Source organism: Narcine bancroftii, chromosome 3 (genome assembly GCF_036971445.1).
Source record: "Narcine bancroftii isolate sNarBan1 chromosome 3, sNarBan1.hap1, whole genome shotgun sequence".
Lineage (NCBI taxonomy): Eukaryota > Metazoa > Chordata > Chondrichthyes > Torpediniformes > Narcinidae > Narcine > Narcine bancroftii.
Window position 1 is genome coordinate 137,740,716 of NC_091471.1, and position 144,179 is coordinate 137,884,894.

The 144,179-nt window shown below is 41.2% G+C and overlaps 1 long non-coding RNA gene across 2 annotated transcripts; it reads right to left on the reverse strand.

Moving 5' to 3' along the window:
• Positions 1-12,242: 12,242 nt before the first annotated feature.
• LOC138757607 (uncharacterized) lies at positions 12,243-71,385 on the reverse strand. Of its 2 annotated transcripts, XR_011353738.1 has the most exons (6): positions 71,313-71,385; positions 62,174-62,490; positions 58,878-59,194; positions 56,823-57,139; positions 23,516-23,588; positions 12,243-12,303 (listed from the first exon to the last, which is right to left on the reverse strand). It is a non-coding gene; the product is annotated as an uncharacterized lncRNA (long non-coding RNA). The 2 variants fall into 2 exon arrangements; XR_011353737.1 differs by lacking the exons at positions 12,243-12,303; positions 23,516-23,588 and having other exon boundaries at positions 55,038-57,139.
• Between the last annotated feature and the right edge of the window lie 72,794 nt (positions 71,386-144,179).

Genomic DNA, 144,179 nt, shown 5'->3' on the forward strand with positions numbered 1-144,179 from the left:
GGGGTTGGGTGGGAGAGAATAACAGTCACTGCGAAATCAGTTGACACTTGCGAACGGGTTCGCCGTCTGAATGGAGAGGGGAGTTGCAGTTGCCCAGCAAGGGACAAGGGGCGACTCAGAGAGGGGGGGATGACACTTGGGGTTAAAGGAATTTTATATGTGGGAATGGTTGAATTATTTTATGTTTTAGAAGTGTTGTCATACAATGCGTTCAAAAAAAGAAAATTGAGAAATCGAAATGGGGAAAGGTGGTGGTGAGCAAGCGGAAATGAAATGTAAACAAAGTATGAAATGGCCATGTTGAACTATTTGACTATAAATATTAATGGAATACATAACCAAATCAAAAGGAAGAGGCTATTAAATTTACTGATTTAAAAAAAATTGATATAGCATTCATGCAGGAAACACATCTAACTGAAGAGGAACACAAGAAATTAAGGAGACAATGGGTAGGGCACGTAACGGCAGCATCATATAACTCAAAAGCCAGAGGTGTAGCTATATTAATCAATAAAAATGTATCAATCAAAATAGAGGAGGAAATAATAGATCCAGCAGGGAGGTATGTAATGATAAAATGTCAGATATATTCAGAATTTTGGAATTTGCTCAATATGCACCTAATGAAGAGGATCAAAAGTTTATGCAAAATATCTTTTGAAGATTGTATTTACGCAGGGGAATATATTGATATGAGGGGACTTTAACCTAAATTTGGATTCAAAGGTGGATAAAACTGGACAAATGACAAGCAGAAAGAACATTTTTATGGTTAAATCAATGCAGGAAATGCAACTTTTGGATATATGGAGGAGACAACACCCAAAGGAGAAGGAATACTCATATTATTCGAGTAGACATAAAACATACTCAAGGATCGAACTTTTCCTATTGTCAGCCCATATCCAAGGGAGAGTTAGGAAAATGGAATATAAAGCTAGATTGTTATCGGATCACTCACCCCTGTTATTAACAATAGAGCTGGAGGACATCCCACCAAGAACGTATCGATGGAGATTAAACTCCATGCTGCTTAAAAGACAGGATTTTAGAGAATTCATTGAGCGCCAAGTTAAAATGTACTTTGAAATAAATTTGGAATCAGTGAAAGATAGATTCATATTATAGGAGGCAATGAAAGTCTTCATCAGAGGGCAGATAATAAGTTATGTTACTAAGATGAAAAAGGACTACAATCGGGAAATAGAACAGCTGGAAAGGGAAATAGTAAGTACAGAAAAAGAACTAGCAACAAGAGAAGATACAACAAAAAGAAGAGAATTGGTGGACAAAAAAATAAAATACGAAACACTACAAATGAAGACAAAGCCGAAGTATTATGAGCTTGGAGAAAAAACGCACAAAATACTAGCTTGGCACCTTAAAACAGAACAAGCTAAAAGAACTGTATTGGCATCAAGGAAAAAGGACAAACAAGTTAGATATAACCCAACAGAGATCAATGAAAACTTCAAGGAATTCTATGAGCAATTATGCTGAATTGAGAACGAAGGGAAAGAAGACAAAATAGATGAGCTTCTAGCTAAAATTGAACTACCAAAATTGCAAGAGGAGCAAAACAAATTGATAAAACCATTTGAAATAGAGGAAATACAGGATATTAAAAAAGCTACCGAACAATAAAATGCCTGGAGAGGACAGACTCCCAATAGAATTTTATAAAAACAATTAAAGACTTATTAATTCCTCCTCTCCTGGAAGTAATGAACCAGATTGAAGAAACACAAAACATGCCAGATTCATGTAAAACAGCAATAATTAGTAATATCAGTAATACCAAAGACGGGGTAAGATCCACTAACATCAGCATCGTATAGACCAATATCTCTACTTAACTCAGATTATAAGATAATAGCAAAACTATTAGCAGATTGGTCGGCTGTGTACCAAAAATAGTAAAACTAGATAAACCTGGATTTATTAAGAAAAGACAAACAATGGACAATATCTGTAAGTTCATTAACTTAATCCATGCATTACAAGGAAAACCCAACACCCAACCCCAACCAACCAATTTTCCCTTGCAACCGCTGCAATCGTGTCTGCCTGTCCCGCATCGGACTTGTCAGCCACAAACGAGCCTGCAGCTGACGTGGACTTTTTACCCCCTCCATAAATCTTCGTCCGCGAAGCCAAGCCAAAGAAAAAAAGAACAAGGAAGTAAGACACCAACAGTAGTGGTTGCTTTAGACACAGAGAAAGCCTTAGACAGGGTAGAATGGAATTATTTATTCAAAGTACTACAGAGGTTCAACCTACCAGAGAAATGTATTAATTGGATTAAAGCATTATATTAGGGACCAATGGTGAAGGTGACAGTAAATGGATATATATCAAACCAATTTAAATTAAGCAGGTCAACTAGGCAGGGATTTATCTCCCTCACTGTTCGCGTTAGTTATAGAACCACTAGCAGAACTGATAAGAGCAGAAAATAAAATACAAGGGATAAAAATAAAAGAAAAGGAATATAAAATCAGTCTATTTGCAGATGACATCATCGTATACTTAACAGAACCAGAATTATCAATAAAAGAATTACATAAGAAATTGAAGGAATATGGAGAAGTATCGAGGTACAAGATCAACGCAAATTAAAGTGAAGCGATGCCAATGAATAATGCGGATTTCACAAAGTTTAAGAAAGAATCACCATTTAAATGGCAAACGCAAGCAATCCGATACCTAGGTATTAGACTAGACAATAATCTAGGCCATTTATACAAATTAAATTATCAGCCATTAATGAAGAAATTACAAGATGACTTAGAACATTGGAAAGATTTACCACTAACACTGATAGGAATAGTAAATTGCATTAAAATGAATATCTTCCCAAGGATACAATACCTATTTCAATTTTTACCAATTCCCTTAACAGAGAAATTCTTCAATGAAGTAAAGAAAATAATAAGGAAATTCTTATAGAAAGGGGGGAAACCGAGGATAGCGCTAGATAAATTAACAGAATGGTACAAACAAAGGGGCTTACAGCTACCAAACTTTAAGAATTATTATAGAGCAGCACAATTAAGATATCTATCTGATTTTTATCAAACAAGGCAAAAAACAGATTGGATCAGGTTAGAGCTAGATAAAATAGGGGAGAAGGTACCAGAAGGTATACTTTATATGTGGGATGAAAATCTGGTGTAACATAGAAGTTCACCAGTACTGCACCATCTGCTCAACATTTGGAAGAAGATTCACATAGAAAGAAAAAAAACAAATTACCAACTACAAAAATTATTATTGACGCAAAATCAACTAACTACAAAAATTATTATTGATGCAAAATCAATTAACCCCTTTCACAATAGATAACCATTCCTTTAGAGAATGGGAGAGAAAAGGGATAAAAAAAATAGAAAATTGTGTTTTGAGAAATAATTTATTATCTTTTGAACAAATGAAATACAAATATGGTATAACTCATGGTACAATGTTTGCATACCACCAACTGAAAACCTACTTGAAGGACAAATTGGGAAGCAGGCTGAGGTTACCAGGAGGAAGCAGCTTTGAATATGTGATTGCAGACACAATGATAATTAAAAGATTTATAACAAACATGTACATCAAACTGCAAGAGAAAGAGGACGATGAAATAAGTTGTAAACCCAAACAAAAGTGGGAACATGATCTAAACATAAAGATGAAAAATGGGAAAAGCTATGCTCCGGAACTATGACAAATACAATAAACAGGAGGTTACGCATGATACAATATAATTGGTTACACAGGCTATATATCACGCCCCAAAAGCTAAATAAATGGGATCCAATAGTATCAGATAGATGTTTTCACTGTAAGAAGGAAACGGGAACAACCAGTACATGCAATTTGGGCAAGTGAGAAGGTGGAAAAGTTTTGGGAAGATCTAAATCAGGTATTAAATAAAATCACAAAAAGGAACATACCAAAAAATCCAGAGATATTTCTTCTAAATAATATAAGAAATAAAGAACAAGGCCTCAAATTGGATGAAGCACAGAAGAGATTTATTATGATAGCCTTAGCTGTAGCAAAAAAATGTATAATGTCAACCTGGAAATCAGAAGAAAGCCTGAGAGTACAGCAATGGTAATGAATAAATGTATTCCATTGGAAAAAATAACATATCATTTAAAAAATAAAGCCACAGTATTCGATCAAATTTTGGAACCATACATGGAACGCAATAGAGAGGGCCTACCGTGGACCTCCACCCCCTAAAGTGATAGAATGAGAAGAAGACGAAATGTACTGACCCAGTGTGTAAAAGTAGATGACACAATTTTCTTGTTTATTTTCATTGTGTGATGACATTGTTTAATGGGTTTATTGTATTGTATATGTTGAACATTTAGTGGGTAGGGAGGGGGTGGAAGGGTGGGGGATAAAGGGGAGAAAATGACACTATGTATATTCAAGAGGGAAATGTTTGAGTGTATTTTGGTTAATATGGTTCATAGTGTGAAAAATAAAAAAAAATTTAAAAATCCATATAGCCCATTGCCTCTTCTCTTCTATTCAATAGGATTAAGTCACTCCAACACCTTTTCTGCACAAATCCTTGGATTCACTCAATGGCCAATCTATCAATCTCTGTCTTAAATATGTTTGGTAACCAGAGCCCTTTTGAGTGGCAACTTTGTATATATTACACAATGCTCCCCTCAGGGAAATAATTGGTTTAGATTTAGAATAGCTGAGCACTGATCTTAGGACACATCACTGTGCATAACCTCCAAAATGTCTAATTTCTTCCTATTTTCAAATTCCAATGTTGTTTGATGTTTTTTAGATGGTAACGTCAAATCCATGTGGGAAGATCAGATATAAGTAATTATCAATATAAAACAAACCATACTGTAGTGGTTAGCACAATGCTATGACAGCCCCAGTGGCTGGGTTTGAACGTGGCACCGTCTGTAAGGAATTTGTACATTCTGCCTGTGTTCATGTAAGTTTCTTCCAGGTGCTCCGGTTACCTCCACATTTCAAAAACATACAGGGCTGATAGGTAAATTGGTCACATGGGTGTAATTGAGTAGCACAAGCAAGTGGGCTGGAAGGACCTATTATCGCGCTATTCCTTTTAATTAAATTTGTGAGAAGAACAAATGGCCTTGCTAGGGTTAGGAAAACTCTGTCACTAGCACTAGAAATAGGAATAGAAATAGGTTGTACAGCCGCCTCCATCATTTCATAAGGTCACAGCTTTATCTTAGCCTCAACTCTACCTCCTTATCTATTCCACATAAACCTCAATTCCACTATTAACCCATTTGGCCCACTTATCTTTAGTGAGTTAGCTTCCAGAACTATTGGGGGTAGATAATCCTTCTCATTACATCTTTAGTGGACAATCATTTTTCTTAACTTTGACACCTAATTCTAGATCCTCCATGGAATGAAGCATCCTTTCAGTGTACACCATGCATTCTTATTTTTATGTATTATTAGGTATAAAATTACCTTTCATTTTTCTGAGTTCCAATAAAACTCTGAAAGAGGATCATCTAAAATGTTCTGCTTCTTCAGGAAATGCAGTTTCCCCTCACAGTCAGAGGTTCCCACCTGCTTCAAAAGGGCAGCAACCATCCCGGAACCCAAGGAGTGTAGTGTGAGCTGCCTCAATGACTATCGCCCAGTACTTCTACTGTGATAAAATGCTTTGAGAGGCTGGTCATGGCCAGAAATAATACGTACCTAAGCAAAGATCTGGACCCACTGAAATTTGCCTATCATCACAATGGCTCAATATTGGCTCAATATTGCTGGCTCTCCACTCAGCTCTGGATCACCACGAAAACAGAAATACATACAGCTGCTCTTCATCAACTACAGCTCAGCCATTCTTCCCTCAGTGCTGGTTAAGAAGCTACAAACTCTAGGTCTCTGTTATACACCCCCCCTCCACCCCACCCCTTCCGGATCCTTGACTTTCTCAACAGAAGACCACGGTCCATACGAATTGGAAACAACATCTGCTCCTCACTGATTCAACCCCAAGGATGCATGCTTAGCCCACTGCTCGACTCATTATACACCTATGACTGTGTGGCCAGGCACAATTCCAATGCTATCTACAAGTTTGCCAATTATACCACAGTTGTCAGCAGAATTACAAACGCTAATGAGGAAGGGTATAGGAGGGAGATGGATCGGCTTATTGAATGGTGTAACAACAACAACCTTCCGCTCAACGTCATCAAAACCAAGGAGATAATTGTGGACTTTAGAAGGAAGTCAGGGGAACATTGAGGGCTCAGTAGTGGAGAGGGTTAAGAACTTCAAATTCCTAGGTGTCAACATCTCCAAGGATCTGCCCTGGAGCCTCCATGTTGATGCAATCAAAAAGAAGGTTTATCAGTGCCTATACTTTGTGAGTTGTTTGAAGAGATTCTGTATGTCACCATAAATTCTCAAAAACTTCTACAGGTGTTGAAGTGCCTGGTGTGGAAGTGCCAACTCTCAGGAGAAGAATAAACTCCAGTTTTTGATCCACTGGTCTCCCATCCTTATATTTCACACCACCAGGTTCTGCATCCAGCACATCATTCTTCAACCATTACAATTAATCCTACCACCAGTCACATTTCCCACACTCACCGCACCCCCCCCCCCCCACACACTCACCTCCCCACGACCCATTTTTTCAAAGGGACTATTCTCTCTGTGACTGCCTTATTTGCTCTTCCTTCCTCATCAAAGCCTTTACCCACTTTCCACAGTAACACTTCCTCCCTTGCATCTAGCCAGGGACCTAAATAGCCCTTTGAAGTAAGGCAGTGTTTCACATGCACCTCGTCCAACATCATCTACTCTGCATTCAGTGCTCTCAATAAGCAGAAGAGGTAAGGGGAAATAGAAAGAACATTTTGAATGGAAAATGGGAACATTGTTGCATTTACAAAAACATTATTATCCTCTGCATAACCATCTGTTTCTGTTTCTTTAAGATTGTTTCCTACAGATGAATATACAAAGAATAATAATCAATGAATGTCAAAATGGCATTGAAATAATAGCTATTTGAGATACCCTTTTACTCTGCCCTGAATCCTCTGCAAAGGGTATTACAATACCACAGAACAGGTAATTCACCAGCCCTTGAAAGCCTGATAGCCTTGGGGCAGGTCGAGACTGCAACTTTAGTTTTTAGTTGCTGTCTGCCGTCTGAATGTCCATGACCTTTTCCCAAGGTGACAGAAGGAGAATTATGCAGCTGTAAATAAAACTTCCATGACATAGTACAGCTGCAGGGAGAAATGCCAGAAATATGAAATGAACTGTAGCCATTGATTTACTGTGTGAAAGTGAAATGGATGGGAGAGCATAAAAGTTAAAAGACCCAGCAATTTTTAATGGAAGGTAAACCAATGTCAAAGAAATCAATTTCCTAAGTTGAATCTATTTGCAGTAAGAGTACAGATTTTGTGATGAAGGAGTTTGTAATTATTAATAATCATTATTATAGGATTCTGTTGTAATTCTGTCACATCTACTAATTTCATAAAATTCTGTCATTTTGAAGGAATGAAGACAGATGAGAAAGAAATTACCAGGAGCCACAACTATCTTGTGCCAAGAGTGGCATGACTCCATATATAAAGAGAAGGTTTCTGCTCCATCTCTGGTGAAGGAAAATATATGGAAAGGGAACAGCTGTAAAGAATTTCCCAGCCAGAATTTAAAATAGTGGCACAAAGTACAGTACATTTGAAATTCCTTGGACCTAATGTAGTAAATAGATGGTAAGTGTGGGGATGGAGGGTTGGGGAGGAGCATTTTGCGACATTGAGTTTGGGAAAATGATATGAGGTGCTGGAGATGGCGGGGAAGTTGTAGAATTAGAATGTGGAAAAGAATAACCTTTGTTTTTTTAATTCAACGTGGATGTCAATGGCAAGGCTAAAATTTATTAAACATGCCTTTGGGTGTTTGCGATCTTTATAATAACATGGTGAAGCTTCTGCTAGAGTTTTATATTGGGGGTAGTTTTATTTTGGGAGAGCAGAACTTAGTAGTGATGTTATTGCTACTTGCCTTGCTTGACACTTCCATATAGTGAAGTTTTAAGAAGTGCTTTCAAAGCATCTTTGGCAAGTTGCTGTAATGCATTTAGTTAATGGAACGCACTGCAGCTACTTTAAGCGAACAATGGAGGGAGTAAATATTCATTCACAAGGGTAGGGTGCCAATCAAGTATCTGCTTTGTCCAGGATGGGGGTAATTAGTTCTGTTCATGCTCTGTTCAGTATTAATCCCTAAAATTTAAAGGATATCAATACTATTGAACTCAGACTCCTTCCAGCCCATAGGAAGTATGAAGGTGACTGCAATTTATTACTTTTGTCTTTTTATACCAAGGTCATAGTGAAGTCTGTGGTCGAGAATTCAGGTAGATTTCAAGGTAAACGTCATTAAGTAGAAAATTTATGGAATCTTGAGTGAAAAATGAAAAAAATGGAGGAACCTCAATGGGTCAAGCAGCATCCATAAAGAGAGTCAATATTTCAGGTCAAGTCAGGAACCTTTGTAAGACTATTGGGATCAATCTTGCCCATATTGTTCACAAAAACAGGGTTTCTCTACTATCTGTGCCAATGTGTTTTTTTTTTCCAATCGCAGGGTGGGTTTTATTGTGGAGAGAAACTTGGGACAGGATGACTGGAAGTTTGGAACTTCATTTGGTTATGGAACAGGTTGGGTATCTCTGTATAGTAAGAATTTTTAAAAATTATTTTATTTAAGATTAATAATCACAAACAACAATAATTACTATATTGAGGTACATATATAATGTAATTAATAATTTTTATATATTAAAAAAACCCCAACCTCCAAAATCTCCCAACTAATACCCTTCCTCCTCCCTATCCCAACTACAAGGAAAGAAAAAGGAGATCATTATTTAATCTTAAAATTTTATAACTAAAAAGCTTCTTGGCTGCAGGAGTGAAGACATCCACTGGAGTGGAATGAGACCTTATGCTTTAACATCAATAGCTTTCAAGTAATGGCTCCAAACTTTAATAAAAAAAAATTTATCTCTCAAATTTTTATGTAATCTTTTCTAAAGGAATATATGTTTTCATTTCATTATGCCATCTTTTCATCCCTAAATTTAAATTAGATTTCCACGTAATAGCTAAGCACTTTTTAGAGACCACTAATGATAAATGCAAAAATTCAATTTGATACATATTTAGTTTCAATCTTAAAGCTGTGAATTTAATATCTCCTAATAAAAATAACATTGGCTCAAAAGGTAAATTTATTTTTAATATCTGCTCTAAAAATGATTTTCTTTGCAACCAAAAACTTTTAACCTTGGAACAAGTCAAATATAATTGATGTAAGAAATTACACTGAACTAATCTATAAGTAAGAATTTTTCTTGTAAGAAATTGGAGTGGAGCACATTAATTCCTGGAATGCAGGGCTTTTCCTATAGGTTAGAATAACTAGACTGAGTGTAAATTCTATGGAAATAGAAACATTTTGTAATATTTCAGGTCTGGAATTCTCCATCAGAACTGTGTAAGTGAGAAGACAAACACGGCCGGTCCCAGGCTATTTTGCACCCTAGGCTGGGCTGAGCACAGCAGAAGAGCTGACAGGGCTGGGGGTGGGGGGGGGGGTGCTGATCGGGCTAAGCAGTGGGTGCAGTACATGATGTGACATTCAACATGGGCCATAGCACTTTCTCCATCCGCCTTACCAGAGCTGTTGGAATCTCTCTTCAACAGCCCCCCTTGTGGTCTGTGCCAGCCCTGAAGACAAGTTAGTTTTAACTTGAAGGGAGGGTGGAGGGAATAGAAAGAAAAAATAACACATCAGATAAAGTGAGACCAATTGGGCTAATGTGACATTGAAATGCAGATAATGTTCCATTGTCAGTTATCTGCATGAAACATATAGGACAGGTTACACAAAAAGAAAGAGAAAATTCACATAAAATCAGGATGGGTGACTGGCAGAATTGGATAGTCCTGAGATGAACAGAAGAAAAATAACAAATTACCTAAAATTGGATCTTTCAAGAGAGGCTGAAAAAATGGAGCAACACTAAAATGTGAGAGGAACTCAGTGGGCAAGGCAACATCTATGGAATGCTTTAGACACACAACATCATACCTAATGAAGAGTTTCCAGCCCACAACATTGCCTGTCTATTGGCTTTAATAGATGCTCCCTGGATTGCTGAGTTCCACCAACATTTTGTGTGCAAATTCAATATTGATTCACTTTTCCTCATTCTTTGTTTATCTGTATCAGAATGGGCCTCCCATTTCAAAGATCCTTCTGTGCCTTTAACTAATTTTGTTTCTATTTCTTATGTTTCATGTTACATTTTCTAACTCATTGTTAAATTTACTTAAAGAATCTTTATTGCTTCTCTTAGAAGAATTTAACAGTATTTTATCTTCAAATACACAAAAAACACTGAAAATATGAATTATATTTACCATGCATGTGATTAATCAGATTTTTTCAAAATCTAGTCTTAACAGACAATAAAAAATGCATATAATCTAATTTTAAAATCATATCAACTCAATTATTAAGCAGCATATCTTTCTTATTCATGTTTCACTGATCATTTTTATGTTAATACACATCACATTTTCATGTTCAAACTTAGCAATACTTCTTTCTACATTTACATTGTGTACTTAAATATTTTATTGACTTAAACATTCAAAGATAGCATTGGCTTTCAGTTAGTAAAGTATGTCTAATGGAGGATAGACTAAGTGTAATAATCAAATGATCGAGAAAATATTTTGATCTTCATTCATATTTTTAAAAAAATAAAAAGTGTTTATTCCAATTTAATTCAGGTTAATTTAAGTTGAAATATCTTGAATAGCTACCCTTCATTTTTTTTTCTTTGAGGTATGGAGAGTAACATTGGGCAGAGAGCAAAGTCACATTCTGATCAATCCCTTACTTTTTCAACATTCAATACTGCTGTAAATGCCCTGCTTGGTACTATCCATGTAATTCCTCACCTTATTTTAGCATTACCCTTCCTTCTTTTACACTCAAATGCCTATCCAATCCCACTGTTTCATTTTGTGACTGCTGAATGAGAATTTCATATTCTCATTGGTCTCAGAGTTCTGAACATCCTATCTGATTTTCTAATTTTCTTCTATTAATATCCTCTAGTTTTGTTTTTTTCCCATATCTTGGATGAAACACTGAGGGCAGCAAAGTTATAACCACTGACTATTTTATCAAAACCAAAGATCCTTATCATGTAATCCTTCTTTTGAAAAGAAAAAACATGCTTGTTCATCTTTTCCAGATGGATATAACCACGTTTCTGGTACCATTCTTCTAAACCGTGTTTGCACTTTTTTACAGCCCATATATCATATTTAAAGAAAACAAAAAAAACCACCCACTATGTCCTCTCTCAACCCTCTCTCCTGTAAGAGAACAAAGATAGAATTCCCCCCATACTTACCTTCCACCCAACTAGCCTTCTTCATTGAATGCATTATCCTTTGCAATTTTCACCAGCTCTAACATAATCTCATCACCAGTTCATTTATTGGCTTTGTGGTCCCCTCTTGCCATCCTATGCAACCAGAGGAGATGCAACCATTATCGGTTCACCTTTTTCCAACCCACCATCCAAGACTGGCAATTTGGGCCTGCCATTCCCCCGTCCCTTTGTTTTTTTGATATTTTCACACCAGCTCACTATGCTCCAGACTTCCCAACATGAGCAAAGCATCACACAAAGGAGCTTCATTGTCCTTTCCATTCATTCTATTGGAGACATTCCCATTGCCCTCCCCCACCATCATCATTACTCAGACTATCTTGCTTTCCTTCTTTCTCAGTTCTGATGACTAATCTTTCACCTGAACTATTAACTAGTTTTTCTTTCAACGGTTGCAAATTTTATCAGCAATTTTTTTATTTCAGAACCACACACATTGTGACACAAGCTCAACATTGACTTGTCAATTTTTATGATCTTTTCCTTTAGAAATGAACCCAAATGCTTGTTTTTCATTTTTATTAATTTAATAATCTGCATGATTATTTACACTTTGAGATCTCTTTGTTATTCTGTGCCATGTAAATTCTCATCTTCCAATTAACTTGTGATATTCATACTTGCCAAACAATGACATCTCACACTCACATGTATTAAAATCGATGAAAGGTTCTGGCCTGAAACATTGACAATACACTTTATCTCACTGATGCTACTTGTTGGTCCACGGAGTTCCTTTTGTTGCTCCAGATTCTGTTATCAGCTGTCTCCTATGTGATTCCAAGGAGATTTCACTTAAAATTGCTAATATATCTAATCACAATTATACAAAATAACTTGCATGTTCTCTGAGTATCATTATAAAGGTATGAATACCAATAAATAATTCAGAAAGAATGTTGCTTCATTTGAAATGAACATAGTAATAGATTTTAAAAAAAAACAGAGCTCTGGTAACTCAAAAGCTGAATTCAACAGATTTTGACCTCAATGCACCACCTGTGAAACTAAATAAATGGTCCAGAGCCCTGGCCAATTGATGCAAATACATCAGTTCAAATCCTACCATGGCAGCTAGGGAATAGAATTAAATGAATGAAGTCAATTGGAATTCATAGCAAATATAAGTCATTTTAACTTTGAAACAATGGGATTACTGTAAAACCCATCTGTTCACTTATGTTCTTTAAGACAGGTGACCTCCTGTTCTTATACATTCCAGTCAATATATGACCCAAGTCAAATAGCAGTTTGAATGACATGTAATTGCTCTCAGTCATGTCCTGGTACATTACTGGATGAAGAAACAAGTAAAAAAAATACTGAGCCTTGAGAGAGGAACTGGACTTGAGTTGGTCAACACTGAAACCCCTCCTCTCACATTGTGTATGATTCCTGTTCTCTTAGCAATAATGAGTCTGTTATGCTCAGAGTTTATCACGTCATAAACTGCCTGCAGTGCACAACCCAATGGCAGGAACTTTGAATTTTCCAATTTCAGTTAAGTGCCATCCTTGGTGTTCCTTTCACTCTCCTTCTGATCCACTCAGGTTCTCTCAACCTGCTTCTTTCCTAATTTTTTATTAGCACCCCCCCCCCCCTCAACCTTATCCACTTTATGTCCCATTCCCCACCTCTATTCATCTACACATTATCTCTCCCTTATCCACTTATCATCATCCTTGCATATCAGATTTAAAACATGTAATTTTCATCTATCACCTTCCAGTTTTAGTCTTTGCCTCCTCCTCCTCCCTGGCTCCATCTGCCAATCTTCTCCTTCCTCACCTGTTTTGTGCTATCATCTATAGAGAAGCAAGTAAGTCTGCAGATGCTCTCATTGTAGTAAGTGCACAAAAGTGCTGAAGAAACTCAGCAGGCCATACCTTGACAAAGGGCTCAGGCCCAAAACATTGATTATACATCTTATCTCTCTAAGAAAGATGTGAGACCTGCTGAGTTTCTCCAGCACTTTTGTGTATTTTCCACCATTCATCTTCCAGCTCATGTCTTTCCCCTGCCCCTCACCTCTTTATGCTGGCCATCCGCTTTCCACACTCTCGATCCTTATACAGCATCTTGACCCTAGAATTTGACTTTTCCTCCACAGAATCTGCCTGACCTGCTGTGTTCCTGCAGCAATTTGTTCCTTTCCCCAGTGTGTTGCCTTTTAGTATTTTGGCAGATTAAAATGACAGATCTATCAGAAATTGCAGCCCAATAAAATGCACTCCAGTCCAGGGAGTAGCACGATGAATGAAGACCATCTCCATTAAGTCTTGTACCAAACATTTGCAGAAAACCCTCATGCTTATAGTCACAATTTTCTGTCAGGTATACCAAATAGATAATCCATTGCAAGCATCTCATTCGAAATTTCACATGATCCAGGATTCAGATCATGAGGCTCCAGTGTCCCAAGTTCAATTCAGACTTCCAGTGTTGTCTATGTAGAGTTTGCACACTCTCTCAGGGGATGTGTGGGTTTTCACCGGGGGCTCCAGTTTCCAAAAAAAGTATGGGTTGCTTGTTTAATTGGCCATTGTGAATTTTCTCATGTGTTGAGGTGAGCTGATTACAGGGAAGGTTAATGGAGAACAGTCTGACCCAGACATGATAGACTGAAATGGCCTCCTTCGATATTGTAAGGAAATGCTTCAATCTATTGATGTTGTAGTTTTCAGCTAATTAAAATATTTTCTCTTGTGTTAAGAAGAGGCTGGGCACTCTGGATAGATCAAAGGTCGTGGATACTGATATCATCTTGCGTACCCACGAAAGCACGCTCAAAGCTAACTATATCTCAAGCCAAATTATATTATTGGGATTGATTAGACAAAATAGAAAATTACACTGGAAATGTCATGTCTGTGAAAATCAGTCGTATCCAAACTAGCCATCAATCTTCAGGAAGGAAGATGTAACCAAATGAAATTTTACTGTTTAGCATGCTCAGGAAGAGTTCTGCTAAAATCTCTCCACTTTTATCTTATGAAGGACTGGGTCTACATTGCTGAAGTACAGCAAAGAAATAAAAGAGGACTCCCTTAATAATGTAGTAACATTTGACTGAGTAGAGAAATTAGGATCCTTAATACAACTAAAGTCATTCAGAAGTAAAACAAGAAAGTTTGCAGACACCTTGGTTAAAGTAAGCACACAATGCTAGAGAAACTCAGCAGGTCAGTGTACCTTATATAACAAAGAAAAAGATACATAACCAATGTTTTGGGCTTGAGTCCTTCATCAAGATATGGAGGCATTTTGGCAGGCCTTTGAACAAAAAGATAAGGTTGGGGGAGTAATGGATCAAACAGAGGATTTATTTACAGGATGGGATATTCAGAAGAGAGATTTTTTGCAGAAAATTGATTAATTGGAGAACCAGGGTCATCATAATAATATTAAAATAGTGGGTCTTCCGGAGGATATTGAAGGATTGGATCCTACAAAAACTTTTTCAGAAATGGATTCCTGACTCTGATTTCTCATTTCTTTCCCAATTAACAAACTCTATCACTAAGAAAATAGAGCAGATGGATAATAATTCTCCTTTCTCAATTTCACATCACCCAGACTTGAAAATTATTACCATTACTTAAACTCCTCACTTAATAGTACTGTAGAAATATCTTTTGCCACATAATTGAAGAGGTTTAAGAAGGAAATCTTTTTAAGGGCACCCAAGAATTAGCAATAATCAGCAATAATCACATCCCATGCTTGAACATAAATAAAAATCAAATATCCTTTTAAATTAACTGATTGATCAGAAGAAACAAAACAATCTTCATATTAATAAATGAGAATGTATGAGGAAGGGAAGAACAAATAATATTGTTTGCACCTTAAATAAGCATTTCAGATTTATAGATGAATAGGATTGCAAACACTAATCCTAAATCTCTACTTTTCTAACTGCAGTTAAAATACAAAACGAACAGAGATAGAGTGAAAAAGGGTGGGTCAGTCACTTAAGCAAATTGGTTTAAAGCTTCAATTACAGTGAGATACCAGTTCAATTTCCATGAAATTTCAGGGCAGATGTTTAATACAAAATCAGTGACATCAGGCTTATGCTATATTGTACCAAAATGTTCTGTCAAAGTAATTATGAAAATGCCAGTTATCAATGCAAAAATGTTACTTGTGCTGATATCCAAATACTTTTTGCTTGATTTTTCCATGACTTATTTTCTTCCCTTCAACTTTTTTTTATCTTCTCTTGGCTTTATTTATCTTTCTGTACATAATATTAGATTGAATTTAACTTTTTTGTAGTTCATCCACTTGATAAATCTAACAAGTTATGGATGCACAAAGTTGTTTACGCTGCTCAAACAGATCCCTTCAGCCTTGCATCTCTTTCAGTGTCTTTATCAGCCCCTGGCTTTGGAACAAAAGTTTGAATTATAATGTGCTGGACCAAGTTTACCAAATGGCCATGATGCAGCAATGTGTGACCTGGTGTTTTGTTCATTACCAGGTTAATTTGGAGCATGACATCACTGAACAAAAAAACATGACAGTAAAAACCTCAAGCAAAATAGCAGCCCCAAGGTTAGAATTCAAAATTTGAATAGATTAAGGAGGTAAAAACAGCATGATACCAACAGTAATAGATTCAGTGTAATGTTTGGGTAACCAGATTATCTAAAGAAGGCATGAAACAAATGGCTTGACAGTTGACTTAAACTTTTCTTACAGCTGGATATAAAACAAAACAATTCTTACATTCTTTTTGAAACTTCCCTGTATTCTAAGGGCATGGAAATATTCATGCCTGTTCCAATGTTGTCAAATTACTGTGACAGTCAATTTCATAAATCCTTTATAAACATTCCATCACTAAATGTCATATTTGCTTTTAATTATTTTTTTCATTCTCCTTCACAAGTTTAATTCCATGTGCATTTTCCCAATCCACATTAAACATAACTTCTGTTTCATATAATCAATCAGAGATAACCTTGTGAACAAAACACCATGTTTTATAAATAATGTTTTTTTCTATTTAACTTTACATTAGCTGTGACACCATATCTAGAATATCCTTATCAGTCACTTTGAAGGATAGCCCATCATAACATAGACTCTGCCCACACAATGTCCTTTAACACTCTTCCTGGAAACTAGTTTTTATTCATACCATACAGAAAGACCCACAAGCTTTTACATTCCTGTCAGCAATGTGCTTTTTGTTTTGATCTAAAGGTTTGCAAATCACAGATGCAACAAGATGTCAGCTTAATTATACCGTTCAAGGAAGGAAAAATGAAGTGACAAATTTAGAAATCTTCATGGTTCTTGTGTGTAGATACATGTTTGTGAGTCCTTTATCTAAATTTATTTTATTTTACTGAGGCAACCTGATTTCATATCCTGGAAGTAAGAGAAAAAGAAGAGGAAATTCAGTGAAGGATATTTTGGCACCAGTTTCAAGTGCCATTGAAATAAGTTTGGTTAGATTTTCAAGATTAGATTTATTGTCATTGTCATAAAACAGTGTCATATTACATGAAATTTCTCTTGACTGCTGTAAGCCAGAGAGATTTGCCATTGGCAGAAATTGAACGAAGTGCCTCTTACAGTCAGAGAAAGAGAAGCAAAGGAGAGTCCCCTCAGAGTCATCGAGTGTCCATAGATTCGCCTCCAGCAGATCTGCATGCCTGGAAGATTATGATTTATTGTACAAAAACAGCCTTTATCCTCAAAGACCCCCACTACCCAGGCCATGCCCACTTCACTCTGCTACTATCTGGAAAAAGGTACAGGAGCCTAAGGACAAACACTCAGCAGCTCAAGGACAGCTTATTTGCTGCTGCCATCAGATTCTTGAATAATCAATGAACTATGGTGATGTGAGCAGTGGAAGAAACCCAGCCGCCACGTTGAAGGTCAATTATTGTTTTTATTCAAATTCAGCGTGCCCCTTTAAGGGCAGCGTGAGCTCAGTCACCTGGTGCATTGTGACATCATAATCACTGCCCAGGGTGCGCGGTGGAAGGGATGCCGGAGTCAGAGAGAAACATCTGACGATGACATTTCCCCCTGGCTGCCCTGCCACGTGGCGATACAAGTGGAGCCAGTTCACCATGAGGATGTGCGCTGCCACAAAACCTTACTTTTTGTGCACTATTTTTGAAAATTTATTGTTGTAAGGTGGTTTATAAGAATGTTTACACTGTGATGCTGCTGCAAGACAACAAATTTTGTGACTTGTTCATGACAATAAATTCTGATTCTGATGCATTTCTAATTGCTCTTGAGAAGGTGGCTCTAAGTTACAATCTTAACTGTCATCTAGTAAATATACTCCCAATTTTCACTTTAGACTCAACGACCATGAGGAAACAGCAGTAAGTTTGTGGATCAGGAAACTTGTGAGTTGGAGGGGAAAATCTGTAAATGGCAGTGTTTCTCTGTGTCTTCTTCTCTTATCCATCATGTTAAGAGAAGTTTGCAGAAGTTTAACAAGTGACTGCAATATATCTTGTAGCTGGCACACATGACAATTACTTGGACATTGATGGATGAGTGAAGGTTAATGAATAGATGCCAGTCAAGTCATCTGCTTTCAACAGGATAACGTTGATCTTCTTGAGTATTGTTGGGACTGCACTCATCTTGCCAAGTGGAGAGCATTCCATCACATTGCTGACTAGTACCTTATAGATGATGGAAGGGGATTGGAGAATTGGGAGGGGATTCTTTTACCATCGGATCCCCATGATCAGATCTGATCTGAGAGCTATCTTATCTATGTGACTAGTTTATTTAAGTTTCTGCAGTATGGACTCTTGCAGGATATTGATGGTGAGGGGGATGGCTGGTCACTCACTTTATTATCCAGCTTACCCATAATATTCTAATTAGTGCAAGTTTCACTAATAAAACCATGTTACCATGTTCTCCTCAACCCTTCATTGGCCCCACCAGCATTATGTAACCAATGCAAGGCCAATGTTTTGGCTGATCTGCCAAGCCTTGAATATGTTTGTTGAGAAGGTTTCTACTGGTCAGCAAAATATTGTGGGACAAAGGGCCTATATTGTGCTGTAATGTTCTATATTCCATGTTATCATTCATATCACTCCACTCGTCATCATATAAATTAGAAGTTCACTTTCTACCCAGCCCCGTAAATGGACAAAAATAGATAAACTTCCTGAGCTCCAAAAGCAATACAGTTCTGGGATATTGGCCTGGGAAAGGATGCTGAAGCTGGTTCAACGCCAAAAAACAGAAATTTGATCCATCTGATTTGCAAAATATCAGTTATTTATATTAATAAAACAATTTTTATCAGAAATATTTATGTCTATGATATTAATTTTCTGTGCATTTTATTTGGATCTTTGAAGAAGGTTGATGAGAGTTGGTTTATAAATATCCAATATTATATACTAAACAGCATATGATAATTACTGTAAAAGATACAAAATTCTCTAACTTATTTATTGGTCCTTCATTAATTGCACAATGAAGCTGACAATTAAACTATGAATAAACGAAATTATTCTATTTGTTCTCAAATTCAAATTTTGAGGATATAATTAGTCATGAATAACAACCAAAGAAAACAAAATAAATATTGACTGATCTTTAATACAAATGCTAAACACTGCAAATGAGGAAAACGCCAAGAAATAAAACAAAAAGTACTGGAAACTATGCAACATCGACAATCTGAAAAAAATATTTATCTTTCAGATATAGCACAAATTCCTCAGTATTTCCAGATGCTCTGTTTTTTTTCAACTTGAGTCTGATGAAATTTTCCTAACATTGAAATTACAGAGAATTACAACTTATCTGGAGACAGAAAGCAAAGAATTAGGTAAAGATCTCCAATTTTTACTTGAGTATGAGGGGTGGATAATATGTTGCGCTTAAGGTTTGCTTTGGAATTTTGTTCAGCTAAATCTAAAAGATAGCAAACCGATTAATCTGGTACTGAGTAATGTTATTCTTCGACCATTTTCTGACCCTGAGAAAAATTAACATCTTTCCTATTTGATCAGTATTAATTTACAATTCTTTAGAACTTGAGAACTTATCAATTTTAAAATCCTGTCCTGTTCTTTTCTAAGATACTAGTGTTTGAAGATTTAAAAAAAAGAATAACTTTAAGTTGATGAGAATTAGCTCATCTTCTGAAGAATACGCTGTTCAAACAAAAGAACATTTATCTTACATCTTACATCCTTAATGATAATTATTATGAGAGTGACTGGTATCACCATCATTTGAAAAATTATTTTGTACATATGCATTGTAAGGTAATATTCCATTAACAAAACATTATTATGCTGAATCAAAATGGAAATTCAGGAAACTCTAAACAAGCGAAGTCAACCTTTTTCTTTCCACCCACATGCCACTTTAAGTATTCCCTACGCCACAGGTGCTCTGTGATTAGTAAGGGATTGCTTGGGGTGGCATGTGAGTGGAAGGAAAAAGGTTGAGAACCACTGCTGCCACTCAGTTGAGGTGACTGTCATTTTATACTTTTAAACTTAAGCAATTAACAATTTCACTTAAATCAGTGTGGACTAGAAGGGCCGATATGGCCTGTTTCCATACTGTAATTGTTATATGTTCTATGTTATATGTAAGTACAATGGCACAGCTAGTAGACCTACTGCCTCACAGCACCAGAAAAAATTGGTGTTCAATCTGATCTCTGCTGCTTTGTGTAGTTTGCACAGTCTCTCTGTGACTGCATGGGTTTCTGTACAACATAGTATATAGTACATGGAACAATGTAGCAGAAGAACTGACCCTTTGGCCCACTATATCTGTGCTCACCAAGATGCCACCAAATTCAGCAAATTTTGTTTGCCTGCTAATTCTATGCCTGTTCATGTACCTGCCTAAATATTTTTTTTAAACACTACTATTATATCTGCTTCCAAGACTTCACCTGGCAGTGAGTTCTAGGCACCTGCCACAGTCTGTTAAAGATATGCCTTCTAGTGGCCACTACGGTAGAGCTACTAAAGTAATAAAGACACACGCCAGATTAGTCAACTCAAGATTGATTTTATTCAGGTTTTACAATCTTTTTTTATACCCCGTATGTCCCGGGTTCCACGGGACAAGGCGGGACATTGCTACTAGAGTGCTTCCGATCCACAGGGACCGGCAGGTTTAAATTGATCCTTGTGAGTATCCTGCGCCTTCCAGCAAGATACTCAGCAGGACAACGCGCCGTTCTCCAGCACGCATTACTGCTCCGTTAGGTAAGTATTCACCTGTTTGTTTAGTTGTTCCACGGCCCACAGAACCATGCCAGCGACAGTTCGCGACACCACGCTGCACACTCACTTGGCCCACTACATGGCCGCTAAAGCCTCATAAATTTCCTTTAAATTTTCCTCCTAATTTTAAAGCTATGGCCTCTGGTTTTTGATATTTCAACCCTGGATGTATTTGTGTTACCCATAATTTTGTATATTTCTATCAGAGCGCCCCTCAGACTCTGAGTCTTCAGAGAAAACAATTCAAGTTTGTCCAACCTCTGCTTATGGTTAATGCTCTCTAATCCAGGCCGCATGTATACCCCTTCAATGCCTCTAGGTCCTTCCTATCAAGCTGCAACCATAATTGCACAAAATACTCCAAATGTAGCTGATGCAAAATTGAATACAGCTTCAACATGACTTCTCTATTTTTACAGTCAACATCAAGTGGTTCTCAACCTTTTTCTTTCCAATCACATACCACTTTAAGTATTCCCTATGGCATATGTTCTCTGAGATTAGCAAGGGATTGCTAAAGGTGGTATGTGTGTGAAAAGAAAGTTTGAAAATCACTGTTTTAATCATACCTAATTACTACCAATCAACCACAATCAGACAGAATCATAATTAATAGGCTTTAATCACCTAAAAGTGTCAGGACAGCTTGCATGTTGCTGGCCCAGTTCCAAGGCAGGTACTGAGAGAGGGATTTCGGCATGAAAACCTTTATAGGGATATCTGGGAGAGAGGAGTCACAGGTTTGGGGTGGGCCAGCTCATACAGCATATATATGTACATCTATACACAATAATGGCAGCACCACATTCACCCCTCCTTTTTCAACAAAGTCCAGCAGGGTGGTGTGGTTTTAGTCTTCATTGCAGTTCTAAAGTCCCTTACAGGTTCAGCCTGTCCATGTCACTGCGACTGTCGCAGGGTCTGCTGTGGCACTGCTGTCATCTCCCAGGCGGTGCCTTGCACAACAGGCGATGCTTCCGGTGGCTGGGGGGGTGTTGGGTCAATGGTGTTGTTCAGGTCAGTTGGAGTTTGGGGTACAAAATCAGGTGGGGCCAGCTGGTCAGGGATTGGCTGGTTGTTTGGGGGGGTCTCCTGCATGTGCCAGGTCCCGGGTGGAGACAGTATCCTGCTGACCACCCTGAGGAGGTGGAACTTCTCGAACAGAGGGTCAGTTTTGTGATGTCTGCTGTGCCTTCAGAGCAGCACCTGCCCAGGGTTCATCAGCCAGGTTGGTAATGTAGTTCTGGATGCCAACTTCTTAGGGAAGGAAAAAAGCCTTTCATACCGTGTTGCATTCATGGCCATACAGAGAAGGGACCTGGTGGCATGGAGTGTTTTGGGGAGGGCGACTTGCCACTGGGAGGTGGGTAGTCCTCTTGATTTAAGAGAACCGCCCTCCAAAAAGTGGCATTTACCCTCTTGACCTGTCCGTCTCCCCCAGGGTTATAGCCCATGTTCCTGCTTGTGGCTATACCCTTGGCCAACAGGTACTGGCGCAGCTCCTCATTGATAAAGGAGGACCCCTGGTTGCTATGGATATAGCAGGGGCATCTGAACAGAGCAAAGATGCCACATAGCACCTTTATGACAGAGGCTGTGGTCATATCCGGGCATGGGATGGCAAAGGGGAAGCAAAAGTATTCGTCCACAATGTTCAGGAAGTACACATTCCTATTGGTGCATTGGACGGGTCCCTTAAAGTCTATGCTTAGACACTCGAAGAGGAGGGGGTGGCTTTGACAAGGTGGTCAAATTCAAGATTTGACAAGTCCGGCCGATAAAATTGGGGTTTGCACTCGACACAGTCTGGGAAGTTGTATGTTAACTCCCTGATGTCTTCGACCAAGAAGGGGAGGAGGTTGCGGGCTCTATCAAAATGGTGGAGCCTGATGACTCTGGGGTGGCAGAATTTGTTGTGGAGGACTTGGAGGCAATCCAGCTGTGTATTGGCACACGTCCCTGGGACAAGGCATCGGGAGGCTCATTGAGCTTCCTGAGCTGGTACAAGATCTTGTTGTTGTTGGTGGACAGTTCAATTTTCCACCTTAGGATCTGTCATTCTTAATTTTTCCCCTCTGTTTGTTGTTAAAAATAAAAGCAACTGCAGATTCGAATGTCAGCATGGTGAACAGTTTTACGGCCAGAAAGTGCCTTCAATAGCGCACAGCTTCTACTATGGCTCGGGCCCTAAAGGGTTCTGGAAAAGGATGCCATGGGGCTGCCCAGCTGCCCACCTGCTTGAGCGTGGCGGCCAAGGTGAAGTTGGACACACCATTCTTCACTTGAAAGGTGGTATTTCATCTACATCCTGCATCATCACCTTGTTGATGTTGCCCTTGATGCGTATGAACACTGTTTAGGGTTCTGCCGACAGGGGTGGGGTGAGGGGGGTGTGGGGGGGTGGGGCGAGTTGGGGTGGGGGGGTTGGGGAGGCTCCGGATTTTTCCCACAGTTCAAAAAGTATGGGGGGGGGTTGAAGGTCAATTGGAAGGCACTGGCTTGTGGGCCTAAAGGATCTGTTACTAATATTAAAGTATAGCATTGACTCTAATATGTCACTAATATAAATCTTGGTTGTAATGGTGTGTATGATTCTGCTTTGTCTTGATCTCTGTGGCGATTGGCCTCGTCTCTCATGTGGAACCCTATAACTTGGGTGTTTTGGAATTACCTAGTTGTAAGCAGTATATCTGAATGAATAGCTTCGCTAATTACTCACCATGTTCTTGTTTAAAGTCCATCTATCCTTGTCTGCCAAGTCTGGACTGGAAAATTGTAAATGTTACTCCACTCTTTAAGAAGGAAGAGAGGCAAAAGACTAAATTTTAGACATAAAAAAAAATTATCACATAAATTATGTTATCTTTTCCAAACAAATACAAGCTTTCATTTTGCCAACTATTCATATTTAAATCCACATCATTTTTCCACATAATCCCAATACATTCCCTAGCCACTGCTAATGCGAACCGAATAAACTCAATTTGAGACTTATCCATTCTTAAACCCATTGTTAAAGTTGAAATATACCCCATTTATAAAAAGCAGTGAATCTAACATTAAAGTAGTCTCAAATAAATCCGCCATAAACCTTTTAATTTTTATCCAAAAAAACTTACTTTATCACACAACCAGACAGAATTTTTCAAAAAACTACCAATTTGAGTCCCACAATGAAAACATAAATCTGAATGACTAAATCCATATCTTTTTAACTTTTCCAGCATTTAATACAACTGATGTAGAAAATTATACTTCACCAAATTTAGTCACACTATCTTCACACATAGTAGTCCATTCTTCTTGGGATAATTATAAGGATAAATATTTCTTCCATTTAATCTTTGATTTATCTAAATCCAGTTTAGCCATTTTCTCTTGCAACAAAGAATACATTTCTGAAATAAATCCCTTTCTGCCCCATTTACAATTAATTTTTTTAATTTAGTAAATTTAGGCATCTTCAATTCCCGCCACGAATTCTTCACTACTAGAGCACATACTTGAAAATATGCAAGTAAAAAATTTAACAGTACCTCAATTTTTTTCCCGAAGCCTAACATATGAAAAAATTATCCCATCTTTAAAACAATCTGCTAATACTTGAATACCTTTCGTCTGGCAAATCTTTAAATACTGAGATTATTCATCAAGAAGGATATGTATTTATCCTGATATAATGGAATTTGTAATAAAACCTTATCTCCAGTTCCTAATCCCAGATTTCTTTTATACCAAATATCACATAAATGTCATAATACTGGCACATTATAATAATCCAAAAGATGAGGAGTCCATCTAAATATACATTGATGTATAATAGAATGAGAAATCTGTGCTAATTCCACTTTCGCCCAGCGAGGAGGTTGATTAACATCAAACATCATATTAATGAATTTTAACTGATAATTAACTAATAATTTAATGAATAATTCTGAAAATGAAGCGATTGTAGTCCTGAAAGCATATTTCCATGTCAATGTTTGCAACAATACTCTAGCCAATGTACCTTTTTATAAAAATATTCTGATTGCTGCATAATTCTTTAAAAAATATCTTTGGAAGCGAACATGGAATTGATTGAAAAGATATTGAATACAAGAAAAAATATTCATTTTAACACAGTTCACATGTGCCATTCATGTCAAAGGAAGATCTTTCCATTTAATTAAATCATCTTTAATTTTTGTCAATAGAGAAACATAGTTCAACTTACACAAATGTTGATAATCCGTATCAACCATTGCCTCTAAATATTTAATTTTCTTAGTCCATCTAAGCTGTGTAATCTGTTTACAAACAGTATAATCTTCCTCTGTAATTGGTAATATGTTCCTCTTATCCCAATTAACCTTATAACCAGACATTTCTCCATATTGTACCAAACAGGTTTGCAGATGTCATAACGATTGCTGAGGATTTGTTAAAAATATTAGTACATCATCTGCAAACAATGAATCTTATATTCTCTTCATTTATTTTAATCCCACTAATTTTATCGTTTTGTCATATAGCTTGGGCTAACGGTTCTATCACCAATGGTGACAAAGTATCACCTTGCCTAGTAGAGCGTGTAAAATTAAAGGTATTTGAAATTTGTCCATTCGTCACTATCCTCGACAAGGGATTTTTATACAAGGCTTTAACCCAACCAGGTAATAAAAGTCCAAACTTAAATCTTTCAAGTACTTTAAATAAAAAGTACCTTTCAACTCGATCAAAGGCTTTTTCCTCATCTAATGCCACTATCATTGATTGATTTAAACAATGTCTTGAAGCATTAATCAACATCAACAGTCTAACAATATTTTCAGAAGAAAATCTGTTCTTCATGAAACCTGCTTGATCAACATGTATTAAACGTGATAAATCCATTGGCCAATACCTTAGCTATTATCTTATAAACTACATTTTATAAAGATATTGGTCAATATGAGGCAACTTTCAATGGGGCTCTTTCTTTTTTGCAATAACTAATTCTAGCTCTAGAAAAGGATTCTGGAAATGCTTTTGCTCTTCTGCAGCTTGTTTAAGAACATTCATCAAAACAGGAGACAAGACTTCATAAAATTCTTTATAAAACCCTCCTGTAAACCTATCTTCTCCAGGTGATATTCAATATAGCTTCTTTAATTTAGACAATAGACAATAGACAATAGACAATAGACAATAGACAATAGGAGCTGGAGTAGGCCCTTCAGCCCTTCAAGCCAGCACCGCCATTTTACAGATCATGGCTGATCACTACCATCAGTACCCCTTTCCAGCCTTATCCCCATAACCCTTGAAAGGAACTTCCAATTCTGTCCTATCTTTATCGTCCAAAACCGATAAGTCCAAACTACCTAAAAAAGACTCAACACGTTTCTCACCCTGACTTACTTCAAAAGAATATAAATTCTGGTAAAATGAGTGAAATTCATCATTAATTTCCTGAGGTTTGAAAGTAACACCTGCATTATTTCTTATCGCATTTATTGTCCTTGATGCCTGTTCAGTCTTTAATTGCTGAGCAAAAACCTTATGCGCTCTTTCTCCTAACTCATAATAATGCTATTTGGATCGCTGTATTAATTTTTCATATTTATATGTTTGCATTATATTATAAAAGTTTCAACTGAATAAAAAATGTCATATTTCGTTGGAATTCCTTTTCTAACATAGTTATTTCCTTCTCCAAATGTTGGCTCTCTGCCAAATGCTGTGTCTTAATTCTTGCAGAATAATTGATGATCATACCTCTTAAATAAGCTTTTAAAGCAGCCCACAAAACAAATTTACTTTGTACTGAATATGTATTAATTTGCAAATAAGACTTAATATGGTCTTTGATATAACTTAGAAACTTTGGTTGCTTCAATAACATCCCATTAAATTGATATGGGGTCTCTACATTATGCAAAGCAGAACATGTGCAGGTACACAATCCTTTATCCAGAACCCTTGTGGGGAGGGGTCACTGTGTTCCGAATTTCAGATTTTTCTGGATTTTGAAAAGCCAGATTTAAGCCCACCCGAATCATGCTGCTGTATCAACGCCCTCTCCCTTCCAGTCACACTGCCATTTCCCCCCTCACCCATCTGACTCGCGCTGCCATCTCTCTGCCCACTTGCTGGTGTTTGGAGCTTTCCGGATTTTGGATATCCGTAAAAGAGATTGTGTACTTCTACTTAACAATGAGGAATGATCGGACAAAATCCTACTCTTATACTCTGCATGTATAAATCTACCCTGTAATTGTGCTGACTTTAAGCAAAAGTCGATGCTAGAAAAAGAATCATGTCTGGGTGAAAAAAAGAAAAGTATTTTTCTGTCAGATTTAATTTGCTCCATATTTCTACCAAATTCAAATCTTTCATTGAGTCTAACATCCATTTAGCCATTTTGGTTCTTTGTACAGTTTTTGGAGATTTATCCAATGCACAATTAAAATCCCCATCAACCAAAATATTTTCATTAGCTTGACCCAGATTCAAAAAAGTTTCAGAAATAACGTCTTCATCATCTTCAATAGCTAAGGTATTGTCACATTAATCAAAGTCCAGGCTTCAGCAAAAATTTTACAATTCACCAACCGATGTGGCAGAGAATGATTCCAAATGAAACAATATCTTCTTATGAGCCGAAGTAGCAACACGTCTAGCTTTCAAATTAAATGAAGATGCCAAAACATGTCCGACCCAATCTCTTTCCAATTTCATATGTTCTTTCTCAGACAAATGAATTTCTTGCAAAAAAGCAACGTCAATCTTAATTTTCTTTATATATGCCAATATTCCCTTCCTTTTAATCAGATTATTAAGTCCTTTAACATTAAAGGTCACAAAATTTAAATGAGCCATAACTTAATTTCCTCTTGAGATTGACACTTCACACAGCAATTACATATTTTAAAAAACCCAAACCCCGCTTTCAAACAATAAGAAAACCCTGTAAAATATGTAAAAACCTACAAGTACAAAAGTCGGACCACCCTCTGTGGACCAGATCTGGTCCATAAATCACCTTAAATACCGTCGGATACCGAAAAGTAAACTTGTACCCTTTCCTCCACAGCACTGCTTTGACCAGATTAAACTCTTTCCGTGACTTTCTGTGACTTAAATCAGCATAAAAGAAAACCCTATGGCCTTGACCCATCGTAGGGCTTTGATCAAGGTGAGCTTTCTGAACCGCAAGACGCAAAATCATTTCTCTATCCTGATATTGTAACAAACATCTTAAAAGAACCGCTCTTGGCATTTGACCCGGAAAATGTTTTCTCCTTAACACCCTCTGAACCCAAACTAAAAAACATAACTCTCAACATTTCTGGAATCCATTTTCAAAAATAATTTTACAGGATCATCCGTCAGACCAACTATCATATTATTACGACAACATTGATTGTCCAACAAATCTATCTTCTGGACATCCCAGTCTGTAAACAAATTCTCAATTTGATCCATTCTCTCCGCATAATGGTCCACACGGTCCTTACAGTCAATAAAAACTTCTTCTGTCTTCTTACATTGATCTTGTACAGTGTCCACTGCTGTTAAACTCTTATTAATATCAACTTGAATAGGTGTAATTTCTTCACACATACCAGCCATTTTTTTCCTTCATACCAGCAAATTGATCATTTAACGTTTCAAAACTTTAGGTCATAGAAGACATCATCTTTTCATTTGGTTGGATCAGTTCTGTAGTAATGTGGTTGACTTCCATCCCTGTTACAGGGGCCTTGAAGACTGGGGAAGATGTCTGTGGTGAAACAACAGCTTTCATTGGAGAAGGAGTTTTTCTTCAAGCCTTAGGCCGACCTTCAATGAGTCCAGCTGCAGCAAGTAGTAATTCTTGCTCTTCTTCTTCTTGAACTTCTGAGTTGTCCTCCTCCATCTCTTCTCTTCCGCCTCATACCTGGCAGCCGGACTGTGGATCCGATCCAGAATTTCGTGCATGCTGAGAAGCTCAGTAGCACGCAGGGGAACATCTTGAGATGTGCTGCTGCGTATAGGCAGTTCCCTTCCCGCTAACTCGCACTCACATTTGGGCACCCACCCCCCGTTCTCCTTAGTCAAGCCCGACTCGTGTCGAATTCCACGCTCGCGCTCCTCCTGGCCTGCTGCCAGGCCAAAGATCTCGGCGCCATCTTGCGTCTCTGGATACGCAGAGGATGCGGACGTTTCTTCCAGCTGCTCCCGACTTCCACGTTGAAGCTTCGGATCCATCTCTAACTGCTCCTGAGTTTCCTTCTGAAGGGTCGGCCTTGCTTCTTCTGTACTTTACACAGGTTGAAAAACTAGGTTTTCTCTAAGTTGCTGGTAATGAAATGGTATTGTATGTACTGACCAGTACAGGCATGGGCTGGCCCACCCTCCTGATGACATCCTCTCCTAGACTCCTCCCTGGACTCCTCCTGTGACCCAGGCCATAAAGGTCGAGCCACCTTTTCCATCCATTCACTTCCCTAGCTTGGGCCTGGGCCTGCAGTCTTGTGTGTAATAAAGCCTATCGTTCCCCTCAGTCTTTGTCTCTGTGATTATTGGGCCAACTGGTAGTGCCCAACACTGCTTTTTTTCCTTTCTTCATTTCCAGAATTCTACAATAATAAATTACTGTTCTAAACATTGGTAAAGTCAAAAATGTCACTACAATTCGAGTATTGAACAGTTCAGTCAGGGAGAGGTGTCTTCTCACATCATTTTCCGATGCCATCTTGCCACGATCCCTCCCCCCCTCAGCTGACTCTTTGAACATGATTCAATCTACGGACTCTAGGCAGTCCTGCAGCTTTTTTCCCTCCCGCGACCACCTTCTGGTTGTCTTGATCTCGTAAGTGTTGTGAGCAATTTTAGGCCCCATTTCTAAGAGAGGATGTGATGGCTCAGAGGTGGTTTACAAGAATGATACTGGGGATGAGAGGAATAATGTTTGAGGAGCATTTGATGGTTCTAGGCATGGACTCGCCTGAGTTTAAAAGGATGAGGCAGGAACTCATTGAAATCTAATGAATAGTGAAAGGGCTGGATAGAGAGGATTTTGCCAGTACTGGGAGAGTTTAGGATCAGTGGGAACAAACTCATAATAAAGGATGTCTGCTTAAAATGGAGATGGAGAAACCTTTTCATCTAGAGCAGTAATTTTCAAACACTACCTCCACACACCCCCCCCTGCAAACCCCCGGATCATATTCCACTTAATCCCTTTGCCAGAAGTGCTCTGTTAATAAGCGATTAGTTAAGGAGGAATGTGATTGAAAAGAAAAAGTGCAAAAACCACTGTTTTAATCGTACGTCATTGACTTGTTCTGTGCATAGTTTCATAACTCCAGAGGAAATGGGCCAATGACAATTTTTCTCAAGCAAAATTTTTCCTTCACAGTTGAGTCTACGCAGTCTTTCTCAGCCTTTTTTCCCATTCATATGCCACTTTAAGCAATCTCTTACCCATTTTTTGATACTCCAAGGAATAAAGGCTCAACCTGTTCAACCTTTCCCTGTAGTTCAATTCCTGAAGATCTGGCAGCATCCTAGTAAATCTTCTCTGCACTCTTTCAATCTTACTAATACCATTCTTGTAGCTAGACGACCAGAACTCCAAATTTGGCCTCATCAACACCTTATACATCCTCACCATAACTTCCCAACTCTTATTTTCAATATGTTAATTAATGAAGGCCAAGGTGTCAAAAGCTGTCTTTAGAACCCTGTCGTCCTGTGACACCACTTTCATGGAATTATGTAACTGTGATTTATCTCTTGCTGCCAATTTCTATAACTTCGCTGTTCAATTTCATAACATTCATCCCACGTATTCAGTTTGTTATTTCTCCTCTTCTTTTTCTAAACAAAGAGAATCAGGTTTGTTTGATCATCTTTCTGAATCCCAGTGAAAGGTTATCGACCTGAAGGTTTTAACTCCGATTATTTTTCCAGTAGAAGACCTGCTGAGTATTTCCAGCATTGAGATTTTATTTTACTGCCTTGGTGTATTACTGAGTGCTTTGAATGGGAGAAGAAATATGTGTTGGGTTAAGTGGAGATGTCTCGATCATGGAGTGGGTTTAGAAAAATAGACGTAATTCATCTTTTAAAATTGTTTTTTGAGCTATGATTGTTTTCTCCTCTTCTTGCAATTTTGTTAGTTCAATTTTAGCGAGAATCTCATCTATTTTGTCTTCTTTCCCTTCGATCTCAGTTCAGTATAATTGCTCCTAGAATTCCTTAACGTTTTCATTAATCTCTGTTGGGTTTTATGTAATTTATTTGTCCTTTTTCCTTGATGCCAATACCGTTCTTTTAGCTTGTTCTGTTTTAAGCTGCCAAGCTAGTATTTTGTGAGTTTTTTCTCCTCGCTCATAATGCTTCTGCTTTATTTTCATTATGTTCTTCTCCACCTTATACATTTGTAGTGTTTCATTTTTTTTGTCTGCCAATTCTCTTTTTGCTGTATCTTCTCTTGTTGCTAGTTCTTTTTCTGTACTTACTATTTCCCTTTCCAGCTGTTCTATTTCCTGATTGTAGTCCTTTTTCATCTTAGTTACATAACTTATTATCTGCCCTCTGATGAAGGCTTTCATTGCATCCCATAATATAAATTTGTCTTCACTGATTCCGTATTTATTTCAAAGCACATTTTAATTTAGCGCTCAATAAATTCTCTAAAATCCTGTCTTTTAAGTAGCATGGAGTTTAATCTCCATCTATACGTTCTTGGTAGGATGTCCTCCAGCTCTATTGCTCATAACAGGGGTGAGTGATCCGATAACAATCTAGCTTTATATTCCATTTTTCTAAATCTCCCTTGGATATGGGCTGACAACAGGAACAGGTCAATCCTTGAGTATGTTTTATGTCTACTTGAATAATATAAATATTCCTTCTCCTTTGGGCGTTGTCTCCTCCATATATCCAAAAGTTGCATTTCCTGCATTGATTTAACCATAAATTTGGCTACTTTGTTCTTTCTGCTAGTCTTTTGTCCAGTTTGATCCATCTTTGAATCCAAATTAAGGTTAAAGTCCCCTCCTATCAATATATTCCCCTGCGTATCTACAATCTTCAAAAAAATATCTTGCATAAACTTTTGATCCTCTTCATTAGGTGCATATATATTGACTAAATTCCAGAGTTCTGAATATATCTGACACTTTAACATTACATATCTCCCTGCAGGATCTATTATTCCTCCTCTATTTTGATTGGTACATTTTTATTGATTAATATAGCTACACCTCTGGCTTTTGAGTTATATGATGCTGCCATTACATGCCCTACCCAGTATCTCCTTAATTTCTTGTGTTACACTTCAGTTCGATGCATTTCCTGCATGAATGCTATATCTATTTTGTTCTTTTTTCAGTAAATTTAATTGCCTCTTCCTTTTGATTTGGTTATATATTCTGTTAATATTTATAGTCATATAGTTCAACATGGCCATCTCAAATTCTGTTTACATCTCCTTTCCACTTCCTCACCACCACCTTTTCCCTTTTCCCCATTTCCATTTCTCAGTTTTCTTTTTTTGAGCACACTGTATGACAACACTTCTAAAACATAAAATATTTCCACCATTCCCACATCTAAAATTCCCTTAACCCCAAGTGTCCCCCCTCTCTGAGTCGCCCCTTGTCCCTTGCTGGGCAACTGCAACTCCCCTTTCCATTCAGACGGCGAACCCGTTCGCAAGTGTCAACTGATTTCACAGTGACTGTTATTCTCTCCCACCCAACCCCCTCCAGAAAAGACTTTTATCTTCACATTACAACAAAGCTCCCCTTCGTTTCTTCTCTTTTTCTTTTTATGTTTTATTTATTTATTTTGTTAACCCCCCCCCTCCTCTTTTCTTTCCCCCTTCTCCCTTACTTCCCTTTTCTTCCCTCCTTTAGTTCTGACTTATACATTATTTTTACTTTTTTATATGTAGTTTGTCATCGTTCTTTGTTCTTGTTACATCTCTTCATCTCCCTTTCTGTCTTGCAGGCATTCTGCAAATTCTCGTGCTTTCTTCAGATCTGAGAACAGTCTGTTTTGCTGCCCTGGGATAACTATTTTAAGCATTGCTGGATATCTTAACATAAATTTAAAGCCTTTCTTCCATAGGATCGATTTTGCTGCATTAAACTTCTTTCTCTTCTTCAGGAGTTCAAAACTTATGTCAGGGTAGGAAAAAAAATTTGACCTTTGTATTCCAGTGGTTTTTTTGTCTTCTCTCATTTTATTCATTGCCTTCTCCAATATATTTTCTCTTGTCGTGTATCTCAGAAATTTTACTAAAATGGATCTTGGTTTTTGTTGTGAGTGTTGTTTCGAGGCTAATGTTCCATGTGCTCTTTCTATTTCCATTCCTTCTTGCATTTCTGGCTTTCCCCAGGACCTTTGGGATCCATTCTTTTATAAATTCTTTCATATCTTTGCCTTCTTCATCTTCCTTAAGGCCCACTATCTTTATATTGTTTGGCCTACTATAGTTTTCCATTAATCCATCTTCTGCGCTAACAACTCCTGTGTTTCTTTAACTTTGTTGTCACTTTCTTCCAATTTTCTTTTAAGTCGTTCCCTTCCATTTCTACCACCATTACACATTCTTCCACATTTTCTAATCCTTTCCCTACATCTCACTTTTTCTTCTGTACTTTTCATTTCACTAAATTCTAGTGTCAGCCATTGTTTTAATGCTTTTATTTGTTCTTGAAAAAATGTTTTATCTATGTACTCTCCATTCATTTTACCTTCTATTCCTCTGTGCAGAGCTTCGTGTTCTTCTTCTTCTTCTGTGTCTGCTCTTGGGTTTGTGTCTTCTATTTCTCTTCTTGTATCTGTGTCTCTTCTGACTTTTTTGTTGAACTGCTTGTCTCAGTTTGTTGGGTTTTTCTTTCATGGTTTCTTGCTGTTGGTCCTCTTCTTCTGGGCTGGTTATCTGTTGTGTCTCTTGCTTCACTTTTCTTTCTCACCCCTCCCATTCCTGTTGCTTTCTTTATCTTCCAGCTGGGAGCCCTGCTGTTGGGCCTCTCTCAGCTGTTGGTGCTTTGGAGTTTCACTCCACAGCTGGTCCCCCTCCCGTTGGTATTCTCCTTGTTGTGTGCATCCGCAGTGGCACCCCTGTTTGGCTCCATGAGCCACCTTTGCAGTCCTGCGGTCAGTGGGTCGCGACCCTGCGGGGGGGTCGCCACTAACATCGGGGAGCGGGCTCATCTTTCTGCGGCGGGTCCCTGCTTTTTCGTGCAGGTAAGGCCTTCACCTTTCTCTTCTAGCATCTTTATTCTTTTCTTCCCGTTGTTTTGGCTTTTCTTTCTGAAGAGCCATTTTCTCCACACCTTTATTTTTTATTTGTTGTGATTTGTGTGTCTGGGGCTTTGCTTTTTCTTCACTTATTTCCTTCTTTTCTGGAGAGGGCTGGTATTTTCCTACCGGCCACTACTCCATCACGTGACTCTTCCAATTTATCTTTCTTATTGAGGGGGATTCCACAATGTAACTTTGTTATTTGAATGAGTTCCACAGAATGAACATGTGATGTGAATTTTACCCGCCATCTAGCCTTGTTATGTGAGTGAGTCCCACATTCTGACCTTGTTATATCATTGAGTTCGACATTGAAAATGTTTTGTTAGTAAGTTCCACAGTATAACCTTGTTATGTGAGTGGTTTCCACAGTGTAATAATGTTTTCTCTGTGAATTCCACATTGTAAACGTTATGTTAGTGAGTCCCACAGTATAAACTTGTTATGTGAGAGATTCCCACATTTTTCCCTTCTTATATGAGGGGTATTCCCACAATGTAACTTTCTTTTTCGAATGAGTTCCACAGAATGAACTTGTGATGTGAGTTATACCCACTGTGTAAACTTGTGAGTCAATGAGTCCCACAGTGTAACCTTGTTATGTGAGTGAGTTTCAAAGTGTGACATTGTTATGAAGTGAATTCTTCAGTGACAACCTGTCAAGTTAGTAAGTCTCAGAGTGTAACCTTGTTATGTGAGTGAGTTCCACAGTGTAACCTTGTTATTTGAGAGATTCCCATAGTGTTATCATGTTATGTGAGCGAGTTCCACAGTGTAACCATTTTATGTGAGTTAGTCAAACAGTGTGAACTGATGTCAATGAGTCCCACAGTTTGACCTTGTTATGTCAGTGAGTTCGACGTTGAAAATGTAATACGAGTGGTTTTCACTGTGTGACCTTGTGATATGAATGATTTTCACAGTGTGGACTGGTTATGTGAGTGAGTTCCACATTCCAGCCATGTTATGTTAATGAGTCCCACAGTGAAACATTGTAAAGTAAATGTGTACCACAGTGTGAGATTGTTATGTTGGTGACTTCCACAGTGTGACCTTTTTATGTGAGTCAGTTCCACAGTGTGATATTAATGTGCTAGTGAGTTCCACATTGTAAACTTGTTATGTGAGAGATTCCCACAGTTTAAATTTCATATTGAGGGAAATTCCACAATGTAACTTTGTTATTTGAATGAGTTCCACAGAATGGACATGTGATGTGATTTTTACCCACCGTCTAACCTTGTATGTGAGTGAGTCCCACATTTTGACCTTGTTTTCTCATTGGAGTTCAACGTTGAAAATGTTTTGTTAGTGAGTTCCACAGTGTAACCTGTTAAGTGAGTGAGTTCCAAAGTATAATCATGTTTTCTTTGTGAATCCCATATTGTAAACTTTATGTTAGTGAAACCCACAGTGTAATCATGTCTTCTTTATGAATTCCACATTGTAAATGTTATGTTAGTGAGTTCCACAGTGTGAACCTGTTATGTGAGTGAGTCCCACAGTTTGACCTTGTTATGTGAGTGAGTTTCAAAGTGTGACATTGTTATGGAAGTGAATTCCACAGTGTCAACCTATCTAGTTAGTGAGTCTCAGAGTGTAACGTTGGTATGTGAGTGAGTTCGACAGTGTAACCTTGTTATGTGTGAGATTCCCACAGTGTAAACTTGTTATATGAATGAGTTCCACAGTGTAACCATTTCATGTGAGTTAGTCAAACAGTGTGATCTTGTTATGTGAGTGAGTCCTACAGTTTGACCTTGTTATGTGAGTGAGTTTGCCATTGAAAATGTTAGCTGTAGCAAAAAAATATATTATGTCAACCTGGAAATTAGAAGATAGCCTGAGAATACAGCAATGGTACATAGAAATGAATAAATGTATTCCATTGGTAATAATAATATATAATTTAAGAAATAACATCACAGTATTCAAACAAATTTGGGAACCGTACATGGAACACAACAGAGAAGTCCTACCGTGGACCTCCACCACCTAAAATGACAGAAGGAGAAGACGAAATGAACTGACCCAGTGTGTAAAAGTAGAAGACACAAATTTCTTGTTTATTTTCATTGTGTGATGACATTGTTTAATGGGTTTAATGTATCATATATGTTGAAAGTTGAGAGGGTGGGGGGGGGTGGTGGGAAGGGAAGGAGGGAGGGAAGGGAGGGGGGAAAAGGGGAGAAAATGACAGTGTATATTCAAGAGGGAAATTTTTGTGTGTATTTTGGTCAGTATGGTTCATAGTGTGAAAAATAAAAAAATTAAAATAAAAAAAATGTTATGTGAGTGATTTTCACAGTGTGACCTGGTGATATGAATGATTTTCACATTATGGTCTGATTGTGTGAGTGAGTTCCACATTCTAACCATGTTATGTCAGTGAGTCCCACAGTGTAATCTTGTTAAGTGAATGAGGACCATAGTGTGAGCTTGTTATGTTAGTGATTTCCACAGTGAGTCCTTGTTATGTGAAAGATTCCCACACTTTAACCTTCTTATTGAGGTGAGTTCCACAATGTAACTTTGTTATTTGAATGAGTTCCACAGAATGAACTTGTGATTTTTACCCACCTTCTAACCTTGTTATGTGAGTGAGTCCCACATTCTGACCTTGTTATATCATAGAGTTCGACATTGAAAATGTTTTGTTCATAAGTTCCACAGTGTAAGTTTGTAATGTGACTGGGTTCCACAGTATAATCATGTTTTCTCTGTGAATCCCACATTGTAAACGTTATGTTAGTGAGTCCCACATTGTAGCTTTGTTATGTGAGAAATTCCCACATTTTTCCCTTCTTATGTGAGGGGGGTTCCACAATGTAACATTCTTGTTTGAATGAGTTCCACAGAATGAACTTGTGATGTGATTTATACCCACTGTGTAATCTTGTTATGTGAGTGACTCCCACAGTTTGACCTTATGTCAGCGAGTTTGACATTGAAAATGTAATATGAGTGGTTTTCACAGTGTGACTTGGTGATAGGAATGATTTTCACAGTGTGGGCTGATTATGTTAGTGAGTTACATATTCTAACCATGTTATGTTAGTAACTTCCACAGTGACTTTGTTATGGGAGTCAGTTTCACAGAGTGACATTGCTGTGCTGATGAGTTCCACAGTGTAAACTTATTATGTGAGAGATTCCCACAGTTTAACCTTCTTATTGAGGAGGGTTCCACAATGTAACTTTGTTATTTGAATGAGTTCCACAGAATGAACTTGTTATATCAGTGAGTTCAACATTGAAAATGTTATGTTAGTGAGTTCCAGAGTGTAAACTTGGTATGTGAGAGATTTGCACAGTATAATCTTGTTTACTTAGTGAATCCCACATTGTAAATGTTATGTGAGTGAGTCCCACAGTGTAAAATTGGTATGTGAGTAATTTTCACAGTGTGACCTGGTGATATGAGTGAGTTTCAAAGTGTGACATTTTTATGGAAGTGAACTCCACAGTGTCAATCTGTAAAGTTCTTGAGTCTCAGAGTGCAAAATAGGTATGTTAAAATGGAATGGAACTACAAACACCAAAATTTTGGGAAACGTTTAATCTTTGTTTCCACAAGCTATGAACTGTGTTGTGTATAAATTAACAGCACATGTAAAACTTCAAGAAAACAAAATGTAGATCAGGAAATTCACATCTACATTTCAATTTTAAAATTTTTAAATATGTGTTAAAATGAAACTACAAACATTAAAATAAATGCTCTTTTGGGAAATGTTTAAACATTGTTTTGACATCTATGAACTGTCATGTTTAAATATTAATAACACTTGTAAAACTGTTAAAGAAGTTGAAATATGTACTTTTCAACCAGAAACCAGCATGTAGTTATGGAAATTCACATTTAAGTTTCAATTTCATCAAGGATTCCACAGTGTCAACCTGTCAGGTTAGTGAGTCTCCGGCGGTTGGCTTCCCTCTGGAGACTATCGACGGCTCAACGAGGCAACCATTCCTGACCGTTTACCCCATCCTGCACATCCAGAACTTTACGGCCAACCTGCACGGTGTGAGGGCTTTCTCCAAGGTTGACCTGGTGTGCGGATATCACCAGATCCCGGTGCACCCTGAGGACAGACCCAAGACGGCCATATCATCCCCTTTGTCAATATAAGCATCTGTATGAGTTAACCCTTGGATTACCAAATTAATCATCCTTTGGAATGTAGCAGGGGCATTTTTCATGCCAAAAGGTAACACATTATACTCATATAAACCGGATGGAGTTACAAAAGCTGAACTATTCTTTCCTCTCCCAGTTAAAGGCAGACACTAGTAACCCTTCAACAAATCCAACTTAGTAAGAAATTTAGCTTTGCCATTTTTATCAATACAGTCATCTGTTCTCGGAATAGGATAACCATATGTTTTATTTACTGAATTAACCTTCGTGTAATCTGTACAGAATCTAATAATTCCATCTGGTTTCAGTACCAGAATACAAGAAAAAAAAGAAAAAAAACCTTCTGAGTTTGAAGGTCTAATAATGTCATTTCTCAACATATATTCCACCTCCTGATCCATGATTTTACTCCTTAATGTATATACTATATGGGTGTTGATTCATGGGACTTGCTTCTCACACGTCTATATCATGATAAATCACTGATGACTTTTTTGATACATCAGGAAACAAATCTGTAAATTTCAAAATTAATTCCTTCAATTGCATGCGTTTCTTATGATTTAAGATGACCTAACTTTTCCTCCAAATTTTCCAAAATTGCTGAGTTAGACAGGCGCACAGGAACCATGGTTTCCATAATCTTATGATCCATAATTCGTCAACCCTGTCAACAGCAAACAACTCTGATACAGATGGTTCTCCACTCCCCTTATCCTCATAATAAGGTTTTGTGGCGCCGCTGCTGATGTCTGCAATGGCTGGTTACACGAACAGCATCTTACACGTGGTGGACAAGAGCAATGGACGACGTTTCCTGGTGGACACCAGAGCAGAGTTGAGCATGCTGCCCCCATCCGCCCTTGAGGCCCACACGAGAGAATGAGGCCCGATCCTGCTTGGCATTCAAACGGCTCCGAAATAAGACCTCCAGGTTTCATCTGTGGAACTCATCTATGGTGCACCACTGTCGTTACCAGGGGAGTTTCTTGGAATAGACGCCGAGCCTGGAGGTTAGACCCCAACCCTACTCGCGGACCTCTGCAACAAGCTCACTTCATTAACACCCCACTGCCGACCCACCATGGAAGGCACCTGGTGAACATCCCCAAATAGCTGGACTTAGTGGAGTTCATGTTCGTCTGCCACGGCCTGCAACTGTGCCCCACTGCACCCACGTATGAGGGCTTTACAAAGTGCTCCAGTGATCAGGAAAAGCCTTTACTCTGGGCATTGGGGGCAGGGTGGAACTTTTCACATTCAACCAGCTAAAGCCGGCACATATGGATTTAAACTAGCACGTGCAGATGGCACAACCTAAACGGAGGGATCAGCTGCCCAAGCGGTGGGACGCGTAAGCCGGTTCGGGGGAGGGGGGGTCATGTGGTGGTGCACATCTCTGTGAGCGAACCAGCCCCGTTTGTACTGCTGTGCTGGCAGAAGAGTTGCAGAAGATGGCACCATCAGGGCTTGCTCATTGCCTCGTAGCTTAGGCCACAGCTTGCGTTCCGGCCCACGTGATGACATCACTGCTGTGCGGGGCGAAATTCAAATAAACAATTGTACTGGAAATCCCATCGAGTCCAGTGGTGTTTTCTGTGTGTAGCAGAAATAGGTTCAACCTATTTATGTGACAAACCTGAATTTTAAAACTTCTATCTAGAGTGTGAACAACATAATTAACATCATTCAGTTTTGATTTAACTATGTACGATCCAGAAAATCTAGCTCTGAAAGATTTTGTTGGAAACAAAATCAAAAATCAAAACTTTACTTCCTATTTTAAAATATCTCGCTTGAGCTTTCCTGTCAAATAAACATTTCATTTTACCCGGAGCCATTTCTAAATTCTCTTAAGTCCAAACTTTTTGTAACTTCTCCTTAAATTTAGAAATATCATCCAACAAGTCCAACTGTCCATCCTCATTAACCCACGGTTCTTTGATCAACTTCAAAGGACCTCTAACTTAATGTCCAAATACCATTTCCAATGGGCTGAACCCTAATGACTCCTTCACAGCCTCCCTTGCTGCAAACAATAATAAATGAATCCCTTCCTCCCAATCTTTCCCATTCTCCAGACCATAAATTTTCCTCATATTTTTAAGAGTAGAATGAAATCGTTCCAAAGCTCCCTAAGTTTCAGGATAATGCGCAGATGAAGTGATCTAGTCTATTTCCAACTCATAAACCAACTGTTGAAACAACCCAGACATAAAGTTAGATCCTTGATCACTCTGGATCTCTTTAGGTTGTCCAAAAACTGTGAGAAATCTTCCCAGAGCCTTTAGCACTGATTTGACTTTAATATTCCTTAGTGGTATTGCTTCTGTAAATCGTGAAGCTGTACATAATCGTTAACAAGTACTGATTTTCAGACTTAGTTTTCGGCCAGAGACCTACACAATCCACAATAACACTAGTGAAAGGTTCCCTAACATCAGAAAGAGGTTGTAATAGAGCCACTGGAGGACCCTGGTTAGGTTTCCCCACAACCTGACCAAAATGACATGTCCTGCACCAATTTACAACATCCTTCCTCAAACCAGGCCAGAAAAATTGTCTCAAAATCTTATTCATGGTTTTCTTGACACAAGAAGACCACCTAAAGGTGGACTGTGGACTAAATTTAAAATTTCATTCGAGTAATTTCCAGGAACAACCACCTAATGAATCACTCCCTACTCTTCATCAGCAAGAATATCAAGAGGTCTCCATTTTCTCATCAACAATTCGCCCTTCAAGTCATAACTACAGGCCATTTCTTTAATCTGCTCTCTGTGGCTGAATTAACTCTTTATTTGACAAAGAGAAATCCTTCCTCTCACAATTGCCCTGCTCTTTCCAAACCATTTCAGAACCACTGGGAAAATGTCTGTCAACTGGATCTTCTTCATCTCTCAATAATTTCTGAGACACCGACCTTGTGACTGCACTCACAGGATCGAACTCACAATTCTCTTCTACCTCATCTTTCCTCGGCCTACTTGTTAATCTCAAAACTGACCCAACTTTATCCTCTGTCAAATCATTTCCTAATAAAAATGAGACCCCCTGCATGGGTAACTTTGAAATTACTCCTACCACAGCAGGTCCTTTAACTAACTCTAAATTTAGCACTATCTTGTGAAGAGATATCAACCCCACTTCACCTCCAACACCTTTAATCAACGGTTGTCTCCCCTCTGTCAGTCCTTTGATCCAGAGATAAAACTCCTTGTACCTTCAATGACTGTGGAGCTCCAGTATCTCTTAGAATTTTAACTGGAATCTGTGATTCTCCCTCCTTTACTGAAACAAAACCCTCAAAAACAAATGGTTTGAAAACATCCATGACAGCCTGATCAGGTTTGGAACATCGACTCTGCCCAAATTCAACTCTTTGAATGCATGATTCTGGTCAAACCATCTTTTCTCTTTTCTTCTTCAATCCGAGACAATTCGCAATAATGTGACCAGTTTTCTGATAAAAATGACATGCAAATACAGAAGTTCTGTCCTTTCCAACTTTAATTTAATCTTTTCTATTAACACTCTCTCCAGAATTAATTTCAGGCTTATTCTCCTTCTTCATATTAATCCTCTGAACAGGCTTATTAATCTGTACCACATTAGCTTTCTGAAAATGCCTACCAATCTGATGTACTTCTATGAATCAAGGCAAATTCGTCTGTTAATCCAGCTGTTTGTCACCACGTCCCCATGTCTCTCTCATCCAGGTATCATTTAATCTCCTTTGGGACACACCTCTTAATTTCCTCCATTAACATCAATTCTCTCAATCTGTCAGAATCATTATTTATTCCTTTGGCACTTGCTTTGCAGTCCAGCTAGAGGATGCAATTTGTGCTTTTCCCCTCAATACACTTTGAGGCATTTTACTTTTGGCCATTTTGAGCTCTCAGCAACCTCTTCAAAAAGCTGAAAATAGGTCTCTATATCCCCCTCATCAAAAGGAGGCCCTAGATTGACCTCTCTACTCACCAGAACCTCTCCCTGGGAGTTACAGCCTCAGCTCCCTTACTCTCCTCCCTCTCAGTTTTCATCCTCTCTAATTTAAGAAAAGTTCTTTGGTTCACTGTTCAATCTCACTTCTCCTTTTTCCAAGTTCACTGGTTGCAGGCCATTCTTATACTGTGCACAGAATTGAACATGTATAAAGTTCACCAGGGTTTGGTGGTTGAAAGGTCAATGTTTACCACTCAGGAAGGTTCTTGTAGGGTTTGCAGAGAGAGATGCGTTGTTCCTGGATTTCCACAACCGAGGTACCGCCAGTAGTCACCTCAATGTCTTGTTGCTGAAACTTGCCCCATCTGGGTTCTCCAGATGATAACCTCTTTCTTTCAGGCTACTACAGAGTTCCCCTTATTCCAAGAGAAACATCAGACAGATAGCACTTCCAGCCATCCCCCACTCTGGACCCGACCGCTGTCGCAGGGCCAAGTGAGATTATCTACCACAAAGCCAAGTCCCATGCAATAGGAGACAGCCCGACTTGACCTCCAGAACAAGGATGAACCAATGTGACCCCAGCATCCCCTAATGATGCTCAACAAACTGTCTGCCCCCTAGGATGATGTCGTCTTCTGGAAAGTGAACCCAATAAAGTCATCTGGTCTGGATGGAGAACCTGAACTCATGTGCTGACAAACTGACCAATGTTTTCATAGATGTCTTTAACATTTCAGTTGACAGGACGTGGTTCCCCTCTGTTTAAAAGTGGCCTCAATCTTACCGGTGCCCAGAAAGAGTGTGGTAAACCTGCCAAATTGACTATCGACCAGTGACGGTCACATTCTCAGTGATAACTTGTTTCGAGAGCCCAGTGTTGAAATATATCAGTCTGAATGCAACATGGATCAGTTTCACTTCAATTTCAATTCAACAACAACAGGTCTAGAGACGATTCTCTGTCACTGGCTCAATACAAAACCCTGTAACAACTCGACAGCCACGAACCACAGTTCAGGATACTCTTCGTTAACCACAGTTCAACATTCAGTATCATCAACCCCTCGAGACTGATTGGCAAACCTCACCCCTGGGAATTCCCACCCCACTGTGTATATGATCCTGGCCTAGCCAGCAGATATACTCACCAACATCTTTAACATCTCCATGATCAGGGGCACGGTTCCAACATCTTCAAAGCCACCACCATCGTCCCTGGGCCGAAGAAGTCGTCAGTTCTTGCCTCAGTGACGGCTGCCCTGTCCCACTTATGTCTATCATCATGAAGTGCTTCGAGAGTCTCATCATGGGGCACATCAACCTCCTGTTGCCCCCATCACTGGACACCCTGCCATTCATATATTGATCAAATTGCTCTATGAATTATGCCATCACCACCTCCCTCCAGTTAGCCTCACCCATCTGGAAAAAAAACACAGGTCCGTTGGAATGTTGTTCATTGACTTCACTTCAGCCTTCAACACAATCAGACCTCAATACTTGATAAAGACGTTGAACCTGCTGGGCCCAAACACTTCCCTCTGCAGTTAGATTCTTGACATCCTGTGGGGGAGATCTCAAGCATTCTGGGTCATAAACAGGACTTCCCAGACCATCACCCCTCTCCACCTCACCCGGGCTGTGTGCTTGTCCACTGCTGTACACTCTGCTGACCTACGACCGTCCAACTAGACACAGCTCAAACCATATCCTCAAGTTCATTGATGCAACTGTGGTGGGCCTTATCAGCAAGAACGATGAGTCAGTGTTGAGGTGCAGTTGCTAACAGACTGGTGCAGAGCCAACAGCCTATATCTGAATGTTAATAAAACCAAAGAGATGGTTGTCCACTTCAGGGAGGCTCGAAGGATCACTCTTCACTGACCACTGACAGGTCCACCATTGAGGTTGTGAAAAATACTAGGTTTCTTGGTATGCGCTTGGTGGAGAATCTCCCCTAGTCCTCAACACCAGCTCCATTACCGAGAAAGCCCAGCAGCATCTCTTCATCCTCTGAAGGCAAAGGAAAGTTCATCTCCCACCCCCCATCCATACAACATCCTACAGAGGATGTATTGAGAGGATTTGGAGCCATTGCATCACTGCCTGGTTTGGAAACTGTACCACCTCAGACCTTAAGACCCTCCAGTGGATAGTGGAGTCAACAGAGAATATCATTGAGGTCTCTCTTCCTACCATGATGGACATCTACAAGGCAAGATCCATGTGGAAGGCAAATAATATGGTGAAAGACTTCACACACCCTTCTTGGAAATGGTCTCCATTCTTCCATCTGGAAGGAGTGTTCGGGCCCACACATCCAGATTGTGCAACAGCTTTTACCCGCAAGCCATCAGGCTCCTCTATTCCTAGAACATATGTGTACTTGTATATCATGGGTTTGTTTTTGTGGGTTTTAAAAAAAATTGTCTTATGACTTAATAGTTCATTCCGATTTATGTCAATATGCTCCTTGTTCCTGGAAAAACCCTCTCTCATCTTTCCTGTGATATTAGTGGTGTTGGTTTGAATGATAAATAAAGGTGACTTGACCATTTGGATTTCCTTCCCTTCAGACCCCAAAGAGTACGGATTGGCAAACTCATCTCCTCCACAATCAGTAGTGGAGAGTCACAGGGCGGCCAATTCCATTCCCTGCTCTATTCTCTTTGCACCTATGACTCTGTGATTCAGAAATTACACTGTATAAAAAGGGTCAATGGGTCAGCACACAGGACGGAGACAGAAATCTTGGCTGAAGCATATAACACCCACTGCATCGAAGAGCTGATTGTGGACTTCAGAAATGTGTGACAGAGTATATAGATATGTTTTTTGGAGATCAATTGGGAAAGGTTTGTTAGAGTACTGTTCGGGTATCCTAGCTATATTCATCGTGAGTGGGGCTCAACCTTTATGAGTGCGAGTTACCTGCTCGTGAGGGGATAGCAGGAAGTCCTCCCTATGGTGCTCCATTCCAGCCAGTGGCTACTATGTACCATGACCAATACTACTTGTCGCGAGCTCCTACTCAATTTGGAAAGTAGGTTGACATCGAGAACAACACTCCCAACCTGGATCACCACTCCTGGTCCAGTCCTTCTCAGGAAGCACATGAGGAGAAGCAAGAACTGACCCCTGGTGGAAAGGGCAAATCTGCTCTACACCAATCCCGTGTATGCCTTTGTGGATACCCGGATGGGAGAGAGAACACGGTCTCCATCAGGGACCTGGCAACCACCAGAACAGAGGGTCTGTTGCCTCAGGTGCCCTGCAAGTCACGGAGCTCATTCTCGCAGCCCCCAGTCAGGGCCTCGGGGGATCCAATTCAGTAGGAAAGTGCATCCCCCTCCACTGTTGAGCCAGAGAACCAGCCCACCTCTCCTCCCTCACAAGTGGACTAGGAGACCCAAGGAGCCTAAGGCCCCCTGGTGCTAAGGTGCTCCACCAGGATCTCCAGGTCCCCACATTGCTTAAGTCTGTAAATTTGTAAATGTATATATTTCAACTTTTCTTCTGAACCCATGTTCTCTGTCTTCATTCACAGACCCTAAATTCTACAAGAAAGGGTGAATGCAGTGAACTGGGATTCACTGGTATTGTGTTGCGCTGATACCTGGCCCGGCCTCCTGGCTCTTCCCCCATCTAACCCTTTTTTCCCGCCTAAACCCAGAACCCTTCCGAAGATGTGTGTGAGACCCTCCCCATAAGCTAATCAAAGCATTTGTCCCCCTCCAGTTGTGCGAGCTTTGATTCACGTGACAGTTTGTAGTTGAGGAGTCTGATGGTGGAGGGGGAGCAGCTCTTCCTGAACCTGGTGCTGCGAGGCTTGTGGCATCGAGACCTTTTTCCTGATGGTGCCAGTGAGAACAGAGCATGTTCTGGGTGGTGTTCATGCCCGATGATTGCTGCTGTAATATTGTCACTGATGATGTGAAATTTTACATTTCTGTCTGATTACATGACAATAAATTGTATCGAATCTGATCTGAAAGCAAGTGTTTCCCACTCAGCAGTGGGGAGTGTGGGAGTGAGCTGCCTTCTTCAACGGCCGCCATCTCCTCATCACCCTCTTGATTTCTTCCATCCATGTGCCTAAGACCCTCAGACTCTCTAAGATGTCCCGACTGTACCAGCCTCCACCTCCCAGGTCAATCATTCCAGGCACCCACTCCTCTCAATGTTTGGTTCTGATGTCTCCCCTAAATGTTCCTCCCCTCACTGTGTACAGATGTTACCTGGTGTTTGCTACTCTCGAAAACTGGGGGAAGGTGCTGGTGGTCTACCCGATCTATGCATCATCATCTGCCTCATCATCTTGTAGATTTCCAAGGTCCCTCTCATTCTTCACTTCAAAGGGAGAAGCCCAAGGTCTTTGAACCTTGCCTCATAAGGCACATTCTCCAATCCAGACAACATCCTGGTCCATCTGCTCTGCAACCTCTCCAAAGATTCCTGTAATGAGGTTGTCCAGATTGGAAAAGAAGTTATGAGGCAAGTTAAGTAGAGCTGGGCTTTTTCTTTTTGGAGGCAAAAGGATCAGAGGAGACTTAATAGAGATCTCCCAGATTCGGAGAGGCATAGATAGGGTGGGCAGCAAATGCCTGTTTCCCAGGGCAGGAATAGCAAACACCCGAGGATGTGTGTCCACAGTGGAGGGATGGGAGTTTCGGTGATCCATCGGGGGTAAATTTATTTTAAGCAGAGTTGTGGTGGCCTGGAATAGAGGTGGAAGTTGAAACATTAGGGTAATTTAAGAGACTCGTAGACAGGCACATGGATAAAGAAAACAGGGTCAGGAAAGTTTTGTATTGGAATATATGGGTCAGCACAATGTCGAGGGCCGAAGGGCCTGTGCTGTGTTTTGCAGGAAAGTGCACAGAGAATTTTTTTCAAAAAGATCAGGTTGTATTTGACAAAATGTGTGGTGTTTTGGGGTCAAAAACCAGAACTTTCCAGGGCCAAAATGTGGGCAGTTTTCATTTAAAAAGCCCAAAATGTAATTTACAAATAGTGTGCTTTGGTTTAAAAACCATGTCTGTGCTTTGCAAAAGATGAGACAATGAGACCTAGGAGCAGGTCGGCCATTTGGCCCATCGAGTCCGCTCCACCATTCCATCATGAGCTGATCCATTCTCCCACCGCCCCACTCCCCTGCTTCTCCACACAGCCTTGGTACCCTGACTGTTCAGAGAGCTGGGACTGGGAGAACATGGCAGCACTGGCGGAGCTGCAGACCCACGGAGAGCGGAAATCCAGTGCTCCGTCGTGGGCTCCTACCATCCAGTCCAAATGCTGTTGGATCCGGACAGGCTTTAAAAGGCCTGTAAATTGACCTGACACTGGTTTTATTTAAAAAATACTGCAGCCGTGGGGGCCGCCTCCAGGATAGCAGGGCCTATGATTGGCAGCAGCCAGGAGAGGCAGCAGACTTTGGGGAAGCAGAGGACTGGCTCAGGGCACCCGGAAATGGGAATCCCACCCCGGTTTAAGAAGGAGATGCAGAGGAGGTGACCCCTGGGACAGGATCACAGGAGCAGCCCAGAGAGTGGTTCTGTGGTTGAACCCACAGGCAGAAGTGGAGGGGGGCAATTCGAGGCAAGGAACCTCCTCAGGCTGCAAGATGGTGACGAGTGCAGATGAGGGATTCACAGGTCTGCAGGAAACTGGCTCAAGACTGGCTGAAGGGGATCCAGGGATCTGAAGCAGGATGAGAGAGGGGGCCGAGGTCCCTGAAGTGTTCCTCATCGTGATGGGGGCTCAGATCTGGAGCTCAAGCTGCTGATGGTTTGGACTAGATTCTGTGTGGCTACAGGGGCTATGGGAGGGTTGGAGGCGAATTGACGGACGCTCAGTGACCCTGGGGAGGTCTCAATTGCTTCTCTTTCTCTAACTGTAAGAGGTGCTTCAAGCAATTTCTGCCAATGTCAAATCTGTCTGCCCTACAGCAGACAAAAAACAAATTTTGTGTAATGTTGCACTGTCTTTATTACATGGCAATAAATTGAATCTTAACTCTTGGAAATGTGAGAGAGATCTGACACTTTTGTTTGTCCACACAGAGAGTGGTGGTGTCTGGAATGCATTGCCGAGGGTGATGATCGAGGCTGGGACAACCGGGACATTGAAGACTCTTTGACAGGCAGATGGATGTAAGGATAATAGAGGGTGACGGGTGTATGGTGGGGAGGGGTTAGATTGCTATGGAGTAGGTTTACGTCAGTCAGCATAACATCGTGGGCTGACGGGCCTGTCTGTGCTAGAATGTTCTGTGTTCAGTGCTGTTGTGCTAATAAGGAGGGTTCCAACAGTCCCAGTCAGGATGGTGATAAAGATGGGGACAGATGTGGCTTTGCTGAGGCCCCCTGCTTCAGCTCCAACTCTTCCCAAGAATGCCTGCGCACCGTGTACATGGCTCAATGTCCGTGGGACCTTCTCTCGTGGTCTTGTATTTCCTTGCGACAGGAAAGGAGGGGACTTGAGCTCTGCTTCCCTATTCTCTCCCAACAACTGATCATATTTCTCCTCATATTTTTGCTGAATCATTGCAATTAAACGCAGTTTGAATTTCCAGACTTTACTGTGGTATTCCCTGAAAAAATTATTTCCCGCCACTCAGATCTTTTCACAGAGTCATCAAGTTTCCCAGTGTGGAAACAGGCCCTTTGGGCCAACTTCAGATTGACTGTCAGAGTTCAGTGCATGATGTCACATCCAACCCTGAGATTCTTGTTCCTGTGGGCGAGGCAGAGTTACCACTTCTTGGTCATGCCAAAAAGAACCAACTCAACCGACGCAGGGAAACAAATAAAGAACAATTGGGAACAAATGGTGCCATATAGATTCAGATTTATTGTCAAGTACACACATATAAAACTCAGAGATTCATTTTTCCTCTGGGCCAGACACAATTACCACTTATTGGCAGTCTAAAAAAACTGTACATAACATACACATGTAAACACATGAAGTACTATAAACAAAGTGTACAATACATTGGAAAACAATCGCTAAAGTCCAAACACAAGAGTCCTTAAATGAGTCCCAATTGGCTTTGTGCTTGAGGTGTCTGATGGTGGAGGGGGAGCAGCTGTTCCTGAACCTGGTGGTGTGAGTCTTGTGGCCACTACACCTCTTTCCTGATGGTTGCAATGAGAACGGAGGAGTGCAGCGTGTGGTGAATCCTTGATGATTCCTGCTGCTCTCTGATGGCAACGTTCCCTGAAGATATTTTCAATGCTGGGGAAGGTTTCACCTGTGATGTCCTGGGCTGTGTCCACTACCTTGTGCAGGGTTTTACATTCAGAAGTACCGGTGTCCCCATATCAGACCGTGATCTAGCCGTTCAGCACACTTTCCACCACATCTCATCGAACAATAGAGTGCAGGTCCTTCGGCCCTCCATGTTGTGCTGACCCAGATATTCCTACCTTAAAAAGTACTAAACTCTCTTGACACTATTTCTCTACCTCATGACTTTTAGGGGTGACAGCCTCCCTTAAAATCCACAGTTCATTCAACTCCAGCTCCAGGTCCCGAAACTCAGTTTGTCAGGAGCTGCAGATGGATGCACCTTTTGCAGGTGTCACCATCAGGAACAAACGTGATGTCTCTGACTTCCCACATCCTCCAACTGGGGCACAGGATGGCCCGAACCACTGCCTCCATTACCGATTACAAACTTCATTCCATTTCTGAAAGAAACTTACCTCTCCAGGATCAAGTTCTTCCTCAGCCTCTAGAGGTTTACAAACTGGATTGTATCATGAGTTTAACCTGCCAATTTTCTACCCTTGTAAAGTTCATCTGGTGGGTAGAATTTTTTTAAAAACTGCACAGGTTGGCAACCCACCTCGGAGGTGAATTGTCGACCCGTGTACATGCATCGTGTAGTTGTTGCTGGTTTGAGAAGCTGTGAAGTTTTTGAAAAAAATTCTACCCACCAATTGGCCTGTAAACAGGTAGAAAACCTGCCAAATTGGCAGGTTACCTCATGTTCCAATCCAATCTGTAAACCCTTACTGTTTAACCCTGAGTTGCTTTTTAAAAGCACTTCCCCTCAAGTGGATCCCAACAGTCCCATCTCTCTCACACCTCTCCTACTTAGCCAACGGCCCTGAGAAGACTGCATCTGCAGAAATTTGCCAGGATTTCTGGGATCATATGAATCCTCTGCAAACTTGATGCATCTTTGGGATCCAGGTGTTTCAGGGCTAGTACAGTTGACATCTGTTTGAAACAGGAGAGTACCGTGACCTGCCGGAGTGAGATGTTGAAGAAATCAGTGAAGACGTTGGCAAGTTTGTCTGCACAGAGTTTAATACTCACCCAGGGGCTCCATCCAGACCAGATGCTTTCCTGGGATTCACATTCCTGGAAGCGGTACGCATGTCATCCTCAGATACAGAGAGGAGAGGATCATCAGGGGACATGGGAGTGCGCAGTGGTGGTTCTTCCTTGTTCTTTCACACCCAGCAGCTGGCAGGAGACCCATTCCTCATCCAGAAGGAGGCTTATTCCACGTCCGGGATCTGGCAGGAGGCTCATTCCTCATCCAGCAGGAGGCCCATTCAACATTTGGCTGGAGGGCCATTTCACATCGAGCAGGAGGATCATTCCACATCTGATAGGAGGCACAATCCACATCCAGCATCTGGCTGGAGACCAATTCCATATCTGGCAGGAGGGTCATTCCATATCCAGCAGGAGGCACATTCCACATCTGGCAGGAGGCTCATTCAACATCTGTGTCCGCACGAGGCACATTGCACATCCGGCAGGACATTCATTTCATATCTGGGATGAGACCCATTTCACATCTGGAGGAGGCCCATTTTAAATCTGGTACGAGGCCCGTTCCATGGCAAGTGGCCTATTCCACATCTGGTAGGAGGCTGAATCTACATCCAACATCTGGCAAGAGACCAATTCCATATCCAGCAGGAGGCCCATTCCACATCTAGCATCCAGAAAGTGTTTAATGTCACATCAGGCAGGAGGCTCATTCCACATTCAGGAGGACCATTCAACAACTGGCATCAGGCAGGAGGCTCAGTCAACATTTGGCATTCTCAGGAGGACCATTCCACATCTGCAGGAGGCCCATTCCATAACTGGCAGGAGGTCCATTCCATAAACGGCAGGAAGCCCATTTCACAACTGACATCTGGCAGAAGGCACATTTCACATCCGGCCTCCGGCAGGAGGCCCATCTCAAATCTGGTAGGAGGGCCATTCCATATCCGGCAGCAGAATCATTCACATTTAGCAGTAGACCTATTCCACATCTGGCAAGACACATTGCATAAGCGTCAGGGGCCCATTCCACATCTGGCAGCAGCAATTCCACATCTAGCAGGGGGACCAGTCCACATTCAGCAAGAAGCAAGAGGCCTATTCCACATCTGGTAGGAGCCACAATCCACATTGACATCTGGCAAGAGACCAATTTCATCTCCAGCAGGAGGTCCATTCATCATCTAGCATCTGGAAAGTGGTTAATTTCACATCCAGCAGGAGGCTCATTCCACATCCAGGAGGACCATTCAACATCTGGCATCCGGCAGGAGGCTCAGTCAGCATATGGCATTCATAGGAGGCCCAATCCACATCTGCAGGAAGCCCATTCCATAACCGACAGGAAGCCCATTCCACATTCGGCAGGAGGTCCACTCACAAATACAGGAGGAGGTCCATTCAAGATCTGGCAGGACCCCAATTCTACACAGGGCAGGATGCCCATTCCACATCTGGCAGGAGGTCCATTCCACATCTGGCAAGAGATCCATTCCACATCTGGCAGCAAGCTCACTCAAAATCTGCAATCCGGTACGAAGCTCATTCTCCATTTGACTACAGGCCCATTCTATATACGGCAGAAAGCCATTGTAACCCCCACTATGCAGAGCCGTCGTAAACGCTCTATCCAGAGTCGCCGTAACGCCACTATTCAGAACGGCTGTAATCCCACTATCCAGAGCCATTGTCACTCCACTACCCAGAGCCACCATAAACCCATAATCTGGAGTGGCCGTAACTCCAACATACAGAGACGCCATAACCCCACTGTCCAGAGCCGCCATAACCCCACTACCCAGAGCTACCGTAACCCCAATATCCAGAGACGCTGTAACCCACTATCCAGAGATGGCATAACTACACTACCCAGAGCTGCTGTAATGCTCATTACCCAGAGCTGATGTAACACAAACTACCCACAGCCGCGTAACTCCACTATCCAGAGCTGCCATAATCCCACTACCCCGAGCCGCCGTAACCACACTACCCAGAGCCACTGTAACTACACTATCCAAATTGGTCGTAACCACACTATCCAGTGCCGTCGTAACCCCACTATCCTCTTTCTTCTCTTTGGCTTGGCTTCGCGGACGAAGATTTATGGAGGGGTAATGTCCACGTCAGCTGCAGGCTCGTTTGTGGCTGACAAGTCTGATGCGGGACAGGCAGACACGGTTGCAGTGGTTGCAAGGGAAAATTGGTTGGTTGGAGTTGGGTGTTGGGTTTTTCCTCCTTTGTCTTTTGTCGGTGAGGTGGGCTCTGCGGTCTTCTTCAAAGGAGGTTGCTGCCTGCCGAACTGTGAGGCGCCAAGATGCACGGTTTGAGGCGATATCAGCCCACTGGCGGTGGTCAATGTGGCAGGCACCAAGAGCTTTCTATAGGCAGTCCTTGTACCTCTTCTTTGGTGCACCTCTGTCTCGGTGGCTAGAGGAGAGCTCGCCATATAACACGATCTTGGGAAAGCGATGGTCCTCCATTCTGGAGACGTGACCAACCCAGTGTAGTTTGATCTTCAGCAGCATGGATTCAATGCTGTCGGCCTCTGCCATCTCGAGTACTTCGATGTTGGAGATGAAGTCGCTCCAATGAATGTTGCGGATGGAGCGGAGACAACACACACTGGTGGAAGTGTTCTAGGAGCCGTAGGTGATGCCGGTAAAGGACCCATGATTCCATCCAGAGCAGACATAACCCCACAATCCAGAGATGCCGTAACCTCACTACTCAGCGCCGCTATAACCATCATTACTCAGAGCTGCCATAACCCCAATATCCAGAGATGCCATGACCCCACTATCCAGAGCCATCATAACCCCACTACCCCGAGCCGTCGTAACACCCACTACCCAGAGCCATCATAACCCCACTACCCAGAGCCACCGTAATCCCACTATCCAGAGCGAACATAACCCCACTATCCAGAGTCGCCATAACCTCTCTACCCAGCGCCGCTATAATCACCATTATCCAGATATGCCTTAACCCCACTATCCAGAGTCGCTGTCACCCTACTAACCAGAGCTGCCATAACCACATTACCAAGAGTCGCCGTAACCCCATTACCCAGAACCGTCATAACCGCACTATCCAGAGCCGTGTAACCCCACTACCGAGAGACACCATAATTCCACTACACGGAAACGCCATAATCCCACTATCCGATGAGGCCATAACCCCACAATCCAGAGACGCTGTCACCCCCATTTTCCAGAGCTGCTGTGACTCCACTAAAACGAGCAGCCATAACCCAACTATCCAGAGATGCTGTAACTCCACTATCCAGAGCCGTCGTAATACCACTATCCAGGGATGCCGTAAACTCACTATCCAGAGCGGCCATAACCCCACTACCCAGATCTGCCGTAACCCCCATTATCAAGAGCTGCTGTAACCCCACTATCCAGATATGCCCTAACACCTCTATCCAGAGCCATTATAACGCCACTATCCAGAGACGCTGTAACCTCCACTATCCAGAGTCGCTGTAACCCCCACTATCCAGAGCTCAGTTCTGATTCCATAAGTCTTTCTGAAGGTCGTTTTCAGCTGCCTTTAGAACAAAGGGCTGGCAGTTTCAGGAACGATGTAGTCCTTCAAGGTCTCCAAAGAGAGTAGTGATGTAAGGTGGGATCCAGATTTTTAAAAGAAATGGAAGCAATGGTGATCAAAGTGGTAACGTTGATTTAAAAAAATAAACCTTTTATCTATTTTTTGAAAAGAGTTTAAATAGTTTAAATAATGATGATAGTTTAATGAAATGGGAGTTGGGAGAGGGAACTGGGTGGGCACTAGTTTCCAGAAGTCATCAGCTACCTGTGAGTTATCTCACACCCAATATTTTGGGGGAGTTACCACTTTGGGCGGTTTAAACAGGAGGAGGTAGTTGTGACCTCCGACCTGTTTTTTTTTCTTTTTAATTTTTGGGTTAAGAAGTGAAGGTTTTTTATTATTTTTTTTAAATAAATAATTTTTTTTTACTCTTTTTGTTTTCTGATTGTAATTGAGAGGGAATTAGAAGGTTTTTTTTTCTCTCCTTTTTTTTCTCTTTTTTTGGTGGGGGGATTTTTTCTCTTTTTTCTTTCTTTTTTAAGAGGATGAAGTCACAGAAGATAATAAATCAAAAATTGAGGATGTTGAATTAGATGAAGAGGAAGATGAGGGGAAAGGTGATAAGAAGAGAAAGAAGAAAATTAAGTACAAATACATTGAGGGAGAAGAGTTTAATAAAATTAAGTTAATTTCGATAGAGAATTTTGAAGATGTTATAAATGAAGAATATGGAGAATTTTATAAGAGTTTGAACTTTTTTTTCTTTTTTTTTCTTTTTTTTATATAAGGGGAGGGGAAGGGAATAAAAAGTTTATCTGATTGTTTTTCTAAGGGATGTTTTTGTTCTCTCGATGAATTATAAAGGAAACTTGGTATTAATGGAAATTCTGTATTTATGTATTATTAATTATGATTTTTTGTATAACAGATATGTGGTTGATATATGATTTTAATATTTGAACTTAGTTTTAAAGTGGATTTCATTTGTTAAATACATGTATTATGTTTGATTTAAATATATGTTTAAGGGTATTATTTTAGTATAGATATTTTTTTGTTGTTAGTAATTTTTTTTGTTAAGTTTTATCTTTTTTTGTAAGTGGGGTTTTTTATTTTATTTACAACATTGTTAATTAATTCTTCACTCTTTATTTTGGGGGGGAGGGTTGGACTAATTTGAAATTAGATGATTAATGTTGTGTTATAATTATTGGGGGGGGGTTAATTTGTGTAGTTTAATGATGTAGTATTCTAATTTTATTATCTTATTTTTTATTATTTCTTTAAATGTAATTTTTATTTTATTCATGTCATAAAATTTTAAATAAAGTTTAAAAAAAACAATTATAACATATGGCAAATTGTAAAAATTTAAAAAAATTATATAATACGACAAATTCTATCTTCTCCCCTTCTGAACTTCTCGGGTAAGTACAAATTATTTCACTACCATTAAAGGAAAACACAAAATAATAAAGCAAGTTTCAAGTGATCTTATAAATTAGGAAAATATTGAAAAAAAGGACCCCATAAACAGAGAAAGATTAAATGTGATCAAGGTAGAAGAACATCCGAGATTCCCCAAAGTATCTTTTCCTTTAGCAGGCCCTTTCCACATCCAGAAGGACTATTACACAGCCGACATCCATCAGGATGTCCACCTGCCAGACAGACCATCCCACACCTGGCACGTGGCTGGCGGACCATTCTTCATCTGGCATCTGGCAGGCAGACCATTCCACATCTCGCAGGCATACCATCCCAGATCTGGCACCCGGCAGTCGGACAATTACACATCTGGCATCAAGAAGTCGGACCATCCAACACCCGGCATCTGGCAGGAAAACTATTCCATATCCGGCATCTAGCAGCAGGAACACAACACAAACGGCATCTGAAATGTGGACTATTCCACATCTGGCATCTGGCAGGCAGAATACTCAAAATCTGGCAGGCTGACCATTCCACATGCGGCATCTAGCAGCAGAAACATTCCATATCCGGCATCTGGCAGTTGGAGAATTCCACATCAAGAAGGAGGATAATACTACGGGGGTCATGACCAACTCACACATACCAGAAGCAACACAAAATTAATTAAAGACTCAGCAGATTTACACGAATGTCAAATTCCTAAGCATTAAAATTCTGAGGATCTGTCATGGAGGCTCCATGTTGATGCGTTCACAAAAAAGGCTCGCCATTGGCTATACTGTGTGAGGTGCCTGAGGAGATTCATTATCGTAATGAAGATACACCTTAACCTCCGCAGGTGTACTACGGAGATCATTCTGGTAGGTTGCATCACTGCCTGGTCTGGAGGTGCCATCTCTCAGGAAAATGATAATCTGTAGAGGGTGTTTAACTCTTCCCGTAACATCACAGGCACCAGAATTCACTCCAGTCAGAACCTATACATGAGGCGCTGTCCAATACTAAAAGTCTCTATCATGGAAAACCTCCACCACCTAGACCATAACCTCCTGACACTACTATAATTGGAGAAAGGTACTGGAGCCTGAGGAACAGAAGTCAATGCCACAATGTCAGTTTCTTCCCTGATCCCACCAGATCCTGTATAATCAATGAGCCAAAGACACAGCCTTGCTTTTTTGTGCACTGTTAACTTTATTTTTAAGAGTAATGCTGTACGATGGTTATAAGATGAATGTTTGCTCCCTCCTACTGCCCCAAATCACCAAATTTCAGGACATGTTCTTGACAATAAATCCTGATTCTGAACCTGACAAGATATGAAAGGTATCTTCACAAAAAGTGGAAATAGGAGCATGAGACCAAAAGATATGTAAACAATTACTTTGTCAGCAGGAGGCCCATTGCTCATCCAGCATCCGGAATGAGGCTCTTTCCACATCCAGCAGGAGGACTATTCCACATCCAGCATCCGGCAGGAGCCCAATTCCACATCCAGCAGGAGGCCCATTTCACATCCGGCATCTGGATGGAGGCTCATTCCACATCCGGCAGGAGGACTATGCCACATTCGGCATCTGGCAGGAGGCCCTTTCCACATCCGGCTGGTGGCCCATTCCATATCCGGTACCCGGCAGGAGGCCCATTGCTTAAAAGGCATGAGGCTCTACTTTATGTTTCTTTTTCAATATTTTCATTCGCCTTTACAGTAACAGGAAATAAACAGAAGCCATTAATCAATGGTAATACAAAAAAAGGAATATTCAGATAAAATACAACTTATAAAAATAAATTCATCATGTGTAACCACTATATCATAAAAAACAGAAATAAAGTGATAAATATTTAAACAATTATAACATATGTCTAATAGAAAATTATTTAAAGAGTATACGATACTCCAAATTCCTTCCCCTTTCCTTCTGACGTTCTTTAGTGAGTACACAAAATTTCACTACCATTAAAGAAACACAAACATATAAAGCAAGGTCCAAGTGATTAAATGATACAAATATGTTGAATTAAAGGTACCCATGGACATAGAATGTTTAAATGTGAATCTGTGGAAGAACATCTGATTAATTCAAAGTTAGGCCTGCTCCCATATCACAGATTAATAAAGCTGTGTTTAGGGTCAACAGCATCTTTCCCACTCATCAATATTGAACGTCGAGCAACAAGGGAGGCAAAAGAGTCAACATCTGGTTAATTCATAGTTCAATTCATTTACATGGTCTCTGTTGATCCAAAAGGAGAAATATTAGATTAGTTATCAACTTCAGGATGTCCTTTAATACCATTGTTCCCTCAGTGCTGGTCAGAAAGCAACTAACTCTATGCCTCTGTACCTCACTCTGCAATTGGATCTTTGACATTCTCATTGGAAGACCACAGTCGGTACGAATTGGAAAAAAGGTCTCTTCCCCACTGATCATCAACACAGGCGCAGTCCAAGGATGTGTGCTCAGCCCCCTGCTTTACTCTCTGTAAACCCATGACTGTGTGTGGTGAGTCACAATTCCATTGCTATCGACATGTTGGCTGTTGACACCACAATTGTCAGCAAAACCATAAATGGCAATGCGGAACTGAAAAGGAGGGGCATAGATCAGCTGGTTGAATGCTAACAAATCAAACCTTTCACTCAATGTCAACAAAACAAAGGATAAGATTTTGGATTCAGCAGGAAGTCAGCAGATCACGACTGAGTCTTCATGGAGGTCTCAGGAGTGCAGATGTGCACGATCGTCAAATTCCTAAGCTTTAAAAATCTGACGATCTGTCATGGAGGCTCCATGTTGATGCGTTCACATAAAAGGCTCGCCAATGGCTATACTGTGTGAGGTGCCTGAGGAGATTCATTATCGTAATGAAGACACACCTTAACCTCCACAGGTGTACTATGGAGATCATTCTGGTAGGTTGCATCAATCCCTGGTCTGGAGATGCCATCTCTCTGAAAAGTGATAATTTCGAGAGGGTGTTTAACTCTCCCTGTAACATCACAGGCACCAGAATTCACTCCAGTCAGAACCTATACATGAGGCGCTGTCCAAAAATAAGTCTCTATCATGCAAAGCCTCCACCACGCAGACCATAACCTCCTCACTCTACTATCATTGGAGAAAGATACTGGAGCCTGAGGAATAGAGGTCAATGCCACAATGTCAGTTTCTTCCCTGATGCCTCCAGATCCTGTATAATCAATGAGCCAAAGACACAGCCTTGCTTTTTTGTGCACTGTTAACTTGATTTTTAAGAGTAATGCTGTATGATGGTTATAAGATGAATGTTTGCTCCCTCCTGCTGCCCCAAATCACCAAATTTCAGGACATGTTCTTGACAATAAATCTTGATTCTGAACCTGACAAGATATGAAAGGTATCTTCACAAAAAGTGGGAATAGGAGTTTGAGGCCAAAAGATATGTAAACAATTACCTTGTCAGTAGGAGGCCCATTGCACATCCGGCATCCGGATTGAGGCTCTTTCCACATCCGGCAGGGGGACTATTCCACATCCAGCATTCAGCAGGAGTCCCATTCCACATCCGGCAGGAGGCCCATTTCACATCCGGCATCCAGATGGAGGCCCATTCCACATCCGGCAGGTGGACTATGCCACATCCGGCATCTGGCAGGAGGCCCTTTCCACATCCGGCTGGTGGCCCATTCCATATCCGTTACCCGGCAGGAGGCCCATTGCTTAAAAGGCATGAGGCTCTCTTTTAAGTTTCTTTTTCAATATTTTCATTCCCCTTTACAGAAACAGGAAACAAACAGAAGCCATTAGTCAATGGTAATACAAAAAAAGGAATATTCAGATAAAATACAAATTATAAAAATAAATTCATCATGTGTAATCACTATATCATAAAAAACAGAAATAAAGTGATAAATATATAAACAATTATAATATATGCCTAATATAAAATGATTTAAAGAGTATACGATACTCCAAATTCCTTCCCCTTGCCTTAAACATATAACCATATAACCATATAACCACTTACAGCACAGAACAGGCCAGTTCGGACCTACTAGTCCATGCCATAGCAAATCCCCACCCTCCTAGTCCCACTGACCAGCACCCGGTCCATACCCCTCTAGTCCCGTCCTATCCATGTAACGATGCAGTCTTTCCTTAAATGTAACCAATGATCCTGCTTCGACCACGTCTGCCGGTAGCTCATCCCACATCCCCACCACTTTCTGCGTAAAGAAATTTCCCCTCATGTTCCCCTTATAATTTTCCCCCTTCAATCTTAAACCATGTCCTCTAGTTTGAATCTCCCCCTTTCTTAATTGAAAAAGCCTATCCACATTTACTCTGTCTGTCCCTTTTAAAATCTTAAACACCTCTATCAAGTCCTCTCTCAATCTTCTATGCTCCAGAGAAAAAAGCCCCAGTCTGCACAACCTTTCCCTATAACTCAGACCCTGAAATCCTGACAACATTCTCGTGAACCTTCTCTGCACTCTCTCTATTTTGTTTATATCTTTCCTATAATTTGGTGACCAAAACTGTACACAGTACTCCAAATTTGGCCTCACCAATGCCTTGTACAATTTCATCATAACCTCCCTACTCTTGAATTCAATACTCCGATTTATGAAGGCCAACATTCCAAATGCCTTCTTCACCACACCATCTACCTGAGTATCAGCCTTGAGGGTACTATTTACCATAACTCCTAAATCCCTCTGTTGCTCTGCACTCCTCAGTTGTCTACCATTCAATCTATATGACCTATTTAAATTTGCCTTTCCAAAAGGTGGCACCTCACATTTATCTGTATTAAATTCCATCAGCCATTTCTCAGCCCACACCTTCACCCTTCCTAAATCACCTTTTAATCTACGGTAATCTACCTCACTGTCCACAACACCACCAATCTTTGTGTCATTCGCAAACTTGCTTATCCAATTGTCCACCCCTACATCAGATCGTTAATATATATAACAAACAATAGTGGAACCAGGACCGAAGCCTGAGGAACTCCACTAGTCACCGGCCTCCAATTGGACAAACAATTTTCTACCACTACTCTCTGACACCTCCCATCCAACCACTGCTGAATCCATTTCACTAACTCCTTATTTATACCTAATGCCTCCACCTTTTTTCCTAACCTCCTGTTGGGAACTTTGTCAAAAGCTTTACTAAAGTCCAAATAGAAAACATCCACAGCTTTCCCTTCATCAACATTTTGTAACCCTTCTGAAGTTCTTTAGTGAGTACACAAAATTTCAATACCATGGAAGAAACACAAACATATAAAGCAAGGTCCAAGTGATTAAATGTTACAAAAATGTGGAAATAAATGTACCCATGGACATAGAATGTTCAAATGTGAATCTCTGGAAGAACATCTGATTAATTCAAAGTTAGGCCTGCCACCATATCACAGAGTAATTGAGTGATTTTAGGGTCAACAGCATCTTTCCAACTCATCAATATTGAATGTTGAGCAACAAGGGAGGCAAAAGAGACTACATGTCGTTAATTCATAGTTCAATTCATTTACGTGGTCTCTGTTGATCCAAAAGGAGCAATATTACATCAGGTATCAACTTCAGGATGTCCTTCAACATCATTGTTCCCTCAGTGCTAGTCAAAAATCAACTAACTCTATGCCTCTGTAGCTCACTCTGCAATTGGATCTTTGACATTCTCATTGGATGACCACAGTCGGTACGAATTGGAAAAAAGGTCTCTTCCCCACTGATCATCAACACAGGCGCAGTCCAAGGATGTGTGCTCAGCCCCCTGCTTTACTCTCTGTAAACCCATGACTGTGTGTGGTGAGTCACAATTACATTGCTATCGACATGTTGGCTGTTGACACCACAATTGTCAGCAAAACCATAAATGGCAATGAGGAACTGAAAAGGAGGGGCATAGATCAGCTGGTTGAATGCTAACAAATCAAACATTTCACTCAATGTCAACAAAACAAAGGATAAGATTTTGGATTCAGCAGGAAGTCAGCAGATCACGACTGAGTCTTCATGGAGGTCTCAAGAGTGCAGATGTGCACGATCGTCAAATTCCTAAGCTTTAAAAATCTGACGATCTGTCATGGAGGCTCCATGTTGATGCGTTCACATAAAAGGCTCGCCAATGGCTATACTGTGTGAGGTGCCTGAGGAGATTCATTATCGTAATGAAGACACACCTTAACCTCCACAGGTGTACTATGGAGATCATTCTGGTAGGTTGCATCAATCCCTGGTCTGGAGATGCCATCTCTCTGAAAAGTGATAATTTCGAGAGGGTGTTTAACTCTCCCTGTAACATCACAGGCACCAGAATTCACTCCAGTCAGAACCTATACATGAGGCGCTGTCCAAAAATAAGTCTCTATCATGCAAAGCCTCCACCACGCAGACCATAACCTCCTCACTCTAGTATCATTGGAGAAAGGAACTGGAGCCTGAGGAATAGAGGTCAATGCCACAATGTCAGTTTCTTCCCTGATGCCTCCAGATCCTGTATAATCAATGAGCCAAAGACACAGCCTTGCTTTTTTGTGCACTGTTAACTTGATTTTTAAGAGTAATGCTGTATGATGGTTATAAGATGAATGTTTGCTCCCTCCTACTGCCCCAAATCACCAAATTTCAGGACATGTCCTTGACAATAAATCCTGATTCTGAACCTGACAAGATATGAAAGGTATCTTCACAAAAAGTGGAAATAAGAGCATGAGACCAAAAGATATGTAAACAATTACCTTTTCAGTAGGAGGTCCATTGCACATCCGGCATCCGGAATGAGGCTCTTTCCACATCCGGCAGGAGGACTATTCCACATCCAGCATCCGGCAGGAGTCCCAATCCACATCCGGCAGGAGGTCCATTTCACATCCGGCATCCGGATGGAGGCCCATTCCACATCCGACAGGAGGACTATGCCACATCCGGCATCTGGCAGGTGGCCCTTTCATCATCCGGCTGGTGGCCCATTCCATATCCGGTACCCGGCAGGAGGCCCATTGCTTAAAAGGCATGAGGCTCTCATTTACGTTTCTTTTTCAATATTTTCATTCGCCTTTACAGAAACAGGAAACAAACAGAAGCCATTAATCAATGATAATACAAACAAAGGAATATTCAGATAAAATTATAAAATAAATTCTTCATGTATAACCACTATATCATAAAAAATAGAAATAAAGTGATAAATATTTAAACAATTATAACATATGTCCAATAGAAAATGATTTAAAGAGTATACGATACTCCAAATTCCTTCCCTTTGCCTTCTGAAGTTCTTTAGTGAGTACACAAAATTTCACTACCATTAAAGAAACACAAACATATAAAGCAAGGTCCAAGTGATTAAATGTTACAAAAACGTTGAATTAAAGGTGCCCATGGACATAGAATGTTTAAATGTGAATCTGTGGAAGAACATCTGATTAATTCAAAGTTAAGCCTGCCACCAGATCACAGAGTAATTGAGTGTTTTTAGGGGCAACAACATCTTTCCAACTCATCAATATTGAACATCGTGCAAGAAGGGAGGCAAAAGTGTCTACATGTGGTTAATTCATAGATAAATTCATCTAGGTAGTCTCTGTTGATCCAAAAAGAGAAATCATAGGAATAAATATCAGATTGACCCTGAGAACTAAAGTCTGCGCTTCATTGACTACAGCTCGTCCTTCAAAACTGCTGTCAACTCAGAGCTGGTCAAGAAGTAAAATCACTCGCCCCTTCAACCTCACTCTGCAATTGGATACTTGACTTTCTCAACCAAAGACTACAGCCAGTCTGAATTGGAAACAACCTCCCGTCCCAACAGTTTATCAGCACAGGCCCACTCTAAGGATTTGTGCTTTTCCCACATTGCTCTAATTATTGTAAACACGTGATCGTGTGGCGAGGCACATTTCCATTGCTTTCTGCATGTTTCCCGATGACAGGACAAATCTCAGCCAAATAACAAATGAAATGATGAAGTGTACAGGAGGGACATAGATCAGCTCGACTACTGTGTAACAACAACAACTTTTCCCTCAATGTCATCAAAACAGAGGAGATAATTATGGATATCAGGGGGAAGTCTGCAGACCATGATTCGATCTTCATGGAGGATTCAAGAGTGGAGATTATCAAGAATCTATTCAGAAAGAAGGCTTGCCAGAGGCTATACTTTCTGAGGTTTCTTAGATGCTTTGGTATTTCATCCAAGACACTAGTTAACCTCCACAGGTGAACTTTGGAGAGCATTCTGCCTGGTTATATCACTGCCTGGTATAGAGGCGCCAACTCTCAGGAAGTTCACCCTGCGACATCATAGGCGGCAGAATTCACTCCATCGACAATATCGACATGAGGTGTTATATTAAAAAAGAATCCTGTATCAGCAAAGACCCCCACCACCCAGACCATAATGTCTTCACTCTGCTACCATTAGGAGAAAGGTACTTGAGCCTAAGGACGAGCAGTCAATGACACAAGGACAGCTTCTTCCCTGACGTCATCAGCTTCTTGAATAATTAATGAGCCAAAGACACAGCCTTGCTCTTTGGTGCACTGTTACCTTTATATTTTATAGTAATGTAAGATGGTTAGAACATGAATGTTTTCACTTTCATGCTGCCCCATACACCAAATTTCATTATGAGGCCCCTTGCACATCCAGTAGGACTATTCCACATCTCGTATCTGGCAGGAGGTCCGTTCTACATCCAGCAGGGGGAAAAATTCACATCCAGACACCAGAGGCTCATTCCACATCCGCCAGGAGGACTATTCCACATTTGGCAGGAGGTCCATTCCACATACGGCAGGAGGCTCATTGCACATCCGGCACCTGGAGGCATCCAGAGGCCCATTCCATATCTGGCAGGAGGACTATTCCACATCTAGCAGGAGGCCCATTTCAGATTGGCTCATCAACCTTCAGAACAGATAAACTTGAAACACTTGGAAATCACTTCAGTCAAACAAGCAGAAGGTCCTGTGGTGATGCTCTTCTTATCATGGGAGATCCACAATATCAGTGGCAATTCACTGTCTCTTTGCCAAAAGAGGGCAGTTCTACTGTATCCATTTCTACATGCCACTTTTTGTAGCTTTTGCCTGGGTTTGTAAAATCATCGTAGAAAAAAAAAAGTTCTGAAATTTCCATGCAAGAGTTGAAAATCAGTCATATGAAGAAACAATTCTTTGAAAACAACTTGACAAGAAATTTGTGAGTTTTGAGGTCTGATGCCTCACGCTTTCTCCATAATTGCTTTTGAACAGAAACTAAGACTAAGTTCAGCACAAAAGCTTTCTGAGACTGAACTTTAAAATCATCTCTTCAGAATTAAGCTTAAACTATAATGGGCAACCCCTCCACACACACACACACACACACACACACACACACACACACACACACACATTCATTCATTTGCGCATTGTGTGGTTAAGTTAGATTTATCTTTAGAGTTAAGGAACAAATGAAAAAGTATAAACAATTCTTTGATGCACCATCAATAATCGCATAGACTGAAGTGAAACTGATCGGCTTTTATTAACTATAGACTGGAACAGCCGTCAACCTCATTGACTGATCGAGGCAGAGTGGAATGGGGAGCAAACAAAGAATTATGGGTAGGATCGGTCTCAGGGGGAATTTCCTGTCAGCAGCAGCCAATCATAGCATGACAGCGGTTTACCACACCCTTATATTTGGAATGGTAAGTGCATCAGATTGGGCTTCACTTACAAAAACCTAAGAAGGATGGTGGTATGGCCTTACTGAATTTGAGATTTTACTATTGGGCACTTAATATTCCTTGTATGATTTTCTTTGGATTTATTACTTGGATAAATTTGATCATCCACTCTGGGTAGATTTGGAATTGAAATCTGTCTAGAATTATTCCTTAGCTTCTTTTTAGTGTCAGCATTACCTTTTAGACGACCTCAGATCAGTAAGTAGATTTCCAAACCCGTGTCCTCTTGTTGCAACCACTTCAACCCTGGGAAAAAGCCTCTGACTATCCAACAATCAATGCCTCTCATTATCTTAAACATCTCTATCAGGCGCCTCTCATCCTCCATCAGTCCAAGGAGAAAAGGCTGAGTTCACTCACCTGCTTTCATAAGGCATGCTCCCTAAACCAGGCAACATCCTTGTAAATCTCCTCTGCACCACATCCTTCCAGTAGTGAGATGACCAGAACTGAGCACAGTACTCCTACTGGGGTCTGACCAGGGTCCTATAGACCATTTCTCGTCTCCTAAATTCAATTCTACGATTAATCAAGTCCAATATACAGTATGCCTTGTTAATCACAGAATCAACCTGAACAGCTTTTTTGAGCCCCCTATGGACTCGAACCACAAGATCCCTCTGATCCTCCACACTGCCAAGAGTCTTACCATTAAAACTAAATTCTGCCATCATATCTGACCTACCAAAATGAACCAGTTTGCATTTCTTTGGATTTAATTCCAACTGCCACTACTCAGCCAGGGCTTTGCTTCCAAACAATGTCCTGCTGTAACCTTTGACAGCCCTCCACACTATCCACAACACCCCCAATCAGCAAACTTACTAACCCATCCCTCCATTTCCTCATCCAGGTCATTTATGAAAATCACAATGGTTCCCAGAACAGATCCCTGAAGAACACCACTGGGCACCTACCTCCATGCAGAATATGACCCGTCCACAACCACTCTCTCCCATCTGTGGTCAAGCTTGTTCTGCATCCACAATGCAATGCCCCTTTGGATCCCCTGCCTCCATACTTTCTCAATAACACTTGCATAGGGAACCATCAAATGCCTTGCTGAAATTCTTATACACGACATCTACTGCTCTTCCTTCATCAATGTGTTTAGTCACAGCCTCAAAAAATTCAATCAGGCTCATAAGACACAACCTGCCCTTGACAAAATCATGTTGACTATTCCTCTCCAAATGTTCATAAATCCTGCTTCGCATGATCTTCTCCATCAATTGTCCAACCACTGGTCGATCATTTCCTGGGCTATCTCTACTCAATTTCTTGAATAAAGAGACCACATCCTCCGGAACCTCTCCCATCCCATCGATGATTTGAAGATCATTGCCAGAGGTTCGGCAATCTCCTCCCTCACCTCCTACAGTAGCCTGGGATCCATCTCATCTGGTCCCAGCCACTTATCCAACTTGATGCTTTCCAAAAGCTCCACCACATCCTCTCTCTTTTACCTCCATGCTCAAGCTTTTCATTTTGCTGCAAGTCATCACTTCAATCACCAAGATCCTTTTCCATAGTCAATACTTCAGTCAAGTCTTCATCAAGTTCCTCTGCTATTTCCTCACTTTCCCATTGTCACACTTGATAGGTCCTATTTTTTCATGTCTTATCCTCTTGCTCTTCACATACTTGTAGAATGTCTTGATGATGTCTTGGCCTCACAGTTCAAAAATACACGCCACTTTTGAACAAATCTGCTCACACACACACACACACACACACACACATCTGCACCACTGTGTCAGCAGGGTAAAGGCATGGTTTGACATGTCCTGTGCTGGGAAGGGAGCTGAATCTCATGCTCGGAATCAGAATTTGACATGAATATGTGTCACAGATTTTGTTGAAACTGAATAACATTAATATTGACTTCTCTGGCTGTCATTAAACTCCCCACTTCAATTCTTCCCCCATCGCCTTCCCCGAGATCTGTGTCTCTCCCCTTCCCCTTTCTCCTTTCCCACAGACATCATCAATGCTCACCTCTCTGTTGAATATGACACCATTACATGTATGCAATGATTTATACTAAACGTTTTGTAGTAATTCCAGTAGTATGTAATGAATAAAGCATTGAGTTAGTCGGCATTGATGATGTGGCTGTCATTATTTACAATGGGGGGCTCGAACATAACAGTGGCGACGAGGATTCAAGAACTCACTCAACCATGACACATTTATCAATTCTAACTCCAGAAGACAGTGAGAAGCGAGGAATCCCAAGAGATGGTGGCATCAGTTCCTGCAGCTCCCTTCGACAAATCCAATGAAGATGAAGACACTTGGGAAGCATATGTAGAAGGTTTTGATGATCATCATTGTATTGTACATGATATGACTGAAAATCCTCCATCTAATAAAAACAGGCATTGTTTTTAACTGTAATGGGAGGAGGCACCTATGAGCTCTTAAGATCGCTAACTAGCTCACACATGCCTTCAACGAAAACATCTGCTGAAATCTGTCAAGCGATCGGTCAGCACCTTAACACCCCACCTCCAGAAATGACAGAAAGTCATAAATTTTACCAATGTAAACAACACAGAGAGTCTGTCCCCAATTTCATGGCTGCATTATGTAAACTGTCTAGATACAATGCAGTTGGACAGATCAAAGACATCAAGAGATCAATTCATAATGGGTTTAGCTGAACAAATGACCTGAGGAAAATGAATTGCAACACGAAATCTGACACCTGAACTGGTGTTAGACATTGCTACTGTCGCCGAGACAGTGGTAAGCAATGCAGATGTCTGCCCGAGAGACTTGGCTATCAATAAATCTTGGTGCCAAGATTCAACCCGCCAGGAACCTGCCCACCAAAAATGTTTTCGCTGTGGGAAGACGAATCACAGTCCCAATATATGCTATTTCAAAAAGCCAAATGCCACAAATGCAATGTACATCAAAGCAAGATGCCCATTGATTAAACTGAGGAAAGATTACCAGCCAGGCTCCCAAAAAGTACATTTTGACCAAGAGACGGGGAAAGCCAGACACTGAAAACCGGATACCAATGAATCAGAAGTGGAACCAAACCAAAGTGAGCATGTTATCCAAGTAATCCCCATCCATGGGCCACAAAGAGCCCAATTTTTACATCCATGTCCACATGAACCGCAAACTGATATGGATGGAACTCAATACAGGAGTAGAGGTTTCCCTCATGCCCAGAATAATGAAGGAGGGCTTGCTACCGCACACAAAGATGCTCCATCTTAAAAACAGTTATGGGGAGGAAATGCAAGTTCTTGCCAAGTGCAATGTACACGTTAAGTACAAGGATCAATCGAATCAGTTGCCCCTCTATATCATGGACACCAAGGGGCCAGCATTGCTCGGTCCTCATGATTAACAACCTTCAGCTGGATTGACAAGAAATAGGGATAATCAGTCAAAACAACAAAGAAAAGTGGGATGAACACCTGCAGTGAACCACACACCCTAAACTGGCTCCAATTTTAAAACGTGATGGTAAGGAGATCAAAGCAGTCCTTGTGTCTCACCAAGGTTTAAATAATTAAAATAAGAAAACATCGCTCCCGTCCAGGTGATCGCAAGACTATGGAGCAGAAATAGGCTATTCAGCCCCACTACCTGGCCTTCTCCCCTTGATGCTCTGACTAATCAAGAACCTCTGCCGATGACCTAGCTCCATAATCGCCTGTGGCAACAAATTCCACAGATTCACCACCCTCTGGCCACAGAAATTCCTCCACATTTCTGCTCTAAGTGGAATTCCTTCAATCCTGTTCCTTCTCCTCAACTCTTCCACCATAGGAAACAACTGTTCTACATCCACTCTGACCATGCCTGTCAACATTCAAAATGTTTCAATGAGGACCTCCCCCCTCCCCCCCACACATTCTCCTAAATTCTAACGAGTCCAGGCCGAGAGCCAGCAAACGTTCCTCATGCCATGTATCCCGATCACTTGCAGCACCAGGCTGTTAGTTTTCCCACAGCTTCCAAGTCCTGCATCATCCCTCCTTGGAAATATATTGCTGGTCCTTCATCATCCCTGGATCTTAATCCTGGAAGACCACCCTCCCCCACCCTCCTGCCTAAAAGCAGCTTCACCAGAAAGGTGGCTGCAGTTCAAGAAGGCAGTTCAGCCCCACACTCCCCAAAGCTGAGTGGTAAATACTTGCTTTCAGATCAGATTAGATACGATTTATTGTCATGTGATGTAATATTACACAACATCATCAACAATATTACAGCAGCTATCATCAAGGATCCACACCACACAGCACATGTTCTGTTCTCGCTGGAAAGGGTGTAGGGGCCACAAGAATCACACCACCAGGTTCAGGAACAGCCGCTCCCGCTTCACCATCAGACTCCTCAACGACAAACTCAATCTGGGCTTCATTTAAGGACTTTACTTTGACTCTTTATTGATTTTTTCCACTTCTCGTTATTGCACAATTTGTTTCCATTTCTTTATTTGTTTACGCGGTGTCCAGTTTTTTCTTGCAATTCCAAGAAGTGGTCATTTGGCCTGGCCCACAAGATAACAAATCTCAGGGTTGTATGTGCGATCATTCATGTACATTGACCATAAATCTGAATCTGAAATCATTGTCCTCAGTCTGACAATAATGCAAAGATTCACCCTGAGCCTGAACATTGACTGGCTCCCCTTACAGTCAGGCAAAGAGAGGTCAAAGAGAGTCCCTTCAGAGTCATTGGGTCACCGCGGATTTGTCTCTGATGCTCCCGCAGCCTCTGCCAGACTCCTGTTCAGTTCAAATCGTGGCCAGTTCCAAACCTACAGCACAGTGAGGAAGTCTTCAATGCTCAAGTCACACAAAACGTGGATGTTAAAGTGATTGGAATCCAGCATCTCAGACAGCAACTCATTTGTACATGAGAAATGACATCTATTCGAGTTGACTTGTTCATGTGAAGACTTATTTGATGTCTATCATTTCCATTTCTTAAGAAAGTGCATCCAGAAATGTGAAAAGCTGAGACATGAAACAATGTACCTCAAACAAGTTTAAAGGGATGTCCATCAAATTTGTATTCAAGAATATGCCTTAAATATTGTACCTCCCCATGGTAAAATTCCAATGAGATTCTTGTATTAGCCAGGTGACACTGTCCACCTGACATTAATACTACTTATTCCCGCTGGTGTGACTCGAATTAAAGCCGTATCTTGTACTTTGTGGTTCTGCTGGGATTTTTGAACCTCACAGAAGGCACAATGATTACAAGGGTAGTTCTATTGCGTCCGTTTCTTCATGGGACTTCATGTAACCCTTGCCTGGGTTTGTAAAATCATTGGGGAAGAAAAAACGTCCTGAAATTTCCATGCAAGAGTGGAAAATCAGTCATATGAAGAAACAATTCTTTGAAAACAACTTAACAAGACATTTGTGAGTTTTGAGGTCTGATGCCTCACGCTTCCTCCATAATTGGTTTTGAACAGCAGTAAAGACTATGTTCAACACAAAACTTTCTGAGACTGAACATTAAAATCATCTCTTCAGAATTAAGCTTATAATTTAATAGTTTGGGTTTTTCCCCATGTGCGCATTCACAAACATTTGCACATCATATGGATAAGTTAGATTTAAGTTTTAAGTGAAGTAAGATATTATTAATAAATAAATGATTGTTGTGAAGATACCCTTGCCTTTGTGAATTTATATTGCTGCTGGTCTAATATTTAACACATTCCCTGGCTTCTTCCCTGTAAACCAAGATTCCCTGACTAATACAAAGCATAGCAATCTCTGCCTTAAATACTCCCAACGACCACACTTCCACAGCCACCTGTGGGATCAAGCTTGACAGATCATGAAAGTCTGGCTAAATAAATTTTTCTGCATCTCTCTTTTAAATTGGTGTCTTTTCATCTGGAAATTATACCCTCTTCCTAAAATCCAGGGCATGGAAAACATCCTTTCCCCATTTACTCTGGCCAGGCCTTTCTGCATTTGAACTGCCTCGATATGTTTCCACTCATCCTCTGTACTCCATTCCTCATATGCTAACCCTTTCAATCCTGGTCTCATTCCAGTAAATCTTCTCTCAACCCTCTCCAAAGCCAGCACTTCTTTTCTCGAATAAGGCACCAAAACTGTCCCCAATACTCCAAGAGAGGCCTTACCTGTGCATGATGGAGTCTCAACATCACACCCCTGCTCTTGCCTGCTGTCCCTCTGGAAATGAATCCCAACATTGCATTCACCCTCTTTATAACTGAATGGAATGTTCTAGAACTCATCAGAATGACCAACGGCCTTCATCACAATCTGTCAATAATGGTGATTTCAGGTGGGATTGTGATGAATAAATTAGAACTTCCCTGTACATTCCATGTTGTCTTTTAAATGTCCCTATTGTTCCAGCCTCCATCACCACCCTTGGCAATGCATTCCAGGCACCCACCACACTGTGTAAAATAAAATCTGGCCTTTCTCATCTCCACTTAACTTTCCTCCACTTGCCTTCAACAGGTGCCCTATGATATTTGCTGTTGCTGCCCCAGGGAAGAGGTGTTGACTCTCCACCCTATCTAAGCCCATCGAATTTCATATACTTTTATTAAGTCTCCTCTCTTCCTTCGAGAGGTTCTGTGGTGAGGAGCCAGGAGATGGGTGATCAGCTGTTGATCTTGGTACAGTGTAACAAGATGGTCACCAAGGCAAGAGAAAAGTGGGGAACATCTGGAATGAATCATTCAGAAAGTGATAGCAGGCCATCTAATGTGATGGTGTGATGAGATAGAGGCAGTAGAAATGGTGTTGGATTCAGCTATCCAGTCCTTTTAATGATGTCATTGTCAGATTAGATGAATGGGAGCCAGATTGGGTGTTGATCCATTTTAAGGCATTCGGGAAGGTGCTGCACGAGAGACAATGAGACAAAATAGGAGAATGCGTGAGTGCGATTGAGGGCTATATACTGACATGGAGTGTGGGTTAGCTCATGGACAGAATATGGACAGTATGGCTGTTCATCAGTCTTTTGCAAACTGGTGGAGGGCAGCTGGCATCATCCCAACTGTTCACAATTCATGTCAGTGATGCGGTAAAGATTTCCAAATGGAGGGAGGTAGCATTCGCACCCTTGGTGACAGGAAGGTGGACAAATCCCCAGGGCCAGCTCACGGGAAGTTCTGGAAGAGTTATTTATATCATATGTGACCACTGGGGAAGTGCCAGAAGTTGGAGGGTGGCTACTGCTATTTAAGATGTACAGCAAGGATAAGCCTGGAAACTTCTGCAGACCAGTTATCGAAACATCAGTCGTGGGAGGCAATTGTATTCAGTTCTGGTCACCTCATGACAGGAAGGATGTGGACGTTATGGTGAGGGTGCAGAAGAGATTTACCAGGATGTTGCCTGGATTGGAGAATATGTATTTTGAGGCACGTTTAGCAGAGCTAGGACTTTTCTCAGAAGGGTGAAAGGAGACTTAATGGAGACCGACAAGGTTACAAGAGGCATATGTAGGGTGGACAGCCAGCACTTTTTAATCAGGGCAGGAATAGCAAACGCCATAGGAAATATGTACAAAGTGAAGGGATGGAAGTTCAGGGAGACATTGGGGGTAAGATTTAGTACACAGAGAGTTATGAGTCCCTGAAATGCCCTGCCTGGGGTGGTGGTGGAGGCTGCTATAATAGGGGCATTGAAGAACCTCTTAGCCAGGCACATGGATGGAAGAAAAATAGAAGGTTATGGGGTAGGGAGGGTTTAATGCTTTTGTTAATGAACATATGGGTTGGCACAACATCGAGGGCCCGAGTGGCCCGAACTGTGCTATTATATTCTATGTTCTAACTCTGAGTACCAGCATTTGGATAGGCATGGGCTGATTAGAAATAGTCAGCAGGGCTTTGTGTGTGGAAATCCTGTCTCGTGAATCTGAACATTTTCTGAAGAGTGATGATTGCAGGGTGGTGGGTCTGGAGGGTCAGATTTCATGGGCTGAGCTGATGAATTGGATATAAAATTAGATGAATGGTGGGAGACAGGGTGGTGGGGAGAGTTATGGCCAGTGCTGTGCCACAGGGATCAGTGTTGGTCACTGTGGCATGGCTTTAAGATGGGAATGAACATTTGCAGTGCCTGAGGAACAATTTGTTACTCAGAGGGTGATCCATATTTGGAACAAGCTGCCAGTGGAAATTGTGTGGGCAAGTACAATTATGATTTTAATAGATATTTAGACAGATATATGGATGGGAAGAGTTTGGAAGAATCTGGGCCAAATGCAGGAAATGGGACAAGCCCTTAATGCTAAGTTGGTCGAGTGGGACAAATTAGATGGAAGGACCTGTTCCATGCTGTAGTTCACCAGGATTGTCAAGTCCAGTTTTTTGGCATCCGACTGAACAAGCACAAGCCCACGAAACAGTATTCTCTGGTCCTCGGTGCAAACATTCAGACACAAAACCAGACATAACACACATAAAAACAAACAATACATATGCAGGAGAAGTATTTATCTCTGAAGGAAATACTGTTTTGTCCAAATTAGACCCTTGGATGTTAGTGTGAGCAGATCCTTTGGTCATTCACCATTCTCACTGCCTGTGGGAAGGAACTGTTCCTCAGCCTTTTATAACCATATAACAATTACAGGATGGAAACAGGCCACATCGGCCATTCTAGGCCGCACGGATTTAAGTGAACTACACTAGTTCCACCTACCTGCTCACTGCCCAAAATCCTCACATCCATGTACTCATCCAACCTCCTGTTAAATTACAAAATTGACCCTACTGTAACCACCTCTTCTGGAAGTTCATCCCACTCAGCCATCACTCTCTGAGTTAAGAAGCTTCTTCTTGTGTTACTTCTTGTTTTTCCCCTTAACCCTTAGCTTATGACTCCCTGTTCCAATCTCTATTACCCTTAAGAAGAGACTATTCACATCTACTCTATCTATTCCCTTCATAAATTTATATAACTCTATAAAATCTCCTCTCAACCTTCTACATTCCAATGAATAAAGACCCAGTCTACTCAAACTTTCTCCGTATTTTACATACTGCAATGCAGTCAACATTTTAGTAAATTTTCTTTGCACCCTCTCTACCTTACTGATATCCTTCCTATAATTTGGAGACCAGAACTGCACACAATATTCCAAATTTGGCCTCAACATTTCATCCCAGCTCCTATATTCAATGCTATGATTTATAAAGGCCAGCATACCAAAAGCCTTCTTCACCAGCCTATCTACACGAGTCTCCACCTTTAAAGAATGCTGAACCATTATTCCAAGATCTCTCTGTTCCTCTGCATTCATCAACGCCCCCTCCCTTTCACTGCATTTTCTGTATTTTTCCCAAAATGAAGTACTTCACACTTGTCTACATTAAACTCCATCTGCCACCTTTCAGTCCACTCTTCTAAGCCATCCAAATCCTTCTGCAGTCCACAAAATCCCTCCTCACTACCCACAACTCCCCCATTTTTGTATCATCTGCATATTTACTCACCCAATTTACCACCTCATCATCCAAATCATTTATGTAAATGATGAACAATAAAGGACCCAAAACCGATCCCTGAGGCACACCATTCGTCACTGACCTCCATCCTCACAGACAGTTGTCCACCATGACTCTCTGGTGCCCATCTGACTACCTCAACATCTATCCCTAGTGACTGAACCTTCTTCACCATGTGGAACCTTATCGAAAGACTTACTGAAATCTAAACAGACCATGTCTACTGCTCTACCTTCATCAACCTTTCTAGTCATTTCCTCAAATAATTCAACAAGATTTGTCAAACGTGACTTCCCATCACAAACCCATGTTGGATGGCCCTGATCAATCCCTGCCCCTCTCGATACTTATACATATTATCCCAAAGAATACTTTCCATTAGTTTACCCACCACCGATGTCAAAATTACTGTCCAATAATTGCTGGGCCTACACCTTAAGCCCTTTTCAAACAGAGGAAGCACATTTTCAACATGCCAATCCCGCATCACCACACCATCCTCCAGTGACTGGAAAAATCACTGTCAGAGCCTCTGCTATTTCCTCCCTGACTTCCCTTAAGGTCCTGGGGAAAATCGCATTGAGATCTGAAGACCTATCCACCTTTATAAACCTCAGAAGTTCCAACACCCCATCTTTCCTGATCCCTATGTTTTCCATAACTACCCCTTTCTCTTGGGTAAACTTATACCTCTCATTTTGTTCATTTTAGATTGGTCACAGTGTTTGAGCTACCGAAAGAAAATAGACACACACATTGAGAGCAGTTCAGTTTATACAAATGTTTATTACTAATTCAAAAGCTGATTTCACACTACAATATGCAAGCCCTTCCCAACTATACTTATCAACGCTTGGACTGGTCCCAACTGCCAAAGCGAGGCAACGACTGCACACTTGTAGTAGGTTGTCAGGGCGCTGGTAGAAGCTTCTCCACCTCCCCCGACCGGGACGTTGCTCGGACTCTGGCTGTTCTTCCTTCTTGACAAGGGGTGTTCCCACCCCTCGGAGAGTCTAAACTTCAGCAGCAGGACCACAGGCTTATATACCCCAAAAACAATTAATCATGCACCTACTCCTTCTAATATTTGTCAGTCAAAATCAAAATTGAACATTATATTCTACAATTTAGAAGATTAATTATTATGGAACCAGGATGTTATGATTTCCTGGTTTATCTCGTAGATACAAAGACTTATTAAAACTTCTCGAGCAAGACAGGTTGTGACCAATTCGTCAATTTCAGAGTGTTGGATTTGACAACTGCATTCCCTGGGCCTCACAGTGGAATTCCATTTCAAAGTGTATCTTCAGATAAGTCCCCATGGCTGAGTTTAATTACATCTGCTAGTTCTGAAAGTAAGGTGACCTGCGTGTGGACCCAGTGTCGTCAGTTCCACATAAGCAAAACGCATCTGGGTACATGGTTTTAATCCTCCATTACACCCTTTTGCCTCACTTATCCTACACAATTCCATACCCCTTTCCCTAGTGAATACCGATGAGAAGAATTTGTTCAATATCTCCCCCATCTCAATTGGCTCCTCACACGCTCCGATTCTCAAGTGGACCAATTCTATCCTTCACTCTCCTTTTGCTATTCACATATTTGTAAAAACCCTTCGGATTTACTTTCACCCTATTCGCTTTTTCCACCTCGTACCTTCTTTTCGCTTTCCTAATTTCCTTCTTAAGCTTCTTTCTACAATCTCTGTATCTTTCAAGGATCTCGTCCATCCCTTGCTTCCTGGATTTAATGTAGGCCTCCCTCTTGAACCAACTTCCTAATCTCTCTTGAAAACCACGGCTCTCTTGAACATCTGGCCCTGCCTTTTATCCTTAAACGAACATAAATATTCTACACCTTCAAAATCTCACCTTTAAATGGCCTCCAATTCTCCTCCACCTCCTTCCCCCCCAAAAAAACAAATCAGCCAAAACCACACCCTGGAAATCCCTTCTCATTTAATCAAATCTGGCTTTCCCCCACTCAAAGACCTTCATCATTGGACCAGACCTATCCCTTTCCATAATTGTGCAGAAACTAATGGTATCATGATCACTGGAAAGGAAGTGCTCCCCAACAGTAGGTTCAACACTGCCCCCTCTCTCGTGGATACGAGCTGCATAAAGCTATCTTGCACACATTTGACAAATTCTAAGCCATCCAGCCCTTTTACTGACAGCGTCTCCCAATCTATATTAGGAAAATTTAAATCCCCAACTAACACAACTCTGTGCTTATTGCACACCTCAGCTATTTCCTTACACATTTGCTCCTCTAGTTCTCACTCCCCACTAGGTGGTCTATAATACACCCCTATAACTGTAACTTCACTTTTTCTATTTTTTAATTCCACCCACACTGCCTCCCTTGACGAGCCCTTCAATCTATCACACCTCAGCACTGCTGTAATATTTTCGCTGACAAGTAATGCCACACACCCCCTTAACTCCTCCCCCCCCCCCCCCCCCGCCTTAAGCTTCAATTCTCTCACACCTAAAGCAGCAAAATCCTGGAATATTTAACTGCCAATCACATCCCTCATATCCACCACATCATACTACTAAGTGCCTATCCACACCTTCAGCTCGTCCACCTTACTTTTAATAGAGTTGAATGAAGATACTTGTTTGAAATTTTGGAAAGGTTCAATTTTGGTTTTGGACTGAATTCCTGATTAAGTTACTTTATTTTAAACCAACTGCAGTAGTTATTACAAATTATCTCAAATCTTCCCCACTCACATTGTTTCGATGTACTAGACAAGGCCATCCCCTCACACTTTACTTTTTAACATGGTGTTAGAACCCCTTGCAATTGCACTCCGTAATTCAAATGAGATTCAACGAAGAGATGAAGGACATTGTCTCTCTATATGCAGATTATCTTTGAGTCTCTATTTGACATCCTGCTTGTTCTATCCCTGCAATGCTCTCTGTGTAGATTTCCAAACCCGTGTCCTCGTGTTGCAATAATTTCCATCTTGGGAAAAAGCTTCTGACTATTTCCTATCATCAATCCTTCTCATCATCTTAGACATCTCCATCAGGTCCTCTCATCCTCTGTCAGTCCAAGGTGAAAACCCCGAATTCACTCACCTGCGTTCATTAGGCATGCTCCCTAAATCAGGGAACATACTTGGAAATCTCCTCTGCACCCTTTCTATGGTTTCCACATCCTTCCAGTAGTGAGGTGACCAGAATTGAGCAGTCTACTCCAACTGGGGTCTGACCATGGCCCAATATCGCTGCAACATTACGTCGTGGCTCCTAAATCCAATTCCACTGATCGGCTTCTTAATCATGGAATCAACCTGCACAGCTGCTTGAGTGTCCTATGGACTCGGACATCAAGATCCCTCTCATCCTCTACCCTGCCAAGAGTCTTCCCATGAAAACTATATTCTGCCATCTTTTAACAAACTGTTTAAAGACAGCTCGGAGGAGTTGGCAGCAGGACTGGGCAGCAGTACCGTGTGGGAGAGCACTGTGTCTCCACTGGCTGAACACGCTGGATCTGTACAAGTGACAACACTGCCATTTCTCAATACAGTTTGCCAGTGATATCTGATCTCAGGAGATGAGGGACGGACACAGTAGAGAGCTGATAGTGGAATCAGTGGCCAAACCTATAGTGGCTGAGGACATCAGCATATGTGGGGGCTGCACAGTTGGTATCATGGGGCAGAAAGGGAGAATGGAATATTATTCATCCTAGCTCTGCCTCTCAGAATCTTGTAGACCTCAATTAAGTCTCCTTTCATCCATCTTCACTCCAAAGAGAAAAGTCTCAGCTCTGGTTAAAACTTACTTTCCAATCCAGGCAACATCCTGGGAACTCTCCTCTGCACCCTCTCCATAGCTTCCACATCCTTCCTTTAATGGATGATGATAGATGGGGAGAGAGGGGATGGGACAGATGATGGATGGAATCTTTAGTTCTATATCCTCACAGTCACATCAAAGTGAGAAGTTAATTACTCCCTGACCAACAGGTGATTTCTCCCGGAACAACAGGTGAATTGACCCTGACCTACATGTGACCCCTGTCCAACAGGTGACCACTCTCTGACCAAAAATGACCTGTCTCTAACCTACAGGCGATGTCTGACCAACAGGTGACCTCTGAACAGCAGGTGACATCTCCCTGACCAACAGGTGACCCATGATTAATAGATGACTGCCTGACCAAAAGAAGACCTTTCCCTGACTTACAGGTGACCTCTCAACCACAGGTAACACCTTCCTGACCAATAGATGACCCCCTGACTAACAGGTGACTCTTGACCAACAAGTGACCACTGCTTGACCAACATATGACCCTGACCAACAGGTGATTTCTCCCTGACTAACATGTAAACTCCTTCCTGACCAATGTAGGCTCCTTCCTAACCAACAAGTGACTCTCTCTGACCAATGGGTCACCCCAGGCTAACAGGTGAAACCTGACTAACAGTTGATTCCTGAACAACAGATGACCCCTGACCAAAATCTGACCTTGAACAATAGCTGATCTCTGATCAACAGGTGAGCCTTTGCTGGCCAACATGTGACCCTTAACAAACAGGAGACCTCTCCCTGACCAACAGTTCATTTCTCCCTCATCAACATCTGACCACTGACCAACAGTTGACACTTGACCCATTGGTAACACTTGGTCAATATGTGGTCCTGACCTGACCTAGAGGTGACCTGTCCCTAATGAACAGGTGACCCATGACTATCAGATGACCTGTCCCTGACCAACAGGTGAACTCTGATCCACAGATGACCCCTCCTTGACCCATACATGATCGCTGACCAACAGATGACGTCTCTCTGATCAACACATGACCCTTGACCAACAGGAGACCTCTTCTTGACCAAAAAGTGACCCCTGACCAACAGCTGACTTCTGACCAACAGATTACCCCTCCCTGATCAACTGGTGATGCCAGACGAACAGATACCCCCCAAACAACACATGGCCCTTGAACAACACATGATCCCTGACCAACAGGTGACTTATCTCTGGCCAACATGTGACCCATCCCTAACTGACACATGACTCTTGACCAACAGGAGACCTCCCTCTGACCAACAAATGAGCCTTGACTAACAGGTGACCCCGACCAAGAGTTGACCTGCTGCCTGACTGACTGTTAACCTCTCCCTCACCAAAAGGGAACCCATGATCAGCAGGTGAGCTTGACCTGCCAACAGGTGACCCTGCCCTGACCAACAGATGACCCTTAACTAATAGGTGACTCCTGACCAACAGAAGATCTCTCCCTCAACCACAGGTGATCCTTAAACCACAGGTGATCTCTTCAGGTGACAACTGACCATTGGATGGCCCCTCCCTGACCAACAGGTACGTCTCCCTGATCACCAGGTGATCCTGAACAAAAGGTGACTAATGACCAAAAGGTGACCTCTCCCTGATCCATAAGTGACCTTTGCCTGTTATGAGCCCAAAGAACCTCAAAACCAAGCAGCAATAGATATTCACGAAACTTAAATGGTTACAAAATATGTTTTTAATTATTTTTAAACATGAAAACAGAATCAAACTTTCACTTACCTCTATTTTTAACTTACTTAACTTAACCCCTTTCTAATTATAAGTGCACGTGTATGTAATGTGTGTATAACTTTAAGAAAGTTCTTTGGTTCACAGTCCAATCTCACCTCTCCTTCTTCCAAGTTCTCTGGTTGCAGTTAATGCTTGCACTGTGCACAGAATTTAACATGTATAAAGTTCACCAGGCTTTGGTGCTCAAAAGGTCAATGGTTACCACTCAGGAAGGTTCTTGTAAGGTTAGTAGAGAGAAATGTGTGGTTCCATGATTTCCACAACTGAGGTACCACCATTAGTCACCTCAATGTCTTGCTGATTAAACTTGCCCTATCAGGGTCCTCCAGATAATAATCTCTTTCTTTTAGGTTAGCACAGAGTTCCTTTCTGTTCCACTTACTCCAAGAGAAAGATTTGATAGCCAGTACTTCCAGCCATCCGCTGCATCCTCTCCAACAACATCTCCCTGACTTCTCCCTGACCAATATGTGACCCTTTACCAACAGATAACCCCTGACCAAGTGACCCACTGCGTAACTAAGAGAAAATCTTTCCCTCACCCAAAGGGGGCCCCCTGACCAACAGGTGACCATGACCTGCCAACAGGTGACCCCAGACCCACCTTTGACCCTGCCCTGACCCACAGGTGGCCCATAACCAACAGGTGACTCCTGACCCACAGAAGACATCTTCCTGACCCACAGGTGGCTCCTGGCCCACAGGTGATTCCTTCCTGATCAATAGATGAATCCTTCCTGATTAACACGTGACTTTTCTCCAAACAGAACTCTCCCTGGCCAAAAGGTGACCCCTGACCAGCAGGTCACCTCTCCCTGACCAGCAGGTAACCCTTGACCAACAGGTAACTAATTACTCCTTGACCAACACATGCCCTGTCCTAACCTAGATGTCCACTTGACCAACAGGTAACTAACTACTCCTTGACCAACACATGCCCTGTCCTAACCTAGATGTCCACTTGACCAACAGATGACTTCTCCATAACCAATTCATGACCATTGTCCACCAGGTGACAACCAGACCAATTGGGAACTGCTCTCTGACTAACAGGTTACCCCTGATGAACAGGTCACCTCTCCCTGACCAACAGGTGACCATGGAACAACAGGTGACCCCTGAACAACACATGACACCTGAATAACATGTACCTTTCAAAAACAGGGTCAGTGGGGTGTAATTTGGGCTGCAGGGACTTGTAGAATCGAATTGGCCTGTTACAGTGCTGTTTGTCTAATTATAACAATTAAAGAAAAACAGGTGACCCCTCACCAAGAGTTAACTCTCCCTGAGCAACAGGGGTCCCTGACCCACAGGAGTGAGGAGTCTGAGAAGATTTGAGATGTCACCAAAGACTTGCCAATTTCTAACAGTTACATCACCTTCTGGTACAGAGCTGCCAATACACAGGACAGGAAGAGGTGAACTCAACCAGTGCCACCATGGGCATTAGTCCCCACTCCATCGAGGACATCTACAAGAGACGGTGTCTCAAGAAACCAGCCACTATCTTCAAGGACTCCCACCACCTGGGCTGTGCCATCTTCTCACTGCTACCATCGGGACGGAGGTACAGAAGCCTGATGAACACCCAACAGAACCAGGACAGCTTCTTCCCCTCTGCCCACAAGAGCCCAATAGCTGTTTCATGAACACTGTTCTTGAAGCTTGGGGTGCGGAGGAGGGGGTGAAAAGCAGAAGTTTTGTGCACTACGACCATCAGCAACCTTGAGGCATGGACTTGTGACCCTCACTCTGCCAGTGCTGTCAGGCATGGGGTCGGCCATGGTTGGAGCATGCTGGGAGCAGCACCATGCATGCTGGGAGCAGTGCCAGGCATTCTAAAGGCAACAAAGTGCCGACTGTAATGGCTATTTTTGTGAGAATAGCCTTCTACTCAAAACGGAGATGCTGCATGAGGGTGAGTTGACTGTTGAAGAGGTTTGTCAGTTGTCACCTCAGTGGCTGGCATATTGAAAGTGTTTTATTCTGTGTAACAAGGCAATAAACTGATAACATCCTATGAAGAAGGTGACAATATTGTGAGCCTGCATCATTTCAAAGCCTTTGGTTCCTGCTGGTTGCCTTGCCGACTCCTGATACATATTTTTACAGAATGCAACTTCATCCACTTCTGAGTGATTTCCTCAATTCCAGATCCCTCGAGGTAGCCCTTGCAGGTTGATAGGATCGTTCAGAAGGCTTATGGTATTCTGGCCTTCATTAGTTGGGAATTGAGCTCAAGAGTTGAGAGGTCATGTTACAGCTCAAGAAAACTCTGGTTAGACCACAATTAGAATATTGTGTTCAGTTCTGATTTCCTCATTACTGGAAGTTTTGGAGAGGGTAAATGTAAATGTTCCACTATCATCATGTAACACTACATTTAGAATGTAACATACATGAAATTCTTTAACTTTTTTCTACCGGAAGAGTATCGTCCCTTTCTCCAGCGCCCCTCAGAAACTTACAGCATCGGGTGTCCCTACGCGGTCTCCCCTCCAAGTCTTGACCAGTCCTGAGCCTGCTTCGCTTCCAAGATCAGGCAATTTCAGGTGTATTCAGGCTATTAGGGTGCAGAGAAGATTTATGAGGAGGTTGCCTGAACTGAAAAATGAGGCAAGCTTAACAGAGCTAGGGCTTTTCTCTTTGGAGTGAAGAAGGATAAGTGGTGACAATAGAGGCCTACAAGATTATGAGGGCATTGGTAGGGTAGATTTTCCTGGGGTGAGAGGAGCAAATGCCAGAAGACAGAGAGGTGTTAATGAGACTCTATCTCAGAAAGGATGTGATGTTGTTGGAGAGGATGCAGAGGAGATTTACTTGGATGATTCCTGGAATGCAGGAGCTGGCGTATGGGGAACATTTGGCACAACATGGGTTGTATATGTTGGAGTATAAGAGAATCTCATAGAGATCTTTTGAATATTGAAAGATTTTGGCAGAGAGAATGCAGATTAGATGTTTCCCTTGATAGGTGAATCAAGGACAAGGGTCATCGTTTTAAAATTAGAAATTATTCATAGAGGAGGAAGAACTTCTTTCGTCAGAGGGTCGTGGATCTGTGGAACTCACAGCTGCACAAGGCAGTGGATGCCAGATCACGAGGAAAATTTAAATAGGAAATGGATAAGTATCTCATTAGTAAGGGTATCAAGGGACCTGGGAAAAGGCTGGAAATTATAACGAGGTGTGAGCATAGTTCAGCTGAGTGTAGAGTCATGGAACAGACTCGATGGGCCGAGTGACCTGCTTCTGTCCCTTTACCTTGTGATCATATTTCTGAATGTTCAATGAACCATAGACACGACCCAATATTCTCTTCTTTTGAAAATGTAATTTATAGCAATATTTGCACCTGTGATACTGCTGTGGAACAATAAATTCCATGAAATATCCATGACAATAAATTCGGATCTGGATTCTGCATTGTTCCAAAACAAGGTCTAATTAATAGAGTAGAGGTAGATGCTCCATTTGTGTCTCCTGACCTAGTGTTAATGTGAGGGGTGGTGGGGTGAAATCAGTCACTTTGGACTAATTTAGGAAGATTTATTTTCGAGATTTACAGTATATAGATGATTACTAAGTTATAAGTGATGAAGCTACTCCTGTCGGGGAAGAGATACAGAAGGTTTTCAGCCAGATCCCACCAGCTGAGGAGCTGCTTCTTCTGTTGGAATCTAGGGGTTAAAATATTATGAAAGAAATGATTAATTAATACGTTTATATGTACTGCATGGTTCAGGGAAAAAGAGGAATGTGATTAAGTGGCAATCACTGCATGGAGCAAAGTTGGCTGAGCAAAATTGTCTGCTCCCAAATACAGGGAGAGGAAATGCATAAAACGATTTAGGAGGAATGCTCAAACTGAAGGAGGGGGTGAGTAGCACAGGAGACACAGGCCAGACCAGAACAAAGAATGGCCTGCAAGAAACAAAGGGAATGGAAAACCAACTTCCAAAATGTCTCCCCCGAAGATGGCTACTCCAATGGTTTGCACGCAGTCACCGCCAGAAGTGACGTTAACCCTGTCCGTCATGCTCGGGCCCCCACCATGCTGTTTTTCGTGACTAGAAATGGGGCTGGAGGTGACACAGTCCAAGTTGGCGATGGTCATTGTTCACATCAGGCACTGCAAGGGGTCCCCTGCGTAGGGTCCCTTTCTCCCGCAGCTGGAACTGGCTGCACTTCTGGCAGGGCAGTTCTTTCATGGATGCTTTATCTGGCTGCAGTTATAGCACTTTGGATGCTCGGTGATGGCATCTGCTGTTTGGGACCCTGGGTCCCAAGGTGGTGTTGCCTGAACTCCCCATGTGTCTGCTGCACTGTCAGTGGAATAAGCTTCTATATTCAGTTGGGCCGTGTTAGTGTCTTGGCAAGATTGACCATGTCCTGCAGGATCTTCACCAAAAGCCTTTGTCTGATACTATCAGACTCGAGGCTGGCCACACAGGCGTCGCTGATCAGTCCTCCTGGTAGACAGCTGCCATAACATCAGTGAGCCACAAGCTCGCCTTTGCTCTCGCAAGGCTCACATGTATTCATCAACAGACTCATCAGGTGCATGACGGCGGCTGCCCAGGAGGTATCTGGTGTTGATTACGTTCTTTGAGGCTAAATACTGCATTTTCAGGAGCCCCATAGCAGCTGAGTAAATCTCAGTCTCTAATCATCTGGAAGATGTGGTGGCCGACCTGTGCAAACAGCAGATCTCTCCTATCGACCTTTTTCCAAATGTCGTGTCACCTCAGAAAGGTGTTCAGGCAGTGCAGCCACTGACCAAATTTTATGGAGGCCTCTGGATAATTGAGGTCAGTGTCCAGCTTCTCTGTTCAAATAGCCTTGTCCAGGGCATGTAGGCAGTGTGATTAAATTGTAGCGCTATCAATTAGACACGATGAACCAAAGTCAAGATTAATAGGCTTTAATCACTATAAAATTACAGGCATATCTTGCATGCTGTTGTCCCGATTCCAAGGCAGTACTGAGGGAGGGGTTTGGGCGATACTGTCTTTATTAGGAATCCTGAAGGGAAGGAGTTACATTATCAGTGGGTGGGCCAACCAGTCCAATGAGAGCAATGCAGTGTTCCACCACAGTTTTGTTGGTATGTGTGTAGTGTCCAGTTCTGTGTCTGCGTGTTTTGCACTGAGGACCAGACTACACTATTTTGTCGGGTTGCACTTTTACAATCAGATGACAGTAAACTTGATTTGACCTCACCTGCAGCTATGAAGGGAGCCTGTTCATCAGGGGGACACAGAGCTTTCTTCAATGACATCCTGTTCTTCTCATCCAACCCTGCATAGATGTTCAGTCTGTCTGGAAGGGAGGTGCCATTACTTGTAACTTGCAAGGTTGACTTGAGGCCTGTTATGGTCTTGGTCCCTTGCCACATCTTGTGTCTGTGGACTTCAGCAGGTAAGTGAGTCATTTTCAGCAGGGGAATGGGAGTGAGATGGGTAGAAGATGGGGAATATCCTTGATAGGGTGAGACCAAAAGATTTAATGCATGCAGTTACCAGCTTCTGGAGGTCTGTTTTGATTTTCAGACAGATATTGTGACTCTTGAGGCTGTGAAGTTCCTGCTGCATTTCAGTCAATAGAAGTCATTTCTAGACTGGACTGGGGCTGTGTCATCAGAGAGGCAGCGTCGACAGGAACTGATCGCCCTTGAATGACAGAGGCTGAGGGGTGACTTGAGAGAGACTTAGAAAAGAGAAAAGACGTGCCAAGCATAGAGAAATGTAATGTATGAATGTTACAGTGTGGTGTTCCACAACCCACTCGATGACTCCGATCACACCCAATTAACCTGCCAACCCTGTATGTTTCGGAGGGTGGGAGGAAACCGGAGCACCCAGCAAAAAGCCTCACAGGCCATGGGGGGAAAGTACAAACCCTTCACACCCTAACCAGGGGACACAACACAAGCTCTGCCCACGTCACTCTTCACTCTGTCCTTTTATTTACACTTGTGGCTGCTCTCACTCAGTCCCTCTGCTCATTAAACAGTTCTCCTGCCCCATTTCAGATTCAAGATTCCTTTGATGTAATATGGCACGAGATTTGCTTTAATCTGTCCTAAGTCACAGAGCAGCAGAAATCATCAAGGATCCACACCACCCAGCACACTGTTCTCGCTGCTACCATCAGGAAAGAGGTATTGGTGCCACAAGCCCCGCACCACCAGGTTCAGGAACAGCTGCTCTCCCTCCACCATCAGACTCATCAAGCACAAACTAATCAGGGATTCATTTAAGGACTCTCAATTGTTCACTTTATTGAGTTTTTCTTTTATTCACTCTGCACTGCAGTTTGTTTACATTTATTATTTGTTTACAGTTAGAACCATAGAACACTGCAGCACAGAAAACAGGCCATTCAGCCCTTCTAGTCTGTTCCAAAATATTATTCTGCTGGTCTCATTGACCTGCACCCAGTCCATAACCCCTATAGATCTCTCCCATCTGTGAATCTATTCAATTTATTCAAGAGTGAGCAGGCATTCACCATGACAGATGGCAGTTCATTCCACACTCCCACCACTTTCTGAGTTCCCCCTAATGTTCCCCCTAGTCCTTTCTCCTTTCACCCTAAAGCCATGTCCTCTCCTAATCTGTGGAAAGAGCCTACTCTCATTTACTGTCTATTCCCCAGAATTTTGTAAACCTCGATCAAATCTCTCCTCATTCCTCGACGCTCCAAGGAATAAAGTCCTAACCTGTTTAATCTTTCCCTGTAACTCAACTCCTGAAGACCTGGCAGAGTCTTAGTAAATCTTCTCTGCCCTCTTTCAATCTTACTGATACCCTTCCTGCAGTTAGATGACCCAGAACTGCACACAAAACTCCAAATTTGACCTCACCAACATCTTATACAACCTCATCATAACTTCCCAACTCCTCGATCAATACTTTGATTTATGAAGGCCAAGATGCCAAAGCTTTCTTTACAACCTTTAGTTCTTTACATGAGAACATTGAGTCCAGTTGTGTTTACATGATCAATAAGTGGTAATTCTGCCTGACCCACAACAAAAATGATCTGAGGATTGTATGTGATGTAACGTATGTACTCTGACAATAATTCTGAAATCTGAATGTTCCTGAGACTGGGGGCTTTGAAATAAAGGAGAGGTTGGATAGACTGGGACTGTTCTCCTTCGAGTGTAGGGGGCTGAGGGGGACCTCAGAGATCTTGAAATCTAAAAAGACGTAGATAAGATCATTCACCTTTTTCCCCCAACATATAAAATCAGAGGACATAGATTTAAGTTGAGAGGGAAAAGATTTGAAAAGGACCTGAGGGGCATCATTTTCACCCAGAGGGTGGCAGGGCAAGTGGAACGAGCTGCCAGAGGAAGTGGTAAAACCAGGGACTATTGTAAAGTTTTAAGGACATTTACCCAGGTACAGATTCAGAGGGATACAGGCCAAATGCAGGTGAATGGGACCAGTTGAAGTGGACATCTTGGGTATCAGGGTCGAGCTGGTCTGAAGGGTCGGTCTCTGTGGATTACAACTCTATGAGTCTCTGATATCAGTTACTGCACAATCTCTTCCATAGAAAACTCCAGCAGAAGAACAGGTCTTTCGGCCTACTTAGTCTGTGCCGACCTATTATTTTATCTAGTTCCACTGACCTGCACCTGGAACATAGCCCTCTCATCCAGGTACCTGTCCAAAGTTTTATTAACTGTCAAAATCAAGCCGGCATTCACCACTTCAGCTGGCAGCTGGTTCCACTCTCCCACCACTCTCTGTGTGAAGACGTTCCCCCCAAATGTTCCCTTTCAACATTTCACCTTTCATACTTGACCCATGCCCTCTGGTTCTTGTCTCACCTTAACTCAGTGGATAAAAAACGTGCTTACATTTGTTCCATCTACATCGCTCAGAATTCTGTGTTCATGTAAGCAGGGCAGTGCAGTGGAAGCGTGCCGGGCCCACAACCCAGAGGGGGATGAATCTAGATATTCTTTGGGTGACATGGTTGGCTTAGCAGTTATCACAACTCTTTTCAGCGCCAGCAATTGGGCCCAGGGTTCAAATCATGCACTGTCTGCAAGGAGTTTACACTGTGACAGATTATGCTATATTTTATATTGGTTAGAGATATGTTTTAAAATGAGATAAATTGTGGCAGGTTTTTTTAGCGTAGGTCACATACAAACGCTTTAAAACAGATCTCACTTAAAATGCCAGAGTTCTGCTCAAGACAGACAGTCCAGGCTCCGGGTGGCTTTGCAAAAACTTAGAAGAATGGCTATAAGGATTTCACAAGTAGGTGTTAATTCTACCTGCTGTGGAGTGATGGATTATTGTTTTGGAAAGCAGCAGATGGACAAACTCAGAGGATTAGCTCCGGTGCCGCAGTCTGAGTGCAATTGGCTGTTGCCAGAGGATCATGTGGTTTTCTGTGTGTGTGTGTGTGTGTGTGTGTGTGTGTGTGTGTGTGTGTGTGTGTGTGTGTGTGTGTGTGTGTGTGTGTGTGTGTGTGTGTGTGTGTGTGTGTGTGTGTGAGAGAGAGAGAGTGAGAGAGAGAGAGAGAGAGAGAGAGAGAGTTAAGTTTGCCAGTTCTGCAGCAGCTGGGACTGGAACAGGACAAGGTGACAGCTTGTGGAAAACCCCATTTGGAAGATAGGTTGGGAATCCTGACTTCAGCCTGGTCAAAGCCCTTGTGACCACACAAGAGGAGATGTCTGGCTGGATAATGTTTCACTTCAAATAAGGGAAACACAAAAGGAACAGTGTGGTGACCTGTGTGATGATATGATGATATCCTTCCTAATAAAATCCACCCCTAGGAGGTCACCCACATGATCCAATAGAAGTAGAAACCTCCTACCCTCTCCTACTCTCCCCAATCCATGGTAGTTAGTTCAGTATCCCTGTAAAGGTGCTAGTAAAATCATGACCCTGAGGAAAGTGTAGGGCCATGTCCCAGTATCAAGTGGGTTGTAGCCATTGGCGACTCCAGGCAGAGATTTTGTCCAGAAGCCTAGAGGGACTCTGAAACCTTCTGCCAGAAGTTCCATTCAGCGACCACCTCACTGGCCGAGACCTGTAATTTAAAAGGAATACCTGCCTGGCAGGGGGTAAGTGGTAGTTCTAGTTCAACAGGTTGCTTTGCTGTGTCAAAAGCAATCTGTTTTTCTTGTCCCCATAAGAATGTGGCTTTCTTATGGGAGACCCTTAGAGCATGGTATGGTGGGATATATGTTGCCACCAATAACTTAGGAGGCCTACAAAGCTCTGGGTGTCTGTTTTATTTGAGGGGATGGAAAAATTCAGAGCTTCATTCTTGGCAGTCTCAGAAATATCTCTTTGGCCTGAGCACCATTATATCTCCAGAAACAGGACATTCTGGATGGGTCACTGCACCTTTTCAATATTAATGGGCCAGCCCCAGTTCCTGAGATTAGCATGTGAAGGGCCTCTGAAACAATGGTATAATGGGCAATTGACACTTCTTGGGGAGGTTGGACACTGCAGCAGATTAAACTGCAGCAAGTAGTGAGACTACGGAATGTGTCTTGTCTCAAGTAACTCCAAATTGCTCGTGAGTTGAACTAGAGAGGAATGGAAAAGAAAGCATTCTTGTTGCAGTGTCTGTACTGTGGCTACAGACAATCTTGGAGGGAGGGGGGACAACAACTGGTTCTCCTTTGCCTGTCCCATCCACAATTGCAGCCCATGAAACCCCGAATGTAAACTTGCCCCTGTTAGTATAAAGGGACTGTTCCTTTAAAACATTAATCCCTAGAATGCATTCAGGGAAAATCACTATTAAGACTGCTAGAGGTATTTGTGACCTCAGGTCCCCCAGGCAGGAGTGGGCAAAGGAACAAATGTGCTGGGGGCCCTGGCCTTCATCCTATAAGAGTGGGGTGGGGGTCTGCCACCCCATGACTGAGGGTTCCTGTTGGTGCAGATAGGACAGTTCCTGTCTCAGCAGGTCTTGGAGCTCAGCCTTGAGGGCATGAGAGACTGTTTCAAATGGGGGAGGAGCAGTGTCAGTGTTGCAGGGTGTAGGAGGCTGAGGGGGACCTCAGAGATCTTGAATCCCACTGGCTTTATCCCAGTGTGATGTAGGTTTTCCCCTGACCAGATTACCTCCCACAAAGTTTTTTTCACACGGCATAAATGGCAGAAGTTGTGATCTCATCTATACTGGCATGGTCTAGCCCTTTGCACAGCAGATCTGCGCTAAAGCAATGTGAGAGATGGGAAAAATTGATCTAAAATTATGAACATGGAAGAAACTAAAATTTATACATCAGTTAATGGCTGTAACCAGTACAAACAGGATGAGCTTGGGGATTAGGATGCAGGAAAGCAGAGTCAGCACGATTAACATAAGAATCTTCTTTGTGACAAGAGCCACCATAAGACTAAGATAAGGAATGGTAAGGTACAATAGAATGTAGGAAATTGAGGTAGTCTGGATCAGATAAGGGTCTCCTAGCCCTAGATAGAAGTACCAAGTCCTACATATCTAATTAGCTAACCTTACACAGATTTATACACATTAAATTAGCCAACCCTAGATAGGATGAGTCAACTCTGCATACCAAGAGACTGTAGCCCCGAGAATCAGGAAGGTGTGAATAAGGGCAATGACATTATGGGACACCCACAGGATACCCCCTGGTCCTCCAAGTGTACTGAAACTGCATGTAGGCAGGAAGGATTGCCTATGCCAAACCCATCCAGGGGGCAGAAGAATGTAAGGGGGGGGGGCACTCTGATACTGAAATTGACTGTATAAAAGTTGGGTGAGCCCCAGTATGTGTGTGTATTCCCAAGGTAAGGGGAAGCACCCAACTTTGCATTGTTGTTGTAATAAATGTTCTTTGTTCTCAATTTTTGTCTCGAGCTATTTCTTTAAAGGTAAATTCTGTTTCTAACAAATGGGGGATCGTCCGGGATCACACTCCCTCCACTGACAGAGTGCCCCGACGACGAGAGTAGGTGCACCCTGGCTGATTCAGCTGGACTCACGGGCGATGGGTGGCTGGTCAGTGGAAGAAGCGAGTGATATCCGAGAAGAGGCATTGAGAACAAACGACGGGAGGAAGCACGCTAGAGCATTGCTACTGGAACTCGGTAAGAGGAATTTTACTTGCCTATAAGTATGGAAATTATGAGTAGCAAGGAAGAGAGTCCTGGTTCAGGATGTGAACACCAGATAGCTACGTACAGCCCGCTTGGGTTGATGTTATCTGAGTGGGGCACGGAAAGGACCCGTGGGAAAGACAAACTGACAATGGTCAGATATTGTTGTATTGAATGGGTTAAACACCCGGTTAAAGTGAGCTCCGTGTACTGGCCAAAGTTCGGATCCGAGGATGAATGGATGTGTCAAGCTTTGAACATCTGGCTCTATCAAAACCTGAGAGACAATGTTGAGAGCAGGGAATATGCAGCCTGCTGGCTCAAGGGACCCATTGAACAACTGGTTTTGAATGAGAAAGAACTCAGGGATAAGAGAGAGGAGGAACCTTTTGTCCCTGAATCACAGGGATGGGATGTGCTACATTCCCTCCCTCCACCTTATGTTCCTCCTATGCCGGCTCCTATCTTTCCTTCCCCTCCTATGACCTACCCTTCTGCACCTCCCCCTCCTCCCCCTCCACTAGAGAAGAAAGAAAAGAACCGGAGTGGTATGGTGACTCGCTCACAAAGCGCTCGATTACCACCTCCGTTGACAGGAGAGAGAGATCATTGTAATTCAGAACAGCGTGAGATCCCTCAGGAAGAAGGGGCAAACCCTTCGATTCACTTCTCAGGGAACAGGAACACAAATCTAAGAAACCAGAAATCAGCTGGATTCGACCCCTGCGGGAGGTTCCCGTGGGAGAGGGTCTTGGGTTCGTAAATGTGCCCCTGACCAGCACTGAAGTACTTAATTTTAAGAAAGAATTGACCTCCCTGATAGAAGATCCCCAGGGATGTGCTAAACAGTTAGACCAATTTTTGGGACCAAACCTGTATACTTGGGAGGAATTAACATCCATCTTTAAGACTCTGTTTACCTTAGATGAGCAGGGAATGATCCGACAGGCAGGCATTAGAGTCTGGGATAAGGAACACCAAGGGGGGGGCACGAGGCGACCCCTGGAGAAGCCAAATTCCCCCTCACAAAACCTAATTGGGACAAAAATACCAGTGGTGGCCGCACACTGATGGAAGAATACAGGATTAATTTGATCAAAGGAATCAGAGAATCTGTCCCCAAAGGACAGAATTTCAAAAAAACCTTTGAGGTTCCCCAAGGTCCCGAGGAGACCCCCTCTGCATTTCTCAATAGATTGCGCACGGCAATTCAACAATATGGGGGTCTCGACATAGAATCTCCAGCAGGGGAACAATTGGTTCTAACGGGTTTTGTTACCAACTCAGCCCCAGACATCAGAAGAAAATTACAAAAGACAGAAAATTGGCACGAGCAAGGAATTACCCAGCTACTGCAGATTGCTCAGAGAGCATTTGTCCAGAGGGCAGAAGATAAACAAAAAGGGAAAGCTAAAATTTTAATACAAACAGTCAAAGGAATAGTAGCTGATCATAATGAAAAAGATAAGGATTACGGGCCAATTTCTGTACGCGGTGAGGGGAGCCACGGGTGGGGAAGTGGGGACCCCAGCAGGTGGAGGAGTAGAGGAGGATTCCGGGGACGATGGGTGCCCCCTAGAAATTTTGGGAGAGATTGGGAAACAGGACCTCTTATCTGTTTCCATTGTAAAAAGGAAGGGCACTTTAAAAAGGAATGCCCACTGCGAGCAATGGACACACGCTCCTATGCCCTGATGGAAGCTGATTACGAATAGGGGGGTCACGGTTCTTAGCCAATACACACCGCGGGGCTGCACGGAGAACCATTAGTTAATTTATGCATAGGACCCCACAGTGACAAGATGATATTTTTAGTCGATTCTGGAGCCGCCCGATCTAGCATTCTACACCAACCCCAGGGGGTTAAAATAGAAGGGACAGTTACAGTTTCTGGGGTGGGAGGACGAGACTTTCCAGTCCCGGTATTGCGAGAGGTCAGAATTCAAATGGGAGATAAGATCATAATCGAGGATCTTCTATTACTTCCCCAAGCCGGAGTATGCTTGCTAGGAAGGAACTTACAGGACCAATTGGCTATCGGTACCCGACCTTTACAATCAGGCATTGGAGTACAATTCTATGTTTTGAACGAGGAGGATCGAAAACTTATAAATCCAAGAGTATGGGCAGGAAAAGGCAATAGAGGAATCCTCGACATTCCTCCACTACAAGTCACTTTAAAGGATACTCAACAAATTGTTAGGCAGAAACAGTACCCGATTCCGATGGCTGGCCGAAAAGGTTTACAGCCCGTAATTGACCAGTTGATTCAGGACGGCATACTCGAACCCTGTATGTCTCCCTTTAATACCCCGATTTTACCTGTTCAAAAACCAGACGGCACCTACCGCCTAGTACAGGACTTGAGGGAGCTTAACAAATTCATTCTTGCCCGTCACCCGGTTGTACCTAACCCCTATACCATCATGAGTAAAATTGACCCCCATAATCAATGGTTTAGTGTCATTGATCTCAAGGATGCATTTTGGACTTGTCCATTAGCTACAGAGAGCAGAGACATGTTCGCCTTTGAATGGGAGAACCCCTTTACTGGCAGTAAAAACCAATACCGGTGGACTGTCCTTCCACAAGGCTTTACAGAATCGCCCAATTTATTCGGTCAGGTCCTAGAACAGATGAAGCTCCTCGGAGAGAAAATTGGCAACTCATACAATACGTTGATGACTTGCTAATTACAGCGAGGACTTATGAATTAGCTAAAGATTTTACGGTAGCACTTTTAAATTTTTTAGAGAAGAAAGGTCTGAGAGTCAGCGAGTCCAAACTACAATTTGTGCAATCCGAAGTCAAATACTTAGGACATCTAGTGAGTCAAGGAACCAGGAAAATTAGCCCAGAGAGAATAACTGGTATTATGCAGATTCCCCCTCCCAAAAATGCCCAGGAACTCAGGAAATTCCTTGGGTTAGTGGGATTCTGTAGAATCTGGATGGAAAATTATTCTAACCTGGTCAAATTCCTTTATGATAAATTTCCCAGTATAGGAACCGAACCCCTTGACTGGACGGATGAAGAGATCAAAAATTTTAACTCTGTTAAACATTGCCTTACGCATGCCCCAGTTTTAGCGCTACTTGACCTAAACAAACCTTTTGACTTATACACTAATACCAAAGCTGGGGCAGCCACCGGAGTGCTCACCCAAAGCAGGGCAGGCTATAGACAACCAGTAGCTTTCCTGTCAAAGCTTTTCGACCCCGTTTGTCGCGGCTGGCCAGAATGTATACAAGCCATCACAACCACTGCAATTTTGGTTGAAGAAGGGCGAAAGATTACTTTCGGCACCCCTATGATAGTTCACACCCCTCATACAGTCCGCAATATTCTCTTACAGGGGGCTGGAAGGAGGCTCACGGATTCGAGAATTTTAAAATATGAAACGATCCTAATGGATAGCAATGATTTGACCTTACTTACAACCAAAACTCTCAACCCAGCAGCCTTCCTCATCTCTCCAACTACTGACAAATCCTCAAATGATTTAGAACATGTGTGCTCAGAGGTTATCGACTTACAAACCAAAATTAGGGAAGACCTAACCGATGTCCCTTTAACTGAAGGAGAAAGATTGTTTATTGACAGCTCTTCACGTTGTATTGCAGGAACCCGCTATAGTGGGTATAGTGTAGTGGATGGTAAGCAAGAACTGGTGATCGAAGCTGGTCGCCTCCCTGGTCATTGGTCAGCACAATCCTGTGAGCTATATGCCCTCTGTAGAGCACTCCACGAACTAGAGAACAAGGTAGAAACTATCTACACTGACTCTAAATACACTTTTGGTGTAGTCCATACCTTCGGTAAGATATGGAAAGAACGAGGGATGATAACTGGCAAAGGACAGAAGTTAGCCCATGAACAGTTAATTACCCCATCCCTAGAGGCTTTAACACTCCCATCCAAAATTGCCATTGTACATGTGCGGGGACACCAGACTGGTAACAGTCCTGAAGCTAGAGGCAACAGGCAGGCTGATGCAGCTGCCAAACAGGCAGCACTCGCAGAAAAGATTCACATGCACCAGCTACTGCCCACACCGATAGAGATTAAAAAGACCCCCATCTTTTCACGGGAAGAGGAGGTCTCAATTAAAGATAAGGGATTTCGCCAGACTGCCGACGGGTTGTGGTGGACAGTAGACGGACGGCAAGTCCTTAACAAACCCATAACTCGCCAAGTCATAGATCAGTTACATCAACAAACACATTGGGGAACCCAATCCCTTGTTGATACCTTTGGACGTTTCCTTCACTGCCCTGGCATATACAATATTACTAAACTTGCTACTAGATCTTGTCCCATCTGTCAGAGGGTCAATAAGAAATCGATGCGCCATGTAATACCTGGCGGTCGCGACATTGCCGTTCGCCCGTTCCAGCGCATACAAATAGACTTCACTGAACTTCCTAAAATTGGTATTTACAAATTTCTCCTTGTCCTGGTCGATCATCTTACACGATGGGTTGAAACTTTTCCTACCCCGAATGATCGCGCCAGCACTGTTATCAGAATACTCATTGAATGTGTCATTCCACGATACGGGATGATGCAGACCATTGATTCAGATCGAGGTACGCATTTCACCTCTCAGATTCTCCAGGGTGTCTGCAAGAACCTAGGAATAGACTGGCAACTACATACCCCATGGCATCCCCAAAGTTCGGGTCGAGTCGAACGTATGAATCAAACGTTGAAACTTCAACTCACCCGACTTCATGAAGAGACTGGTCATTCCTGGATTAAATCGTTACCATTAGCCCTGATTAGAATTCGGACAGCCCCTCGTAAAGACCTTGCAGTCTCACCGTACGAGATCATGTTTGGGCTCCCATTTATGGGGTTCCACACTGATTCTCCCATCCCCGAGGCTAATAACCAATACATTTCAAATTTTTTACGAGGGCTTTCTACTTCCAACCACGACTTGAAACAAAAGGGACTATTAGCCCAAACACCACCCTTAGACTTTCCTATACATTCTATTAAACCTGGTGATTGGGTTTATGTAAAAGCATGGCAAGAGGATCAACTAAATCCTGCCTGGGATGGTCCCTTCTGTGTACTTTTAATTACAGACACCGCAGTAAGAACAAGAGAAAAAGGCTGGACCCACATTCAAAGAATCAAACCAGCTTCCAAACCACAACATCACGACACACAGACTCAACCCTCAACCTGGGGTGCAGTTCCTCATCCTTCAGACCTGAAACTTACACTGCGCCGCGACAAAGTGCCGTAATGTTACATTTATTGTTGTATTTTTTAACTGTTTATTCATTTATTGGGGTATTGTTTGTTAACTGTTTATGTCACTTCATTACTCGCTATGTTTTAAGTCCTCCTGGAATAGGGGCAGCAGAGGTTACAATTGTGCTACTTTACAGTGTAGACAGGGCATAGATTTAAGGCATTTCAATACGGACCAGGGGGAACACAGTAGCGATAGTCAGTTAACAGCCTACATAGTGATTAATCAATGTACATTTCGCACACAGGGAGAGACTCACAGGCAAGCTGCAAAACACAATTAAATCATGAGAAACAATCCCCCCCAGCTTGGTCTCTTTTCATCACCCCGTGAAGGGGAGCACCAGTTACCAACAACGTGAGCTGCTTGGCACCTCAATATCAGACTCCAGACAGCCTTCGGAGATTGGTGGCCCTAGGGTTCGGGGCTGAAGAGGACATCAGATACTAGCCACAATTCAACGGAACCGCCTGACTCTCGCTACTCCTTCGCTGCTGAAGGCAGTGTTTCTCACAGACTGCTACTCGTTCGCTGCTGAAGGCAGCGTTTCTCACAGACTTCGTCAGGACAATGCTTACAACAGTCGGGCGGTTAAAGACACTGCTTCAAGATTTCAACGAGAATCTGCCCATGCCCATGTTCAGACGTGGCAACCTCGGACTGATGTGGGATGGACTAGACTCTTTACTGAGAACTGGAGCCTGATACTCGCAACCCTAATAGCAGCTGGACTCGCTACTCCAACCTTCATGGTGCTCCCCTACCTAAAGACTTTACACAGATATTACAATTCGGTTATTGACCAGCTGGGTAAAACAACACCTTACACTTTACAGCATCCGTAATACTGATCTAAAAGAAAAGTGAGGATTGGGGGGGGGGGGATCAGTCACACTGACACCAGTAACCAAAGATCAGTAACACTGATCATGGTGAAAGATCAGTATTACTGATCTAAAAGAAAAGTGAGGATTGTGAGAGATAGGAAAAATTGATCTAAAATTATGAACATGGAAGAAACTAAAATTCATACATCAGTTAATGGCTGTAACCAGCACAAACAGGATGAGCTTGGGGATTAGGATGCAGGAAAGCAGAGTCAGCACGATTAACATAAGAATCTTCTTTGTGACAAGAGCCACCATAAGACTAAGATAAGGAATGGTAAAGTACAATAGAATGTAGGAAGTTGAGGTAGTCTGGATCAGATAAGGGTCTCCTAGCCCTAGATAGAAGTACCAAGTCCTACATATCTAATTAGCTAACCTTACACAGATTTATACGCATTAAATTAGCCAACCCTAGATAGGATGAGTCAACTCTGCATACCAAGAGACTGTAGCCCCGAGAATCAGGAAGGTGTGAATAAGGACAATGACATGACGGGACACCCACAGGATACCCCCTGGTTCTCCAAGTGTACTGAAACTGCACGTAGGCAGGAAGGATTGCCTATGCCAAACCCATCCAGCGGGCAGAAGAATGTAAGGGGGAGGGTACTCTGATACTGAAATTGACTGTATAAAAGTTGGGTGAGCCCCAGTATGTGTGTGTATTCCCAAGGTAAGGGGACTTTGCATTGTTGTTGTAATAAATGTTCTTTGTTCTCAATTTTTGTCTCGAGCTATTTCTTTAAAGGTAAATTCTGTTTCTAACAGCAGGGAGGGAATGTGTTTCCAGCCCTCACAGATGTCCTACAGACCTGGCTGGGTGCCCCCCACTGCATGTATTCTAGCCCTCCCAGAAGGGTTATGGCATCCCGCACAGTCTTCCCATTAGCCAGTGCCATGAGGGACAGGACCACTGACTTTAAATCGGGGTATGCAGTAGTGACCAGGTATCCTGCTAGGGCACTAGTCTCCTGGGTCACAACCTCCCATATGATCTAATAGGTCAAAACCCCCTACCCACCCCATCCCACTGGTACTTTTATTCTTTAAATCCCATTTTAAAGTTTATTTGAAGAAAACCCATAGTCTAAACAAAGATAATAAAGATAAAGAAGTATTTAGTATACAATATTCTAAATTACTTCGCCTTATGAAAACGACCAAAGGAATTAAGTCTATCAAAGAAACAAAAACATCAACCAATCTTCTCATTCTTCACTCCTCTGAATTCTTGGAAGAAAAATCTTCAGCTTCCACAAAGCTTGAAAAGAATTTATTTTCTCCATCAGGTATGAAGAGCTTCAAAGTTGCTAGATGGCATAATACAAACCGATATCCTTTCTCCCATAAAATCTTCTTAACCAAATTAAATTCTCCTCTTTTTAATAAATCTGCATCAACATAAAATCTTATATCAGCATAAAATAAAACTTTGGCCCCTTCACACTCAAGCGGACCTCGTGTTAGTCTTTTCTTTTCCACTACCAAAGATAAAATCTTCTCTTTATCTTGATATCAAAGAAATGTAATTAATACAGATCATGGATTTTGAGTTGGAAGCGGTTTTGGTCTAAGAGCTATATGTCCTCTTTCAATCTCTGTAGGACGCTCAAAATGTTCAGCTCCCAACATTTCAAGAATCCATTCTGAAATAAAGCCTTGTTTTTCTACACCTTCTTTAAGACCTACTGTCTTGATGTTGTTTCTTTTGCTGTAACTTCTTATTCTCCATATTTAAAACAGTGGTAGTATCTTCCACATGTTGCATATCTTCTTGCAATTTTTTCATTAAACTTTTTAATTTGTCCAGTTTTTTCTTCATTTTGTTGACAGCCTCCAAAACTTTATTTCTTTCTCCCTTTACATCTGGTAATTTAATATTAGATACATCTTTAGCCTTACTCTTGGTTCTGTTTTTTAACAATTTTAACTTATTACCTCTTCATCTTGCTGCTGCTCTCCTTCTTAGTCCTCATGCTCTTCACTGCTAGATGCCTGTGAGCCCAAGTCTTCTTCTTTGTTCGTGAATGCAAATGCGCACACTACTTCCGGTTCCTTCTTGGATGCCATATCTCTGTCACTGCGAAAGAGTGACATCAAAAGAAGGTCCCTCAAGAGGATCACTCACCTTGTGAGCAGCTCAAGCATTAGCTCCATGCTTCTCACCAATGGTCGGCCTCAAGTCTCTTCTTGTCTCCTCATCGTATTGGGCTCCTGGTAAGGCTGCAACAGTTTTTTTTGGAGATGTGTTTAAAGGTATTGTAAATGTATATAAATTTATTTCAATAACTTTTAATTGTTCAGAACATTGCTTAATTTAACTTTTTTACTGTTTTCCCAGGAGGGCTAGGTTCCACGTCCGAATCCTAGCGCATCATGTGATGTCCCCTGCCATACACCTTCTTTACCTCCCTATCTACTTGTGTTGCCATTTTCAGACAGTTATGCACTTGCAATGCAAGGTCTCTCTGAAAAGCTTCAAAGGGTTTTCATTTACTGCTCATTTTCCACTTAAATTTGATCTCCCAAAGTGCACCCTCCTCAAAGTTGTCCAAAATGCATTCCGACTGCCTTTTTTCTGTCCATATCGCCAAATGATCTACATCCTGTTGTATCAATTGATAACCTTCCTTACTATCCACTATTTGTATGTCCTCTTCAAATTTATTAATTGGCTCAACTTGCACCACCAGGTTCACAGACAACTGCTATTCCTCCACCATCAGAATCCTCAACAACAAACTCAATCAGGAACTCACTTAAAGACTCTTACATTAGCACTTTATTGATTTTTTTTTCTCTCTGTATTGCACAATTTGCTTACATTTCTTTATTTGTTTACATGTGTATGTGGACTACAGTTATTTTGCACTACCAATAAGTAGTAATTCTGCCTCACCCACAGGACACCATATCTCAGGATATATACTCTGACAATGTCTGAAATAAATCTGAAATCTGACCTACATTCATTTAGATGTATCAGAAACAATAAAAGTTCTAGCGTTGGTACCTATGGAACATCACTGGTCACAGACTTCTAGTCAGAAAACACCCTTCCACCACTAATCTCTGTCCTCCTTCTGCTACTCAAGGCCATTTTAAATCCAATCTATCAAGTTGTCATATTCCTTACTGTGGTGAATGTCTGCCAAGCTGCCTGTCTCCCTCTGGCGAGCCTTGCTGTACTAACATTGGCTGTGCATTATCTCTACTGTTAAGGGCACTCCCCTTGGATATAACTGTGTATGCAGCTATTGTCTTTCATTATTGTACCATGAGTTTCTGCTAATAGAAGCCATGATTATTGTTTGAGCACATCGTCTTTGTCTACTTCATCAAATGGCACTTTACTGGATCAGCACACAATAAGGGATTTTTTCCAAATGCTTTACTGATGTCCAAATAGATAACATTCATTACCCTGTCTGTTTTCAGCTTCATAAACTTTACATATTCTTCAGTTTCCTCCCACATCCCAAAAACGCAGGTTGGTAGGTTGTTTGATTGTTGTAAATTGCCCCTATTATATAGATAAATGGTAGATTCATAAAAATAATTAATGAGAAATGGGGAGATTATGTAAATCAACATAGTATAGGGTAGGATATATGGGTGCTTAGTGGTTGGCGCAGACTCAATGTGCCGAAGGATTTATTTGCAAGCTCTATCTCTCCATGAGAGTAGGATTCAATAAAGTGTTATCTGATGCATTTTTAGTTTATTTTCAATATTCTTGGTTTTCACCAACAGTAGTTCAATATTAACACCTGGCTAGAAATCTTAGTAAATTTGGTTGTGTTTGATTTGACAAAGTACTGATAGAAGCAGAAAGTCCAAATAATTCTGAAAAGGTCATACAGAGTGAAATATTTCCATTTGATTAGTTCTCATTCTTTTTGTTTTAAAATAATTGCAATGAATGAGCAATCCAAGTGACCATTGGTGATGAATTTTGAATCACCAGAATATGAAGCTTACATGAGAAAGCATTGACTGCAAAGACACTGCACAATTGTGCCGTTCATTTCTGCAATGACTGGACATGGATTATCAATCTACTTCTTATTGTCCAAGCAATGTGGATTTACATCTTTATTTGGTGAATGATTGAGAATTTGAAGTCGAAATCCAGAGAAAAAAATAAAAGATTCAATTGTCAAAATACCTGTTGACTTAAATTTCAATATAAATTTCACTCTGCCATAGTCAATCTCAACATGGTCTTAAATGCATTTATGTTATAAACAATTACTTGAAAAACATCAATGTTTATCAATATCTGTGGAACAAAAAGTGATTTAAAATGTAATTGAAGTATTGTTAATCATTGTCTTTTGCCTAATATTGAATTTTTTCAGCTATTTTTGTGGATTGAAAGTTACAGCTGTGAAGAAATACTATACTTAAATCTTTGTATGCAGAGTACAGTACAACAAAGTTGTAAAATAGTAGCAATCCATGGACGATTAAACTTGAAATTTTATGGTAAATTTGTCCTTGATCTTAAATCATCTATTAAACTGATAGGTCACCTTTCTTTTCATATCTGGAGATATCAAAGTCTGTTCAATGTAGGTGTCAAACACTTCTTTATTACATGGACAAATCAATAAATCACAGGTTCAATTCATATGTTATATATTTTATATATTGATAAAAGTAGCCAAAATAGTCAAGCATGCAGACTCTTGCCAAGAATTCCAAACATTTTAAGAACATACTGCTGCATTGCTGTATTTTATTAAATAAAGACTTTATATATTTTTTAATTCATGTAATATATTTCACCTGGAGACACAATTAACATGTCAAATGTCTTATATAGTAGAACACATAAAACTGCAGATGCTGGAATCTGAAACAAACAGAAATAGTCGAAGAACTTGGCTGATTGTAAAACACTGCTTTGCCCACACTTGGATGTTGTATGCAAGTTTGATCACTTCTCTGTAGGAAGGGTATAGTTATGCTTGAGGACATTATGTGAAAATCATTCAGCTGGGAAGTAAATCAGGACCTGCAACACTGAAAACCAGTAATCAGCTGCCCATTTTTGCAATTGCTGCCTCTGCTCCTGGAGCTTAATTCTGCTATAGCCTTACTGGATCCCTATATTTATCCTTATATTTACTCATGGATGTGGCCCATTCTTCATTTATGAATGCTTCCATGGCTTTGAATATCAAAGAAAGCACTTCCAGCATTCCTGTGGGGTTTTTTTTTAATTCAGATTTCCATGCCTTCCTTGAGGTCACAAATCTTTCTCAACAACATATACTGCCACAATAAGTTTGATATCACTGATAGCATATGACAGGTTCACCATTAACACATAGCTATTAAGAACTACTTTCCTTAAATTGAACATGCCTTGAATGTAATGAGTCAAACACCAGAATGAAATAAACCATATGGTACCCCTATATGATGCATTGTTTTCACATGAGATAATGGCCCATTGAATTTTGGTACACAGCTCAGATTTCCTCCCACCTAGCTGCACAGATATATTCTGTACTCTTATCCGGGAATTATGGAGCAATATGTTTACTATCAATAGATAATTATTAATCATGTCATATTATAACAATGTGAGGAATTAAGAGATCTAAATGATAAACTACTGAGCACCTTGGTTAAAAACCTTCACAAGGTCACTAAGAAACTATGTTTCCTATGAAACAGAAGAGAATACACAAAAGTTTTGGCAGGCATTCCAGCCCTACTTCATGCTTGCTGAAATATTGGGCAAAAGTCTAACTTAAACTGTCCTGTGGATTGACATAATTTATATGTGCAAAAAGTGCAGCTGGATTATGGACAATGCAGTGGTAAAAAGTCAGAGCACTTCGGTTTTAATTCTGTACTTCCATTACTTAGCCTTTGCCCAGTCAGTAGATGTTGGCTTGTCTTTGGATGATCAATTTGAATCTAAATACTGAATCCTATAGCTTCAGCAAATCCCTTTCTCTGTCTGCTGCCTTATTCATCTGAAGTATTGGCCCAGACTTTCTCTCTCCATTGGCGCAACTATTGGAATAGTGGGCAAGTCCTGCAGATCTTCATTGAGCAAAGTTCCTTCATTTGTTTTCTCACACTCTAACTGCTGGAGGTAATGCATAGTTTTTATGCTTCTTTTTTCATGATTACTTTTTTTTACTGGATAACCTAATTTATGGATTTTCCCCATGGAAACCTTCAGCTTACTTCATTAAATTTTATCCTATACATTCCCACTCCAGCCTCACACCCTTTCTGAGACTGAAAACCAATTTGTTTTTCTTTTATCTGTTCTGACAGATCACCCATCTGAAGCATTAAAGATGTTTCTTTCCCCACAGAGGCTGCCTGATCTCCTGAGTGTTTCCAACATTTCTTGCTTTCAGGTAACAGCCTATGTGTCTGTGTCACCCAATTTACACCCTATTAACCTACACCCCTGGTATGTTTTGAATGGTGGGAGGAAACCAGATTGCTGTGGCTTCATGCTGGAGATATTGGAGATGAGGGAAACTGCTGCAATGGGGAATGACAACGAGAAACCTTGTTGTAGCTTTGGGAGTGAAGGAAAGGGGTCAGAAGATCATAGTCAAGACCCTGCCAACTCTGGTGAAAGGAAGTCTTCATCTGAGATAAAGAAAGAAGACAATGAGGTTGGAAAATGAAGATATGCTTCAAAACCGAACTTCACCACAGCATTGTTGTTAAACTTAATCATTGACTCAAGTGGTGCTTGTCTGACAAGAGAATTTTAATTTTAAATACCAGTAACTGAGCTGTACTTGAGGATGAAAATAACATACAAATATCATTTTGTAGTGCACTGATAAATATATATTTACAAATGGAATATTTCAACTTTTTGGTTTGCATTTCTTGTTCCAATTTTCTTGCCAAGGTGACCAGAGAGGGTTGTCAAGTTCAAAAATGCCTATAACATTGGGAATTTTCCTGGCTCCTTCAGTGTCAGAGGCTCAGAGCAATTTTCTGACTTGTTTCAGTTTTATCTGATAAAGTCAGTCCCGAACTCAATGCCCCAATTCAATGAGTAATTAGATGTTCCCAGAAAGTAGTTCAAGATTTTCTAGTTAATCTATATTCCTTAACTCATCAGCTTTTCCATCAAAATCAAATTAGAGAGATATTTCAGAATATTCCAAGCATCTGTTGTTAAAAATAACACATTAAGCTCTAACATGAAACCTTAACTATCAACAGAAAGGACAGGTTGATGCAGAAATGTACTAGTAATAAATGACACAAGGCTCCAAGCACAAGGTGTTTGCTGACATTTCATTATATGTACCACTCTCACTGAGTAGAACACTCTATGCCACAACATTTGCCTCATACTGTCAACCTTGGTCATCAAGATTAGAAGTTAGAGTATTCGATTTATTCAGGCACTTTGCATTGTCTTTGTAGGTGGTAGAACAGAAACTGCAGCCAATGTGGATGAAAACCTTTGGATATTGGGCTTGGTGTGCTTGGATAAACCAAATAAGTTTAGGATCTGTGTAAATCCATGTGACCTGAGTTTGGCATTGAAGAGGAAGACAATTGAAGATACCCTGCTAGATTGGATCTATAAATATTTTGTGGATCTATGAAGCTGGTTATGCTGCTCAATGACTTTTATACATGTGATACAACAGCATATTGAATCAAACATGCTGAAGTCTGCAAATATCTGCCTTATCATCTGTTGACATTATTAGTGCAACACACAAAAGTATTGGTGAAGCTCAGCAGGTCACCGAGCATCCACTGGAAATAAAAGGAAATCAACCTTTTGGGCTTGAGACCTTTACCAGGAATCTGGAAAAGCTAAGACACCCGAATAAAAAGGTGGGGGAATTAGTGGGAAAGAGTGGAAGGGAGGGAGGAAGGGGAGGAACATAGGCTCAGAGGTAAAAGGTAATTGACAGGAGACAGGGTGGAAAGAGGTGTAGTCAAGGTAACTGTAAGAGTTAGTGGGTATGTAGTAAAAGTCTATAGATAGTTTGTCTTCCAAGATGAAGACAAAGAGATCAAGAATGTGGAGAGTATTGCCAGTGATGGATTAATGATTTTGAGCTTAGGGTGAAATTGTAACTGTTCCTTTCAGAAAGTAAGGTGGTACAAATTGAAGGGGATGACTATTTCAATTTTCCCTGATCTTACTGCAAATGTGGCCCGAGCCCAGCGTTCGTCGATATCAGACGGGAACTGCGTATCTTGCAGGGGGACTGATACATGTTAATCTACCCAACTCAACTACGGATCATTTACAGTGACCAGCTGAAGGATTTCCTCTTGGCTAAAGAAGTGAGAGTATAGGTCAAGACGTTGAAAAACAACTGATTAAAGTGCAAATGCAATGGGGTGTTGCCAAGTGTTGGGCATTCTTATTTTAATCTTCAATTTCCAAACCTTTTAAGGTTGTTAAGGCAGAATTACAAGACTTATATAATATAGCATTACTAGTGTTAAATATATATGAGGATTTATTGGGCTGAACAAGGTAGAGCTAATCGAAGTGCCTGTAAATTTAATTCAAAATTTGCAGGAAGAGTGGTTATGTTTCTTTTCTAAAGTTCACTCTCAGAGTTCTCGACATTTAAGGGCAAGGACATTTGAATCACATGCATGTAAAGGGTTGACCCCATGGCTTAGTGTTAATAGGGGTCAAGTGCAGTAAGTATGTGGGCCAAATGCAGATTTGTTTATGCATGTTGGGGAGGAGGGACAGTTTTTTGGGGGGGAACCACCTTGGTGCTTATACTCAGTTAGGGCAGTGCAGCCCACAAAATCTAAATGTATAATCCAATGAATCCAAACACTCTTGGCAGGGGGAATGCCTGTGAGATTTTTCAGTAGGAATATTAGAGGAATGGGAAGCCCTAGGAAAAGATCAAGCTTTCTCCCATCTGAACCAGTTAAAAACTGATTTAGTATTTTTGCAGGAGATTCACCTTTGCATCAAAGACCACTTAAGGCTATGAGATCGATAGGTAAGTCAGGTTTTTCTTTCCAATTTCAACTCTAAAACACTAACTTTAAAAAATATCCAATTTGTATCATCCAATTAGTGTCAGCAGACAGAAATGGTAGATTTATCATCATGGTAGGCAAGCTTTTGCAGAAACAAGTGCTACTGGTCAATGTCTATGCACCCAACTTCTCATTACATGCTATTAAGTAGGCTTCCCTCATGAGATACCCACATGGTAATTTTTAAGGGGGATTTAAATTATGTTATGGTTCTAGACCAATCTAACCCTGGAACACTTCCCGATCTTCCATGGCGGATCGTTTTCTGACTTTATGCTACAGAACAAGTTGATTGGCCCTTGGAGATTTTGCAATTCCTCAACAACAAAAAAATTCATTATTTTCCAAAGTTCACAATTCATATTCTAGGATAGTCTATTTCTTTTGGGATGACTTTCTTAATCCATGTATAGTTTTCTTGGATTATTCCTGCATTCTGATTTCTGATCAGGTACCCTTATTATTAGACCTTCAACTACAAATCATCCCATTAACCCACCATGCTGGAGACTTAATTCTCTTCTTCTTGCAGACAAAAAAAATTATGAACATATATCAGACTCTATCAGTGATTTCTCTCTCTCTCACAATCAAAGAGTCAACCTCCTATTCCCTACTCTAGGAATAAAACTTGTATTATTTGAGGGGTCAAACATTTCATACTCATCTTTATTAAATAAGAAATGCACTACCAGTATCAATAAACTAACATCTGCTATTAATTAAATGGATCAATGCTACGCAGTTTATCCATTCCCAGAATCATAGAAGCAACATCTTGATTTACAAACAGAATTGATCTATATCAGCTACATAGGTGGAACAGTTATCAATGCAAACTCATGGTTCACATTACAAACATAGCGAAAAGGCATGCCACCTATTATCCCCTCCCCCCCCAAACAGAAATGCCAGGCTGTATCAAGAATGATATCCCAAATAGACTGTGATTATAACCTATTTGGCTGACCCCTTCAATAATATAATATCTGATTCCATGGATATCAATGCTTCCTTTAAATCTTTCTGCTCATTACTCCACAAATCAGAATATGCTTCTAATGAAACCAAAATAAACTAGTTTCTTAACAATTTCAAAATTCCAGTAATTTAATCTAATCAGATTAAGGAACTGGACCCTCATTTGAGGTTACACTGTCAATGAAATCAATTAAATCTCAAAGAACTCCAGGCTTCGACAGATTTTCAATGGTCGGCGGGCAGCAACCTCCTTTGAAGAAGACCGCAGAGCCCACCTCACTGACAAAAGGCAAAGGAGGAAAAACCCAACACCCAACCCCAACCAACCAATTTTCCCCTGCAACTGCTGCAACCGTGTCTACGTGTCCCGCATCGGACTTGTCAGCCACAAACGAGCCTGCAGCTGATGTGGACATTTACCCCCCTCCGTAAATCTTTGTCCGCGAAGCCAAGCCAAAGAAAGAAGAAATGATAAACTAGCCCCATTATGATTATCATTGTTTATTGGGGCACAGGAGTGAGGAGTTTTACCAACTACTTTAACCCAAGCATCAATAATTTTCCTGAAGAAAGATAAGGATCCCACGTCATGTGGCTCCTAAAGGTTGTTTTCTCTGCTTAATGCTGAATTCAAAGTGTTATCCAAGGTCATAGCATCTCGACTAGAAAGATTGTAACCAGAGATCATATCTGAAGTGCAGAATGGTTTCATAAAATAGAAACCTTGTCATTTAACATTTGTACACCCTTCAATTATTCTAAACACCCAACAAAGTATCCAGAAGTTGTAATTTCCCTAGATGCTGAAAAAACCTTTGATAGGGTAGAGTGGAAGCATCTTCTTGCTTTATTAAAGAAAGTTGGATTTGGTAACAAGTTTATCTCCTGGATTCACCTTCCGTACACCTCACCACAAGCATTGGTTCACACAAACAATACTCACTCCGACTATTTTGCATTGGAACATGGTACCCAAACAAGGGTGTCCCCTTATTTTTGCCATTCCTATCAAACCATTATCAATTATATTACAGTCCTCCCCTCCCTTTAAAGGCATTATCCAGAATAGACTCGTAAAAAGAGTTTCATTGTATGCTGATGACTTGCTGCTGTTTGGAACAGACCAGCAAAGAAACACTCAGTCCATTCTATCCATTCTGGAGCAGTTCAGATCTTTTTCAGGTTATAAATTGAATCTTCAAAAGAGTTAATGTTACCCCATCAACAGAGCTGCTCTGCAACTTAACCAACCAGACCTGCCTTTTCAGTTTAGTCATCAAGTTTCAAGTACCTACCATATAATTTGGTGGATAAATCGATTTCCTCCCCCCCCTTCAGCCTCATTTTAAAGGTTTTATGGTACACCCGGTGTATAAGATGACCCCGATTTTCTGACTGCCCAAGGTGCCTCTTTGACCGGCATATAAGTTGACCCCAAAGCTTGCAATTCCTGACATGGGTGTTGACCGGCACATATGTCAACCCCCATAGATCGCACAATTGATCTGCTGGGTGTTGGCTGGAGGTGATTGCTCTCATAGAGGGTCCCTTTGCACAACACAGCACGCAGTGGAAATATGAAGTGAGCTTTAAGTTGAAATTGATGGAAATAGCCAAGAAAACCAATAAACTGTGCTGCTTCAAGAAAATTTGATGTGATTGTAGGAAGAAAGTTGAGACTTAAAGAAAAAATACCAAAAAGGCAATATTCTTTGAGAAAATGAGTCACATTGCAGATTGGTTATATGAACAGGGGCAAGATTGCTACATAGTCACCCAAAATAAAATAAGAATATTTGCACTGAAGTGGGCCAAGTTGCACCCAGGCCTCAGTGAGGCTACAATAGACTGGTGCAACCGTTTTATAAACAGGAAAAATCGGATATTATGCCAAAAAACAAAAATTGCACAGAAACTACCAAAAGATCTTGATCATAAAGTTGTGAGTTTTCACCAATTTATTATATGTAGCCGGCAGAAATGCCAATTTGCATTGGCAAATAATGGAAACATGGACAAAACCGCCAGGAATTTTGACATGATGGGCAATGGAACAGTGGAATTGAAAGATGTTAAAACTGTGCAAACCAGCAGTACAGGCCACAAAAGGACTAGGTTTACCGTGGTGTTATCGTGCATGGTAATCTTCAAATGCAAAATTAAACCGAAAATGAAATTCCCTGCAGGTATTTTTGTACATTTTCATGAAAAGGATGAATGGATGAAAATGGTGTAAAACTATGGATAGACAGTGTGTGGAACAGGTGGCCAGGCAGTATATGCAAAGAACGGAGTTTGTTGGTCTGGGATATGTTTCGTAGCCACTTAAACGAGAAGACTAAAATTAGAACAGCACTACATAATACTTACATGGCTGTTATCCCAGGTGATTTGGCGTCTATATTGCAACCTCTTGATCTCTGCTTGAACAAGCCATTCAAAGAACGTGTGTGAGGAATGGAATATATGGATGTCGAGTGCAAAGAAATCATTTACAAAAAGTGGGGCAATGTGTGCTGCATCACTTGATGTGCTGTGTATCTTTGTGCTCAAGGCATGGGACAAAGTTAAAGTAGAGACTGTGATAAAATAATTTTAAAAGTACAATTGATGGCGCGGAAGATGATTAATGGGTTAATGATGATGAAGCTGAAACCACCTCATCAGACAGAGACTGGAACCCATCTGATGACAGTATAAACAGTGAGAGGATGGATGTGCTTGCCGCTATCTTTCCTTCAGATGATGGAAGGGAGAGCGATTCTGAAGGATCCTCAATGTGTTGTTGTTTTCAGACAATGATAACAATTTTGAAGGGTACTGATTGTGTTGTTTTCAATAAAAAATGTCAATGAATATATGCTGGATCAGCGCGGATTGCATTTTGAGCTGAATTTAATGTCTCAAAATACATCTGTCGACCACCATTTTTTGAAAGATCTTCTTGACTTGACTTATACACCAAAATATATGATAGGTGTTAAAAAAAAATCACACACACACATTCTCCATTCTCCCAATAAAATGTTTTACTTCTCTTATCAACCAGGTGAAATCAGATTTTCAGAGATGGTGCAATTTGCCTCTGTCACTCATGGGCAGAATAAATGTAGTCAAAATAAATTGCAAAACTGTATGGTTTGGTTCAGCATCATGCTGAAGAAGATTGAAAAGAGGGTTGGTGCGAGAACACAGCCTTGCTTCACGTCATTGTTAATGGAGAAGGGTTCAGAGAGGTACCGCACGGATGGCAGTCTCTTCAATCTGAGGCGCCTGCAAGCTCACACCAAGACACAAGAGAAACTTGTCCGTGAACTACTCTTTGCAGACGATGCCGCTTTAGTTGCCCATTCAGAACCAGCTCTTCAGCGCTTGACGTCCTGCTTTGCGGAAACTGCCAAAATGTTTGGCCTGGAAGTCAGCCTGAAGAAAACTGAGGTCCTCCATCAGCCAGCTCCCCACCATGTCTACCAGCCCCCCCACATTTCCATCGGGCACACAAAACTCAAAACGGTCAACCAGTTTACCTATCTCGGCTGCACCATTTCATCAGATGCAAGGATCGACAATGAGATAGACAACAGACTCACCAAGGCAAATAGCGCCTTTGGAAGACTACACAAAAGAGTCTGGAAAAACAACCAACTGAAAAACCTCACAAAGATAAGCGTATACAGAGCCGTTGTCATACCCACACTCCTGTTCGGCTCCGAATCATGGGTCTTCTACCGGCACCACCTACGGCTCCTAGAACGCTTCCACCAGCATTGTCTCCGCTCCATCCTCAACATCCATTGGAGCGCTTTCATCCCTAACGTCGAAGTACTCGAGATGGCAGAGGTCGACAGCATCGAGTCCACTCTGCTGAAGATCCAGCTGCGCTGGATGGGTCACGTCTCCAGAATGGAGGACCATCGCCTTCCCAAGATCGTGTTATATGGCGAGCTCTCCACTGGCCACCGTGACAGAGGTGCACCAAAGAAAAGGTACAAGGACTGCCTAAAGAAATCTCTTGGTGCCTGCCACATTGACCACTGCCAGTGGGCTGATAACGCCTCAAACCGTGCATCTTGGCGCCTCACAGTTTGGCGGGCAGCAACCTCCTTTGAAGAAGACCGCAGAGCCCACTTCACTGACAAAAGGCAAAGAAGGAAAAACCCAACACCCAACCCCAACCAACCAATTTTCCCCTGCAGCCGCTGCAACCGTGTCTGCCTGTCCCGCATCGGACTTGTCAGCCACAAACGAGCCTGCAGCTGACGTGGACTTTTACCCCCTCCATAAATCTTCGTCCGCGAAGCCAAGCCAAAGAGCTCTTCCCAACTTCCAATTCTACCACTGGACAGCACATATACACAAGCAAAATTACTGGATCCATTCCCCTGAGCTCTCATGGTGTAAATTGGAAGAGTCGGCTTGTAAATTATCATCTTTAGCTACCATGGTATATTATTCATTGCCCACAAAACCCTCTAACCACACTGACAATTCAATGGTGTTCAATACAATAAAAATTTGGTACCAGATTAGATGTCACTTTAAGTGGGCAGCAGCATCTTTTCAGGGCCTCTTAAATAATAATCACTTATTTTCACCTTCAGTCACTGATTCTTTTTTTGTAAACCAAAGATATCCAATGTGCTTAGGAGCTTCACCTCTCTGTTACATACAAATGGGTTATCTGCATCATACTTATTTTGTTACTTTCAGATTCAACATTTTATTTCAAGGGCTTTCTCAAATGTCCCTCAGTTACCTATTAAACCATCCTGGGACAATCTAAAATCAGCTAATCCAGGAGTGAGATGGACAATTTCAAAAATTTATAGTTCTATTTTGTCAATAAAAAGTCCAAAATGAAGACAGAATGGGAGCAGCACTTCATGCATGTTTTGTCTGAATTACGAGTGCATATGGAGTAAAGGACTGACTGTGAGATGATTTTACCAGTACAATCGCTAATATACCAATGACACTCTCAGCAAAGGTGCCAAGGTGGTCAGGGAGTGGGTGGTCCAGTCATGTATCTGAGGGTGTATGTAAACATTTGTGTTATTCTGTTAAAAAAATGAAAATAGCACAATGTACATCTGTATAATGTGTACAAAGTTCAAAATAAATTTTGAAAAAAAAAGGTGATACAGATCTTCTGTTGATGTTATGCCCTCTTAGATCTGCCAGTTTCCCCCATCAGTTCATAGCTTACGTTCCTTCAATTCTATTGGATAGATTTGTGTCTCTAATGCATCCAGTTTACAAACGTGTTATGTCTGATTTCATTGTGATACTCAGTGCTTGTCCTGTAATACATCATTGTTTCAACTGTTATGTTAAGCAGTCTTAAACATTGGGATACGGCTGTGGGTGGGGGGGGGGGGGGGAGGGGGGAGGGGAACCTACCAGTGACAAGCCATGGCAATCAGGTCTTGGCATGGAGTCTGATCTGGTGGTGAAGAAGGGAAGGGAGGATAAGAGGCAAGGTGCAGTGATAGGATTCAATAGTTAGGCGGAAGAATAAGGGGTTTTGTGGAAGGGATCGAGAATCGCGGATTATAGGTTTCCTCCTTGTTCACTGGGTCTGAAATATCACAGATCAAGTTCATGGCATTCTTAGGAGGGAGAGTGAGCAACCAGATATTGTGGTCCATGTAGAGATTAATGATATGCATAGGAAGGGTAATGAGGTCCAACAAGGAGAGTTCAGGGAGTTTGTACAATGTTGAAGGACAGCGTCTTTAGGGCTGTGATATCAGGATTGCTACCTGTGTCACGTGCTAGTGAGGTTAGATATAGGAGGAGAATGCAGTTTAACATGTGGCTAAAGACATGGTGCAGGAGAGAGGGCTTCATGTTTCTAGATCGCTGGGCTCTCTTCCAGGGAAGGTAGGATTTGTTCCAATGGGCCGGTTTGCACCTGAACTGGAGGAGGACTAATATTCTTGCGGGAAGGTCTGCTAGTGAAGCTCTTGGGGGTTTATACTAGATTTGCAAGGGGATGGTGAGCATATAGGGGATTGGAGGAGGAAAAAGATGAAGTGAAGATTGTATGCAATGTCAGAAGTCAAAGGGTTGTACATGGTGGAAATTTTCTAAGATGCATCTATTTCAATGCAAGAAGTATTGCAGGAAAGGCAGTCGAGCTGAGAGCATGGATGAGCATGTGGAATTATGGCAGTGTGGCCGTTAGTGAAACTTGGTTGCAAGAGGGGTAGGGGCAGCTCAATGTTCCAGGTTTCCATTGTTTCAGACATGATAGAGCAGGGGAGATCAAAGGGGAGGACAGTTGCAGGATACCTAAAGTTGTGATAGTAGGAGATTTTCTACATATTGATTGGGGCTCCCATACTGTAAAAAAAGCTGAATGGCTTAGAGTTGGTTAAGTGTTCAGAAAAGTTTTCTAAATGAATATATACAGGTACCAACTAGAGAAATGTAAAACTGGATCTGCCATGAAGGAATGAGACAGGAGAGGTGACAGAAGTACATGCAGGAATATAATTTGGGTTCAGTGATTATAACGCCATTAGTTTCAAGTAAATTATGGAAAAGGATAAGTTTGTGTGTCAGGTTGAGATTCTCAATTAGAGAAAGGCCAATTTTGAGGAAATGAGAAAAGATCTAGAATGCGTGGATTGGGATGTTGTTTTCGGGCAAGGATGTGCAAGGTAAGTGGAAGACCTTCAAGAATAAATTTTGAGAGTACAAAGTATTTAATTTCCTCTCAGAATTAAAGGCAAAGTTAACAGGCATAGGGAACCTTGGTTTACAAGGGATGTTAGGAATCTGATTTAGAAAAAGAGAGAGGTGTATAGCAGGTATAGGCAACATGGAGCAAATGAGATACTTGACGAGTATAAAAAAGGCAAGAAGAAAAGAAAGAAATTAGGAGGGCTAAAAGAAGTCATGAGGTTGCTTTGGCAGACAATGTGAAAGAAAATCCTTAGGGGTTCTACAGGTATATTAAGAGCAAAAGGATAGGAAGGGACAAAGTTGATGCCATTGGCGATCGGAGAGGTTGTCTATGTGAGGAGCCTGAAGAGATGGGGGAAATCTTAATTGGGAATTTTGGCATCAGTATTTACTCAGGAAACTGCCACAGAGAAGCCAGATAGTGGTAGTGGATGATTGCCTCTCAGATCGGAGGTCTGTGTTGTGCTTCAGTAATTGGTGCTAGGACCATTGTTGTTTGTCATCTATATCAATGATTTGGATGATAATGTGGTAAATTGGATTAGCAGGTTTGCAGATGACACAAAGATTGGAGGTGTCTGGCCAGCAAGTAAGGTGTTCAAAGCTTGCAGAGGGATCTGGACCGGCGAGAAATATGGTCTGAAACATGGCAGATGGAATTTAATGCAGACAAGTATGAGGTGTTGCACTTTGGAAGGACAAACCAAAAAGGGACATACATAGTAAATGGTAGGGTTCTGAAGTGTGTTGTAGAATGAGGGATCTTGGAATACAGATACATACGATAATTCCCCGAAAGTTGTGTCACAGGTAGATAGGGTTGTAAAGAGAGTTGTTGGCATATTATAGACAACAGACAATAGGTGTTGGAATAGGCCAATTGGCCCTTCGAGCCAGCATCCTCATTTATCGGATCATGGCTGATCTTTCCCTTTCAATAACTAATCCCAGCCTTATCCCCATAACCCTTAACTCCCCTGCCCTCAAGAGCATTATCCTACTCTCTTAAATCTATCCAATGAATTCTCCCCCACTACCTTCTGTGGCAATGCATTCCACAGACCCACTACTCTCTGGGTAAAAAAAATCTCCTAATTTCTGTGTTAAATGGCCTTCCCTGTATTCTTAAACTATGCCTTTTCGTCTTAGTCACACCCATCATTGGGAACATGTGCTCTGATTTCACCCTATCAAGCCCTTTGATAATCCTAAATGTCTCAATCTTGTCTCCCCTCATCCTTCTAAACTCAAATATTGGCCTTCATAAATTGAAGTATTGAGTATAGGAGTTGGAATGTTATGATAAGGTTGTATAAGACAATGGTGAGGCCAATTCTGGGGTGTTGTGTGCAGTTTTGGTCACCTAATTACACTATGATTGAAAGAGTGCAGAGAAGATTTACTATGATGTTGACTAGACTTCAGGAACTGAGTCACAGGGAAAGGTTAAACAAATTAGAACTTTATTCCCTGATGTGTCGAAGAATACAGGAGAGTTGATAGAGGTATTTAAATTTATGAAGGGTATAGATAGAGTAAACGTAGGTAGACTTCTTCCACTAAGGGTAGGTTAGACACAAATCAGAAGACATGGGTTAAGGGTGAAAGGGAAAAGTTTACGGGAAGTATAAGGGGGAACTTAATTCAAGTTTCTGGGTTTCCAGTCCAATAATATAAAAATTGTACCACCAACATTCTTGATAGCAATATTTTATTCACAAGCAAAATTAAGAAAAAAAATCACAGTGGCTCTATAAAGCTGAATCTGACTCTCAGAAAAGATCAAGTTTGCGGAAGAATGGAATGTGAAGCTGTTCTGGTTTTGAATGTATTTTTGCCGGCTTCACTGCTTTTTGATCAGTTTCCACCAGTCTATGGTAACAGTCACATGCCATCTTCTGAAAAATAAGTGTTGTTGATGAACATGCAATGCAAATGTACCACTATGTGCGCCATCACCGGAGTAACAGTGCTCATATTTGTGTGTTGGGGTGTATGAATATGGTGAGAATTGTTCAAGAAGTGGAATTTGAAACTGAAATCAAACAGGATTTGAAAGTGAGACCAACTGTTTCATCTATAACTTGGATGCGAATGTAGATAGTCTCTTAAGTAATTTTGCAGACGACACAAACATTGGTGGGAGTGGTCAATAGCAAATAAAGGAAACCCGAGGATATAGCAGAACATAGATCAGCAGGAAAGTTGGGGGAGGGAGCAGCGGCAGATGGAATTTAATCCAGACAAGTGTAAGGTAATACACTTTGGAAGTTAAATTCTGATATATGGAGTAAATAGTTGGGACCTTAGGGGCCTTTACCCACATCTCCTCCATTTCCTGCATATTAGCCCTGACCCCCTCTGCTTGTAGATACAACAACAGGATATTCCATGTCCTCACCTACCACCCCACCAGCCTCCATAGTCAACATATTATCCTCCTCAATTTCCATCACCTACAACATGATCTCACCACCAGCCTGCTCCTCCCCTCATTATCTTCTGTGGAGACCACTCCCTCTATAAATCCATCAACCACTCATCCCTTCCCACTAATCGCCTCCTTGCCACTTTTCTTAGTAACTGCAGGAAATGCCACACCTCTCACACCTCCTCTCTCACCACCATTCAGCACCCAATACTATCTTTCCTAATGAAGCAACACTTCAATTATGAATCTCTGGGGGCCATCTGCTGTATCCAGAGCTCCCATTGTGGCCTTCTCAACATCAAAGAAATTGGACACAGATTAAGAGATTGTTTCGCTGAGCATCTTTGCTCTGTCCGCATCAATGACGGGGATCTCCCAGTGACCAACTATTTCAATTTCATGCCCACACCCACTCCCACGTTGACATGTGTATCCATTCCCTCATGCACTCCCAAACCAGGGCCAACCATAAATTGCAGGAGTAACAACTAATATTCTGTCTGGGTATTCTCCAACAAGGTGGAATTAACATCAATTTCTCAGTTTCTGTTAGACCACTCCCCAATCTCTAACACTTCCCCAACCCTCTGTCTCCTTTTCTTCAGCTCTCCACTCTCTTCCCTCTATATTCCAAGAGTGATACCCCTTCCCCTGTTTTCTCTTGCACCATGCCTTCCTTATCTGCCTATTACCTCTTGCCTGTGCTCCTCTCTTGCCCCTTCACCATGCTTTTCAGGTGCCTCCCTACATTTTACTAATAAAAGACATAGGTCTACAAGCGACAAATGTTCATTCTTTTCCGGATATTTTTTCTCAGGAAATTATTAGTTATTCTTAAAAAAAGATAGAGTCCTTTAGAAAACTGGATCTTTTAGACCTATCTCATTGTTAAATGTTGATTATAAAATTGTAACGAAGGTTCCAGAATATAGACTAGCAAAATATTTACCAGCTTTGATTAATTTAGACCAAGATGGATTTAATAAAAATCGTTATTCTGCAGATAACATTGTGAAACTGATTTCATTGATTCATATTTCTTGGGAGGAATCCAACCTGCCAATGGTTATATTATTAAAGGCTGAGAAGGCATTTGATAGAGTAGAATGGAGCTTTTTATTTAAAGTATTGGAAAAAATTAAGTTTGCAACAATACTTAATGGTTGGATTAAGGCTTTATATAAAAATCCTATTGCTAGAGTTGTGATGAATGAGCAATCATCTTTGCCATTTACATTGGAAAGATCTTTTTCCTTTTGTTTTGTAAAATTAAAAATAATTTGAATCAATGGAAAGATTTACAGATAACATTAATATGCAGAGTTAATTGTATTGAGGTGAATATTTTTTGTAGAATACAACATCTTTTTTAATCCATTCCTTGTAAAGTTACTCAAAAATTATTGAAAGATTTGAATTCTATTGACAGGAAGCTTTATATGGAAAGATAAAATGGTAAGGATAGCTTTACAAAAATTAATTTGGAAATTAACACAGCTTCCAAGTTTCCAAAATTATTATAAAGCGGCACAATTAAAATTTATTAATAGAATGTTTGATTTGGAAAAAAATCATTGGTATGGGAAAATATTGAATTATCTCAAATTGGTGAGAAGATGGACCAATTTATTTATAAATAGAATTCAAAATTATTACTTAATTTTCACCTATTTTGATACATTTAATGGAATTATGCAACATGATAAATGAAGCAATAGGTACACAAGGAAAAATTTCAAAGAATGAAAGAAAAGTATGAAATATCATCAAATACTCTTTTTTGCTATTATCAAGTTGGAGCTTTATCATTGGATAATTTTGGACATACTTTAAAGTTTCCAAGACAATTTCAATTTGAAACTTTACTTACAGAAGGTGAGAAGAATGGATTTGTATCTAAAATGTATTTGTTATTACATTAAAATTCCTAAATTAGATTTATATAAATCTAGGTTAAAATTAGAAAAAAAGATTTAGGGCTAGTAATTAATCAGGATGATTGTAGAAATTTATATAAAGGTAGTATGAGTAAAATTATTAATGTGAGTTATAGATTAGTTCATTATAATTTTATACATCAATTACATTTAACCCCAGAAACATTTAATTTCTTCAGATTTATGTTTTAGATGTCAAAAGGAAGTAAGTTCTTTTTTACATTCTACTTGGTAAAAACCTTTTTGGAAGCGACTTAAAGAACTTTTACAATGTATTTTTGAAGTTAAATTTACATTGGATCCATCAGTATTTTTGTCAGGTAATATTAAAAAGTTGAGTTTAGAATTGAGACTAACTAGATTTCAAATTGAATTTTTGAGATTAGCATTGGCTGTAGCCAGAAAATGTTCAGCAATTACTTGGAAAAATTAGACTTATTTGAGTTTACACAGATGGCATGTGGAATTGAGATCTTGTTTTCCACTGGAAAAAATAACGTTTAATTAACGAGATAATTATTTTTTTAAATTCAAAAATTTGGAGCCTTTATTTGGATTATATGGGTTTAAAATTTTGAATTCACTGATCATGCTATAGTGGTGTTACTCTAATCCATGGTAATTAGTTATGTTATTGTGGTTTATATCTCCTTTCTCTTTTTTTCTTTGTTTCTTTAGGTTTTAGGATAGTTGGTTACAAGAGATTGGGTATAGGGGAGATAGGATGGGAGGAGGGTTGGTATGGGAGGAGGGTGGATAGGTGGGGCGGGGGTAGTGTGTTTTTATATACCATGTATTTTTCATTGACCATATTTATTATTTGTTTTCTGATTGCATGTATCATGAATACCCTTAATATTCAAAAAAAAGGTATAGGCCTGAAACATTGGTTATGTTTCTTTATCTTTGCTGTATGAAGTTCACTGTGTGACCTGCTAATTTTCTCCAGTATAGTGTTTTAACTCCAATCATAGAATCTGCATACTTTCATGTTTCACTCAGAAAGAGTGCTATGTAAAGTTCAAGTCATCACACTACATAAAGTTGTAACAATAGAGAGAGTGGAGAAGAGAATGACAAGGTCTGGAATGGAGTGCTGTCGTCATAGAGATTGGATAGCCTAGGTTTATTCTCTCTGGAACACAAAAGGCTAATGTTTTTTTTATTTTTTTTTAAATTTTCCACACTATGAACCATACTGACCAAAATAAACACAAACATTTCCCTCTTGAATATACACAGTGTCATTTTCTCCCCTTTTTCCACCCTCCCTTCCCTCCCTCCTTCACCTACCCCCCTCCCCACTCACTCATCGTTTAACATATACGATTCTAAAATTCTGAGGTCTGTAGACTGGGTAGCTGATCAATATTTTTTTTCCCCCAGAGTGAGTGAATTCAGAACTAGAGGGTTTAAGTCATGAAAGCAGAAATTTAAGGGAGATTTGCAGAGTAACTATATTGCAGAAAGGGTTGTGGTAATCTGAAATGAGCTGCCTGAAGAAGTGGCAGAGATGGATACAATTACAACATTTAAATGGGATTTAGACAGGTGTTTAGATAGGAAAAGCATAGAAGATACAAGCCTAATGTGGGCAAATGAGATTAGATTGGGGGTGGTGCAATAGGGTCATTTTCTGTGGTATGATTCTAAAACCCTTAAATATATTATATCAAAGCAAGCTCTACATCACTGATAAAAGTAAACAAATATTGTTATCAGCATGATATCAGAATGATGATTCAGACAAGAAAAGCATCACATAAATGGTTTAAAAGATCTATTGCCAATGTTTGCAGAAATAGGTAGAAAGTAAAGCAAACAAAATTAAAGTATGAAATTAGAACAAGGCTCTCAAAATGTCCAGTTTATATCATTGTTAGTACCTAAAGGAGGCAAGTGAATACAGGGAAAGTGCTCACAATGTTGAACCATTGGTCTTTGTGATGAAAGTGAATGTATAAGTGGAATACATAATGTTGGGTTAGACACTGATGCTACAGTACATAGATAAAGTCGAGGGAAGGTGCAGCAAAGATTAAAAAGGCACAGCCTAATCAGACAACCTCGACAGGTGCAAGTAATGAAGTAGATGGGGTTGCTGACAGAACACAGAAATATCAATAACAAGTTAAAACCTGATCGCTCTTTGTTGTTGCAAGCTCTGGGCCATACCTATGGGGAAGAAGCGGGTTGAAAGAAATTCCCTTGGAGTGGATGAGCATTCATCATTTTTGGAATAGATAAAGCTGAAATGTAACAGGATCTTCAAGGGAGTTTTTTTTTGACTATGTGGGAAGATTGAAGAACACCCAAGCAAAATTTCATATTGATCAAAATGTCACACCATAGCTCTTCAATGATAGTGCTTTGTGTAAAGAAACCAAACTTGGAAGCTGAAGTTCACAAGAAGTGGAAATAATTGAACCTGTAAAGTAAAACAATTTACCAGTGTTACAGTATGATGGATCCTTCAGGATCTGTGAAGATTACAAATTGATAGAACACATAGAACAAGCCCTTAGGCCCACATGCCTATGCCAAGCATGATGCCAAAATCAAACTAAAACTCTACTACTTGACCAGAGTAGATATTCCTCCATCCCCTTATATCCAGAAGCTTCTTAAATGGCTCTATGGTATGTACATAAAACTGACTATCTTTCCAAGTTTCAATTGCTGCTCCTATTTACAACATTTAAAAGGGATTTGGACTGGTGTTTGGATAGGAAAGCCATAGAAGATACTGTCTAATGTGGACAAATGAGATTAGATTTGGAGTGGATAGGTTGCTGCATGGTATTTCCAAGATCACTGTTTTTTTCAGATGACCTTTTGATTATAGATGCCTTGATTGCTGAAGACCCAACTGCGCTGGGTGGGTCACGTCTCCAGAATGGAGGATCATTGCCTTCCCAAAATCGTGTTCTATGGCGAGCTCTCCACTGGCCACTGAGACAGAGGTGCACCAAAGAAGAGGTACAAGAACTACTTAAAGAAATCTCTTGGTGCCTGCCACATTGACCACCGTCAGTGGGCTGATCTCGCCTCCAACCGTGCATCTTGGCGCCTCACAGTTCGGCGGGCTGCAACCTCCTTTGAAGAAGACCGCAGAGCCCACCTCACTGACAAAAGACAAAGGAGGAAAAACCCAACACCCAACCCCAACCCACCAATTTTCCCTTGCAACCGCTGCAACCGTGTCTGCCTGTCCTGCATCAGACTTGTCAGCCTGCAGTAGACGTGGACATGCCCCTCCATAAATCTTCGTCCGCGAAGCCAAGCCAAGAAAAACAATAGGTGAACATTTGCAGAATCCAGAATATTAGCTAAATAGAATGGAAAACACAGACCTACAATAAATGAGAAGTGTTATTTCTTGATTAGTGAAATGTGGTAAATGTTCAAAAGAAGGTAAAAATCATAAATAAATGGATTATTAAAATTATTGAATTATGATTTGGATGACACCTTAGTTAACATGCCAACAACCCCAACTCATGATCTCCAGAGAAAAAAGATACATATTGCCTTGAGATTTTTCCCCTTCATCCCAAAGTAGAATGTAGCCAACTGAATGGTCTATTACATGATCTGTGTCAGTACAGTCACTTATGAATAGCGATCAAAGAACATAGATTTGAGTGGGCTGGTTCTTCATATCAAAAAATAATGAAGAGAGATGGATGTGAAGGTCCCTCTCAAGGAAATGCTGAATATTTTTAAAGTGTACTGTACCAATGTTTGTGTGTGTAAGTCAAGATAGAAGTGGAGCAAATAATTGCTCTAATGACGGTGAGATTACATTGTGTTTCCTTAATTTCAACCTGTCTACTTTTTTTTAATATCTCTATCCTTATCAGTGACTTTGACAAGGTACTCTGTGTTTTATTTATTATGTTCAATTTTTGGAAAGCACTTTAATCTGTTTATTGTGGGAAGTGCACAACAAAGGAAAAAAAAACAGTACATCACTCTTAAAATTTGCTAATTCCAGTTGTCTGAATTGTAAATAAAATCACCTTAAGGATCAATTAATTCATTAACTTGTTTATTACCACCTCCAGGCGTTATATATCAGTGTGAATCTGAGTGCTTGGCGGTTTTCTCTCAATATAAAAAAACATTAAATTTTAAATTTAGACATGCAGCGCAGTAACTGGCCCTTTTGGCTCATGAGCCCATGCCGCCCTATGACACTTAATTGACTTACAATTGGGTACAGTTTAAAGGGTGGGAAGAAACTGAAGCACTTGGAGGAAGCCCACACAGCTGTCGCAGTTTTGCACTTCTTTTTTCTTTGGCTTGGCTTCGCGGACGAAGATTTATGGAGGGTTAAAGTCCACGTCAGCTGCAGGCTCGTTTGTGGCTGACAAGTCCGATGCGGGCCAGGCAGACACGGTTGCAGCGGTTGCAAGGGAAAATTGGTGGGTTGGGGTTGGGTGTTGGGTTTTTCCTCCTTTGTCTTTTGACAGTGAGGTGGGCTCTGCGGTCTTCTTCAAAGGAGGTTGCTGCCCGCCGAACTGTGAGGTGCCAAGATGCACAGTTTGCGGCGATATCAGCCCACTGGCGGTGGTCAATGGGGCAGACACCAAGAGCTTTCTTTAGGCAGTCCTTGTACCTCTTCTTTGGTGCACCTCTGTCTCGGTGGCCAGTGGAGAGCTTGCCATATAACACGATCTTGGGAAGGTGATGGTCCTCCATTCTGGAGATGTGACCTACCCAGCTATGCTAAACACGCAAACAATATAGAATTTGCATTGGGAAATGTATTGAATTTACAAAGGCTTAAGTGGCATGGATGGATTTTCAACTATTTTGCTCATTTTGTCTTACCTCCACTGGCATTATATTCAGTTTATAATGTATTGACTTACATTAGCTCCACTTACCCACATTGTTTGTTTTCTCATGAATCTTTAACTTTTGGGTATTTTGCTAACAAACTCCAATTTCCTGTTAGGTACCAACTAAATGTGTTTAGAAGAAAATAAAACTGGATGAGGAAGTCCTGAACTACAACAAGGATGAATTAAAGCATTTTATAAATCTTCAAATATCCTAATGTAACCCAATTTAAGACAAGTTTGTACTGCAACTCATTAAACTTTTCTTTTACAATGTTACTGGGGACAGATTGTGATGCCCTATGAGAATTAAGGGCAGATGACTCCAAATATTCTGGAGTTGGACTTAGAACAGATTTTTTTAGTACAGAACATCTGCGATAGTATCAGATGAATAACTTGTACAAAAGGAGGCGTGACACCATTGGGATGCTTAAAGAATGGTACTTGAGCCAATAATCTGATTGGTCCTTGGCTAAGACCAGGGAATGCCAGGCAGCAAAAGTAATATATTCAAGAGCTTCTCTGTGAACTGCTGCACTTTCAAGACAGCCTAATTTCCTGATATTTTCCATTATAATTGTTAAACAATTTCCAAACAACATAATTCAGAAGCATTAATTCCATTTTCTGTTTAAAACCACCACTGTTTTTTCCCAGTATTGTTGGGCATTAAGTGACATCACCTCTCTCCAATAATTTTTGACTATTGATATTTAATTACATAAACTGTGCAGAAGAGAAGTTGACCTCCTAGTGCATGTCAGTACTTCAGAGAGCAGAACTGTGACCTCATAAAAAAGGACATCAGTCCAGAGGTACATATTAATTTTCAATAATTCTAGCACACTGTTCCGGTGTAAATGTTTCACAGAGAATGATCTCAGATGGCATGACTTAGCCTTATTAAAGGAAATAAAATAAAAGCAAGACAATCAGGTATTCATATAATGCAGTAAAGTAATGAGAAAATTATGGAAATGCTCACCAGGTCAGGCAGCATCAATGGAAGGAGAAATAATTAATGTTTCAAATCCAGTCCCCTTCATGGGAAATAGAGAAAACCACGTTAGTTTTAGGCAGCAGAGAATATAGGGAAGTGGAATGTTGCAGTTAAGCAGCAATTTTGATTAGATTATGTCTCTATATCTGTGTGATGTGTTGCTAATAGTTAGGCTTGGCACATTCTCATTTGGCAAGACTATACAAAACAAATGAGCAAAAGAAAATCTGAGCCTAAATGATGAATGCAGACAGGTTTGTTCTTAGAGAAACAGAAAGAAAGAGTGAGTTATTCAGAACTGGAGAATTTGATAGTGAGTTCCGTAGGACACAATGTATTCAGATGTTCTCTCCAGCTTGTATTGCTCGATGTGACAGTGTTGAAGCCCAGAGACAGAAAGGTCAAAGTGGGATGGGGATAATGAATTAAAATGGCAGGCAACCAGAAGCTCAGGGTAACTTCAATATCAATTTCTCCAACTTTAAGCCACTTGCTCACTGACTACCACTATTTACAACCAAATGTGACAGTTCCGTAGTCATCTCTTTTGTCCCATCAGTTCAAGACTCAAGATTCTAGATTCCTTTGTTGCTATGAAATAAAACAAATATAATAACACACAAAATTTGCTTTGGTCTGCCAAAAGGAAGACAGATTCACTGTCAGCAGAAATTGCCAGGTGCCTCTTACAGTCAAAGGAAGTAAAGAAAAAGACTCCCCAAGAGTCACCGAGTGTCTCACCTCCAGTGTTACTGCAGTCTCCACAGACTCCTGTCCAAACAATCTTCAACCCAACCTCCAGATCATGAAGCCTTCAGTGACCTCAAATTCTGGTTTCAATCCCTTGTACTCCTTAGTCTTGAGCCAGTCTCCAGCGGTCTGCAGCCTTGTGCGAGTCCTTTGACCACAGTTGCCAGCAGCCCGCAACCTGCATGAGTCCCTCACCTCGAGTTGCAAATAGCTCACTGCCTGTCTGTTCTTCACCCTCAGAGCCCCTCACTGGTCCACTGCCATGGTCACTGCCAAGTCAGCTCCTCTGCTTCTCTTTCTTAAATGGAGGGTGGTCTCCCCATATTCTGGTGCCCTGTGCCAATCCTCTGCTTCCCAAGAGTCTGGAACATACCGAGGCTGCAGCTGAAGAGAGCCGCCGCTATCTTGGGCCCAGAACCTGAGGCTGCAGGATTTTAAAATAAATTACTGTTGGCTTCTTTAACAGGTCTTTTCAATCCTGTACGGAGTCATCAGCAATTGGACTGGGTGGTTGAACCCTGCGGAGGAGCACTCCCAGTGGGACTGCATTAGCAGTTACATGTCCATCACAGCAACTTTGGCAGCGCTGCCATTTTTCTTCTGTGGTGGAACTGTTTAGCTCTGTCTATTGCATGCTGGTTTTGCTAATTAATATGTATGTCATCCTGAGCTGAGGTTGGCTGCTCATTCTTAGGTCTGCAAGCTGAAGCTCTTGGCATATCCATCTCCTTATTGAATCAAGATTGATATAGTGGTTTGGTGCTGATGGTGGATTGATGGATATACCAGACTCTGATCTTACAGATGATGGTGATTTGCATTCTGCTGTTGTCAGTGATGAAAAAAATTGGCAGCACTGCCGGGGCTGCCGTGATGGCAACACAGATGCTAGTGCAGGCCTGGGAGACTGGGGACTGGAGGCACATTGCTACTCTGCATGGTGCTACTGCCGGTCCAAATGCCAAAGACTCCATACAGGCTTTAAATGGCCTGTTAAAAGAGCAGACGGAGTTTTTAAAAATCCTGCAACAATGAGGTTCGTGCTCAAGGCAGCGGTGCCTGTGCTGGGTAGCATACCAAGAGTGATGCAGACTCTAGGGATCAGCAGACCGGTGTATTGCATCATAAATGGGTAAAACACCTCCCATTGAGAAGCATTGGTGAAACTGCTGGTCGGTGACCACTGCAGCGGTCCAGCAGGAGTCTCAGCGGCTGAAAAACCCACACAGGCTGCAGGAAGTTTGGGCCAAAGAACCAACATAAGCTGCAGGCGGCTGCTGAAGATGGACTCATTGGAACCAGGTACTGGAACCGGGATTCGAGAGGCTGCTGAGGGCAAGAAAGGTTCTCGAAGTGCCTCAGGCGCTGAAAGGTTTCCTCATCATATTGGACGTTTCCATCAGGAGCTCACACTGGAGGTGAATCCGTGGACATGAAGGTGGGGTGACACTGGACAGCGGGATGTGGCTTTCCATCAAAGGAGATTGCTGATTGGCCAGCGTACAACGTGCTCAGTGGTCCTGGAGAAACGCTATCTCATCTTTACCGTGAATGATGCATTAAGGTAACTTGACGATTTAGTGTCTCTGAACGGAATCTCTTTTGCTTCTCTTTCTCCTATTGTTAGGGCCACCGACCGGGCAATACTCATAGCGACTCTTTGTTTTGCTTAAGGTTGACAAAAGTTGAAGTATATTTTTAATGTATAATTATGTGACAGTGTAAGGAACATTTGAACTTCTTTGAAGCTCATGATTACCAGCTATTTTATGTATATCTCATTTAACCATGTTTGTGGTTATTGTCATAATGCAGGTTATTATCAGCATGAAATTAGGATTATGTCTTCACAACTGCACAGTGCTCACTTCTACCACTGCCCTCACAGACATTTGCTTCAGGTAAACTGATGATCAGATAGGTGCATCTTCATGTTTTTTCTTATCATTAGTTTTTTAAACAAACCAAACTTGGAATCCAAGCAGCGCCATTCTATATTTACATAAACAGACCCAAAGGTAATGAAAACTCTTGTTTGCGAGCAATTCTGTTAGATGTCAAATGATATTCGGATGCTCAAAATACAACTCGTATGCATGAGGAAAAAAAAACACATTCCAAAATCGATCTCCTGAAGTACAGAAGTGAATACAAGAATTAACATAAATACCCTCAGAAGCACTGTCAAATTTATTCCAATTCTCTGAAATAGCTAAATGTCTGTGAGTCAGATTAGAACAAACATTTTATGAGCTTATTGGATATGAGAGAGAGGTTTTAGTTACTTCATTTTAATCTGAAAATACAACAATGCAACAGGCAAAGTACTTGCTGGGGAGTAGCCTTAAAGAAACTTCCAAAAAGTTGAGTAATATACTCAATGACATTTAGGAATCAGATTTTAGAAATAAAATAGTTGTTTTATTTGAAACTATTGACATATAACCTAAGGTTAGAGGAAGCATGCAGCTAGAATCTTTGCAACTGGTTGAGATCTCTGCACTGAATCTCAAAAAACATGACAACTCTACTATTAAATCTGACAAATGCGTAAGATTCAGCATTTAATTTGGCTTTTCACACCAGTTATTTACAATCAATTCCAGTTTGCAAACATATCATTCATTTTCCAGAGTGTATTTTCCATACTAAAGTAACATTTCATTGGATTTCGCAAAAGAGTGCATTTGATAATATGTGAACAAAATCATGGCAGGACATTCTTTTTCTATTAGACATGCAGCAAGGTAACAGATGCTTTTGGCTCACAAGCCCTTGCCACCCAATTTACACCCATTTGACCTAAAACCCCTAGGAGGAAACTGGAGCATACAGAGGAAACCCACACAGACAAGGGGAGAAGATCCAAGCTCCTTATAGTTAGCGGGATATTTGAACGTCAATCCCGTTCACTGGTGCTGTTACAGCGCTGTGCTAACTGTTGCGCTAACTGTGCCGTCTTTTAATATTTGAAGCCATTCCCATGTCATATGCATTAGCATGCTTGCCAGTCTTCTGCACCCTCTACACAACCGGTCACTTGATGCACTGGCCTTGTAAACTTTTACGTTTATTTGTCCAATTACACCTGGTACAGTGAGAACGGGTTCAACTCAAAGACCTGTGCACAACTGAACAAAGACATTAAAGCCTGGAGACTAGATTCTATGGATTGTTCTTTTGACTGACTTACTTGATGAGACAGACTTGGGGTTTTGTTTAGGGAGTTTATTTTGGGCTATTTGGGCTTAGACTGTAATGGTCTAGTATTTTTTTTCCACATACACACTATAAATATCCATTGTTAGTAATTTAGCTGTCATAAAGACTTATGTTTGGGTGTTGAGTTTATTGAGATAATTATATTATTGACAATTGTTTATAAATTTTGAGTTAACCCATCTGATATGCATCTTTGAATTGCTGCTGGTGAGGCGTAACGCTCTCTACCTCCTATCGTGTAAAATTCTTTGGTTAGATCGGCTCTTAGCCTTCTGAATAAATGCCCAACCTGCTGTCACTAGAAGCATTGAGCTTCCAGAGGGCCCAGTATGCTCATTCCTAGTGCTGGACTGAAAATATCTGGGAGAATCTCAGTCTTTCCAGAGGATAACTTCCACTCAATGGATCAAAGCTGATCAAAAAGAGTTACAGATGGCATCAAGGCAGGAAAGTACGACATTGGGATCCTGTAAAAAATTAGCACAATGCTATCATTTTGCCATTTCTCTCATTTTCTGAAAATCTCCCATTGAAATTCTGACAGAAATCAAAGCATCCTTCTTATAAAATTAAAGCCTTGCCTTCAAGGGGGGGGGGGAGATAAAAAGGGATATAGGAGGGATATAGAACTAGGGGGAAATGCTTCAGAATAAAGAGTGGACCACGTGAGAATGATGTGACTGGAATGTTGAGGTTTTCAACCCCAGGGAGTTATGGAGGCTGGCAAAGGTCAAAGCCAGACACAATATAAAGAGGGAAAAGAAGCTGGAAGAGAGGTGATTGAGCAGACTACGTGAGAGGTGGAGAAACAGAAAGCGGGAGAAACCATTAAGGAACCGGGGGAAGGAATGTTCAACATCAGAATATACATATATATTTCTCCTTTATATTGGTACCTCTGTGCCCCTCCCCCAGTTTCTTCCCCCTTTGTAGATGTTAAAAAAAATTCCCCTCTCCTTTAACTTTTCTATAACTCACCCTTCCTTGTGGTCTCTCTTTCTCGACCTGTCTCTCCACCTCTTACACCTTCTGCACCATATCCTATCACCTCTGGGCTTCTCTCCCAACATTTTTCCCTATTTATATACATAATATAATCTTTTTTCCTCTAAAATATTTTTGGGCCATTGCTCCCCCTTGACTCTTCTCAAAATTTATGGGCCCCCTTCACTGTGAAGCGGGCAAGTTTTGGTTTCTTCCAGACTTCTCTCCTACCAACTACATAAAAAAATTATATTACATGAGATGAGAAGAAAACAAGGCCTTTACTTACATTTCAAATGGCACAAATTAACTTGGAAACCATTACGATCAGGAACCACTTTGGACTAGAACTGAAGTAAAACCAGTGGAATAGTGGGACAATGGTTAGGTTACTGCCTATCTTTGATCTATGGACATGAGATTAAATCCCATTATGGCTGATATGGAAATTAAATTCACATAATTAATAAAAATCTAATGTACAAAAAAAATTCTGTAAGCATGAAGATTGAAACCATGAGATTGTCCTAAAAACGTTGGTTTGTGAAAACCTTTCAGAGGGACAAATTTGTCATCCAAAACGCAGCAGAATGGTGGACCCTCAATTGTCTCTTTATCTCATGGAGAGCTCGTGAAGGATAATAAAAGCTGTCAGTGCAAATAACATTCACATCATGCTCAAATTTTGTGGCATAATTGTCTTAATTTCCTTCCTTTCCCTTCAATTTCATTCTTTAATGTTTTTTTTTTGTTATTTCTCTTCTAATTTGTGAAACCCTCAACTTAAAACCTGTCAGTGGGAGAGAGTTGTTGGGAGAGGAAGGAGCTATCCTTCCTGGTAAAACACCCAAAGAAGAAAAATGTGTAGGTAGGGTTTAGAAGAAACATTATTAATGCTGACAAAAGAAATCTCAATTCCTAATGACTTAATATTCTTGAACCAATTTAAATTGGGAGCATGTTAGAGTGCAGAGAAGGTTTACCAGAATGTTACCTGGGTTTAAGCATCTAGAGTATAGGGAGAGATTGGACAGATTAGGTCTTTATTCTTTGGAGCGTAGAAGGTTGAGAGGGGATTTGATAGAAGTATTTAAGATTATGAAAGGGATAGACAGAGTGGATGTGGATAGACTATTTCCATTAAGAGGAGGAAAGATTAAAACAAGAGGACATGAGTTAAGAATTATGGGGCAGAGGTTTAGAGGTAACATGAGGAGGAACTTCTTTACTCAGAGAGTGGTAGCCGTGTGGAATGAGCTTCCGGGAGAAATAGTGGCGGCGGAGTCAATTGTATTATTTAAGAAAAGGTTGGACAGATATATGGATGAGAAGAAGATGGAGGGTTATGGGCATTGTGCAGGGAGGTGGGACTAGAGAGGGGTGTTTGGTTCGGTGCAGACTAGAAGGGCCTAATGGCCTGTTTCCGTGCTGTAATTGTTATGTTATGTTATGTCTCATCTTTTGCAAGCATGATTCATGCCATGTTTATTGTATGTTTTTCAAGATAGTTTGTATCATGTCTTTCATGAAGGTAGTTACAGTATTTGTGTATAACTTCAGATACAAACTTGGTGTTGGATATAGTCATGTTACTATAACTCCACACCATTAAACAATTATTGCTCATGATTCCAATGTTTCAATTAGGCAGAAGGAACATTGTCAAGTTTTCCAGTTATTTTTCTGCCTGTTTGGAAGAGCCCACTCTGATCACCCAGTTCCAAAGGTAATACACTGTAAACCTGTAAATAGTGCTTGGCTGTGCTGATGGCATATAGCTTGTTTTTCCTGTGAAACATTGCCTCAGATTAAGAGTGACTTACTTACATCCTGGTTTTGTGAACTTTGTACATTGCGAGAACCGCAGACACGTCCATGGCAAGGACGGACCGACAGAGCGAGTGAGTGGTAAGCTTGTGAGGTGGTCCACTCATTCTGTAGCTTTCACAAGGCTTCACATTGGATGTTCTTCACTTTGATTAGTTATGGCCCCCAACACTCGATTCCCAAAACTAACATTCCACTCTGAGCTTTGAAATGAGATGAGATTACTAGATAGACAGGGGAAAAGATTCAAGGATAAAAATATACAATACAACTTTATGATAACAATGATATATTATATTCAAATAAATCAAGATTTAATTTACTATGACCAACAGAGTCTTATCCCTTAAGTTCTTAAGTAAACTAAATTAAAACTGATTGAAAATATGTCAAAGTATGCAAAACTAGCAGACATCCCAGTGAAACGGATTTTGAGCTGAAATTCAGACTGGGCTATCAAGTCCTCAGAACAAATCAGGGTTACTGTGGTGCAGCAGTTAGTGCTGCTATTACACAACTCCAGTGGTCTGGGATTGATCCTGAACTTGGGGTGTAGCATGGAGTTTGCATGTTCTCCCTACAACAATGTGGGTTTACACTGGGCACTCTGGTCTTCTACCACATCCCAATGCTGTGAAAGTTGGTAGTTAATTAGCTACCACACATTAACCCTAGTGTTGTGGGTGGCAGAATATTGAGGGAGAATATGTTGAAGGGAAATGTTGGGGTATAGGACTGATGGGATTGCTCTGAGAGTTGGCAAACATTCCGTGGGCTGACTGGCTGCCTATATCCTGAGAAATCTGAAATTACGAACAATAAAATGAGGCAGTTATCTGTTGCTGTCATTCAAAGCACAGTTTCTCCTGTGTCCTGAACTACATAATTGCTAGATAAAGTCTAAGAGAAATTGAAGGGATGAAGCATGCTTGCCTGTTTTTGTTTATACCTGACAAAGGGCCTAGGCCTGATATATTGGATAGCCTTTACTTACTATGGATGCTGTGTGACCTACTTAGTTTCTCCAGCATGTTTGAGTATTGCATGGGATGAAGGGGAATTCAAAATGCAGGATATTTGATTTAATGTTGCTTGTTGGGAGAAGGAATACTTGAGAAACGATGCGGACAGAACAAGAGTTGATCAATTAATTACATTAAAGTTGAGCATAATGGAGCTGATTTCAATGTCCCCCTGTTAGATTCACAGGACAAGAAGAACAGACTGGTTAGATTCACTGAGTGCACTGAGTTTGAGGGGGAACCCAGCTGTGTTAATGAGCTCCTTGAACATGGGTCTGTAGAGTGAGAGAAGATTAATTGGAACTAGATTGCAGCCAGAGCCTCTGTTCCCCATGCAATTTAAAAAAAAATGTTTATGATTGACATGGTGCCTGGGAAATCAATTAGAGCAGATCTATCAGAACAATTTAAATACTGGTCTGTGCCAGAATCACACCAGTGTCCACTATTTACAATGCTGTTGGCATTTGTATGCACTTAGTCAGAATGTGTGTCAAAATATCCAGCTAACATTGCCATGGCTCTCAACAAGATATAACAATGCTTTGAAATGGTTGTCAAATTATGTCAAAAAGTTTTAGTGACGACACCACACACCTCCTTTGTTCAATATTATATGAAATAAAGTGCATTCAGTTATAACTAACTCAAATCTTTAATATTTGACAGAATTAACTGATTCCTGGAGAAAAAGAAATGAGTTTAACATGAAGTGCTTATTTTAAATTTGGTGGCTTTTCACTCAAACAATTTCACAATGCCTAGGCTGTGGCTTTTAGGAGATATTTAAATTCCACACATCAGAGATAAAATCAGTGAACATTAATTTAATGAGAATATTGCGATTTGTGAAAATGCAAGTTTAATTCATCATAAAGTACCAAAGACCCACTGGGAAAAGGAAACACCCAGCACTGGATGGTGCAGGTCGAGACCTGGGCAGAACACACAATTATTCCCGGGAATCCTGAGGGCTGGAAGTTAGTATATAGAGGGGCAAGGAGGCTCTATTCTCTCTGCCAGAGAGATCACTCTCCGTCTCTCCATAGGTATTGAGTCTCCCCATGTTATCCTAGTCCTGGTAGCAGCCTCCTCAGAGTCAATTTTTGGAATGAACGTGCTCAAGGGACAGTCTCTGCGCACCAGCAAGGATTTTTTTTAAAATCATACTTGGGGTTACCTGGAAAACCATTGTTGTCTTGGTGGCCAAATTGACTCCCTCATCTGCCCCCCCACCCCACAATGTAGTCTGCATCTGCACCCACCAGTATTGGGTGCCAGGAACAATGAGGAAATTGCAGAAGTGATTGATGCCTTCTGTGATGTTTCATTTTATTGTAATAAAGAAACATGGATTATTTTAAAACAATTATGTTTTATTAGCTAAAGCACAAGACCATGTGGAGGCATTCATCTTGAATCCAACCAAAGCTGCAACCAAACTATTCTCTGACCCTCTCTAGTGGTCAAGAGGATCACTAGCACTCCATCATTACATCCTGTTTCCTTGAGATGTTCAATCTCACAAAATGACACAATAATACACTATTCATTTCAATTTAAAGTTTAACACAAACAAACACAAAATCAGCAGTGCAAAATTTTAAGTGTGCAGTACTTTTTCTTTTAGAGATTCAGCCTGTCAGGTGCTTTGATAACACAAAGATGCATATGTCAGCACTGCTGGTTCATTATTGTCCAGCACTGGTGGTGTTTCCTCAGTCACTGTGCAGCTAGATCTTCTGCATTTGTCCCTTCCTTCAGTGTCTCTTGTGTTTTCAGCTGGGTCTTTTGATTCCTCCTCAGTATTTGATCATCCTTTGATCTGACAATGAAGGATCTTGGATTTACTTCCTCCAGAACAGCGGCCTTCTTGTCCCAGGTATTGGAATCTCTGAGTCTCACTGTGTCATGTTGTGTCAGTGGCCCTAAGCTTCTTGCTGACTTGTCATAGTTTGCTTTTTGATTGCATTGCAGATGATTTTGTTTCTGTTTGACATCTTCAACATCACTGTTCTTGTATGGGTCTGCCGAGGAGGGAAGTGTGTGTAGTCTATGTCCCATCAGAAGCTCAGTGGGTGACGTGTCATGTTCAAGTGACGAAGCTCTGTAACTCAATAGAACTAGATAAGGATCTGAGCCACTGTCTAGTGCTTGTTTGAGCAACTATTTAACAATGCTGCTTTCTTTGCTTTACCATTTGACTGTGGATTCAGAGGACAAAGGCACATGTTGGAAAGCATACTGTTCTGCAAAGTTATTGAATTGTCTACAACTGTAGCATGGTCCATTGTCACTGTAGATAATTTGAGGAATTTCGTGCCTTGCAAAGATCATTTTCATATATTTGATCACACAAGCAGCAGACACATTACAAAGCAATACAATCTCCAGATGGTTCAATAAATAATCAATAATCAGCAAATAATTATTTCCATCCACGTAGAACAAATGAGTTCCAATGTTCTGCGGTGGCTTTGCTGGTAATTCAGTTATGATCATGGGTTCCTTTGTTTGCTTTGCATGATGTTTCAAACATATCTCACAGCTTGAAACTATACTGTCAGTCAGCATTTATCCCTGGCCAATAAACAGCAGTTCTGGCCCTCCTCTTGCATTTTTCCATTCCAAGGTGTCCCTCGTGCACTTTTTTCAGCAACTCTTGTCACAGTGATCGAAGAATGAAAATTATGTTCTGTCTGAGTAGAAACCCATTGACAACACGCAGCTCAGCTCTGATGTGGTAGTATGGCTGAAATTCACCTCTAGGCCATCCATCATTCAGATTCTTGATGACCTTCTGTAGAATTGTGTCATTTTCTATTTCAGCTGTGATCTGCTTGGATTTAATGTCAGATATGGAAAGAGATTCAGTGATGATGTTCTCATGGAGATTCGCATCTGTCTTTGTGGAACTCTCATTGTATGCTTCACTCTGCATCATTGCCCTGGATAATTCATCAGCAAACACAATAAATTTCTCTGGTGTGTACACCCTCTTGACTAGGCTTAAGTTTTCATATGCTTTGTCTCCCATGTCCATCTGGGACTGCTATGAGCTGGAGGTGGTGCTCTTTATTTTTAACTTTCACCTTGATTTTATATGTACCTTTCATATCGATGTAGGCTTTGCATGGATGTCGCACTGATAGATCGAATTACCCTTTGCCCCTGTGTCCAGCTTGAAAAGAGTATTTGTTCCATTTGTCCTGCTTGACTCTGTTCACATTTGGCTGTTCAGTGTCTGTTAGTTTAGAATCTTTCTGCACTACCATGCCCTCGAAAAGTGTATCACTGAGAGCAGTTTCTTCTATAGTGTGCACATTTTTATTTGTTTTGTTTCCGTAGTGATTCTGCCCTTTGCACTTACAGTCTTTTACATAAGTTGGGCATTGTTTTGCATCTCTCCATCTTTGTTGTTTCCTATATCTCATTTTTTGTTTGTATGTGTGCATCCAGACACTATGGCAATGACTTCAATTTCACTGGCTTTTGCACTATCACTGAACTTCTTTGCATGCTGAAGAGCTAATTCACTGACATGGCACATCACAGCTCCAGCTAAGGTAAGCTCTGTCTCTCACAGAAATCTCCCTCTCTCACTTTTTATCAATAATTCAATTTGATTATGGATCATTGAATCTTGGAGCAATCCAAAATTGCATTCTGTTGCTTTTAATTTTAAGTCCATTAAGAAAGTATCGAAGTTCTCTGCCTGCAGCTGCATGTGCTCATGAAACACGTACCTCTCTAACTCTTGCTCTGGTCTTCAGCCTCAGCAACCACAAATGTATTGAAACCTCTAATGCTTGAGGTTCTGCAACAACAAGTAGCAGTGCAATCTTCTGTGCATCAGGTTTGCTATCAAGTTCATTGGCTTGTAGATACAGCATGAATCTTTGTTTGAATAACATCCACTCATTGTCTTCATTTCCAGTCTAATTTACAGCATCAGGATACTTTACCCTATCCATGTCTGCTGGGAATGACTGATACATACTCTACACACTCCCGGTGTTTCTTCTACTCCTGTTACCATGTGATGTTTCCTTTTATTGTAATAAATAAACTTGGGTTCTTTTAAAACTACTATACTTTATAAGCTAAGGAACTCACACCTTGTGGAGGCATCCATTTTGAATCCAACCCAAGCTGCTACAAACTAATCTACTACCTCTAGTGGTAAGGAGGATCATTTTCACTCTTATTAATTCCTCCTCAACGAGGGGGTGATCAAACCTGCTGTGTCCCTCTACATTAGCCCAGTTAGGCCCATTCCCAAGAAAAATAGCATGTTGCACAAGACAAAAGATTACCACAAATTAAATAAAGTCACCCCTCCCCACCTAGCTGCAGCTGTTCCCCACGGGGTTACGTTGGTCGAGGAATGTAAGGAACAACAAATAGTGGTACACTGTGGTGGACCTCACCAATGAGTTCTCCAGACTTGTCTCTGTGAACCCACTGAACCTGATACTATTGCAAACACAACAGCTCCTAACAGCAACCAATCTTATTGAAGACCCATATGAAACAAGGTTACATCATTGCCCAAAATCTCTTCTCAAGATTTCTCACTGTAATGTTGTGCCTCATTCCAACAAACTTTCACTTGGGAGTAGATCTGATCTTCTGAACTAATGGCAAATTACTCAATCAAAGCCAAAAAAAATCTCCAAAACTAAAGTCACCAAAACCTTATTTGTGGAGTTGTGCTTTGCAGACAATACTAGTGTTTGCACCTGCTCTGGGCTGAGCTCCAAGATGTCATCTTTTCCATTCCAGTTGTTCAGTGACCAATCAGAAATAACACAATATTTAATGAAAAAGCTCCCCAGGGACCACTGACTGGTCCAGACTCAGATGTGGGCTTTGATGGTACAACCTGATATTGTATATATTAAGGTTCAGTGCATTGGCAAGTCTGTAATAAAACAAATTAAAGTTAAGAAGCATGGCTGCATTCTCTCTACAATCTGCATAATCTAGGAGCACAACCAAGAGCCTACTTTTCCATCCTGTAGTGATGATCAGGTTCATTTCCACATCTGCAAACTCAGCAATTAAAGTGCATGAATGTTGCATCTTCTATTACTGCACAAACAGAAGCCATTCAAAGCACCCAACTTGTGGAATGGTAGCTTCGGGGCACTTTAATTGAACACTGGCTTGTCACTGAAATAATTGTATGGAGCAGGCAGCACAATGCCAAGCACCTGGACTCTGTCTGTCATTCTCTGCTAGAAATTCCATTTGCATGTCCTTTCAAATCTTATCACTACCAGATAGACAACTCTTTAGAACACAGAAAACTAGAGCTCTGTACAGGCCCTTCTGACCTCGATGTTGTTCTGACCCATATATTGTTAAAGTGCTAAATCCTCCCAACCCTATAGCCCTCTATTTTTCTTCCATTCATGTGCCTGTCTAAGAGTCTCTTCAATGCCCCTTATGTTTCAGCCTCAACCACCATCTCTAGTAAGGCATTCCAGGCACCATGACTCTGTGTAAAAAAAACTTACACCTGATCCCTCTTTTCACTTTATACCCATGTCATCTGAAGTTTGCTATTCATGCCCTGGGAAACAGGTGCTGGCTGTCCACCCTATCTATGCATCTCAATCTTGTAGACCTCTATCAAGTCTCCTCTCATCCTTCTATGCTCCAAAAGAGAAGAGTTCCAGCTCTGCTAACTTTGCCTCATAGGACTGATTTTCCAATCCAGGTAACATCCTGTTAAATCTCTTCTGCACCCTTTCCATAGATTCCACTTCCTCCCTATAATGAGATGACCAGAACTGAATACAATTCTCTAAGTGCAGTCTCACCAGAGATTTGTAGAGTTGCAACATGACCTCTCTACCCTTAAGCTCAATCCCCTTATTAACGAAGCACAGCATCCCATAGGCCCTCTTAACTAGCTTATCAACTTGTGTGGCGACCTTGAGGGATGTATGGATTTGGACCCCAAGATCCTTCTGTTCATCCACACTCTTAAGTAAACAACCATTATCCCTGTACTGAGCCTTCTGGTTTGTCCTTCCAAAATGCATCACTTCTTTATTCTCTCGTAGCTTTCAACAACCTTCAGCTCCATCCACACCTCCTCCAACCTTCATATCAACCACAAATTTGCTGATCCATCTTTCCACCTCTTCATCTAGATCAGGGGTGTCAAACTCAAATTCACGGAGGGCCAAAATTAAAAACTTGGACTAAGTTGAGGGCCAAAATAAATATTTTTTGAAAATTTTCAACAACATCTGCATGTTTTCTCTTCTTTCAACATATGTAATGTTAAACTTTAGGATATAACTTTAGGAGGATAATGTTACAGGTCAGGAGTAGGTAGCTCAAGTTCACCCTTTGCTTGACCTGAGGGAAACATATTTGGTCCCTGTGGAGATGTAGTCAGCATTCACAGGCTGTCCCCATTTTGGCCTGCATCAGGACTCAGCATTTCCTTCTCACTCCTCAGGCTCTAGGCCTCTATTCACCCTCGACCCACCATCCCTCTACCTGACCAGTCCTTTACCCAACCTCTACTCACCCCTCACTCCACTCACTCTGCCTCTACCCACCCCATCCTATACACGCCCCTCTACTGCCTCTCCCCTCAACCTGTTCCTCCCTCTACCCATCTCTCACCCTCTAATCACCCCTCCCCTACTCGCCCTGCCCCTCCCCTTTTACCTCTTCCCTATCCACCCCTCCTTCTACTCATCCCTCCCTCTAATTGCCCCTCGCACTACCATAACTTTCCCTGCCCATTACTCTTCACCTACACCCTCTGCCCACCCCTGCTTACCCACCCACTCAGGCCCAGCGCACTGCCGATCAGCTTTTGCAGACAGCCACCATCTCTCTCTTCACGTGCAGGGCCGAACCAGCCATCCCTGGGGTCCGCGCGGGTGCAAGCGCTGAAGGCCGTGGCAACCGGGAGAAGTGCGCTCGCGCTGTGGAAGGGCCATCCGGTGCCAGTCGTGCGGGGCTCGCGCTGCCCGGGGGCCGTGCGCAGCCTGCCATGCCTGTCGCGCCGACAGGAAATCACAGGCGCTCGCCCATCCGCCGCACCGCTCGACAGGTGGGAGAAGTGACTAGTTGTGCGGGGAGCCTTCCAACTGGCTTGCCGACTGATGACATTGACAGACTTCTCGTGTTACAATTTCTCGTGTTACAATGGGGAAGGATGTGCAATGAAGGGGGAGGATGGTGGGGGTGACATTACCAAAAAACAGCATCGGCTCTCGCTGCAGGGCGTGCCACCTCTAATACATTTTTGAAATGATCTTGCGGGCCAACTATAATTATATCGCGGGCCAAATTTGGCCCGCGGGCCAGAGTTTGACATGTGTGATCTAGATCATTTATAAAAAATCACAAAGAGTAGGCGTCCCAGAATAGATCCTTGCAGTACTCCACTAGTCACAGACCACCAGGCAGAATACTTTCCTTCCACTACTACTCTCTGCTTTCTACCTGCGAGCCAATTTTTTATCCACATAGCTAAGGTTCCATGGATCCCATGCCTCATGACTTTATGAGCGAGCCTCTCATGGGAGACCTTGTCAAATGCATTTCTTCAGACTCATCTATTGTCAGGGTGAAGCCAAATATAATCCTTAGAAACAACAGCAAAGCCTTAAACCCAATAACATGAACATTGAATTTTCTAATTTTAGATAACTCCCTCCTCCAGGAGATTCTATTGTTTCCATTGCTCCTTTACTTGATTTTGTTTTCAACATTCTTTCTAACAATCCCTCCTCCACATGGTTTCTTCCTCTATCAGTCTCTGCACCATTGGACCTCGGTCTGTCCAGAATTTCTCAGCCCCTTTTTTTCCTGCTTTATCTACATAATTTATCTTCTCACTTCAGTCTCAATTATAGGTCATCCACCTAAAATACTGAACGACTATTTCAATGCATGGACAGTCTCTGATCCATTGAATCCTTAAGATTCCAGTAACTGAAATGTTGATGCTTCTTCAACACAAGTTCTGCACCCACTTATAGGCCTTACAAAAATTAATTACACATTGTAATTCCAGCAAATCTATTCAATTAAGACCTATATTTCTTAAAATCATTCAGTTTTGATTGCTGACATTCAATTATTGACAAGAAGTTTTGCTTAATTTCCAAGATTTCCATAGCAAAATCAATCTCCATCTAAGCAAAAAATATCAGGAATCAATTAAATATTTCAAATATGTTCGATGAAATATTGTCTATATTAACAAAAACTATGTTAATTGCATAATTTACATTTAGGATGCTGTCATTATAGTTCCAACATCCAAGGAAAATTGAAGAGCTACACTGCAACCTTACCTCTCATGTTTAGAAGTAAAAAGAAAGGGGTGCTGGAGAGGTCAGGTCAGGCCACAAACAGGGGATTGCATTTTAGATTGAGACCCACTGTCAGGATTCTTGTATTAAAGGGTGATTGGACTGGATAGGTTAATTTTAACCAGCATTGACACAAATGGGGCAAATATGTACCATGCAACTTTTCCATCAATTTATAGTACAGCACTCACCAGTAAATTCATGAATTATGTTAGGTCTGCTTTGTTCATGAATGAGTGAGTCAGACACCAGACTGAGTCGAAATCAAGGTTCTTTGTTCTTTATTACCAGATTGTAACACTTGCAACTAACAGTGTTAGTTGGAGAAGGCGCATTCTGCCGTTATCAGCAAGTGGTGTTTTTTTTATACCTTAGGATACGTACTTAGTAAATTATCATACTATTACATTGTCCAATGAATAAACTGTTGCTATCCTTCTCTGCTAGCTTTCTGCACATCAATTTGTCATCACTACTCTTATCTTGAGAGTACAAGGTCACAACTGCATCTTGTTACGGCCCAGCACTGGGTGACTCCTTCTTCATTCCCAGCTCATGATGTTTTTACCTAACAATTAGCATTTACATGAGCATTCCCTGGCAAAATATCCCGACTGAGAGAGAGCATGGAAAGCAGGAAGAAGGTACAAGCAGAGGGAGGAAGAGAAAAAGATTTTTCTTCTGGATTGTGGGCAGTCTTATTTTCCCAATTTCAACTGTTGGAGGTCTGTCTGCACCTGTTGCAGGTGCAATGCATCATTTCCATTACTTTACGTTGTGCATGTTAACATTAAGCATTGCAGGTAAGCCTTAACTAATGATGACCATTTACTCCAAATTCCCCCCTGGTGTAGCACACTATGAACAGCTCAATTAGCACCAGCTGAATGCCACAGTCAATATAATTAGCACCTAGCATAAAACTGATGAATGGTTCAACAATTTTCATCCATTATAGGACCATGTTCATTTTCAGGAGGAATCAAATTCAGTCACTTCCAGTTTCTCAAAAGTAATTGAGCCTTTTTCTGCAGATTCAGAGCAATAAATTATTTAATTGGGGTAATCTACTGGTGCAGTTTGCCTACACAGTATGAAAGAATTCTAATTTTCATTTTATAATCTTTTGATGAAAACAAAGTGCATTCATTCTACAGTAGGTGAGGGAATCCACCACCAGATTTCCACTGAGGCAGGGAGGAAAATACACTCTCATATCTTTCTGTCAATTTTCATTTGCACACCAGTTGAATTAAAAGGATATTAAAATATTAACGCTGGGTGGGTCACGTCTCCAGAATGGAGGACCATCGCCTTCCCAAGTTCGTGTTATATGGCGAGTTCTCCCCTGGCCATCGTGTCAGAGGTGCACCAAAGAAGAGGTACAAGGACTGCCTAAAGAAATCTCTTGGTGCCTGCCACATTGACCATCGCCAGTGAGCTGATCTCGCCTCAAACCGTGCATCTTGGCGCCTCACAGTTCAGCGAGCAGCAACCTCCTTTGAAGAAGACCGCAGAGCCCACCTCACTGACAAAAGACAAAGGAGGAAAAACCCAACACCCAAACCCAACCCACCAATTTTCCCCTGCAACCGCTGCAACCGTGTCTGCCTGTCCCGCATCGGACTTGTCAGCCACAAACGAGCCTGCAGCTGACGTGGACATTTACCCCCTCCATAAATCTTCATCCGCGAAGCCAAGCCAAAGAAAGAAAGAAAATATTAACCACCATAAGTGCCAAATTGACTTTGCTTCAATTCAATGAAACAAAAATGAAATTTCCTCAATTTTTGTCATATTCATTTATATTCCTTTCATGAAATTTAGCTTTGCCACAGATTTATTGATTAGTAAAACCCATGATTGTACTCTCACAATGAAATGCTACACAAGCTCATTCGTAATTAAGATAGTATTATTCCTACAATGAACTAGAACAACAGGACAAATGAAAATATGAACACATAGAGAGATATTTTCACCTTATCACTTTTTGTATATTTGACTGTCATTGAATGCAGGGGCTATCAGATAGATGGGACCATAAAATGGGACAATAATTACATTACTATCAATATTCATAGTAAATCACCAAGAGAACAATAAGAGTTCTGGACTCATTTTAATATATTTATTTTATTGGTGCTTATAAATGTAATGAAAGGTGAGGTTCACAGTTGCCAATCATTCCAGTACAGTCATTTGAGTTATAGATTAATAGCAATAGAGCAAAAGAGTTTGGAGATATCTCAAGTTACTTTGACTTGAGGAATTTGTCAACATTAAAGAAAGTTTAAATATGAACTACGTGCTAAGGATAACTTCTTTTCACTGTTGCTGTTCTAATGTTATTGTATTATTGCTATTTTGTAGGAAAATTTGTGTGAAATTAACATTTTGATCTGACTATGCTATTTTCCTAAATTGGATTTGGGCGAATTCACATTTGAATTATATGAATTATAACATGTGAAATATAATTATTATTTTATGCTGATTTGAAACCAAATGCACTTCGGATGAAAATGTCTGCCTCCTTTCTCCCTTCTCCTAAGTTGTTAATTTTCACTTGTAAAATAACTCTTTTGAATATATTTGAATTCTTAAGTTTATTCAAATTAACTTTTTATTTTAATGAATGCCTTTGTTTTGCCAAGGGGTGGAAAGTCTGGGGTATTCATCAGGGGAAAGCTATTTTTTAACATAGAGTTGTGGAATGCATTGCAGGAGTTGTGGGCATTTAAAATGTTCTTAGCCAGGCACATGGATGCAAGAAAGATAGAGGGTTATGGGTGTAAGGTAGTGAAGGTTAAGTTTGTTGAGTAGGTTTATATAGGTCAGGACAACATTGTGGGCTGAAGGCCCTTTACTGTGCTGTAATGTTCTATGAATCAGCATTATTAAAATACAAAGTCTAATTCTACAACAACCAGTGTTGATTATATTTATCTTGTTTATCATCATTTATTGTATAACCCCTCGAGATGATGATTCAATGAAAGAAAGATGCTTGCTCTTCCACAGTGTCATTAACCCCAATAAAATATAGTTTAACAAAAGTGTTAAACTGTCACATTATGCTGTTACTGAGATAAATTAGTGGGTCATGTTTGTCATGATAATGAATATGTATGAGATGTACCAGAAGTCACGTGGTATGAGAGAGAGATAAGAGCACAAGCAGGAGAACAAAGGAAACTGGAAAATAAAGACACTGAGAAGTTTACCTGATAAAACTTGTGTTCGATGTTTTATTAACTTCACATTTCAGGCCACAAATGTGACAATGGCGACGAGGATGAAAGAAGCTTGAAGAAAATTAAAGACTAAACAAGATTACAGAGGATTACAGACAACTTCAAGGTGATAAGAATTTTCTCTTTGACTCAGTACTTTTGGGGCTGGAATATTTCCTCATGGCTGGTGCAAACGGTGACTTTCTAACACACAGTGGAATTGCTCATTTTGACCCAACGGGTGATGCAAGCACTGTAAGTGTGAAGTGGAAGGCATGGCTGGAAGAATTTGAATCCTACGCCGACAGTCGTGGCCTATTTCTAGATACCGGTG